The 144179-nt window shown below is 35.9% G+C and overlaps 7 protein-coding genes, 1 long non-coding RNA gene, 2 other non-coding genes and 1 pseudogene across 14 annotated transcripts; 8 read left to right on the forward strand and 3 right to left on the reverse strand.

Moving 5' to 3' along the window:
- Window positions 1-2081: 2081 nt before the first annotated feature.
- Window positions 2082-34761, forward strand: LOC113047826 (ATP-binding cassette sub-family C member 9-like). Its single transcript, XM_026209150.1, has 40 exons — window positions 2082-2338; window positions 3178-3481; window positions 4449-4620; window positions 5769-5910; window positions 6008-6129; window positions 6329-6495; window positions 7237-7479; window positions 7612-7797; window positions 9426-9596; window positions 11093-11248; window positions 11337-11471; window positions 11558-11720; window positions 11924-11964; window positions 12046-12188; window positions 12283-12391; window positions 15301-15402; window positions 16661-16733; window positions 17372-17477; window positions 18884-18922; window positions 19800-19901; window positions 21072-21156; window positions 21323-21403; window positions 22026-22163; window positions 22312-22437; window positions 22744-22843; window positions 22934-23211; window positions 23305-23456; window positions 23565-23634; window positions 23817-23974; window positions 24640-24732; window positions 24988-25090; window positions 26187-26288; window positions 26393-26513; window positions 27349-27479; window positions 28342-28420; window positions 30056-30164; window positions 31853-31956; window positions 32190-32323; window positions 32879-32941; window positions 34010-34761. Exons 3-40 carry the CDS (start codon window positions 4473-4475, stop codon window positions 34145-34147), a joined length of 4713 nt encoding a protein of 1570 aa, XP_026064935.1. The 5' UTR covers window positions 2082-2338; window positions 3178-3481; window positions 4449-4472; the 3' UTR covers window positions 34148-34761.
- A 3677-nt stretch (window positions 34762-38438) lies between these two features.
- LOC113047827 (ATP-sensitive inward rectifier potassium channel 8-like) lies at window positions 38439-41884 on the forward strand. Its single transcript, XM_026209151.1, has 2 exons — window positions 38439-38833; window positions 39379-41884. The coding sequence occupies exons 1-2, from the start codon at window positions 38481-38483 to the stop codon at window positions 40277-40279; spliced, it is 1254 nt and encodes a 417-aa protein (XP_026064936.1). The 5' UTR covers window positions 38439-38480; the 3' UTR covers window positions 40280-41884.
- Window positions 41885-43142: 1258 nt separating this feature from the next.
- On the forward strand, window positions 43143-43283 carry LOC113048686 (U4 spliceosomal RNA). Its single transcript, XR_003276528.1, has one exon. It is a non-coding gene; the product is annotated as a U4 spliceosomal RNA (small nuclear RNA).
- A 1431-nt stretch (window positions 43284-44714) lies between these two features.
- LOC113047828 (N-acylneuraminate cytidylyltransferase A-like) lies at window positions 44715-48297 on the forward strand (annotated as a pseudogene).
- On the forward strand, window positions 47581-47721 carry LOC113048682 (U4 spliceosomal RNA). Its single transcript, XR_003276525.1, has one exon. It is a non-coding gene; the product is annotated as a U4 spliceosomal RNA (small nuclear RNA).
- Window positions 48298-89661: 41364 nt separating the features above from the next.
- LOC113047829 (protein shisa-like-1a) lies at window positions 89662-114669 on the forward strand. Of its 3 annotated transcripts, XM_026209154.1 has the most exons (5): window positions 89662-89782; window positions 97390-97529; window positions 104779-104992; window positions 108206-108502; window positions 113836-114669. In XM_026209154.1, coding segments are annotated over exons 2-5 (579 nt in total). In that variant the 5' UTR covers window positions 89662-89782; window positions 97390-97462; the 3' UTR covers window positions 113837-114669. The 3 variants fall into 3 exon arrangements, with proteins under 3 accessions (XP_026064939.1, XP_026064937.1, XP_026064938.1); XM_026209152.1 differs by lacking the exon at window positions 113836-114669 and having other exon boundaries at window positions 108206-108506; XM_026209153.1 differs by lacking the exon at window positions 113836-114669 and having other exon boundaries at window positions 89685-89782; window positions 97399-97529; window positions 108206-108506.
- Window positions 114670-124492: 9823 nt separating this feature from the next.
- On the forward strand, window positions 124493-127486 carry LOC113047833 (aldose reductase-like). The gene is made up of 10 exons (XM_026209159.1): window positions 124493-124669; window positions 124897-125064; window positions 125364-125480; window positions 125664-125741; window positions 125859-125981; window positions 126071-126177; window positions 126266-126347; window positions 126547-126630; window positions 126754-126836; window positions 126920-127486. The coding sequence occupies exons 1-10, from the start codon at window positions 124607-124609 to the stop codon at window positions 126960-126962; spliced, it is 948 nt and encodes a 315-aa protein (XP_026064944.1). The 5' UTR covers window positions 124493-124606; the 3' UTR covers window positions 126963-127486.
- Window positions 127146-131941, reverse strand: LOC113047832 (aldose reductase-like). Its single transcript, XM_026209158.1, has 10 exons — window positions 131687-131941; window positions 130777-130944; window positions 130540-130656; window positions 130317-130394; window positions 130016-130138; window positions 129041-129147; window positions 128829-128910; window positions 128665-128748; window positions 128460-128542; window positions 127146-127750 (listed from the first exon to the last, which is right to left on the reverse strand). Exons 1-10 carry the CDS (start codon window positions 131924-131926, stop codon window positions 127708-127710), a joined length of 1125 nt encoding a protein of 374 aa, XP_026064943.1. The 5' UTR covers window positions 131927-131941; the 3' UTR covers window positions 127146-127707.
- A 74-nt stretch (window positions 131942-132015) lies between these two features.
- On the reverse strand, window positions 132016-138356 carry LOC113047830 (PR domain zinc finger protein 4-like). 3 transcript variants are annotated; one of them, XM_026209155.1, is made up of 12 exons: window positions 138265-138356; window positions 137877-137927; window positions 137671-137786; window positions 137369-137557; window positions 135820-136584; window positions 135597-135746; window positions 134897-135015; window positions 134218-134303; window positions 133982-134109; window positions 133460-133888; window positions 132980-133148; window positions 132364-132700 (listed from the first exon to the last, which is right to left on the reverse strand). In XM_026209155.1, the coding sequence occupies exons 3-12, from the start codon at window positions 137783-137785 to the stop codon at window positions 132364-132366; spliced, it is 2487 nt and encodes an 828-aa protein (XP_026064940.1). In that variant the 5' UTR covers window position 137786; window positions 137877-137927; window positions 138265-138356. The 3 variants fall into 3 exon arrangements, with proteins under 3 accessions (XP_026064942.1, XP_026064940.1, XP_026064941.1); XM_026209156.1 differs by having other exon boundaries at window positions 138269-138286; XM_026209157.1 differs by lacking the exons at window positions 137877-137927; window positions 138265-138356 and having other exon boundaries at window positions 132016-132700; window positions 137671-137785.
- A 393-nt stretch (window positions 138357-138749) lies between these two features.
- Window positions 138750-142081, forward strand: LOC113047835 (26S proteasome regulatory subunit 7-like). The gene is made up of 12 exons (XM_026209162.1): window positions 138750-138928; window positions 139220-139257; window positions 139377-139458; window positions 139554-139653; window positions 140089-140220; window positions 140316-140388; window positions 140473-140568; window positions 140678-140842; window positions 140925-141012; window positions 141301-141503; window positions 141623-141719; window positions 141818-142081. The coding sequence occupies exons 1-12, from the start codon at window positions 138859-138861 to the stop codon at window positions 141973-141975; spliced, it is 1302 nt and encodes a 433-aa protein (XP_026064947.1). The 5' UTR covers window positions 138750-138858; the 3' UTR covers window positions 141976-142081.
- A 775-nt stretch (window positions 142082-142856) lies between these two features.
- On the reverse strand, window positions 142857-144179 carry LOC113047836 (uncharacterized). The gene is made up of 3 exons (XR_003276354.1): window positions 144131-144179; window positions 143666-143720; window positions 142857-143082 (listed from the first exon to the last, which is right to left on the reverse strand). It is a non-coding gene; the product is annotated as an uncharacterized LOC113047836 (long non-coding RNA).

Here is a 144179-nt window from a genome sequence, read left to right on the forward strand (position 1 = left end):
CTTGTTGTTATGTGGTCTAAACAAGTCATTAGCTGGTCATTGTTTGGTCTTTAGCTGATTAAAGCAAGTAATTTCCATCCATTTCATGGATTATTGAAGATGGTCTACTAGCATGCACTAGCTAATGAGCCGCCTTGACCAGTATAGCTTCTATGTTCCAGAACAGTCTTTAGCTCAAACTGAATTTTTGCAGTTGTAAAATATGTCAGTGCAGTGCATTCGTGAGACCTACTACTCACTCTTACAACACAAAACATGGATGTGTAATTCTTTGATTACTTTGAAACAGTCACAGATCCAAAGGGAAACAAGGAATAACAAAACAGGACTGGATAACCTTAATTACTCCAGCGTCATTTGATGACGCACACTACATGTATACGTGTGGAAACAGACTATTCTCAGCTTAGTTATGGGAAACTGAAACTTTCTCAAAGAGGTTGTGTTTGACCCCCTGGCCTTTAGAATCCTTCGGCTTCAAGTGCATCCCTCTGTCCCCAGCCACAGCACCTCGTCCCAGGCTCTGGGTGTCACCACAAGGCCTTTGATGGCTCACACATGGGCTGCTTCCAGTACTACTTCCTGTGGTTAATGGGGGAGAGGCTGGGTCAGGGCTGCCCCCTTCTGGTCTCTGGGGAAACACAGGGGATGTGACTGTTTGCACAGAAACACTCACACACAGACAAATACAATCTCATAATCCCCATTCAACTCCAGCACTTCCCCAAGATCTCACACACCCTTACTTCCTTCAGTCACACACACACACACACACACACACACACACATGCACCCTGCAGCAGTTCTCATCACACTTTAGCCTCCAAACCATCTGTGACATTTGAGTTCCATCCCTCTGGAGTGGAAGTCCTTCTTCCCCTGAAGTCCCAGCATCAGTCAAGGGCTACCCGGGCTACCCCAGTCGTCCAGATTTCGATTAAAGGGGTCCTATTATGCTTTTCCACTTTTTGAATTTTAATCAGTGTGTAGTATGTATGTTTGGGCATAAAAATGATTCTTCAAAAACTTATAAATCTCAAAGTCCACTCCAAAGGGAGATATTTGGTTTTTACTACTCCGACAGCGCCTCCTGCTGGCAGAGAATGAGTTTGCATATATGTACCGCCTGGGAAACACTGGACTATGGTATAGTATAAATTCAACTGTATAACAGTTTCTCTGCAATTCATGTTATAATGTTAGAATTAAATAACAATAAAAAATAAGCAATTATCTGTACACAACAAAGTTGATGTATTTCCTTAGCGACCAGCACAGATCAGCTTCAAGCATCATCATTATTTCATATCATCCTCTTTTGGAAGGCCAAACAAAGTATTTTCCCTTTTACAACCAAACACACAGCGTCTATATGACACAGCGGCGGTGGCAACAACAATACGCCTTCTATACAAAATATTGGTAAAATAAAAGGTACGCCTTCTTTCTTTGCGGGAACATCTGGCCGGTGTTATGCAAATCTTCCCACATAGTGATGTAGAGATGTGGGGGCGTGTTAGAACGAGCCGTTTTAAGGGGGTGTGGGTGAGTTAGATAGATAGATAGATAGATAGATAGATAGATAGATAGATAGATAGATAGATAGATAGATAGATAGATAGATAGATAGATAGATAGATAGATAGATAGATAGATAGATAGATCTGTTAGAACAAGCCATTTTAAGGGGGTGTGGACGAGTTAGACAGACAGACAGACAGACAGATTAGAACTACAAAAACGAACAAAAAGTATCTCCCAAGAAACTGTTTCTGGCTGAAGAAAAACTGCATGAACTGACAGAATTAATATTTTTCATAGACGGGTAAAAAGAAATGTATGCAGTAAACTAAGAATAAAAGCATCTTTATATTTTATTTCCACTGATTCCTGTACCTATCGCGCACATACTAAATCTACACCCTCCATGCTGAATGAAATCATTATGCATGACTTACAGTTCTTTATGTGGCGTGATGTACCGCGCATGCCATATTCTCGCTGCTCTCTCTCTCTCTCTCTCACTCTCTATTTTTTTTAAGTTATCCAGCCGCCAGTAAACCCTCTTTAGTTTAGTGAGTAATATTATGCACATGTCAGTGAATCTTCAGTATGATCGAGTTATTCTAATTGTGACCTACAGTAGCAGACACGCTCGTGCACAGGCATCCCTCCTCTATACTTGACGCCATAGCAACGCTATGCCGAATCAGTGATGCGCGGCGCGCTTTCTTCAATACCGCAAGGACAAGGAGACACAACACCATCGTGTTCACTGTCTAACCGCTGATTTTTACTGCATGTATCGATGACGAAACCTACAACCGGAGACATCTAGGTGAGTGTGTCCGTAGTCTTGGTACTTTACATCTTAAATTAATTCATTCAAATCCTAGAGGTTGATTCTGAATGACTGAACTGTGAAGTGTCACTTATAAAACATCAGAACTATTACGCATCAAGGACGCATTTTGTTTCTTTGTGAGGTAAGCTTGTTTTACATAATTTTTCTTTTTTTAATAATAATATAAGCAAAATGCATATTTAACCAAACACTCACCAACACTCCTGGAAAAAAATAGAAGTGCCATACACAGATCTCAAAACCTGGTGTATTAAACGTGCCAAGGAAAATCAACTAACAAATCATTTTAATAGAGCATTAAACACATCGTGACATCCACAATACAATAAGCTACTACACAAGGTGAAAAAAAAATCAAGAGCAAAAATGTAAATCAATCTGGCCAACTGGTAAAAATTATTCCACAATCGTTCTTGCCCCTGTGCATGCTGGGAAAACATAAATGGTATGACATTGCCAGGAACTTAATGAGCAAAAGGTGCACTTAGACAGGGTGTGCTTGTAAACTGTTTATTAAATTATGTTGCCCACTAAATAATTTCTTCATTAGGAATTATTCAGAAATTAAGTAGAATGTAAATAAATGAATCCTTTTTTTTTTCAACATTTTAAAATTGTCATTGAACTTGTCATTTAAATTGTCACTGAGCATTATTCTCTTAAATATAATTTACATTATTGATATTTAAAACAAAATAGATTATTAAATCTATACAGGTATTTTTATTACGATTTATATAACAATTCTTATAAATTTTTCGGTCGACCGATAATTGAACCATTCCTATTCTATTCAACTCTGTGTTTTCCAGTTTCTCTCTGTCCACCAGACAGCTTATTTGGGCGTCACGCACACCCCTGATGGCCGAAAATGCTGTGTAGGCAGGCAGCTCACAGATTTTGAGACGCAGCCATAGTGTCACAGTCGATCTGTATTTTCTCAAGAGGGTCCGTACATTCATGCCAACATTCCTGTTCAAGTTTGGAAATACGATCCAGGAGCTAGAGAGAGAGACCATGAGCAGCTGATACACCGCAGCTAAAAATAATATTCCCTGTAACACTCTAACAGCAGGCAACGGACATGAAAAGCTATTAAAGCAGAGCAATATTTTGGTAAGTGATTATTTAATAATTATATATGGCTTTCACTGTGGTTTCTACTATTTTACTAGGTTCTACTAGTTACTATTCCTGCTAGATAAAAATCATAAGTAGAGGAAAGACAACGTCAGGCTATCAGTGAGAATCTAGAGGGATTTGAGTAGCTGTCAGAGTGGGTGGTATCCTATAAAAATAATAATATCCATGAACAGCAGAGTTTTACTTAAACTTATGAATGAGGAGGCTATTGTACTGTAGTCTATTTAATACACGAGTCATAGGGCTTTACTCTGTAATTATTTTCATTTAATGTCAACCAAGACTCAATATCCCCCTGAGACAGCAATTCATTTTTTGAATTCTGTACAATGATTTTGTTAATGTCAATAAGACTGTACATGACAATTTTAGGTCCTGGAATATCTTAATTTTGCACTAAGTATTTATTAAAATTATGGCATTGTGCTCCCAGTCATATCAGTAGCATAATCTGTTTTATTATACATGGAGAGTTGCCTCATGAGGGCCGACATGTTGTGATCATGTGACCAGCTGAAACACTCTCTACTTTACTGGTTGTCCTTTTTTTCAAATTTTTTTTTCATTTTTTTCACATTATGGTTGGGAATAAATTGTTAATACTGAATAGGGTTTCAAAGTATTATATGCTAATAATATTAGCAGTTTTAGCCAAAACCTTTCTTTACTTTTCTTTACATGCACATATGTTTGGATTAAAGTTCTTGCCAAATGTATTAATGTAAATGTAAATATTAAATGTAAAATGTAAAATGTAAAATGTAAAATGTAAATACTAAAACATATATATATATATATATATATATATATATATATATATATATATATATATATATATATACACACACACATATACATATATATATGTTATTACATTTACCTTTATTGAATGCTTTATAATTAAATCTAACGTCAAGCATCCTTTTTTAACCATGCCCAGGCTCCTTTAGCCCAGTCAGGTGACATGGCCTTGTCTTTCTGTGGGAACGACAGAGGCAGTAGTGCCTACAGTGTGGACAATGGAGTCCTGGACAATGGCTGCTTCGTGGACGCCCTCAACCTCGTCCCTCATGTATTTCTTCTCTTCATCACCTTCCCAATCCTCTTCATTGGTATGAATGCCCTCGTCTTTTTTGCCTCTTAAACAATCGTGCTTGTTTTACAGTTCGCTACAGGATGTGTTCCATTCAGAATTTAATATAAACTGCCGGTAACACTTTAGAATAAGGTTCCATTAGTTAATGTTAGTTAATGTATTAATTAATATGAACAAACAATGAATAATACATTTATTACTGTATTTATTAATCTTCGTTAATGTTAGTTAATGAAAATAAAGTTATTCATTGTTAGTTCATGGTAATTCACAGTGCATTAACTAATGTTAACAAGCACAACTTTTGATTTAAATAATGCATTAGTAAATGTTGAAATTAACATGAACTAAGACGTATAAATGCTGTAGAAGGATTGTTCTTGCTTAGTTCATGTTAACGAAAGTAGTTAACTAACATTAACTAATGGAACCTTATTCTAAAGTGTTACCAAACTGCCTTTCAATTGAGAACTCTAGTGTAATTGTACTGGTTTATTGTATTAAAAGACAATAGGTGTGGTTAGACAGGAAATGAAATGTGTTATATAATATAATATAATATAATATAATATAGAAAGATTTTATTAAATTGTTTTGTTTGTTTTAATTTGTTTTATTATTGTTCTATTAATTAATTAATTTATATATTAATTTGGAGCCACACAATGTTAATCTTATGAAGTGGAACTCTTAAACTGAATGCCTTTTGTGTGAGGCATGAATTTCTTTGTATAACAGTTGACTAAATTCTTGTTCTTGTCATTCAAATGCATTCCATTTTAGAATTTTGCAAACATTATGGGAACATTAGTTTTGAATTTTATCTGAACATTCTGAAACCTCTAGTGACATTTAACGAACGCTAGATGAGTCCAACTGAAGTGTTTACAAAACAACTTCCTGTGAACAATTTATAAATAGTTTTTTTTTTTGCTAACATTTTGAGAACATCAATGACTTAGTAACTTTGGATTCATCTTCTGTTAATGTTATTGTAAGAATGTTAGTTAATAACTTTGAGAAGGACCACACCAGAACGTAATGAGAGCATTTCCTGTTAGCTGGCTGGGTCATATGGTCCAGATAATGTAGTTGAAAAGAAAGATATATTAATAAATATATTTATATTATGGTATACTGAAACACGTGTGTGTTTGTGTCCAGGTTGGGGTAGCCAGAGTTCAAAGGTGCAGATCCATCACAACACCTGGCTGCACTTTCCTGGCCACAACCTGCGCTGGATCCTCACCTTCACACTGCTGTTTGTGCACGTGTGCGAGATCGCCGAGGGAATCGTCTCTAATACGTGGGTTTCAACACACACACACATTCAATATATTTGTGTGTTTATGACCAGTATGCATTTATATTCGTCTGTGTTGTGTGTGAATGGATCATTTTAGGCAGATGGAGTCCAATCACTTGCATCTCTTCATGCCAGCACTGATGGGCTTCATAGCGGCAACAACATCAGTTGTATACTATCACAATATAGAAACAGCCAATTTCCCCAAACTGCTCCTGGGTAAGTCAATGTCCATTTCAGCATGCAAATGTGCAGCTAAAAATGCTGTCAGTTAATAATAAAATGTACTTTGAGTGCTGCCTGTTTCATAACGGTTAGCAAACACTTTCTGACTGTGTGTTGCTTGGCAACACATAATGGTCTGTCCTTGGGATTCTGTATGAACATGAGACCTAACTTCAGAAATACTATTTCACAGCCTTATTTATTTACTGGATTCTGGCTTTCATCACCAAGATGATAAAGTTATGGAAGTTTGCAGAGGCGAGTTTGGGGGTGCAACAACTCCGTTTCTGTATCACAGCTTTGCTTGTGGTGCTGTACGGCCTGCTCATGGCTGTCGAGATCAACGTTATCAGAGTCCGGGTGAGTTGATCTAGGGTCATGTGGCAAATGCATTTTTTTTATATTTATTTTATTTTCCAATTAAACATTTTTTTTTCTATATGCCTCTAATTTGAAGCAGTAATTCAATGGTTTTTTTTCTATATTCCATTTATTTGATCCTTTAATATAAAGCGATAGTCCATCCTGAAAAATTCTGTCATCATTTACTCAACCTCATGTTGCTCCAAACCTGTATTTATTTCATTCTCCTGCACGAAAGAAGATATTTTGAAGAATGTCGGTAACCAAATAGTGGCAGTTCGCATTGTCTTCCTTTGTATTTTACATCCACATAATGAAAGTCAGTGAGGAGCAAATCTACTTTTATATTCCACAGAAAAAAAAAGTAATACAGGTTTTGAGAAACGTGATCATGAGTGTAAGAAAATTATGAAAGAATTTTCATTTTTTGGTGGACAATGCCTGTAAGGCAGATTTATTTTATTTTATCCATCGATTTTTGACAGATTTATAATACTATCAAATTAATTATGGACAGTTTTATAATACTATTTAAAAAAATTGTGGACAGTTTTATAATACTAACAAAAGTTGATTAGCTTATAAAACTATAGCTAAGATTTTCACCATCAAAATTTCTTGACCAAGATAGTCTGGCTGTTAAGCAGTTAAACACAACATGCTAGTCTGTTCAGCAGGGTAATTACATTCTACTCACAAACCATGTGACCTGTATGTCTGAATTTCTGTTACCTGCAGAAGTACGTGTTCTTTGCGAACCCCCAGAAGGTCAAGCCCCCAGAAGACTTGCAGGACTTGGGTGTGCGATTCCTCCAGCCCTTTGTCAACCTCCTCTCCAAAGCAACATACTGGTGGATGAACCCGCTCATCATTAAAGCCCACAAGAGACCCATTGAGCTGAAGAAGATTGGAAAGCTTCCAATCGCAATGAGGGCATTGACTAACTATATGCGTCTGAAAGACTCCTATGAGGAACAGAGGGTATGTGCAGATGATCACAGGTTTATAATATTATAATTCATAATCAAAATAAACAATATTTGTATATTTGATGACATACTATAGTAATGTCAGCTGAACACTTTCTCTTTACTTGTCCAATTCTGACAGCAGAAAACAGAGGACCAAGATAAATCCCCATCCATCTGGAAATCCATGTACCGGGCATTTGGGGGGCCAATACTCCTCAGCAGCACTCTCCGGTACATGGCGGACCTGCTGGGCTTTGCCGGGCCACTCTGCATCTCTGGGATTGTGGAACACCTTGATAATTCAATAGAGATTGACAGGACAAATAAGGTGTGTGTTTCATCTTATTTTGTAGTGCTAAATATGGTTGTCTTGTGTGTGTCATGTGTGTGTCAAGTTCATGGGACTGTGAGAATAGAAAACATTGCAAAAAAAGATTTACATACCATAGAATGATCAGATATTCTTACTGGAAAACGATAATCATACTAAGATACATTTCAAGATACATTTACTTGAGCAATATGACTGATGATGTATTGATTTAAAAAAAAAGGGGAGGTTTTGCTTAATATTTTGTCCAGTTTCATATAATATTTAGTCCAAATCTCTAGATATTTGTAATGGAAGATGAGACAGAATTACTAATTAAGGCAGTCATTTTTAGAATAAACGGGCATGACTTTAGTTATTCGTTTACATAGAGTTATTCAAGCCATGTAAGCCATAGTACAAATAGGACAGTTCTAGAGTACATAAGATTGTCTATCCCAAACACATAGAGATATGGTAAAACAGGCAAATGGAGGTATAAAGGAAATTAATGTATTAACAATAATAATAATTACAGTGCTGTCACTGTCTCACAGCACTTTGATATAACCACATTTACTTTGGACCCCTTTCATAATGTGCCTTGTTAAATCATTTAGGATGTTGGTCAAATAACTTAATTAAATGATTGGTCTGCTGGTAATGATACTAATTAGACTGTATTTATTTTTCCTTGGTTCAACATGACTGAAGAGAGTGATCTATGGTCTGATATCTGCTCTTTTGCCTTGCTATTTATCACTTCCTGTGTGATGTCACAGAGGCTTCAGTGCTAATAATGAAAGGACCGTAGGTCATCGTCTTGAGATCACAGCAATTATTAGATTTCACAGTGTCTTTTCCCTGCTTGGATGACCATGATGTCATGTGTTTTTGAAAAACATTCTCATGAGCATTGGATAAGAATGGATTCAGGGCAAAAAAATAAAAACTCAGCTGATTTGAATGAATGATATCATTGCATTTATCATGTCTTATGTCTATAAGCACACAGTGATATACATTTAAAAATACCTTTTGTTTAAAAAAATAATAGTGCTTATTTAGCAAGGATGCATAAAAATGATCAAAAATGATAGTGAAGACATTTACATTGTTACAAAAAATCTCTATTCAAATAAATTCACAATTACTGAATGTTTTTCATTATATTTCACAATATTACAGCATTTTGCTGTATATTAAATCAAATAAATACAGCCCTGGTGAGTATAAGGGATCTGTTTCAAAAACTTGAAAATATATTTTCTGTCCCAATGTTTTGAATGGCAGTGTGTTTTATTTATTTTATAGTGTATTATTATAATTTATAATAATAATAAATAAAAAAATTTAAGTGTGGCTTAAATCCAAATATGTTTTGGGGTCACTGTATAAATGTGTTTGACAAAATGAAGCCAGAACAGACGTGCATATCTTTGTGATAGGAACATACTTCACTCACATCACACACACACACACACACACACATATGCACACACACTTTGCTGCCAGCAACACTCTGTTTAAATGACTCCTTTTTATTTCAGTGTGTGTGTGAATGTGTGTTTGTGTATGACATCAGTTAGGGCTAAAATGACATAGTATTATGTGTGTGTGTTCATACTTTGTTTATCTCCTGTCAGACAGGGAACATGACTTTCGGGGTGTACTTCATGTCTTCCACTGAGCTGCTGCAGAATACGTCTGTTCTGGCGGTTCTGCTGTTCCTGGCACTCGTGCTGCAGAGAACATTCCTGCAGGCCTCCTACTATGTCACGATAGAAACCGGCATTAACCTGCGCGGGGCGCTGCTTGTAAGTTTACTGAAGGTCAAACATGGAGTGAATTATTAGACTAATTTTTATTTCATCAATCGGCACAACTCACTTCAAGTTGTGTGGTAGATTACAAAATAGACAAATTCTTACCTTAGTAGGAAGGTTGCTCTACTCCAGGGTTCCTCAGATCTTGTCCTGGAGGGCCAATGCACTTTTAGAATTTAGCTCCAACCCTTATCAAACTCACCTACCTGTGTTTTTGTAATGATCCTGAAGACATTGATTAGCATGCTCAGGTGTGTTTGATTATGGTTAGACTAAACTCTGCAGGAAAGTGGATCTTGTGGGCCAGATTTAAGGATCCTTGCTCTATTCTAATCTATTCTATTCTATTCTATTCATCCTGTTTTATTCTATTCTACTCTACTTTGTCCCATATTATATCTGTTTTATTGATTTCAATTAAGTTTCTAATTATATTAAAGGGGTCATATGATGCTTTTTTAAAGATCATTATTTTGTGTAGTTGGTGTAACAGAATATGTTGACATGCCTTAATGTTCTAAAAACACATTATTTTTCAAATAATGTACATTATTGTAGGTCCTCTATGCCCCGCCTCTCTCAAACGTGAAGTTTTCTACAAAGTCCCTCCTTCTGACAAGAGCAGTCTGCTCTGATTGGCCAACTGTCCCAGTGCATTGTGATTGGCCGAACACCGCAAGCACTTCTTTGCATGAACATTTAGGCCGCATTACACAAATATTTCCACATAGTGACGTAGACATGTGGGTGTGTCTTTGAATGAGCTGTTTTAAGGGGGCGTGGCAGAGTCTGAACTTTGATGAAGAATATCTCTTTGGATGTGATACTTTTGTCTTTGCAACTTTACAGATCTTCTTCATACATCAAGAGCTTGTTACACTCCAAAGAGAAAGGAAAAATTTAAATCACATTATATGATCCCTTTAATTTATTCTGTTAATCTATTCTGTTCGATTCAGTTATGCTTGATTCTGTTTGGGTCTGTTCTGATATTATCCGCTTTCCCCCCATTTCTATTTCTATTCTATTTCTATTCTGTCAGTGTTGTCATTGTAACCTAAAACTAAAACTATTAAATGTGTTTGTTAATTGAAATTAAGCTGAAAAGAGCATAAATATTAGATGAAGAACTTATAAAACTTAAATGAAGTACTAAAATGAAATGAAACTAAATAGAATTATTTTAAAAAGTAAACAAAAAAATCACAACAAAACCACTAAAACTAAAATGTAATTAAATATTAATTAATAAATTAATTAATAATGTAATTCTATTTAGAATTAGTTCAAATATTAGGAAACTATAGTGTTATATAAATATTATTTGTACCACAGCAACACTGTTGACTAAATGTTCTATTTGGTCTGTTCTGTTATGATCTGATTTGTCATATTGCATTGTATTCTATTTTAATCTAGTCTTCTTTTCCTCAAAGTTAGCATTAAAGGTCTTTTTTGTTATTCATGTGTTGGTTCTTGTCCTCTAGGCAATGATCTACAATAAAATTCTGCGTCTCTCCACTTCAAACATGTCCATGGGAGAGATGACCCTCGGCCAGATCAACAATCTTGTTGCCATAGAAACCAATCAGCTCATGTGGTTTCTCTTCTTATGCCCCAATCTGTGGGCCATGCCAGTTCAGGTATTTCATAGCAAAAACACCCCTGCATTTGTGGAAACACTAAATGATTGGTGTTCTTAAGCAAAACATAACTTGTTTCTGTTCATAGATCATTATGGGAGTCATCCTGCTGTATTATTTGTTGGGTGAAAGTGCATTGATAGGGGCTGGCGTCATTTTGCTACTGGCCCCGGTTCAGTACCTCATCGCTACAAAGTTGGCAGACACACAAAAGAGCACGCTGGTAAGCTTTACCTACACCTTTTCTGAATGTGCATGCTGTCAACACACCAACATGTTCATGTTTGTGTCTTCAAAATATTTTCTCAGGACTACTCCACAGACCGTCTTAAAAAGACGACAGAGATCTTGAAGGGAATAAAGCTGCTGAAGCTTTATGCCTGGGAGAACATCTTCTGTGACCGTGTAGAAGAGACCAGAGGAAAAGAGCTGACCAGTCTCAAGACTTTCTCCCTCTACACATCAATGTCTAGTATGACAGGCTCCTCCCTCCATCACATGTCCCGCCCACATACATAAACCCCTCCCCTTGACATTGCCCCACCCCCAATCCATAGTCTCATTCACTAAACTTTTTGCAATCAATCATATTTGGTTCTAATAGATGATAGTTTGTTTTCACTGTTTAGTCTTGGCATCTATTGGAAAATAAATGCTGTTTCTTCATCTCCACAGTATTTATGAATGTCGCCATCCCCATTGCTGCAGTGTTGGCGGTAAGAGATGCATCGTGGAGGTTTTGATTAGTTGTATTTTGTCCACCATGTAGAGCATACATTCTCATCTCATTCTTGTAGACCTTTGTCACACATGCCTATATTGAAGAGGTCAGGCTCAGTCCAGCCAGGGCATTTGCCTCTTTGGCTCTATTCCACATCCTGGTCACTCCACTCTTCCTGTTATCCACGGTGGTCAGGTTTGCCGTTAAGGCCCTTGTCAGGTAAATCAAACATTTTATCAAATCCAACATTACTTCATAATATTGGCTTTTCTGGAAGGATCAGATCATCTGGTTCTGATCATCATGTCTGCAGTGTACAGAAGCTCAGTGAGTTCCTGCAAAGCGATGAGATTGGAGATGACAGCTGGAGAAATGCAGAAATGCCTCTACAGGTCGGCAGCAAATACAAACACCATGGGATTGTGAGTGCTCAAATCCAGTAATTTCAACAGGGATCAACATAATTGAGAATATCACTTGAGGGCAAAAGGTTTCCACGCAGATTTTGCAACAGGTTCATGTTAGATATGTGATTTTGCTGTGTTGACCAACAGAATGCTGCCTGGTTTGTCAATATTATAGCTTCTCGACCTGTTATGCCCACAAGATTTTGCTATGTGACATTTCTTAACACTCAAATTATTCCAAGCCTTGACGTTCAGCAGAGCTTTATGAGGAATGAGGAGCAGTTCAGTAAGAAGTAAGATGCTCATAAGCCTGGCTCACACTACAGGATTTTTAGCCCGATTTAGCCCCGATTTCCCCCTCCCGAGAATCAAAGCAAAAATCTTGTCGAGCACCTCAATCTTTCCCGATGTTCGGTGCAGATTATCTGGTAATGTGCAGCATTCACCGATCTAAATCTCATACCCCCCGATCTGCTTGCACACAAATCGGGGCAACCCCGATTATTATCAAACATGTTTGATATTTAGGATTTAAATCAGGATGATGATGGCTATTTGATTACATCAGTACAGGAGAAATAGAAGAGCTGGAGTGAAATATCCTCAGTTTTGAATGTACCGGGTGAGTTCACAAAGCTAAAAAAAAAAAAAATCAGTGACGATCTGCTGCGAGAGATTACGTGAGGCGCTCCCTCCTCTGGCTTGATAATCTTAATGATATCTTGCAGTGTTCGATGTGCCACGATGTTAAAATCTTGTAGTGTGTGCATGTTTAATATTTGAGGGAAGATAATCTGCAAAGATTCTCCTTATGTGTGTGCTGCAACCAGATTTCAAAACCGGTTAGGATTTTAAAACTCCTGTAGTGTGAGCCAGGCTTTAGAGGAACTGTTGCTGATATCAATTTGGGTGGTATGGTACACCTAAACTAATTGGGATGCCATGTGATAAACTCATTTTTATATTCTTTAGTTTTCTGGAAAACATTCCGTAATATATTTGGCATCTGAGTAGCTTTTTGTTAAGTTTAAAAATGGATGGAATGTTCTTGGATCAGTTTTAAGGGAGAAATATTATATGTTGATTAACTGGGACTTTTCTTGCCCTGTAACTGAACAAGAGATACAAATTTTCACACAATTTTTTTTGTATTATCTCACTGGAAATTCAGTTTTGTTTTTTGTTTTTTAAATTTTTGACATTTAATTGCTTAATTAAAGTTGTTATATTTATCACTTAGGGTTAAATAACCAAGGATGATTTTCTGGACAGAGCAACTGATGTCAACTGTGGCATCGAATATTTTCAAAACTCTTATATTTGTGTCCGTGAAATGTCTCTCTGCAAAAACGGGGGATTCTAACTGAGATAAACTTGACATCATAACACTCTAAATGACCTCGAATAACAGCAAACATGAGACTCCACACGGTCATGTCTCTAGAGACAACTATCCCACGTTTGGAGGACTGAAATGGGAGCTGGTCATTCCTGAGCCAGCATAGCTGAGATCTCATACGTGTTAAAGAGAAGCTCCTCTCTCTGGTCAGTGCAGGGGCCCTCAGCTGTTCTCTGACAGCGGGACAAATATATGACAGGACTAAACTCCCCAGAGAGGAGCAGAGCTGGAGCAAGGGGTGAGGAAAGGGAGGGAACGAGAGAGTGAGGCTGAGGATGGAAATGTATACTGTGACAGAAAGAAGGGGGTTCCAGGGGAAGAAATAGTGCTAAGCTAGGAAAATCACTTGACTAGTTGCAAGCGGGAACTCATGTTCCTTGGTTTAGAACGTGACAGCAGCTTTTGAGTGTCATGTGATGCTTGTTTGCTGATCCAAAATGGCAGTTCTGTCATGTTTTTAAGAGTCCATTATTTATTTTCACTGGAACACAGAAGTAAAAATTTGAGCTGCTCCATCATTTTAAGTTGTTTTGATATAGAAAACTCATTTTGAGATTTATGCTTTCTAATTATTTAATTATTATGTTTCATCTCCAGCCCATCCTCAAAGTACAATCATTTAAATGGCAGCTGTGATAAAATAAAAAATAAAAAAATTTTTAAGAATTTTGAAATTATTTCAAATGATTTTCAGGATTTTATTTCTGGAGAGAATAAGAAGTTTACAAGACCTAAATAATAGGTTAAGTAAAAATATTATTAATCAATTTCATTATTTAAATATTCAATATATTTATATTACAATGTATATGTTTAACAAAATATTTACAATTTTAGCAATAGGCTTTATTATAGTAACATAATTTTCTGCAGATCAGTCACACTGCATATTAAATTACTAAATATTATCACAAATAAAAAATTAAATAAAATATAAAAATAATTATTAATAATGCATGTAATTAATTATTTATATCACTGTGCATATATTTTAATGATAAGCTAGTGATAAGCTATTTTAGTGATAAGCTAGTGATATAATTATTATTAAATAATATTTAAAAATGAAATATTATGCATATATTAATTATAAAAATAATATAAGATATAAAAATAACATTATTAATAATTTATATAATTAATTATTGATATCATAGTGCATAAGCTTTATTATAGTGATACGAGTTTCTGGTGATCTGTCACACCTCATAAAAGAGAGTTAAAATGACATTTATTGTTCGGATATTATAATAAAATTGACCATTTAAAAGTTGATGCCTCAAAGATAAAAAGTTAAAATTTCTGGGGGTGGGAGTTTTTTTTTTAAATCATGTTTATTCTCAAACTGCCATTTTTGATCCAAAATGATACAATATTTCACAATATTGCAAGAGTCTTTTCTATACAATGTACAAGACAGTTTGTAGTGATTTGAAGCTGTCAAACCCCTAAAAGCACAATCAAAAATACAATTTTTAAATTAATAATTTTCCTTTAATCTCACTTTTTGTCTTTATGTTTTTAGACGAAGGTTGTCAACAGGAAGGGCCGTTATCGTATGGATAACTACGAGCAGCCCATGCGCAGGCAGCTGCGGCCCACAGAGACCGAAGATGTCGCCGTACAGGTCAGACGTCACTATCCTCAGCAGAGACACAATCAGCACTGATTCGCAAACGCTTCTCGCTCAGAGCATGTGCTAAAGTTCATTAAGACAATTCAGCATCTGCATGTTCTCATCCAGATGCCAGTGACCCTTAAGTCACGGCTAATAGATTGTTTTACTCCTAATGTGCTGGAGGAAATCTTTGAATGCCTTGCTTTAACACACAATGATGCTTTTTTTTTGGGTTTTTTTGAGCATGTTCATTTCTTTCTTAGCTTTTTTTTTTTTTTTACTCTCCATATGGGGTTTGTGATAGTTCTCAGACATAGTGGGTTTGGGTTCAACTTCCCTCTGAGTGCAGCATGGGATTCCCATGAGAAGAAAAACTGGGACTAAAAATCAGGAAGACAAGTTTTTTTTGGTTTCGCCTCTGTCTCTCAGTCCCCCAAGTGTCCACTTCCTCTGCCATCCCTCTATATTAGGTTTGGGAATTGTAAATAATTTAATGATCCTGGTTGTGATTCTGTTTCTGCTCAATGATTAGATGCCTCAACGATTCCATTAATGAATCTTTTTTTTTCTTCTTCTTTTTTTTGTTTTGTTTGAAGGACAAAGAATGTAGTATGGACTGGTAAACCATTCTTACAGTGTTCACTAACCTCAGCTTGGTAACTACAGTAAAAAAAAAAAAAATATTCACTGATTGATTATGTTAATGCACAACGGCTGTTATGAAAACTAAAGTCTAAAGTATTTCTGATGCATATATTGCAAAAAAAACATTTGATTTTGCATTCATTTGGTTAATGGTTATGGAATCATTTAGTTCCATTATTATTATTATTAGTATTATTATGATTTTAAATGCAACTGGTTCTGGAAGACAAAAGTCTCTTATCTAATGAGTTTATTGGCTGAACACGTAAATACACACGTCCTCATGGACTCTCCCACGGTGACATCCGCTCACTTTGTTATGAACATGGCCTAACCATTACTCCCATTTTACCCTCTCTCCCTGCTCTCTTGTCCTCACAGATGTTTTTGATTGTTCAGTGTTCTCCCTTTTCCCAGTATTCTGGCCTACTGTACAGCTCTGATGGATGAGAGTGTTATCATTATTGTAAATAAACATTTGGAAACTAGAATTCAGAACACATCCGGAAGATGTAAGCGTGGCAGAAGCTGCTTGTATGGACATGCACTCTGCTTTATGCTGGTTTGTTTCCATCATTCTAAACCCCTTGTTTTATGTTTGTATGGTGAATGTCTCATTCAGGTGAATGGGGGCTACTTCACATGGGGAAGCAACTTGTCTACGCTCTCAGACATCAACATCCAAATTCCTACAGGTACATATTGCTTACTAGAGATTAACTCTCAGATGATCAAAGACTTCTCTCATTCAATAATTCATTTTTTTTTTTGAATATTGATATCAAGAGTGCTTGATTATTAACAATAAATAATCTGTAACTATAATAAATAGATAAATAAATACCCTTATATACTAAGAGTTTTTATTTATTTATTTATTTATATGCAATCTGTAAATATAATAAATAATTAATCTTAGATATCAAACATTCTTGTTATTCATTTATTTAAAATTAAATATAATAAAAAAATTCCCTTGATATCAAGAGTGCTTGTTTCTTTATTTATAGTAAATAATCTGTAACTATAATAAATATCCTTATATATTAAGGTTTTTATTCATTATTTATAGATAATCTGTATAGTGAATTAATAATTGATGACATCAAGAGTTCTTAATTTATTTAAAAGCAGTCATACTTAAAGTTTTTTTTTTATTATTAGTTATGCTTAGTTTAAGAAAGTTTAATCATTTGCTTATTTATCTACAGTTCAATCACAAAAATCACAATGTGATACAAATGCACCAGAATTATCCAAAATGGCCAGTTGATGTTGACAAGAAATTACCCTGCATAAAAAAAAACTATGATTAATCTTCACCTTGTTTCAGGTCAGCTGACCATGATTGTGGGCCAGGTGGGTTGTGGGAAATCATCCCTGTTATTGGCCATGCTGGGGGAGATGCAGACGATCAGGGGGAAAGTCTACTGGAGCAAGTGAGAACTGACACATTTGCCTACATACTGTCCTCTAAAGCAGTTCAATGTTTGCATTGATGTAGTAGAAAACAGGGGAGTACATATGCATGCCAGATCCATCAGATGCTAATCAAAGTCTTCATCTGTACAAACACACATGAACATAAATAGCCCACTGTCCACTGCATCCGCTATTATTATGATGTATGTACCACTGTGTGCATACATAGACTATGTGTGTGAGGGCCGTCTTACTCCTTGTGTGTGTGTGTGTGTGTGTGTGTCATACTCCATTCATTACACTGCTCTCTGATTTCTTCTCTCTTTTTCTCCCTCATGTCATTCTGGCATCTGTTATCACCACACAAAGGAAGTGCTTTTCTTTCTGTGAATCTCTCCATCTCCATGCTGGAGATGCTCTCTGATTAGCATTTGTACGCAAAGCCAAGCAGATCTACATGGTTCCTATAATCCAGCGATTAAAGAAAGTCCAAGTCCTTAAAATGTATATACAGTGGATCCAAAATAGCATTTACTTGAGTCACATTTAAACGTTTTAACTGCATTATAGAATACTAAACCATCTAAATGGTTTGTCATTTGTTGTCTTTTATCAAAACTGACTTTTTAAATTTAAGTTTGAATTAAAATGCTAAAACACATCCAAAAAAAATCAGGATGTATATTTAAATCTGTCATTCACCCTTATGTTGTTCCATAATTTTTATTTTATTTCTTTTTTCTTGGGAACACAAAGATGATACAGTTGTAAATAAAACAAAGATTATCATAGTATGTTTCACACACACACAAAAGTATTTCTACTTTTCTAAATGTCACATAGCAATTTCTATGAGAAAAATGTTTCAAATTAAATCCTATATCAAATTTTTGCTTTGTATTTCACTAAAAATGTTTAGCGTTTTTTGTACATGCAATGACAGAGGGCCCAGTGTAGCTTTGAACACCACTGACTTTCATGGTATAGACGAAAAACATTTGTACCCAAATACTATTCGGGCCAATGTAATTAGTTCAAATTTGCATTCAGTTCACATTAATAAAAACTAATTTAAGACAGTTCGCAATATTGAGTTGAACTGTGTTTTGATAAGTTGTAAATTCAGTCTCAGTTTGTCAGGGACGGTCTTTGCAAACAGTGCAATGAATGTTGGTCTGCGTTTTCCAGTTTAAGTTCTCTAATGACAATGACATTACTCTCCAGCTAAAACAAAATGCTAATTATATATCACTAAACCAGTTTCTGGAGAGCATGTATTGCTCAAACTATAACTCTTCACCTCATGAGGAGAGTATGTTATTGTTTTTATAGAACGACACACATCCTGATGCACTCACTAACTCTAGCCACATGTGTGTGTGTGTGTTTCTGTGTCCTCTTCACCAATGGTGTGCACAATCAGGCTGCCTGATTATGAGGTACTCTACGATGGGAGCATAAGGTATTTTACCGGGGGTCTTCACATGCTTACATGCTACACAGCCACAAAACAATGACCTATAAACCAACACTGAGGACATTTTGTAACAGGGTAACAAGATTACAGGCTTGCTAGCTGCTAACTAGAACCGTTTTACAGTTATGAGCTATAACGTGTTGTAATGTACCCGACTTACAGCGGGCAAGACACCGGCCAGTCTCACGAAGAAACGAGGTACCCGTTTGCGAACCCTTTCAGCAGATGTGGCATCACCCCCCCACACCCCACCCCATGCATTCATCTACCAATACATTTTATCCCTTTACATTTATCTGGCTTAAATATAATGGGTCGCAATGTTTATTTTTGTGTGATGTGCAGTGAACAGTGAAATAAAGTAAAAATGCTGGGAGTCTTCACCTCCAACACACTGGGGTTTTCTTGTACTGATATTGATTTCAAACAATATTTGGTTTTGTTACAGCCAGTCCCCTCCAATGGAAAGCAAAACAGACAAGAGGAAGTCGTCCTCAATATCATAAGGTTTATTGTTGGGGTTCTGATTTCATTGGTTGTGCCGGAGCTTGCCATATTGGGCCAACATTTTAAGTCAATTTTTTTGCAGAACTGAACCTAGAAATGGCTTATTATAGCAGTCTATGAATAAGAATGGGCAGGAGAAAATGTTTTAAAGACACCCATCAGCTCTCACAGTGAAGGGCTCCCTGCATTTCTTTCATCTGTAGCTTTAATCTCATCATTAACAAGGTTTTTCCCCCCTTCATTTCATATCAGAACTATTATTGCTTGGTTTGATGGCACGCTGAGTGTGTTTTTCCACATTTCCAGTTTATCAACTGTTTCCTTTTATTCTGTTTCTCATCCTGTGATGGCTCAGAAAAAACAGGTACTCTGTGGCCTATGCAGCGCAGAAGTCATGGCTGCTCAACGCCACTGTAGAGGAAAACATCACGTTTGGAAGTCCCTTCAATATACAGAGGTGAGGTTAACAAGATCTCAAACTTTACTGTGGAAAATGCTATCATTTTAGAACATTTTTGTCATCTATTTAATTTGTCACAATTTTTTCGTTTTTTCTGTCAGCTCTCATTTCTAATTTTTAAAGTCAACATAAAATCAAAATGGACCTTATTTACTTCAAGGCATAATTCCTTGTGCAATGTATGCATATTCCTGGTCTTATTGTGAATGAATCACTGGTGCACTTTTTTTTTTTTTTTTATTACCCCCAGAATTTGCATTCATGCTCTAATGTTACATAACTGTTTTGGATAAAATTGATAAAATCAAGACTTTTACAATTTTTTTCTCATCACTACCCATTTTCACTCAGGAACATACACCTAGTACTTTAGATCTTCATTTAGAATTTAATATTTAATCTCCATTTATTAGAACAGCATCTTTCTTTTTGACATTTTTTTTTCTTGATTTTATGAGTTTCAGATTTTTTTAATTTGTTCATCATAAAGCCAACATAATATCAAAACTGGCCTTGTGACAACTGATTGATACACATTTTTTCTTTAAAAAAAAGGACATTGTATCATAAACCAAATTATAACTTGAAATTATGAAACTTAGCCCATATGAGATAATTAATTAAATAAATAATTTAATTGCCTCAATAGAATATGTTTTAGTTTGTGCATGACAGTTGAGCTTACATTCCTTTAGCCTTTCTGCAATGTTTTAAATGTTGCACATTTTTTGGCATTCTATTAGAGAATGCTCACATTTAAGGATATCTCAATAGATAAATTAAAGGCCTATTCTTATTTTTTTTTAGTCATTGAATATACCTTTTTACTTGAAGTATGTCATATCATGGAAATAAAATTAGAGACTGCACTGACTAATGTCAATATGATTGAAAAAGTGCTGTGAACTTGTCATTACGGGTTAAAGCTTTAACACCCCTTTGATTTTAAATCTGTCAGCAATTGCACCACATTTCCAAGTTTTGTTGGTTTAATATTTTTTTTACAGCGTTCAAGGATAGATCGCTACTATGGTAAAACTATCTGTGGAAACTTCAGGTCACGACATTGTTAATTTTTACTCCCTGGAGAGCTTATGTTCAAGATTCCTAGCCTTTGGTTTTTCAGGAAATATTCTTATGTTTTTAAACTCTCAATATGCTGAACAGATACAAAGCTGTGATTGATGCCTGCTCGCTTCAACCAGATATCGACCTCCTTCCTTTTGGAGACCAGACTGAAATCGGAGAACGGGTAAGACAGGACTGTGCACTGTGTCTGGGCTTGAGACCAGCTCTCTGACCTCAGCTGCTGTGATACTAATCAAATAAAGAGCTGTAATCGAGACTACCATGACTTTTACATTATGTCATCAGAATGAAAAGTGTTTAACTGGTGTTTGCGTGTTGTAATCCTACAGGGAATTAATCTCAGTGGTGGTCAGCGACAACGGATCTGTGTGGCCAGAGCTCTATATCAGAACACCAACATTGTTTTCCTGGTAGGAACCAAGTTTTCCAATACAGATAACTCCATGATATAGTGTCTTACCTCCTCCCTGTGCAAGTGATTTACCACACTGTTTGAGTATTATGAATGACCACAGTTTTAATTAAATTTGTCTGGCCAGAAGAGATTTCTTAACTAAACATGATAGCACAGGGTAAGTTGTGGCAGTGATAGCAGAAAAAACAGTGACGTGTAAGGGCTGTTATTGGATTATTGTACATAACCACACACCCTTCTGGACAGGATCATGAATACACCTCATTCCAGTTACCATTGCTTGGAGTCACATTATGTCTGACATCCTAGAAAGTCAACAGAGTTGATTCAATGTCTTTTCGGATCAGTCAAGAAGTGATTTAAGCACATTTAAAGTGCATTTCTATTGAAATAGTTACTCTCTGCCGCTGAACAGCTTCCTGAATTGAAATGGTCATTTCTTTTGTATTTACACTCAATAAAGGAAAAATAAAGGTCGGTGTCATTAAGAACCTTTAACATCCGTTGCACAAAAAGCTTCTTTATAGCTAAAATGATTATTCTTTAGATGTTCTTCACACTAAGAAAAAATGGTTCTTTTAAGTAGTCACCCTAGTTTTGGATTTGCTTACCTATAGGATGACCCGTTCTCTGCCCTTGACATCCATCTCAGTGATCATCTGATGCAGGAGGGGATACTGAAGTTCCTTCAGGATGACAAACGGACAGTGGTCTTGGTCACTCATAAGCTGCAGTACCTCATCCATGCTGACTGGGTAACTACTGGGGTTTCTTTGAGATTTTAAGGCTAGTTCTTCATGATTCTCTGAAAAAGGGAATGTTTTGAGTAATTAAAGATACATCACTTGAAAATAATGAAAAACAAATGGCTTTTGACTTTGTCTTTATTTCACTGGGTGGTAGATAATAGCCATGAAGGACGGTTCAGTGCTGAGAGAGGGGACCTTAAAGGACATCCAGACTTATGATGTGGAACTCTATGAGCACTGGAAGACCCTGATGAACAGACAAGACCAGGAGCTCGAAAAGGTCTTTCTGCTTTAAATCCCAGCTCACTTTCGAGTTTTTAAAACACTAGGCATAACACATTTGCCAAGTCTTGAATAGTTACAGAGAACAATCATATGTTATGTAACTCTTCTGTTAACTCTGACCACCCAAAATCTGTAGACTGGCTATGACTTATGGCGACTATCATTGACTTGTCAAAAAACTGGACAAAAGTTGTGTAGCGCATTCCAGGCTTAAAACAAAACAAAAAAATTAAATTAATACTAAACAGACACCAGTTTTAAGAAAGATTTGAAAAAAAAAAATTCTGTTGCTTTGTTTTAGGAGACTGAAATGGAGAGTCAGACCATTCTGGAGAGGAAGACTTTGAGGAGAGCTTTCTATTCCAGAGAGGCAAAGAGCCAGACTGACGATGAGGATGAAGGTAATTGTTCATCAAAATTTCAGCCCTATATCTCCTCTTTTTATATATATATATATATATGTATATTTATCTACAACATCTTTTTCACAGAGGAGGAGGTGGAGGAGGATGACGATGACAACATGTCCACCACCACCAGCCGCCGTTCTAAGATCCCATGGAAGATGTGCTGCCGTTACCTTTCCTCAGGTGGCTTCCTCATGGTCTTCCTGATGGTGTCGTCAAAGCTGGCCAAGCACTCGGTTATGGTGGCCATCGACTATTGGCTAGCAGCTTGGACATCCTCAAACCAGCATAACCAAAGTCTCGCCGATCCATTTGTCAATGCAACCAATTACACAAAGAATGATGACGCTCAGATCGCTGAGGTGACCCATCACTGCCTTTTCCTCTTTCAAATGTTGTCTTTAATATTGTACATTATAGTTATTCTGAAGTGGAGCTCTTTGGGTGTTTTACAGCATCGCTCCTACGTGCCAGTGTTTATTATCCTGTGTGGAGCTGCGATAGCACTTTGTCTTATCACTTCCCTAACCGTAGAGTTCCTAGGAGTGGCTGCAGCTACAAACCTCCATCACAACCTCCTCAACAAGATCATTCATGCTCCCATCAGGTACACATTATGATGAAACCTACAGTTATTTGAAAGCCGAGTAGAGACAGTGTGATATCGATTCAACAAGGAGCATCATTATAAAATGTCCTTTTGCATCATTGTTAGATTCTTTGATGTCACCCCACTTGGACAAATCCTGAACCGTTTCTCAGCGGACACCAACATCATCGATCAGGTGAGAGAAAGGCCTGTCTGATTCAAGTGCCAAGTACATTGCTTCCCACTGAGATGAGCAGCCTTGGGTTTCCACACAAACATGTGACCTCAGTGCTGCAGCAGGCAACGTTATCATATTAATGAGATTAAGAATGTGGCGTGTGTGTGCTAATGTGCATCTTTTTCACTCTCTCTCCACAGCACATTCCCCAGACACTAGAGTCTCTCACTCGCTCCATTCTTCTATGTCTCTCAGCAATCGGAGTCATTGCTTTTGTCACCCCTGCTTTCCTTATTGCACTGGTGCCCCTCATGGTGGCCTTCTACTTCATTCAGAAGTACTTTCGGGTTGCTTCCAAGTAAGTAGTTCACTGAAGGGTGAATGCACTCTCTGGCTAAACATGTTTCAATTATGGATTTCACATTGGAAATGTTATCTCTACTCAAGTACTTTGTATAGGATTATTTTAACTGTGTTAAGTAAACCCAACTTTAGTCTACATGTCAAAATAACTTGAATTAAGTTAATGTTTTTTTACTTCATAATGTTTAATAAAGATGTCATCTATTGATCTTCTGGTGAAAGAGACAGACTTTCCCTCTGGTGACATATGCTGGACTTCTCTAATCGATTAGTTTTCTTAAATTAAAACTTTCTTACAATCGACTGTAAGCCAGCATTAATTTTTTTGAGTGCAATGTCCAATCAACAACTACTATCTGTTACACTCAGATGAATGCCACAAGTAAAGTCACTTTTATTTCCATATTGCTTTATACAGTACAGACTGTTTCAAAGCAGCCTCTCAGAGATAAACAGGAAAAAAGAATACATTTTGGAAACTCAACTGTTGAGACAATTCTGCTCTAAACCAGCTCTAAAAGACAATAGTCTAATTTCACTACTGAAAAAAAATTATTTAAAGTCAGAATCAAATCCTTTTACGTTAGCTATGATTTTTTAAAATTACATTTTTACTTCCAGAACCAGACTCTATTGACTCGTTCTCTCTTTCTCCTTCAGAGATCTGCAAGATCTCGATGACTCCACTCAGCTGCCTCTTCTCTGTCATTTCTCTGAGACTGCAGAGGGCCTCACCACCATTCGAGCATTCAGGTCAGTGAATTGTGGGTTTTCTGAAAAGCACGCGGCTGTTTACATGAACCACACTTTCTCTTTCTCTCCGTTTTCCAAGACTGGATGCAGAACTAAGCAGTTGCATATGAGTGAGAACAGAATTAAGTCTCCAGAGTGTTTACTTGAATGAATTGAATGTTCTCATCCTTCACAGCTGTGTTAGCTCAAGTTGGTCATTGTTCGGTATCACGTAATAAATGGTTTTGACACAAAGTTAAAGGTCTCTGTTTTCAGGCACGAGGCTCGTTTTAAGCAGCGGATGTTGGAGCTAACGGACACCAACAACACAGCCTACCTGTTTCTCTCTGCTGCCAACCGGTGGCTGGAGGTCAGAACTGTGAGTAAAGTTGAGTTTTAATGGATTTCAGAGGTGCTGGATCTGAAGAAAAAAATATTAGGGGAAAAAGTACCATATTTTCCGGATTATATGGCGAAATTTTTTTCATAGTTTGGCTGGTCTTGCGACTTATTTATCAAAATTAATTTGACATGAACCGAGAGAAATGAACTAAGAGAAATGAACCAATAGAAAACATTACCGTCTGCAGCCACGAGAGGGCGCTCTATGCTGCTCAGTAGTCTACACTGAAGACATAGAGCGCCCTCTCGCGGCTGTAGACTGTAATGTTTTCTCTTGGTTCTTGGTTCTAAATAAATGCGACTTATAGTCCAGTGCGACTTATATATGTTTTTTTTCCTCATCATGACGTATTTTTGGACTGATGCGACTTATACTCAGGTGGGCCTTATAGTCCAAAAAATACGGTACTTACACTTTCTTACCAAAATGATACTGTAGTAGAAATGGTAAAGAAATCATCTGAATTTCAAATGCAAATGTGTGTAATGTTCAAAATTACAATCTTGCTGGTCTATTAATTATAATTATATAAATCAATAAATAACATTCTGTGAAAGTAAACACAAGAGAGAAATTAGAAACTGAACACTAAAATAACCACAAAAAAACTTTACTGAAATATAACTTGACAAATTTTACTTGTTTACTTAATGTAGAAATATCAACACGATCTCATGGCAATTTAGAATTATTTTATATTTTACCATAGTAGTGACTAATTCATATGAATTTGTACAAAAATGTGAACGTTTTTGTACAATATGCTTACACTCTGCTAAGGGTTAGGGGTCGAGCTTCATGTTTTTTTGTGTGTGTGTGTTTTTGTATGATTGCATTGTAAAAATTTTAATGAAAGAACTATCTTAACACTAAAATAGATAGAAATTATCTCATTAGATACTCTTTTAAATTAAATTCAATAATATTTATATTAATAATTAAGTTTTTCTTTAAAAAAGCATGTACAGTATGATTTTAGTAACCAAATTGCTACAGATAATTGTAACATTTAACAAGTAAAACTTTGATAACTTGAAATCCCTATATAATTGCATTTGTATTTTCCTCTCAGGATTATCTGGGTGCCGTGATTGTCCTCACTGCAGCAGTGGCAGCGATCTGGACCTCATCTCAGTCTGGTCTGGTTGGACTTGGTCTAACATATGCCCTCACTGTGAGTTATCCATTCAAACACAGCTTTATTGAATTTCTAGCATGCAGCAGTGGTCATCAGTGATTTAAAAGCACTTAAAAGTCCTCGACATGCTTTGTGTTAAGGTGACAAACTACCTGAACTGGGTGGTGAGGAATCTGGCGGACCTGGAGGTCCAGATGGCTGCAGTAAAGAAAGTCAACAGCTTCCTGAGCACAGAATCTGAGAACTATGAGGGATCCATGAGTAATAAATCCTTCCCTGACACTTTTAGTATATTTTCTAAATAATAATAAAGAACACATATATTTCGATAATCATCCAGGGTATTATTTGTCTCTAAATTAAGATTTAGATTCACTAGATTGAAGCCCATATTTCCAGCTTTCTGGCTTCCAAAGAGCTGCTACATGTGCGTTTCCTCACATTGTTGTGCACTAGGAAAGAGTGACCTGACAAACCACTGAGAGCTTCACGAAGGGACCTTTAGTACATCTAAACTCGCCTCAAGAGATGAAGGCCTGAGAAAAAGAAGTTTTAGCATTATCCTGTTAGTGCCACTGTTAGCCTAAAAAATTGGCTTATTCTCCTCAGTGACATAATGGAAAACTGAGCTGGATAGCAGTAGGCATGAGACTAAGCCCTGAAATTTGGTCACCATATATAGCTGTGCTAATTGCAGGTTGTTAAAGTGCTCACTTGCAGTGCTCTGGTTCTTTGTTGCCACTGATGTATTAGTGTTATGTCTACTTTATACTCTCCTCAGATAAAGTCATGTGTGGCGGCACTTAATCCACTGACTGGGCAGGAAAGAACATTCTGTAGTTAACCATTCTTTTAATGAAATTCTTTTGCAAAACATGCTTTAAAGATTAAAGGGTCAGTACGTTTGTTTCTACTTAAAACGTTTTTGCGCCTAAAGAAATGAATAGTTCTAAAATTATGTGCACTTAAATGAAATGATGCCTCCAGATCACATGACCAGTCGGAAATGTCAGATTTGCTCTTGTAACTTATAGCATGACTATATTGGCCTCGCTGTTGAATATATAAAATAACGATCAAACTACTTTAATTTCAGATGTCTCACAGGTACCGGAAGACTGGCCACAGCATGGTGAGATCAAGATACAAGATCTGTGTGTCCGTTATGACACCATGCTCAAACCTGTCCTCAAACACGTCAATGCACACATTAACCCTGGGCAGAAGGTACGCAACAAGCCACTCTCAGAAAAATTATTTCTTGATTATATTGATTATATTTTGTTGCCAGCACAACATTTTTAGTTTCTTTAAAAATAAGAAAAAATAAATTGGATAAAAAATAATAATTTAAATATAGATATTTTTTTATCCAAATGTTTTTTTTTCTTATTTTTAAAGAAATTTTAAATGTTGTGCTGGCAACTAAATATAATCAATATGTTTAAGCTGAACTACTTAACTAAAACTGCTAAAACTGAAATAAAATAAATGAAGGCTAAATAGGAATATATATATATATATAAACTAATAAAAATGATAAAAGTACATTATATAAATACTAACATTTAAACTAAAAATTAACATGAAAACTATATTCAATTAATAAACTTCAATGAATAAACATTATTATTACCCTCAAGCTGTATTGTATGTTGTCTGTTGACCTTAAAAGTATCAATATAAGATCCTAGATGTCACAACCTTCAACCGAAGCTGACATTGAGCATTTGGCAGCCCTGATACCGATCGAACTGTTGCAGCACATAACACTCAGTTGAGGTTTTGTCACTGTGGTGTTAATTTTTTCAGTGCTCTGCGAAACCACAGTTAATCTCTGCCTGAATATCAACTACACAGTGTAGCAAAAGTCCATCATCCACTTTTATCTTTATTAGTCTTGTTTTTAGGAGGCCCCCTGGCTCTCAATATACAAGCATGACAGCTTCTTATTGTGACATGGGAACTTTAACTGTCCGCACTAGTTTGTGTAATTTAGGAGAACAGCAGCCCTGAGCATGTTTATACAAAAGCAATCTGAAAATGTCAGGCTGTGTCAAGTGCTTACGTCTTATTCTTTCTGTCCCAGGTGGGCATCTGTGGTAGAACAGGCAGTGGAAAGTCTTCGCTGTCTCTGGCCTTTTTCAACATGGTGGATGTTTTTGACGGTAGGTCTTCCTAGGACACTTTCAGGTCTCTATTTAATTAAATCTTATGTTAACGCTGAGCATTACAGCGCTCGGATGTATGTCAGGCTTACTGCAGGGGAGACGCTGATGCTTGTGGATCCCTAGAGAAGAAAAAAATAGTTAGGAAAATATAAAAGAAAAGCCATGGACATTTTTGATAAAGCTATTTTAAATGTCCTCAGCTGCTTACCCTAGAAACATTTATTTCTCTGTCTGTGTTGTTTGTGCTTATATACTTCTGGTTATTGTCAATTTGACAAGCAGCCATGATGTTATATTTAGACATAAACCATAGATATCTGTTGAGTCTTACTGTCATTATTGATGATGCAATATATTAAGTACATGTTCACTAATGCATTTGAATGCAAAATATTTTTTTCCTTCATAATAAAAAAGAAGTAGATGGCAATGCTATAAATAGCAGTTATAACTAAGTAGTTATTTTGAGGGTATTGTTTTTGTTATTATGACAGACAAAAATACATCACAGTTATTTTCTCCATGAGTTTTATCATATTATCCAGCGTGCAGCATTAACATATTTATCTTAGCCAAAATAAATCTTTAGCCAAATCAAACAGGTCACGCAGTTTTGTACACATGAGCAAGGCTGTAAGAGATGTTTTAAATCAGAAGTGCACAGACTCTTTCTTCACTTCCATATAAAGCTAAAATGAAAATCTTAAGAGCCGTGTTTGGTCTCCTGATATCCACTACAGACCACTATGTATTAAAGTCATTGTAAACTCACTCGAATGCCCAAAACTAATAAAAACAATCCTTCATGGACAGATGAAACATTTTAATGTGACTGAGGTTTTGTGAGGAACTAAATAAAAATCTTAAAGTTTAAATATCTGGGTAACTAATGCATTTCTATGACATTAAATTAATATATAATGGGAAGTGCATGTTTATGTGATTTCTGATTATAAAAAATGTTCTCACAATTTTTAAACACCTTTTAAATGGTTTAACAAAAATGAATTTAAAAAAATCAAATATTCAGTGCAGTGAATATCAGCTAAATATAAAATATAAACCAAAGATGCTATTGTTAGCTAAAATCACATCTTTGTAAAAAAGAAATAAGTTATATATATATATATATATATATATATATATATATATATATATATATATATCAATAATTAAATAAAATATTAATTTCAATGTAGTGTCTCAAATAATATAAGCTAGATATAACATAAACCAGTGTTATTGTTAACTAAAACTAAATTAAATAATAATAATAGTAAAAATAAATTATTAAAATAATAAAATAAATGAATGAGATAAATATAAAATATAAACCAGCCTTGTTATTGTTAGTTAAACATTTAAAAGTTAGTTTTAAAAACTTCAAAATCAATAAATCTACTGTATTTTATATAAATTAAATGAAACACTTCGACTTAAAAACAAACAAAACTGAGAAATTGGATTTCTTTGGCAACTAACTGAAATAAAAATAAATTAAGGTTAAACATAAAAAAATGACAGAAACAACAAAATTACCAAAACTTCAAGTGAAATACAGAGAACAATTAAAATATAAAAATAAAATGTTCAAAATCGTGTATGTCACAATCTTTTTTTTATTATTATTAGGAAAGATTGTTATTGATGGCATTGACATCTGCAAGCTTCCACTCCAAACCCTGAGATCCCGTCTGTCAATCATTCTACAGGATCCAGTGCTGTTCAGCGGCTCCATTCGGTATAAACAAGCAAACATGCTCCCTCAAGCATACACACAGACAAAAAGTACATTTGTAGCTCACATGCACCTCACATGCACTCACTGAGGCTAAACTGACTCAAACAGACAAGACCAGGACCAAGACCAAACACTCACTTCCTGCCTGACATTTTAATCAGAGGTCCAGCATAAGCACAGATCATTTACAAAACACAGGGTCCCCCAGGATGTGAAAAAGGGGACGTTCCAATATATTGGCATTGCATAAATCTGCTGTTCTCGGAATAAGCTATACATTCTTATCTATTTAGTCTTTTTTTTCCTCTATATGTTTCTTTTCCAACAGTGTTAAGTATTTATTTTACTGGATGTTCAATATGTTCAACTTCTCACGGAGACTAAGTGTCATGTTTGTTTCTGAAGACAGTGAGCATATGGGGTTTGTTTAAAGAGGCCTCCAAGGGATAAGAAAGAAAATAAAACTGAACCACCATCACAAGTCATCTGGGAATGGTTTTGGGCAAGCTGTTGTCATGATGATGTTTATACAAAGCAGGCCTAATGGATGATTGGTCCCAGGAGACAGAGCGTACGAGTTATTAGTACAGCAAATCTTTCCTGATTTTAATTTTGGAAAATGTACAGCCATAAAAGAAAAAGCTGTAGCCAGAATCCATTTCCCAGTGTTTCAAAAACAGGTGTGAATACATAATATTCTCTTATGGTCAATGGGTGCTTTAACACTGTGACCCTTGAGTGTTTTTTTTTTTTTTATTAAGCGATAGTCCATCCGGATATTTTAATTCTGTCATATTTATTCAAGCTAATAATGTCCCACATCTTTCTTAAGTGGAACCAGAAAAGAGTTATTTTGAAGAATGTTCAAGCTGCTCTTTTCCATAAAACAAGCACTTGGTAAATGTTTTTTTTTTTCTTGGTCCAAATTACAATAACACAGTAATATTGTGAAATATTTTAAAATATTATTTATTTCTGTGAAGGCAAAGCTGATTTTCAGCAGCCATTACTCCAGTCTTCTTCGGTGTCACATGATCTTTCAGAAATCATTCTAATATGCTGATCTAGTATGCAAGAAACATTTGTATTGAAAACAGCTGCGCTACTTTACATTTTTGTGGAAACAATGATACCTTTTTTGCAAGATTCTTTGAATAGAAAGTTCAAAAGAACAACATTTATTTGAAATATTTATATATGAAACATTATTTTGTAACTTTATGAATATCTTTACGGTCAACTTTTGATCAATTTAATGCATCCCTGTTGAATAAAAGAAAAAAAAATCATTTTTGACACGAAGCTTTTAAAATACTGAATGTCAAAACGTCAGTTACTCGTGACAAAACAATCAATAACCATTGATTAATGAATATCAATATTGTTCCTTAAACAAAATTATCATATGACTTAAGGTGACTATTCAGAGGACTTGAATGTAGCACACGAGTCATATGAACAACTTTTATGATTCTTTTATGGTGCTTTTTTTTCAAATTATGGTGCTTGACATACCCATTCTCCTTTAACTTTCATTGTAAGACAGAGCAGAATGAACATTCTGCTAAACTTCTCCTTTCATTTTTTTTACTGGTTTTTAACAAGATGACGTTGAGAATTTTTTTGGTAAACTGAATGGCTGCTAATTCTTTGTGTGTGTGCTTTTGTTTACACATGTGCATTTTTAGGTTAAATCTTGACCCCGAGTGCACTTGCACTGATGACAGGCTTTGGGAAGCACTTGAAATTGCCCAGTTAAAGAATATGGTGAAAGCACTTCCAGGGGGATTGGGTAAGAATGATACTCTCCAACTGTTCAACCGTTATCCGGATTGGTTGGACACCATAATGTCAGTTACCTCATGATTTTGACTCCAAGTGGAAATTCTCTATTGCAATGAAATGCTGGAATTTTCTGACCTTTTAATGATAACCCGAAACATTCCATTTTATTTAAAAGTGATATTTTGTAAATCTGAACAGCTGTAAAGTATCATGCTGTACGTACTGTATGTCTTTCCCAAGACGCTGTGGTGACAGAAGGAGGGGAGAACTTCAGCGTGGGACAGAGACAGCTCTTCTGTCTTGCCCGGGCCTTTGTCCGCAAAAGCAGCATCCTAATTATGGATGAGGCGACAGCTTCTATAGACATGGCCACGGTACAACCACATCTGCATCTATGGAAGACCATTTCCATTCCATAAGAGAAAAATAATGACTTGGTAGATCATAACTATGACATAAAAGGTCGAAGTTATGAGATACTATGCCATAATTATGAGAGAAGTCGAAATTTTGAGATAAAATGTCAGATTTACAAAAATGTATGGAAAAAAAGCCATAATTACGACAAAGCTTTTGGATTTCTAATATTATTATGGCATGTCATCTCAACGTTTTTTGTCATAATTTTTTACATTAATTTCATAATTTTGACTTAGTATCTCGTAGTTTTTACTTTGAATCTCATAATTGTGACTTACTATATAATAATTTCAAACTTGGATGTCCTAATAATGTCTTCTTATCCCATAATTCTGAATTTACCAAAGATAAAATTTTCTTAGACATTTGCAATAGACAAATTTACATCTGTTACATTTTATATAATTTGCTAAACATTTATAAACAATATTCTCAACACATTTTACTTACATAATGTGATGTATTATATTGATTTGGTATTAAAATGACTTTTGTGGTCAATTCAACAGGAAAATATTCTTCAGAAAGTGGTGATGACTGCATTTGCTGATCGGACGGTCGTCACTATAGCAGTAAGTTACTATATGTAAACTTTTAGTGGGTCTAAATAACAACACCGGCACAGAAATACTCAAAACAATAGAGAAATAGATCTTTAAAGGTATAAAAGGACTTTTAACACGGTCCAGGCTTTGACATCTTCACTCCTTTCTCTGTTCTCATCTTTCTCCACCAATTCTGACAGCTGTCAATCAGTCACTAACAATCTCTTGGCATTAACACATTGGCTCTTAAGAATATTATTAGCTTGCAGCCACATTTGTACTGAAAACTGTCAATCAGAGCCACAGATACACAAAAATGGCGTTTCTGCCTCTGTTTGTGTCACTTAAATGCATCCAGTAAACTGCCACAGAACTTGACTGAGCTCTGAATAAATGCATGATCTCTGTCTGCTGCTCGGCTTGCTGCACTTTTTCACCCATTTTCCTCTCCTCACCCTCATCACGTTTTTTTCTTCTCTTCTTTCTCCTTCTTTTTCCACCTGTCTCTCTTACTGACACAGCACCTGGTTTCCTCCATCTTGGAGGCGGAGCAGGTGCTGGTGTTTGAATCTGGGACTCTGGTAGAAAGCGACAGTGCTCCTAACCTCTTGGCACAGGAGGACAGCCTCTTCAGCATCTTAGTCCGGACGCACAAGTAACTGTGCTTTGCATCCTCCCCTTGATGACTACGCCCTGGCACATTGGTTGGTAAACAAGAGCTTCCTATGTGTGCAACCTATTAGAGCACTTCAGCTCACAGTCACTAAACCTATTCTAAAGCCATCTGGCTGATTTGACTAGGGATTTTTATTTTTCAACATTTAGATTTTAGATTTCATCTGATCATCATTTTTTTCTCTCGTTTACTTGCATAGTCCTGTGGTTTGACAAATGAATACATTTTTTACATACAAATAGCCACAGTAAAGGTGTTGTGAGACTGTTTTTTAGAACATGACATAAAATTCCCTTACCTGACCAGGTGTCCTAAGAAAACAGACTCTGTCCTTGTCACAGCACTATATATATAAACATTCCCGACAGCTAAGGTGATGCTTTAATAGAAATAGGTTTGATTGTGCCCTTTTTCCACAGCATCGTGTCCACACTATCCTGACAGCTGACCTAGTTATTGTGATGAAGCGAGGAAGCATCATGGAGTATGGAACACCTGAGATTCTCATGGAACAAGAGGACGGCTTATTTGCATCCTTCGTCAAAGCCGACATGTAGACTCACTCATCTACGTTACCACATTGGTTTATACCACTTAAGGCCTTATATAAAAAAAGACAGCCATTTTTGGCAGTTGAATCAGAAAGGACTGGACTAAACACAGACTCTGAACTGTCATTGTTTTATATGAACACTAAGTACAGTATTATACTGTATTATAAATTGTATTTTTTAGCATTTTGTTGCTCTTTTTCTAAGTTGATGATGCTTGTACTCTGAAGTGCATAAGCAATACGCATTTATCTACTGTGTTTTGATTAGTACCAACACTGTACAGAGCATGTCTGTCTGGCTGAGGCCTGACACTCTTGTCTGTCTGTCTGAAGTGCATTGCTGATACAGATTTAGGGAAGAAGGACAAATATAGCTGGCTCCCCAAAGCCTGCACCCTCACATGCCTGTGATGCACTCTTGACAGAATCGATAGCCCACGCTTTCTGGGAGTCCTGCAATGTCCACCAGATAAACCTTAATGTGTTCTTAATACCCTAAATACAAAACTGATTGTATTTTATACTTTGTACAGTATTCCTCTATGCTTATTACTTAATCAAATATGTATGTATTAATCTATACACTCCACATACATAGCCTATATTATGTAAAAAAAATTAAATAAAAACATTAATTTTGGATGCAATTATCAGATTTGAAAGCCCTAATATACACACCATAAAATGTTTACATTATATTTTTATGCATAGGCTACTTTAAGAAAATAGGCCTACAGCTTTTCAAATACACTACAAGTTAAAAATAATTTCAAACCATGTGATTTTTCTCTCTGACGTTTTATTATGGGGATGTCAAAACGAGTCTGCTGTCTTTGTACAGCCAGTCGATATATTGTACACATAACGTCCTTTGTTTCTCTCCCCAGTCTGTACCCTCAACTCATTTTTACCTTTTAACCTTCAGCTTTCTTTATCTGATCGCTTTGTTTTCTGGAAGTAACAAGCAAATATGACCTAAACAAAATTATGTTGTAAGTGACTCTTTGTCCCTGCAGTAAAATTATGCATTGCATTGGTAATCTTTCCGTTCACTGCATGCTGACTGTGCGGGCTGGAGATCTGATTAATATTTGCAGTAAGCTGTGATGTCACACTTGAGCAGTTATATTCTTCAAACAAGATTAAACTTCGTTGCGAGCCAACAGCAGCAACGTTTAAAGTGTTTCTGTAATTACTGCTAAGCTCAGGTATATGCGTGTTAGTAATGATGGACTGACAGTTTTATTTGTACATATGTAATTAATATGGCATTTGTACCATAAGCATTATGGTGTATTTTCACACAAGAATTGAAAATAAAAAGTTTGCTTATCTCTGTTGATTGCTTTGGCATCTGCCTATAGTAGGCTATTCAGCGAAACATGTAAACAATATACGAAATAACAGTAAAACAATTCTAAAAATGAAAACTGTTTATTAAACGCAAAAAAATTAAAGAAAAAACTACATTTGACTTTTGCATTACTTCAAAGTCCCTTGGGTAGAAAAAAAAAATAGTTCGCTACACAGCAATCCCTTCTGTTCACATTTAGACTAATTCATGTAAATCGATGCCAAGGACTTCCAAATATGGTGCTATCTGGCCTCGCTCCTATATTTCCATACACAGAACCCCATTTTAATGTGAGAAACATATTAATTGTGATATAATAAAGATAACAAATAAATAGTTGACTTTTAAATTGTGGAAACATAGCTACCGAAGCCAAAGCAAATATCTGGATAATGTTTACTTTATATTAAGTTGACAGCGTATTTTTATCTTACTCTCTTTTAGGATAAAGTTAGATATATAAACATATCAGTGCAGATTTATTTGTACAGCACTTTTCATATATCATTTCGAAGCATTTTTGCGGAAAACGTTGCCTTAGTGAGCAGCTAAAGACAACAGTGAGGAGAAACTCCTTACACAACTATTCTTAACTTATTCTTAAGTGTGTATGTCTCATAGAGGAAATTATTATTATTTAGTTTATATATATATATATATATATATATATATATATATATTAGGGGTGTAACGGTTCACAAAATTCACGGTTCGGTTCGATACGATACACTGATGTCACGGTTCGGTTCGGTACGGTTCGGTACGTTTTAGATACAGCAAAATGTAAAAACATCTCAACTTTTCAGAATGCCGCAAGCACACCGCGTGTCATGTGACAAGAACTAACCAATCAGCTTCATCCTTTCCCGTAACAACGCTGAAAGCTCAGCCAAGATGAAGGAACAGCTGATCATAGTTGTATATGGATTACAATTTTGAAAGAAATTTAGTAGCAGAGCTAGCCTACTGCAAGCGATTTTTAGAGCTGCAAATCCATTTATCCTTTGCTGAAAATTCAGCGTCTTCATGGAGAGAGCACGTCATTGTTGCTTAGCAAAGACAGACGCCTCAGGGGCGCTTCTGCCCGAGCGCTTTGGAAAGGAGGAGAAAGACGCGCTTTTTAGTCGCGATATGTGAACGGCCCCTAAGGCGCTCGCTCACTCAGCACGCGCTGAAGGCTCGATGCAAAATGTCTAATGCATTTAACAGACCAGAAATAGAAGATCATCCAATAACCAACAGGTCTGGTGTTTGGGTGCACTTTGGATTCCTTGTAAGCTATAATGGTGATGATAGAATGAATGGTAAATAGTAAGGTCTCATATCCGCGGCTATAATGTAAATGTAATGTAAATGTACCAATCGACGTGGAGATGTCTTTTGCCCTGTTTGAGTCAGTTGGAAATGTCGGTCTAAATGCCACGGGGGTTGTTTGTTGCGTGTATGTTTCTCCTTTTTTTCGTCTTTTCCCAGATACTGACACACTAAGGTGATGTCGGCGTAAATGAGTTGACATGTTTCAAGTATTCCCGCTGGTGTTTTTTATTAATTTTTTTGTATTCCCGCTGGTGTACCCAGGAGATGCGACATACCGTTGTTGTTTTTATCCACCTCTCTCTTGCCATCACCATTATAGCTTACAGGGAATCCAAAGTGCACCCAAACACCAGACCTGTTGGTTATTGGAGGATCTTCTTTTTCTGGTCTGTTAAACGCATTGGCTATTTTGCAACGAGCCTTCAGCGCGTACTGAGTGAACGAATGCCTGACTGAGTAAACATTGCAGTTGGTGTTTTTTTCTTCTTCGGGGGTGTCAGGGGCGTTGCCTGTTATGTCGTTTGGGTTATTGGGCTACCTTGTTGAATGCATATCATTATATTTCACTTTCTTTTTTTTTCAAATATAATTCATTAGTCCAACGAACCGTTCGGTACATAATGCGTACCGCGTACCGAACCGAAAGCCTCGTACCGAACGGTTCAATACGAATACACGTATCGTTACACCCCTAATATATATATATATATATATATATATATATATATATATATATATATATATATATATATATATATATATATATATATATATATATATATATATATATATAAACAATTGAAATATTTGGGTTTATTACTAGGCTATTATTTTATTGTAAAAAAAAAAAGTGGCTGGCAGTAAAAGAAAACATTCACAATTAATCTTATAATTTTACTGTCTTCAGAAAGCAGGAAACAAAAATATATGTATTCCATAAATATGTTGAATATTTAATCTTAACATAAAAGTATACAAAGTTACCGGTTACATAAAATATAGCCTGTTTTACAATTTAAAAAATAAGATAAAATAAATTTTCGTATAGTGTTACTAGCGCCCTCTTGCGACCCTCGGGTCTCCGGACCCCAGTTTGAAAACCCTTGCACTATTACAATAACTCATTACATTACACTATCACAGATACAGACATTGTTTTATTTTTTAAATTTTTTTCCCTCCATTTAAAATTTTCAAACTTGCAAACTTGCTGACCTGCAATTATTTTGCGACTGGCAGTTATCTTAAGATATCATATTTTCTCAATTTTTAAGCCGTAAAATAAGGCCAGATTTAGTTAGATATTTTAAAGTAAAGTAGTTTTAGATTCTTCTCTCCAGGGTGAATGTTTCTCAGAAACAGCAGGACAGTGATGTACCGCCCATATGTGTAAGTCCTGTAAGAGCGCAGCACAATCATCATAAAGATACTTTTTTGAAGCCTTTACGCGGTGAGTGCGTTCATTATTAATCTGGTATTTACTGTATAAACTGACACAAGAACCCGGGTTAACGTCTGATAGATGGAAAATAACTTTCCTAACTTTAGTTTATGCTAGCCGAGCAGATCGAGTTAGATGGCAGATGCAGGATGGTTATTGAACTGGAGCTGCGCTTTTGAATGGAGAGCCTTTTTCCCTGACCGTTCGCAGTGACGTGCTCAAATAATGCTGCCGCGTAGAAGCATCATTCCCGAAGAGTTCGCGTTCTCCCCGGCGCTCCTGTCGCCGATTCACCGCAGACCCGTGTTCAGGGACCGCGTGAACAAAGCGCGCTTCATCGCCAAGAGCGGCGCGTGCAACTTGTCGCACAAGAACATCCGCGAGCAGGGCAGATTCCTGCAGGACGTGGTCACTACTTTGGTGGATCTCAAATGGCGTTTCACCCTTGTCATTTTCTCCATGACGTTCCTGTGCAGCTGGCTGCTGTTCGGTATGTTCTGGTGGCTAGTGGCCTTTGCGCACGGGGATCTGGACCCTAACCGTAAAATTGGCGTAGAGCAGTGTGTCACTAATGTCAAGTGAGTGTGCTTAAATCGTTAGTTATGGTAAAAATGCGAAGCATGACATGAGAAGAATCTGTCTTGAATTCATTGTTTTGTGCATGGAGACTAATAATTTTCAAACATTAGTTGCTAAATTTATTTTTAATAAACTGTCCAAATATTTATGCCTTGTTATATTGGCAAACTAATTACTGAAATAAGATATATTTTAATTTAATTCCAGTATGTCTGGTAAGTAAAATAAACTCGTCAGTGAGATGAGATTATTAATCATTATATAAATGTGTGTGTGTGTGTGTATGCATCTCCCAATTTCCCACAAATGTATATTAAAAATCACTAAAACTTTGACATTACATTTTTTTTTACTTATGGAAAAATATTTAGTGATCAGAAAATGTTTAATTGAAAAAAAAAACAGAAGAATAATTTAAAAATCATTATAGAAATTTCATTTTTGTGGATATTATTATACAAATTACTTGGCTGTTCTATTCCCATTATTTTAATAGTTCTAGAAGCCTGCAACTGTTTGTTTGTTTTCTTTTGATCTTTTCCAGCTCTTTCACCTCTGCCTTCCTCTTCTCCATCGAGGTGCAGGTGACGATAGGATTTGGTGGGCGTATGATAACAGAGCAGTGTCCTACAGCCATCATGTTGCTCATATTACAGAACATCATCGGCCTAATAATTAACGCTGTCATGTTGGGCTGCATCTTCATGAAAACTGCCCAGTCCCATCGGCGCGCCGAGACCCTCATCTTCAGCCGCCATGCTGTCATCGCCGTGCGTAACAACCGCCTGTGCCTCATGATCCGGGTGGGTGATCTGCGTAAAAGCATGATCATCAACGCGGTTGTGCACCTCCAAGTGGTCCGGAAGACTACTACTCCAGAGGGCGAAGTCATACCCATCCACCAGATCGACGTCCAAACAGAGAGTGCAGTTGCCAGCAACAGCATCTTCCTGTTGGCGCCCCTGATCATATGTCACGTCATCGATAAGGACAGTCCACTGTACGATCTCTCAGCGATGGAGCTGCAGTGTAACGATCTGGAAGTCATTGTGATTCTGGAAGGTGTGGTGGAGACCACGGGCATCTCCACTCAAGCGCGCACCTCGTACGTGACTGAGGAGATCCTGTGGGGCCACAGATTTGTATCTATAGTGAACGAGGAAGAGGGGGTGTACTCGGTGGACTACTCAAAGTTCGGAAACACAGTCAAAGTGGCCACCCCACGCTGCAGCGCCCGCGAGCTGGACGAGAAGCCCTCTATCCTGATCCAGACACTCCAGAAGAGTGAGCTGTCACAACAGAACTCTTTACGCAAGAGGAACTCCATGCGCCGAAACAACTCTATGCGTAAGAGCAACTCCATGCGGTGCAACAATTCCACACTTGCCGTGCCCAAAGTGCAGTTCTTCACTCCTGAGGGTGGACCAAATCTAGCAGTCACATGACAAAAGGACAGCTTAGTGATTTGCACCAATCTTTCTTTAAGTCATTGTCTTTCTCTAGGTCCTTGACAAGCGCTTTCATTCTTTTTATCATTCCCAACTCTGGCCCACAAGATCCACTTTTCTGCAGAGTTTAGCTCCAGCAGTAATAAAATGCACCAGAACAAGCTATTTGGTGGACTAATGAAAGTTTGGGAACATGGTTAAGGTGGCCACCCCGTGCTGAACTGGCCACAAGCTGGACAAGGACCCTCCATCCTGATCCAGACGCTCAAGAAAAGTAAGTTGTTGCACCACAACTCTTTGCACAAGATTAACTTCATGTGCCAGATAACTCTGTGTGCAAGGGCAACTCTATGCACCGCAACAATTCCACTCTTGCTTTGCCCAGAGTGTAGCTCCTCATCTCTGAGAATGGACCAAACCTTGCAAGCACATGTCTTTCTCTAAGTCCTTGTCAAGCTCTTTCACTATTTTTATCATTCCCATTCTGGGCATACTGGGCCCTTGAAATAAAAAAATTTCTGAGTTTAGCGCCAACCTTAATAAAACACAGTTTTTAGGATTACTAGGCCCTGTCCCAAATGAGACCCTAAGCCCTTGTGGTCTTCTCCTTAGACCACTCAGCAGAAGTGTGCATCGAGAGTGCATAGTGCAGCAAAGGGTGCACTAGCGAGCAATCTTCTGAAAAATTAAATAATCAATGGGACACCCTAAAGCAGTTTTTTCCCAACCCTGTTCCTGGAGGCACACCAGCAGTACACATTTTGGATGTCTCCCTTATCTGACCCATCCATTTCAGGTCTTGGAGTCTTATCTCAACCAGTGAACTGATGAGTTGATTCGGGTGTTTGATTAGGTAGAGTTCAAAAACATAGTGTTGGTATGTCTCCAGGGACAGGATTGGGAAACAAGTTCATAAGAAGTTTGCCACTTGGGACAGGGCCTTGATTCTGATTGGTTTCCTGTATGACTGTTGATCAAGTAAAGTCACCTTTATTTCTATACTTCTCTATACAATACAGATTATGTCAAACCAGCTTTACAGTGTTAAATAGGAAAATAGTGTGTCAAAAACGCAAGAGGACAACAGTAAAGTAAATTTTTCAGTTCATCACTGATTCAAGAGCAACAGTGGCATGGAACCCAAACTCCATCTGTGACAGAAATGGAGAAACCAGGCTCAAATAATGATCTTCAAATAATGTGTCATTCCTGAGAGCTCCACAAATAATTAGACACATTAGTCAACATGAAACAGAAATTTCCTATCTGGCTTCTAAAAGCATATTACAGATTGTACTGTGAACAATTCTTCTTACTTTCTTTTTGTAATTTTAAAATGTCATGACTGAACATTAGACTCACCTCTGGTGATGTATGCAAGTTGTTGTTTTTTTACATAACACTTGGATTTTCTTTTCTTTTTTATATCAAAAGAACCTTTTTCTTCTATAATGAACATTTTGTGGAATGGAATGTCTTTTGTGGATATTAAGTTTTTCATGTAACCATCAATGCCAATAAAGAAACTTTATTTTTAAGTGTACTTCTGTTTCAGCACGACAATGACAATGTTTCACATTTAAATAAACAACATTTATTTTTTCATTTGATCTGAAATAAAAGGTATATGTGTTCAATAAAGCTCTGGGACTTTTATTTCAATTTACTCTATAAATGAAACCATATGCATTGACTAGGTTAAAGCTTAAATGATACTAGAAAAAAAATAAGAAGCAAATAAAAATCATTAATTGTGATTGTGATGCTGGTGAAGTGCTCGTGTCGACCTCTGGTGGAGATCTGGAGAAATTGCATGTGTTGGCGACCTCTGATGGTTTGTTTTGCAACTACAGACGTAGACGTAAGCAGTAAACTTTCCTCCAAGCTTCATTGCGACTAGCAAGAACATCTACGTTTATTATCTGAGCGTCTGGCAGGTAAACGTCACACGATTGTTGATGTAAATTGCATTCGTTTTTAAGTATGCGCGTGTTGTGTATGTATGTGCTGTGTTATATTTAAGAACGGGCTAACTTAGTCAACCGTTTAGTGAACATGGTGAATGGCCCGAAAGTTAGTCCTGTGAACCATTTAAAGAAGTTATTACATTCCGAATAATATTGTTAGAACAATTCCACGATATGACGACACATACAGCTACGTTTATAGACCGAGTTTTATATTGTGCAACATGTCAAAAAGGTAACGTGATGTTCCAGTGACAAGCTAAGTTACTGAATCATGAGCTGCACCAACTCGAATGATAATTTGTCAATTTTACTGGCGAGTGTGTTTAATTCGTATTTTAATGCGTATTATTTATTATATTGTAAACGTAGCCCACATATTTACACTTTTAATCAAACACAATTAAATATAGTCAAGTGGAGATCATTATTTTTAAATAAATACCGCCCTCTGGTGCCCACTTGCAGTTCTGGCATCCACTTGTAGTTCTGGCATTGATAGCATGCTGCACACAATAGATGTGAAAAAGAAACAAGGACTCACTGCATAGCACTGCCACTAACTGCAAAAAATTAATTTATTTGCGTATGCGTCTTTTTAAATATATAATATGACACTTCTAAAGTATTTGTGGCACTTTGTTCTTAGTATACTTGAAAACGGCTGCATATCCCAGCATGCACTGCGCGGGGTAAAACAGTAGTCTTTATTTCTGTTTAAAACGTGCATAAAAACGCTTGTTTTTCACGACGTATGTCTACTGTAGCATTTCGATTGCATATACACATTCGCAGCCATACTATATGTGGGAGTGGGAATAGTTAAGTACGCTCACCATCGATGAAACTGGTGTGTTGTTTGGTGACTCCCCCTCTCTGTTCTAAGCATCGTTAGCTTTGCGCAGTGGCAGTATCGTAGCCCATGAGGTTTATCCGAGGCGCGATTATTGCTAATTGAAAACTTTACCCAATACCCCGCCGTGACGACTTGAAATATAGTCGGCACTGGCAATTTTTGACGGTCTTTACGGAGACTGATTTTACGGTGAAAAATAGATTCAATATATACATTATAAACATGGAGCTCATATATTTGTTCATTGGATGGTAGTATATCACTATTTAAACACGAAAATTATAAATTGTTATTTATAGTTTGAGTTGTGAATTAATAAACAAATTCTACGATTTAACTGAAATTGATTTATTATTAATTAAAGTTCTTCAGGACTATTATTAACTTCGAGTGATATCCACTCTTTTCAACTCAATTATTATTGTGATTAATTTGAATAATGATTGTAGAACATCTGCTTATTAATTTTTTTAAATATAAATTAACGAGGATGGATATGATAAATGACGTGAAGTAAAGAATATAATGGACTGCAGCAGGAGTGAACAGGGAATTAAATATTTGATTTGCTTTCTGACTAAAACGGGACTCGTGACAAGGATATGATGACTAAAGTATATGGGAAATAACTAGAACCAGAAGATGGCAGCAATGCAACGTTAAGGATATGCAAGCTTGCGTTAGAAGACAAGGAAGAGGAAGCCAGGTGGTAGCTGTTTTGACTTGACGAGACGAGGTTGGAGTGAGAACGGCGAAACAAACGTGTTTGCTTGAGGAACTTCAGCAGCGTCAACGTTTAGCGTGCTAACATTTCTGACAGATCTTTAGGACTTCACATAGAATGACAAAGTCTCATCGACTGTTCGTTCTTTAATGAAGAGAAGACAAGGAGCTATATTGAAAGAGATGGGAAAACACGGCAAAGCAGTGATAGCAGCGGCGGGTAGGCAATCTGTGCTGTGAATGGGCCAGAATGGGGAGAATCTGGTGAAACCGAGAGTGAAGATCATATGGAGTTTAATCAGGAAATTAATAGACAAGTAGATAAACGGGGAAGCGCGACTGTAAAAGTGGGGTCAAAGAAAGTTAAAAGATGATATGGAGGGGGGATGATGCTGAGTTAAAGGTAATACTTCGATTTAGTGAAGAAAAGGGAGTAGGCTACATGACATGAGTCCATGACATGAGTCCAGTGAAGTTGACTACAATATTGAAAAATCAGATTGGAGATGTCAAGATGGCTAAAGTTTTGAGAGATGGGAATTTACTAATGATGTGTATGAATGAATAACAAAGAGAAAGGGTGTGTAGAATGAAAGAGGTAGGAAGACATAAAGTGATGAGTGTGAGTCGTGTGGAGAAGAGATACATGCATAAAAATACATAAAGGGAAGGGCAACTGGGCAGAGATAGTGGATGACAGACTAAGGTCTGTATATAAATCTTTTATAGCAGTATTCACAGATGGATCAAAGGATCCTAAGAGTTGTCTTACTGGTTTTGCATTCACTATTCCAGAGTTGAAGATAAGTATTAAAGAACGAACTTCTGATCATCTAACAGTGTTTACGGTTGAGTTAGCTATTTTAACGGCATTGCAGGGGATTGAACAAAATAAAATTGGCAAGGTTGTGATATGTTCAGATAGTTTATCTTCATTGATGTCTCTACAGTCTTTATCATCTAATAACAGACTTGATATTGTATATGAAATGTATGAAATTATGTTCAGACTTCAGCATATAAAAACAGAAATCAGAATTATGTGGCTTCCAGCTCGTAGGGGGATTGAGGGGAATGAGGCTGCAGACGCTTTGGCTAAACAAGCTCTGAAACATCTGAAACAACTGTATTAATTTATTCATTGGTTTCCTTAATGTTATAAAGGGAGGTGATCGAATGGGACTTCAGTCAGTAATTGGCTGCACTCTATGGCTGTAAGGTGATGTGTTCTGCTCATGTTTTTTGCAGTATTTGGGTGTCCACTGATCATGATGAGATTGAGAGAGTGGCCCGGGCTTTGGGTGCTAAAGTGCATAGGAGGAGTCCAGAGGTATCCAAAGACTCCACAAGCTCACTGGAGACCATACAGGAGTTCATCAGACATCACCCAGGTTGGAAAAGATGCTTTTTTGCAGTCACATCCCATTGCATGAGTTAGTTCTTTATAAGGGGGTGACTGCAGCTTGTAAAACAACAGTGTCCACTCATCCACCTACTTCTGCTTTTGTAAAACAAACATAGAAACAGGTAAGAAGCCACGTAAACCAAGTTCTGTCATGCCATTGTATACAAGGAGAGTTTCACCAGTCATCTCTTTATTTGAGAAAAACAGACTCTGCAGTTGACAAATATTCATTCAATGATGCACAGGAATGTTTATAATAACCTTTGTGATATTTATCAGGGAAGTAATGTTTTTTTTTTTTTTTAAATATGGTTCTGATGAAATATATTTATTCCCCTGTAACAAAGAACCTGAGAGAGACACACACAGCTTGTTGCAAGCTTCAAAACCTTGCTAGATTAAGTCTCTTTCTAAAATCTGTAGAGAAAAGGTGAATGTTTTCAATGTCTCTGGTCTGGAGTGTAAAAAAAAATTGTAAATGCTGTTCACTACAAAATATATATGTAATTTCAAAGTTGTAAATAAAACAGAAATTAGCATGCATATTGCAGGAAAATACTATTTCAGTTTTTCTATTACATTTAATTCAAAGTATTACTTGCACTAATATTTAATTGCTAATATTTTCACAATAAAAGTTGGTGTAGCACAGAAATTGAAATTGGCTATGAGTAGGACATAATAAAAGCAGAGTGGTTACCGTTAATGTAATGTTCTTGCACAGGTTTTGACGTCATCTGTAACATTCAGGCCACGTCTCCTTGTCTGCACCCTCGGCATCTTAAAGAGGCTTTGGAGTACATCACCAAAGGAGGGTGTGATTCTGTCTTCTCTGTGGTCCGGCGACATAATTTCCGATGGAAAGAAGTAGAGAAAGGTTTGTTGAAGTGCATTCTGTAAATGTTTGGTTTATGAAATATACTGTTACATGTACACATTCAGAAGTACATTGGGGAAGTCTTGGCCTAATGGTTAGAGAGTCGGACTCGCAATCAAAGGGTTGTGAGTTCGAGTCTCGGGCCGGCAGGAATTGTAGGTGGGGGGAGTGCATGTACAGTTCTCTCTCCACCTTCAATACCACGACTTAGGTGCCCTTGAGCAAGGCACCGAACCCCCAACTGAAATGGCTGCCCACTGCCCAATGGTGTGTGTGTTCACTGCTGTGTGTGCGCACTTTGGATGGGTTAAAATTCAGAGCACGAATTCTGAGTATGGGTCACCATACTTGGCCGTATGTCACGTCACTTTCTTTCTTTTTCTAAAAAGAACGCTTGTGAATAAAGCCTTAAACTAGTTTTGGACTACTTTTCAAAAGTTTGGTGTCAGTAAGATGTTTTTTATTAACACTTTCATAAGAGATTTTGTAGTTTAGGTATAATCCATTGCATGTTGGAGACTCTAATCTTTTATTTATATTACAGAAGCTCAGTGTACTAAGGCACTGAACCTGAACCCAGCTCGGAGGCCGCGGCGGCAGGACTGGGCAGGAGAACTGTGTGAAAATGGCTCTTTTTACTTTGCTACCAAAGAATTAGAAAAGGGGCTCCTTCAGGTAATATTTGGGGATTTGAAATGAGTAGCATTAAGGTCATCATTACTCATCCTCCATATCCTCAGTGAATCTCTTAATATTTTGGCATGACTGTGATTTTGTTTTCCATTTGACAGGGTGGAAAAATGAAGTACTATGAAATGGATCCTGAATACAGTGTGGATATTGATGTTGACATAGACTGGCCTATAGCTGAACAGAGAGTACTAAGGTCAAGAAACAAGAGTCTCCAAGCAACTTTGTTAGTGCAAAGAGTACAAAGTCTGAATTTAAGCAAACTGTGTGTGGGTGTGTATGTTTGATACAGGTATGGTTACTTCGGAAAGGACAAACCGGAAGTTATGAGGCTTCAGCTGTGTAATGTGTCCGGATGTTCACTGACCTAAATCTCCGCAAATGAAGAGGAGGTGTTGTCCATCAATACCAGAGACCAGGCCGGCATCAGTATGCTGAAGAAAGAGCAAGTGAAGGTGATTCTGGCTTGATTTGCAACCTTGTGTGACCCACCCCCGACCTCAGCCAACCCCCACACAAACAATGCACCATCGCTCTTTTGTCTTTACCCCTTCGTATCCCATCATGCAACTGGGAGCCCTCTTCTTTTTGTCTTTTAATTCAATATAACTTGGGTATAAAATCCACAAGTTGTCATTTCTATTTTTAAAACTGACGGTTTTAACAGTTTAAGTTTAGAGTTGTGCAGTTTGATAATTTTGGGTGAGTTCTAATGTTCCCACCATTGATGATCACAGGGGCTCAGATGGACATATACTCAGATGTCTCCTTTAGCCTGTTATCTTTGCGCAGTGGCAGTATCGTAGCCTATGAGGTTTATCCGAGGCGCGATTATTGCTAATTGAAAACTTTACCCAATACCCCGCCGTGACGACTTGAAATATAGTCGGCACTGGCAATTTTTGACAGTCTTCACGGAGACTGATCTTTCAGTTTAAAAAAAGAAATGAGCATTAAGTTAATAATTGAGTTTAAAAGATCTGTTAGGTTCTATTCATCTTTAAGCTGTTCCAAAACTTTACAATTTTCTTTCCTCTGATAAACACTCATTTAAAAAATATTACTTCCTAAATATACACCCCCCCCCCCCCCCCCCCCCGCATTTCCTTTAGGTTATTTTGATTGAAAAAGACACCATAACAAAAGCCTTAACAGACAAACTATCAGAGAGAATGGGCTGTCCACAGGAAGTGGATGAAGAAACTGAAGAAGGTGCAGGAACTCCTGGAGAAAGAAGGAATGGTGTTGAAAGAGGAAGCATATTTAGGTGAGACAGGAGCTCTATGGGGTTTTTTTTTTTCAGTTACATTAGCCAAATGCCATGATCAGTAAAACATGGTGTGTCTCTGCAAAGTTGTTGTTGCTAATACAGATTTAAGAGATTGTACCTCAATATTAATTACAAATACTAAAACCTGTTACTTTATAAGCCTTTTATCTGGTAATTTTGATCATGTTATCATGATCTTTCATTAGATTCAAAATTACTATTAAAAATGGCATCTGTGTTTTAGGAAATGATGAGGCAGATGTAAAAAGCGTGGAACTGGCAGGGTCGAGTGGTGAACCCATGGATCCCCCAACAGTGCCAGTCAACCAATTCCAAATAAATCTGCCGCAAGTCAGGGAGCCGTAAGACAGTTCAACGAACACATCCTGCTCCTGAAAAAGAAGTCTCAGATGAAGCACAGGGTGACTGCAAGGTCTTAAGAAGCATTAAAAGTTGATAAATCAGTGTTGTTCAAATAAACTATTCCTTTAAATCAAAAACGAAAAGCAGAATGTATCAAGTACGCCCGGCTGCAGCCTGCAGATCGAGGTGGGGCTGCACCTGAAGCCCCGCCCCATACATACTTTGATCGAACTCTGATTGGTTCGATCGTCTTTCAAAGACTTACATGATAGGAAATGTTTGCGTAGTTGGTGTAGGACGGAGAATGCTATTTTAAAATCTGAAAACGCTGTACAGTTTTACAAAGCCTTTACTATAATGCAGTTTATATTGTTAACTTGACTCACTATGTCTGATTTATTGAATCAAGAGATGTTAGCTGCTGCAAGTTTACTCTTCTTGACCAGATTAATTCACAAATGAATAATTGGGACATTCTAAAAAATGTTTACTGAGTTTGGTCTTTTTAAAACCAGTTTTAATGCATGTGTTTTACGTGTTTTAGTCTTAATGGTTTTCTATGGGAGGAAAACGCTTAACACGTAATTAAACACATTGCATTCTTATTCTGGACTCATCTGCCTGTCAGTGAATAGAATGCTTTATTATTAATTTGTTTACTGAGTTTGGTCTTTTAAAAACACTGTTTTAATGCATTAAGCCACATTAAACGTAGAATGTCCCGCATCATTCCAGCTGATTGAAAAGAATCGGCTCAATGGTCACAAAATGGATATCGGAGAAGATACCAATTTAATATAAATAGATGATACTTTATAAAGTTTATCTCAATATTTGACAGTGGCTGTGAGACTGCACTAAAATAAGAGCACAATTATCATGAAATTGTGTTCGTTACTATAGCAATGGTTTACAGGTATGTCCTTTCAGAATCATCACTGGCTGATGATTTTATCGATTTCTTCAATTTCAAATAACGAGGAGCAGCATATTTTCCTGAAATAAAGGGGAGAAAAAGTCTCTGTTTTGCAATGTAGTAAAGAAAATTAAAAGTTTCATAAAAATTGAATTGGCAGACACATTAGAATATTGCAGTGCCATTTATCAACTGCATGACAGAAAATTATATGTAACAATAATGGTCTTGTCATGCTATATAAATTGAAACAGTAATGATACACCCCTTTCATTTACCTTTCTCATACTCTGATGATATGAAATAATCAAATTTTCTAAATTTATTTAATTCATAATTCATTCTTCTATCTGAAGACCTGATCGTCTTACTGTGGATAATCAACCCAATTAATAATTAATTTACTATATTCGTATGTTAGCCTAAAGATCAGCTTAATTTAACAAAACAATCATTTCAGGGACATGGCGAGTTACAGGCTAATGTTTTTTTCTTCTTCTTTTGAGCATTATGAAGGCTATATAAAACTGCATTCTCCGTCCAACACCAACTACGCACACATTTCCTATCATGTAAGTCTATGAAAGACGATTGAACCAATCAGAGTAGGTAAGGGGCGGGGCTGCACGTGCAACCCCGCCTCGATCTGCAGACTGCAGCCGGGTGCTTCTCGAATGTCTTGGGAGGTAGGTTGTGGTCTCCAAAATATACACTAGAGGGCAGCCTTGTAAAAAAAAAAAAAAAAAAAAATCACTCCGTTACCAGCCTCATTTAAAATTCAACAGAAAAATAAAGCCGCTAAAATTATACAATGTCAACAAAAAATAAGTCCACATGAGTCTTAATTCTACTAAACAAATTGCTCATATTATTTTTTTTCCACTCTTCCAAAACCTATTTTTTAGAACTATTTTGAGCCAGTCGCTGACACTAACTGATTGTGAAGTATTAAAAATAAATATTAAATATAGCATTTTGTTATTGTATATCACCATCAACTTAAAACTACATAAAGTGGCAGTCAGTCCATTTGTGTGATCAAAAACTAAAATTCACTCAAGCCATCATCTGAATTTGATTTTTTTACCAGCTATCTCACCAGCCTCATTGATATTTAGTAGATAATCACTATGGAGAGTTTCTTCACCCTCATGAATTTCTTTGTTTGGCAGCAGTCCATGACCTTTAGTTGTCTCTGTGTGATGCCTAAACGATGATCACCAGGGTAAAATCACAGAGGCCATAATGAGGGTGAGGTTTCCACTTACCAGCCACAATTAAGACCCAATAGGTCTGTTAATTTATGATTCCTCTTAATCTATGCATCCTAAGAGGGAGGGCAAACCCAATTAACTCTCTCTCGTCATCCACTGGCACATTATCATTGTGCACTTGTCGTTGTGTGCGCGCAGTGCAATGCCCTATGAATATAATTTAGCCACAAAATCAGCCAAAGTCAACTTACATAACCAAAGAGAGTGGGAAGATGAGACATTTCCCTGGAAATCAAATGTTAAATCATAACTTGGGTTCTTTTAGCAGCATTATGATTTAAATCTTTGAGTTAATCTTAATCTTGGTTTCAAAGGCTAAAATAGGAAACTGATTAAAGGAAATGCATGCATTAGAGTAGCTTTGTTTTGTTTCAGAATGAATCAGTGTTTGAGAAAAAAAATTGTTTTCTTAATACAAAGGGGTAAAAGCCAATCACACAGTACATTTTTCATTTAAACATGAGAGGCAAATGGATTAAATGTATTAAAATTATTATTATTATTATTATTTTGAGTTGCAAAGGTGAGAAAATTCTTATGATCAGATGGTTAATGAAACAAATTGACCTTTGATACTGACATTACACACAAACCAAACAGACTGGAAGATTGTAAGACAGTGCTGGAATTTTAAGAGTCAGGCAATAAGTTGCACGATCAATATATGCAGAGGTGCTTCTCTCATTGACTCCCGCTTGTCCACTGGAACCAATAAACCTGGGTCAATAAAAACTGATGGGAGCCGCCGTGCGGGCCACAGGTGTGCCAGTTCATGCTAGTACCCATCATCTTATTAAAAAAAAAAAAAAAAAACTTTCAGCCTGTCTGTTTCTGAGCACAGGTCGCTCTACAATGGGGCCTCAGGTGGGATTGGAGGGATTGGGTTGACTTTGACCGTGGTTTTAAGCCATGGGGATGTTATAAATTTAGAATGGCGAGAGATGACATTTCTGCATGGATAGGATCTGTTTATCTCACCGTTAAAATTTAATCATGTTACTGTAATGGAAATACACCTTCATCAAAACCTCATGGAAAAAAAGGATTAAGGAAAAGGTACAGTGGTGCTGATATAGTACAGTGCCTGTATCAGATGGCAGTTTTCAAGGTGCAATGAAATGAGTAATTACACGCCATGGTATTTAAAGTTATGAGTCTGTCAGCTATATGCACATTCAGTTTATGGTTTGCATTTTTCTAAATTACCATTTAGAATGAGATTTATGGGATATCTGATGTCAAGCATTTTTGGGGAATTTTAGTTTATTCACATTACATAGGCTACTGCATGATTTGGAGCTTTTCTTTGGAAAACGGAGGCAGTGAATCAATCGTAATTGTAAAGCTGACCGTAATAATCTCAGCACAGAGTGACACACCCAAGCTAACTTCCTGTTCCTGCCCTCCTGGCATTACACACACTTCCATCCATCAAATAGAGCCCAGGCAAAGGATCTCATCAGATGTGAAGATGATGAATGTTCCTTCTTTAACAATAGCATCCCAACCTCACCTGTCCCTCTAAATAACAGTCCACTGGTATTTTTAGGTAAGGGTTTCTTCTTATGAGGTCAGAACACTTTAATTTGCCGCGCTGACATGCTTGTTCGTCAGCCTCATGGAGGTTTTATTGGACAGTGACAGCAGCAGGATTGCTGTTGACTGGTCTGGGATGTCCTAACATTGTGTTTAAGCACATAGTGTTCCTTGAACTGTGGAACTGCTTCCTTGTAAAAAGGTTTTATTCCCCTGATTACTGTCTTTTTCTACCTTATCTGTTTAAGGTACCTTGGGACAAATAAATCATGATCCAAATGGACCGGTCATATTAAGATTTTGGCTTGCACTGAGACAAATGTTTGAGCAGTTTACACTGAGATTTATACATGAAAATTTGAATGTTTTCACAAATCTGTGATATGCATGAGGTAACCAAACCCTGAAAAACTGCAATTGAACTCTGAAATTGGACCTCCTAACAACTAACTACTGAGGAGCACATAAACCAATAAAGCCTTTGTTAATTAAACAGTTGTGCTTCATTGACTGAGCTCTGATGAGGTATTTCTGCATGACATTGTTTTGATACGAAATTATAAACTGTTAACGCCTGTTCACACTAAGAATAAAGTAAAGTTTTAAAAACAATCATTGTATTTTTCGGACCAAAAAAAACATATATAAGTTGCACTGGACTATAAGTCGCATTCATTTAGAACCAAGAACCAAGAGAAAACATTACCGTCTACAGCCGCGAGTGGGCGCTCTATGCTGCTCAGTGTAGACTACAGGAGCACTCAGCAGCATAGAGCGCCCTCGGGCGGCTGTAGACGTTAATGTTTTCTCTTGGTTCATGTCTCTTAGTTCATTTCTCTTGGTTCATGTCAAATAAATTTTGATAAATAAGTCACACCTGACTATAAGTCGCAGGACCAGCCAAACTATGAAAAAAAGTGCGACTTATAGTCCGGAAAATAAGTATATTGGGAATTCAGACCATACCATACAACAATTATTACTATAATAATATTTTGGACACACTTTGAGAAATTTTTTTTTTCAATCTAATGAAAAATAAACCTTGACAGCCAATCACAATTCACCCAATTTTAAAGAGCTTGAGCTTATAATAAACAATGTCATGCGTTGATACGGGCGCTATATAGTTGTCATTCTCAGTGTGAATGGAGCTCAGAAACGCCATAGAAAACACCATTTGGTAGTAGCTTTATGCTTAAATGTTTGAACCTTTTGGCTGTTTTGTAGCCTATATTAAATTTAATAATCCATTAAGAAGGGATGGTTTAAAGATCTTTGCTTGTGAAGGTTGTTCAATGCAAACATGCTCTCTATAAATTTGAGTATTGGCCATGAGAAACACATCTTTTAGACATTAAAGGGTGTTTAAAAATGTGCAACAAAGTGCAATGAAATGGAGAGGCAGCATATTCAAACATATTTTGTTTTAAGCTTATACAACATCTTAACAACATGGGGCTTGTGAGCGAGATGCTGGAAAGAAGATAGAAGCGGCACAACTTTTAAAGATGTCTAGTGCATGTTTACAAACTACTCACATTCTGCGAATTGTCCCAAAAGCAATTTCTTTTCAGTTAGGGGGTCATTTGACATAATAATTTTGACAATGTTTTTTAAACCAGAACATTGCTAGTTTTAACTTGCATATTTCATATTCAGTATACTTTTAGTGTCCGAAGGAGCAAAGCATTATACATTTTAATTTATTAACTTTCTTAGGAACACATGAGAATGCATTATGTGAATTTCACTTTGTTCCGAAAGTTTGCAAAGCCTGCAAATTCATATCATATAATGACTGTTTCAGTGTCCATCAAATTGATCTTCCACCACTAAGGGTGAAATATATTAGGTGGAACAGTAGATATAATACATGTCCCTCATCCCAAACAGCTTTTGTAGTCACAGTGACCTGGATGATTAGATTTCATTATCTGTAACCAAAAACTAAAAAGGCTATTTTAGCTATTAATTGCATGATGCAGGAAAAAGAAACAATGGAAAAAGCCTGATATGATCAGACAACCGATTATATTTCCCATTACCTAAACTTTCGTGTTTGCCATTTCCCAAATGAGACAACAGAGCTCCTTTAAATTTCACTCTCCACAGATACAGTTGAAACCAGATATTTACATACACTTCAGAACAAAACAAAAAAAACTTTTATTTCTTTACTGTCATACATTAAATCATAGTAAACTTATTCTGTTTTTGATCAATAAATATTAACATATTTTTTGCATTTGTTAAATGTCAGAATCAAGCGAGGGATAATTTGTATGTTTTTTTTTTATCACTTTCATCAAAGTCAGAAGTATACATACACTTCCTTAGTATTTGGTAGAATTGCCCCGAAACTGTTTCACTTGGGCCAAACGTTTTGGGTATCCTTCCACAAGCTTTCTACAATAGTTTGCTGGAATTTTGGCCCACTCCTCTTGACAGAACTGGTGCAACTGGGTCAGGTGTGTAGGCCTTCTTGCTCGCACTTGCCTTTTCAGTGCCGCCCACAAATTTTCTATGGGATTGAGATCAGGGCTTTGTGATGGCCATTTCAGTACCTTGACTTTGTTGTCCTTAAGCCACTTTGTAACATATTTGGAGGTATGCTTGGGGTCATTGTCCATTTGGAAGACCCATTTGCGCCCAAGCTTTAACTTTCTGGCTGATGTCTTCAGATGTTGCTTCAATATATCCACAAAATTCTCTTTTCTCATGATGCCATCTATTTTGTGAAGTGCACCAGTCCCTTCTTCAGCAAAGCATCCCCACAACATTATACTACCACCCCCATACTTCACGGTTGGGATGGTGTTCTGAGGCTTCAAAGCTTCGCCCTTTTTCCTCCAAATATACCGTTTATCATTATGGCCGAACAGTTCAATTTTTGTTTCGTCAGACCACAGGACGTTTCTCCAGAAATTAAGATTTTTGTCCCCATGTGCAGTGGCAAACTGTAGTCTGGCTTTTTTATGGTTGTTTTTAAGTAATGGTTTTCTCCTCCCAGAGTAACCTTTTAGCTCATGGTGGTACAGGACTCATTTTACTGTGGATAATGACACGGTCTTACCAGTTTCAGCTATCATCTTTTCAAGGTCTTTTGCTGTTGTCCTGGGGTTGATTCGCACAGTTCGCACCAAAAAACGTTCCTCTCTGGGACTCAGAATCCGTCTCCTTCCTGAGCGGTATGATGGTTGTACATTCCCATGTTTTTTATACTTGCGTATTATTGTCTGAACAGATGAACGTGGGACCTTCAGGCATCTGGAAATTGCACCTAAGGATGAGCCACACTTGTGGAGGTCCACAATTATTTTCCTGATGTCTTGGTTGATTTCTCTTGATTTTCCCATGATGTCAAAGAAAGAGGCTCTGTGTTTAAGGTGTGCCTTTATATGCATCCACAGGTGTGCCACCAATTAACTCAAATGGAATCAATTAACCTATCAGAAGGTTCTTAAGCTCAGAATGGTATCATCTGGAGTTTTCTTTTTTGTTTAAAGACACATTAAACTTAGTGTATGTATACTTCTGATTTTGATGAAAGTGATAAAAAAATACATAAAAGTACTCCCTCACTCAATTCTGACATTTAACAAATGCAAAAAATATGTTAATATTTATTGATCTAAAACAGAAAAAGTTTACTCCGATTTAATGTATGACAGTAAAGAAATAAAAGTTTTTGTGTTCTTTTCTTAAGTGTATGTAAATATCTGGTTTCAACTGTAAGTGCAAATCAGTCGCTTCATTCACGACAGAAAGCATTTAATGAGTCTGTCCCCTCGGTTTCCCACGTCATTGGCAATACCTCAACAAATGAAATGACTGGATGTAACTGACATTAAATTGAAGAAGCTAAAACAGTTGATGGTACAACCGGCCATCGCTCCGTCCCTGCAAATTTAGTTCTTATACATCCTGAGCATATTGGTGCGAAAATAGAATGTTTGCCATTAGCAAAGTGCCCTGTTGACTCATAGCGCATTTGAGACGTCCATGTTGTCATCCACTTTCATTGCTTTACCCTTTAAGGCTCCCCCTCGGGATTCTTCTGTGCTTCTTGCTTGCTCTGATGTATTTGTGTGTCTTCAGAGTGACAGGCTCAATAATGTTTGAGCTCAGATGAGATGTTCTTTCCCCTAAGAGCCTTGTCCAGCCAACACCTCACTGCACCAAGGTGAACCTACCCTTTACCTGAAAAAAACTACATTAAATAATGCATGGGGATATTGAGGCCCTGTGGTAGAGGTGGAGATGGAGGACGCATGACTTCACAGAGGGAAGCTTTCAGAGGAAAAACCTGAAACCCACCAGGGGCTGAGAGGAGACAGAACTGGTGAGGTTCAATATCACAGCCACGGACGCAGCCAAGGGCTTCGATCAAACTTCATGATCTGATTACATTTTCCATCGAACCATGAGAGAATAAGTCGAGACGTAGCACAGTCCATCATGGTGCTCAATTGGCATAAGAAGTCAGTGTCGCCTTCGCTGTAGGGTTCTGCTTTTCTGCTCCATTGGCTAATGGCTTGCCCTAGAAGCTCGAGCACGTCCTTACAACCGACAGGTACAGATACCAGCAAGTACAGGCCTCAGTAAACCTGACAGACAACTGCAGCTGAGGAGTGGAATAAATACTTCTGTATTTGGCAGGAAAAGGGGAAGCTGCACAAATAAATGCATGCAAAATGACAAAACGGGTATCTTAGTATATCTAATTGAATTCAAGAATGTGGAATAATGTTCACAACAAGCTTTTCCTAAAATAAAATAAGTTTATAATACATAAACATATTATAAAGTATAATATAAATATATATCAATTTGTCATTTTCTCAGTGTATGGTCATTGCTTTTTTCCTGCCTGTATAAAGTCCATTGATCACAACATGTAAATGCACTTTGAGTGTCTGAAGTCTAATCTTTATATGGAGCAGCACTTAAATTTAAAAGGTTACAGAGCATCGTGTCCTGTTTTGCTTCAGCCCTCCTGTTCAGTCTTCTCATCTTCCATTATCTCCTAATCTTTCACCTGAAGATCTTATAAAAGATGCATCACTTCCTCTGCATAAGAACCCTCAATGCTTTTATTGCAGTCTTTCAGGGCCATGATTCTAATGGTAAATGCATCAGGAACAGTAAAAGCACTGTGGATCTATTATATGCATATATAAGCCTGTGTTGTTTTTATAATACAATGCATGTATGTGTCTTATGGTTGCGCAACTGAGGTTTAGGATATTAGACAAAGTGCATGGCTGCATTTTTTAACATGTGCATGTTAAAAATGTTGCATCAAAATGTTTGCTGAGGATAGGATAAACCAAAAGGAAGGCTGTTGAATATGAAACGTGTTGTTTTACAGTTGACTCAGGTGTCAGTGCTGATTTATTTGCTTATCAGTCAATACTGAACCGATGATTCAGCTGAATCCTAATGGCTGCCCACCCTTTAGCTCTTAGTAGTGGCAATGATTTGAGACTAGTTATTCAAAGCTAATCTCAGGCCAGATCTGGATGGAAATTAAAATCTTTAGTCAGAAGGTCAGAATCTTAACGGTCGGCACACAGCTTAAAAGTGCTTCATAAAGTTAGATGAACTCTTTAGTCAGAGCTAATTATCTCAGCTTGAAGTCTAAAATGTAGGAATAATCTTTTATGGGTCTGATTGTGTAATAAAAAATAATTATTTGAGACAGAAATTCAGTAGTGTGTGACCTTTTAGATGTGTCCTCATTGACTCTTTCAAATAAAAAATAATTGAATATTTATTTATAATCTGTTTGTGGGAAAAGCTTTTGATTTTTCATTGTTAATCGGTCACATAAAAGCTCGCATGCCACCAATGTCAGCATTTAGCATAGAAATTTGATATGTTGGATAAGACAGGTTGGGAAAGTAACAATAAAACCAGTCCTGACCACAATCCCTGGCTATAAAAATGCAATAACATGTTTCAATAAAATATTGCAACAATATATTGCAATATAAATCTGAACGATCCCATAACTGATAACTAAATTAAGACAAAACATAATTTAAAATAATCAGATGCAATGCACCTTTATACCCGTTTCACATACCAACAAAATATATTTATTATATTGAATATAATAAAACTTCCAAAACAATATTTTAGTTTTTTAAAGTAAAATTACATTTTTAGTCCTGTTAAACATAATACAATTTTTCATCATGCATGGTAAGTTAACTTGCAGAGGGCTTTTATATTTTTTTTCAGGAATTTTTGTTCCTATAAAACAGTTTGTGTGTTTGTTTGTTTTTTCTTTTGCTTTTATTTTCCCCATAGAGGAATTGTGAAATAAAGTAGCACTCAAAAGCTCAAAGGCCTTTGCCTCTTTAAAGTAGTTTGAGAACTGGTTTTCTGAAAGTATCCCTTCTCCAGCTCAACAACTAATAAGCTGATGGTGAGTTGTGTGTGTGTGTGTGTGTGTGTGCAAGAGAGAGAGAGGAAGGAGATGAACAGGAAAGTGTGGCTCTACTAAAAAAAACTAATCATGATCCCAAACAAATTGTCCACAGCAGATAGTAGAAAGCAATTTATTCAGCCCGCAGCTGAGCAACCCGCTGTAAGTCAGACTAATGGGTGTCTGTGGACGCTCTCTAGAAGGTAAATTCTGTCTGTGGCCCTGATAAGGCTAGCCTAATGAATATATGATGCTCCCAACAGCGGCGCTCTAAACAGCTATCTTGGAGGTGACTGGATGCTGAATGATTGGATCAGATAGATTAACGGAGGAAGCCACGCTCCCTGAAATATGATTTTTCCCCTCGGAAATCCCAAACTAGGGTCTCTCATTGAAACTGAGATCAGGAGTCCAATGAAAGATGGAAGGGAGGGAGGAAGCTTCCAGTAATACTTTGATTGAAATGGGACATAAACCGCATTGACCTTGGCTCAAAAGGGATCTTATGTGGCAATTCAAAGTGTGTTTTTTCTTTTTCTTTCTGGCAAAAAATGTGATATGGAAACAAATCTGGAAGGGTAATATTGTATAATGTCATGCAGTTTGTGTCGGTTTAGAAAACAATAGGATGTGATCTGATGAGAATGTGCTAACATTCATTTCTTCATATACCACTTAACACCTGCATAAGAGCTTCTGACAGTCAGACAGACATCTGAAACGCCTCATTAACCAGGGAAATATTGAATTCATCATGTCTCGCTGTTGATTGCTTTACATTTTAACACTGCAAGTCAAGTTATCTGGCATTATTAGGCTTCATGCTTCATTTGAAGCAAGTCCCATCACAACTTCATTGTCATAAATCACTTTTTCCAGTCAGAAAAGTTGCACTGCTAACTCAAATCATCCTTTTGCTTAATTCGTAATAAAAAAGAAAATTCATGAATAAATTAATCATTAATAAATAAATGTACAAATATAAATGAATGAATGAATAAAGTACAAATATAAATACATTTATACAAATAAATTAACTGAAATGTACAAATATAAATGAATAAACAAAATTATATACACCTATACAAATAAATAAATTTAAATATACAAACATGAATTAATAAATATTGTGCATATAAATAAAACAAACATGAATAAATAAAAATATACATTTAACTATATAAATAAATTACATGCAAATATAAATAAACTGTTATACAAATCTTAACACGCGAATGAAGATTTATATTCTGACTTAAACAACTTTAACTTATTGTCTTGATGAATATTATATATGAATGTATATTTCACAGTAAATAATTCATAGATTTTCTTTCCAAAAACTAGAAAATTTTGCTGTATTTTCCAACCTGTCTTTGATGCTTTAGATATAAAATGTTGTGACAGAATTGTGGCCTAGCATGCCTATAAATTAGCTATCATGCTCATGTCAACAGAATAGTGTCTAAAACAAGATGGAAAAACAAAACAAAAAGAAATGCAACAAACCCTCATACTCCACCCTCAAATGCCCTTCTCCTTGTCTTCCATTTAGCAATAATCTCTTTATTTAACTGCTCAAATCTTCTTTGAATCTGCTCTGACTGCCCTTTATAAGAGAACAGGCGGACAGGGTGATCGTGGTATTTAAATAGGCCTCCAGCACTGAATAATGCAGGAGCTGATGTTGTGGGTAAAGGAGGGGAGTTTGTTGGGTTTCGATCTGCTTTCTCAGAGGGGGAGATCAAAGCAAGAAAGCCTGGAATCCGATACCTGCCTCCAGCCTCGATCTGGGGAGAGAATGGATGAGTGTCTCCCTCAGGGACCTCAGAGAGTCAGGGGCAACAGTCTGCCAGAAACCCAACCCAAAGCCAGAGATGGGCCACTCACACACACTGACCAGTTTGCATGCTGACATTTTCTTCTGCCGAAGAGGTTTGCATGTTAACACAAAAGGAATGTCTCACTTTGAAGCAGATGCTGAACGCTTTATGCATTTAATTGCCAGTTGGCAAAATAGATTGTGGCGTTTCTTGTCAGAATTAACAACTACTTTTGAATTCCTGTTAATGGAGAAGCATGCTTTCGATTGCAGTTAACATTTACCAGCAGAGGCTAGAAGCAGTAGCAGATTTGCATACACAACCTGATTTTATGGCAAAGCGTAACTATTTTACGAGGTGGCATTTTATTTTTATTTTCATATGAACATACCTGTTTTTACAAAGTAGTAAGCACTAGGTTTTGAGCAGATCGTACAGATATGTACAAATGAGACTGTATATATTAGCCACAATTTGGCCAAAATGTAAAATAGATGTGAATTGAGTATTACACGTGAAATTTCACCAGTCTGACACTTTTTCATCAAAAAGCACAATAGCAAGAACACACAGATGTTAACTTGATCAAACACAAAGTTGCTATTCTGCTTGAAATTTCCCTAGACATTCAACTACAGTTCCCCTTAATTAAAAACAAAGCATGATCATTCTCTTCGTCGATTCAAAGCGTATGCCTCATGCTTTGTGTTTTGTCACTTGCAATTAGGTGGAACAGCTTTGGCTGGTGGCAGATGGTCTGGCAATCAGGGACTGAACTTTCAATACGCATCTGCTCTCCAGAGTTTTTACTTTGACTCCTTATTCACTTCAACACAGGAGTAGACGTTAAGGTGCTTTGAAATTAAATAAAGGCTCCTTCGCAACAGGGGTTCAATGCAAGTTGCTTGCACTGCTTTGACCTCCACATGAAAAGTACATGTTGCTAGGTAGCTAGAAAGAATGAAGAGTGGACAATAATCAAATGAATTGTGTATTTGAGCTTAGAAAAGAAAAACCTCCTTTTGTTTGTACGTTGCAGAAAGAAAAATAATGTTTACGAAACCAAACTCACCTGGTAATGCGTGAATTTAAATTAGTTGAAGAACTGAGGTTTAGGGTTGATTTTGGAAAACAATGTCAACAAGTGAAATATGGAGGCATCTCTTTCCAGAGCTTTGACAGTTTTTAAACATTTCTTTGTAGCCAAAAATAAATAAATTAAATATTTCACAACAGTTTCATTTCATAAAGTTTCTATGAGCAAATATATTTATATAATAAATGAAAACAATGCATTTATAAGTAGAAATTGCAAATAAATTCTAAACAAATGATGCAATATTTTGAAACAATTTATATAAGCAAATATATACATTTATATAATAAAAACATTCATAATTAAATTAAAAGATTAATAAATATACAGAAACTGCATATAAATAAATTGAATCTTAAAAAACTATTTATAAACATTTTAAATAGGCAGATATATAATAATAAATCAAAACAACACATTCATATATAAACAAACTGTAAATAAATACATTAATAAACCCTCACTCTATGGAGTCAAATGCTAATGCGAGGTATTTGAAATAGGAGCCATGCATGGTTTAAGATGCTTCTTCAGTAATTTAAGGGATTTTTAGTTTTTTGTGCATCTTGAGCTCATTTGTTTAAATCACAGAAACTGGCAGTCAGATATCCTATGAAAGTGATTGCTAGACTTTCTGTCTCCTGACAGGTGAGGAGTATAAGTGCATGAACTCTCTGTGTGGATCAATTGCACCACCGCAGCGAGGATGACTGCAGGCTGACTTAACAATAACAGTCATTAACAAGTATGAAGAAGGAGAAAAGAATCAATATTTGTCTGGGTGCACCTTTCATAAAGCACATAGGGATACTGAACATAATCAATGTAAATCAACTTTTTCAATAGGCAAGACAGATGTAGAGATACATTGAAACCTATTGAATTTTCCCTCATTCTCTCACAAACAAACACAGATGAGTGAACATTAGACTTGATAGTCTTTTGTCTCAAAAACACTGTACTATGATGTGGATAGAAAAAGAAAGGGGGGGGGGCACTCAAAATGCCTGAAGAAACTGGGGAAACATAAATATAAAATGTGCTGAAGATTAAGGAAAATATATGGGCAGGAAAGGTGGTTTTAAACCAACAACAGAAGGCTGAATCCATAAGGAAGAAGGACAGACTATTAGCGATTGATTAAGTGTCTGTCATGCTCACAGAACTAAGCAGAAGAGTCAGCAGAATCAGAAAGGTCATCATTCACAAAGCATGACACATCCAACAGCCCTTGTATGTTCATGTATGAAATATGTGGACTAATTTGATTATCATTTTAGAATGCTTTCAGCATACAGATGTGGCATGCTATATATATATATATATATATATATATATATATTTAGAAGTATCTTTTTAAAGCAAATCTAAATGCATCACTAGCATCATTCTCTTACCAAACAGTTTTGTACTCATTATGTTTTCTTCTAGGTGTTAATCACTCACAGAAGCAGTTTCAGACTTGCAGGACGTCATGTTGAGTGAAAATTGAGAGCGGTCAGAAAATAAGCAAGTTATTGTTTTCAAGAGGAGTGTGTGAGATGCTTATGAGTATGTCATGTGAAAACTAAGCAAGCATGTCTTGTCATGACCAAACCATGTCTCCTGGTAATTTATTTATATTAACGACAAAACAACCACAACACAAAACAGACAAGACAAACTGTTTTCCTTGGACTTGGGCAATGTGTCCCTGTTGGTTTCTCCTAATCTCTTCAGAGATTTGTTGCCTTTTTATAGAATTGTTCCATATAGACTAAAGCATTAACATTATGCTAGCAATGCTAAGGTCAAGGGTTAATGTACATATTTACAACATGTTAAGTACTTTAAATTGCTTTCTATCTGCTAAAATGCATATGCAGGATGAGTAAGCATGTTCATTGAGGACGAACTCCAGGGGCCGCAGCTCATAAAAATCACATGCAGGGGCCACATGAAATCTGTTATTTTCATGGAAATGCCTTTTCCGTAATGACTTTGCTCTTTCAGCTGTCATTCAAGCTTTACATTGAGCTTATTTTGTTGTTGCTTGCTGAGGCTTTTGTTTATGCACAGCCGAAGCTAAAGCTGAAAATTTAGCTCATTAAAAGCAGTCGGGCTCTGAGGGGAATGGCCAGCGTGCTGTCTGTCTCCCACGGTAGTGTTTAACACTTATTTGGTCGCTCTCATTTACGTAAGCAACTCTCGGATCCCATAGTGACTGTTGGCAGGGGCGACGGTCGCACTGCTACCTCAGACCGACCCAAGGAGCAAGGCGAAAGCAAACAGCGCCAGGAGTGCGAAAGTTTAAGAGGGAAATAAAGATCCATTAGCACCTACACCAATGAGAATCCTTCAGGAAGTCCATTAACTGAAGCGGTTCAAGGAAAGCAGCTGCTTATCGAATCATTTAAACACAAGTGAGTGAGTTGGTGCGGGTTCAAGAAAATAAATGGATTTGCTTGCAGAGTGTGACAGCTTTCGACACAATACTCGACTTGGACCATTTAGAAATTCACCAGTGCTCTCAGGTCCTCAATAAAAGCTGAATGCAATCTTTTTTTAATCATATGTTTTTGAGGAAAAAGAATGAAGGCTGTCCTGCACATTCAGCAAGTTTAAGAATCCAATGAACCACACCGCAGAAGCAGAATGTGATTTGGACTCAATCAAATGTGCTCAAGCATTGCAAACTATTGCCTTTTGTCCTTTTGAAACAAAATATTACACGCTTCTTAAAGATGTCACATTTCTCAGTGTATATGTATATGTAGATAATATGTGTGTATATATCGGTTTCACAGATAGTTAAAGGCTTCTATTTTCCTTCTGTAATAGAAGGACGGTTTCTCAGCTTGACGCACTTCAGTTTCTCTGACCCAAGGATAAAAATAAAAAAATTTCAGTCACAATGCAGTTGTCCTGACCTTACAGATTCTGGCTCCGACAACTTTGCTGACAAATTCCCTCAGGAAAATGCACAGTAAAAATTTGATACTAAATACTTTTAATTTGAGAATGAAGTGAGCTTCTTTAGGAGCATTATTTATTACCTTATATTTTCAAGTAACATGTAGCTATTGCTTTGGCCTGAAATATTTTGTGCTCATCAATTAGTTTTTTTATTCGACTCAGAACAGTTTCATCATTTGTTTTTCACCATGTTTGTCAGACAAGAGATTTTTCTTCTTTGCTCGCAGTCAAGTCTAAAGGCTTCTGCTGCAGCTCCTGACATTTAAGCCTGAATATTTCATCATTATGATGCATTATTGGGAAAAATCAGTATGATCCTGCCCACCACATCACAGTCATGTAGCTCAATCTTCAGGATAAACAGACAGGAGCACAGGGCTTTCTGTCAGCCTTCTGGATTATCACAAGTGTGGGTTTCTCTTTTTTACTCAGTATTAGAGGTTTGTCTGCTTCCTCTTCAGTTCAGTGTAATTGGAAGCAGGAGGCCAGTCCGAAAAATTCTCACAGCTCATAAACAAATGCATTCAGTCAATTAGATGTTAGAGTTGTATTCTTTTATTTTAGTACCAATTAACTATACTCGGGCTAATTCAGTCAACAGGTCAAACATCCCACATAGCTTTAATTCATATCTGCCAAGGTTTTTTATTTATTTATTTATTTTATTACTCAGTAACATTAAAATGGTTTTGGAAAATTTTACCATGAATTAAAATGAATTAATTTATTAATTAAAATTAATTAATTTAGAATTCAGACTTAATCTTAACAAAAATAATTTTTTTTTTTTTTTTATAAATGCACAACTATCCGATAATGAGTGCAAATAAGTCATCTCAATATATATTTTGATTAAAAAAAGATCCTGTCCCACAGTTATAGCATTATTTTCATCATAACCATGAATGTCCATAAAGTGACCTTCATTACCACAAACGTGTTAAATAATAGCATCCTCAAAATAAATATCAGATGTGATTTGCTAAAAAAAAAATCATATATTAAAATTTTTATATGCCATTTTAACCAGATTTCACATGAAAATGTTTTGGGAAGTAGCAATGTTTTATGAATTTGTACAATTATTAGAAAACAGAGAATTTGTTTAAAAAAAAGAAAAAAAAGAAAAAGCAAGTCTTATCCCCGGTGGGGGGATCAGGTCACAAGTGTACAAATTAGATTGTACAAAATGCACAAATTCATCACCAATTTGCTAAAACTTTAACTAATTACAAATTATCATGAGAATGTGTCGGTCATTTACAATCAGGCTGTAGTTTTGCTATCAAATAGTGTACAAATTGTGTGTTTTTAGGATACATAAAATGCTATTTATGAAATTAGCCTTTTCCAGGCAAAAGGGATTCAGCAGTTTTATTTTAAAAAGTTTTTAAAGTTTCCACCATAAAATGCTATTAACCTCAATACATATGTAAGCAGCCAAGTCTACAACTAAAAGCAGCTGAGGGATGCAGAATGGTGCTTGTAAATAGTCTATTATTAACTAGTGCTGGCCTGGTCTATTATTAACTGAAATGTCCACACACGGGTTAAAATGCTCACAGTTGTAGATATATTTCACCATGACTAGTCTTCACTTCCAAATAAGCAAGAATCCAAACAGTCAATAAATGCACATTTCCAGTCTTACACCAATACAAATTACTTACTTGCATAGCATATGCTCTTACAACATAATTTGGGTTGGTGGAAATGACATCATTGTGAAAAATGTCATTTGATGTCAAAAGAAAACAGTCTGTAAATATTAATAGACTTAATTTGTGTGGAGATCTATTCGATAAAGCTGCTGTCCCTTTGGCTCATGATAGCCTGTGTATGTGACTGGTTTTCACTGTGGTTAATGTGGCAAGCAGGTGTCGTCTCCTCTCCCTCTGATCTTCATATTCACATTCGCAGCTCTTCAGATCTTCAGAAGAGCAGGCGTCCACATGCCCAGCAGGGAAAAGGATTTGGTTCAAGCGGTTTATTGTTTTTATTCTAATTTCGTTCTTTGTTCTTTTGTGTTTTTCATGCATCAATATACAGAGATACATTCAGGTATATATAATGATAGCTGGGTAAGTTATTCGAAGCCAATTGTAAGCTATTTTTTTGTAGTGACAGTTTGTTTGCTAACAGAAAACTGATAAATTGAGTAAAGACACACATATATCCCCCCGTTCCCCATTAATCAAATTTTAAAAGGGTATTGATTGGGCAAAACACTTAACTTGTGCAAAACCACTTCACTAGATGTTCTAATAGCATTTCCGATAAACGTGCTAACTAAAAGAGTTAGCATGCTAGTTAGCATCAACAAAGTCGAATATGCCTTTTTTGGAGGACACTGAGACTTCAGCAGATGATTTTTCTAAACAAACAATACAAGGCAAAGATATTAACCAACACGTCATTAAGTTGGAAAAACCTTTAAAATTAAGTAAACCTATGAAAACACAAACCAACACATTCTTACCTATGAAAGATTCCCCCATTCCTTCTGAACCGGCCGACGGCCGTTGAGATGAATGGGAATGCTAACAGATAATGCTAACAGAACAGGCACTAACTAGTTTAGCCTTTGCACAAGACCTTTGCAAAAAGGTTATTCTTCGACATACCAGTGCTGTAGAAAATTTCGACCCTAAGTGTTTCTTCATGAAGAAAGATGAGAAAAAAGCAACAGTGCTTTTCACACAGAACTTCCTTTGCACAAAAGTACTCAACACTTGAACCATATCTAGCTGAGAAGCACTAACTTTGACATTAAGACAATCATTTTTCACAGATTCCTACATTGTTTCAACTCTCTCAGCCCACAAACTCGTTTAAATTCATTCCGTGTTCTCTGTCACTCCCCAGTGATGTGCGAACCCCTGACCCAACGCAAATACTGGCCTCCTACAATGATACAACACAATTTATGTGGTCTGTTAGCCTAGCTGCGTCTCATTCAGTATCCTGTGATAGTGGTGCACAAATCTCAAAACCTCCATTTGCAAAAAATAAATAAATAAATGTAGACATCAGAACAGCTTATCATGAATACTTTTCTATAAAATGTGACCTGCAGGTCATCCTTTAGAATAAAATCAAGCAAAGTTTGAGATAAACAATACATTGTGTCTTATAATGTATTTTTAATGCTGATGATAAGGTGCATTATGCAGCTAAGCCTGTCACATTCATCCGAAACACTGAACGTCAAGTTGTGATCTTGAATTATAAATCGCCTCAGGGAGAGCAAGAGCAGAGTGAAGCAAGTCCTTGATCGTAGAAAGATTTAACACGCTCTCACAGAAATTCACAGAATCTGTGATATACTCAAAATACAACAGAGGTTTACGGGTGGAATTTTATGCTTTTGTCTTCTCAAAATCATAGGTTTTTGTAAAAATCTAATCATAATCATACAATTTCATACAAAATGAACCACATTCCTCATGAGATGAGGTTCGAAAGAACACAGTTTTTTTCAAAACACCCTACAACCATTTACATCCTGTTCAATATCTCTAGCTTCTATTTTATACCAATCCTTATACTAATATGTTTTTCTTTTGTTAGCAACAAACTCTGAAGGAGGTCATTCATTCATTTACTTGTTCATGTATTGATTGCTACATTCTCAAAAGATAATCCATTTAGCAGATAAGAGCTGCAGAGAGATCAAGAGAGATATAGAGATTTATTTAAAAAAAAAAAAAAAAAAAAAAAAAAAAAAATATATATATATATATATATATATATATATATATATATATATATATATACAAAAAGTCAAGCCAGGCAGCCAGATAGTCTGAGTCTATGATGAGGCTGATATGGCCATCCAGGAGGTTTCATGTACTTTTAAAAAATAAATCTTATCTTTGGCAACAGAATGCAGTGTGGAGTACCAAAATCTGAAATGTGTGATTTTAGACGTGATTATGATCTTACTGAACGCATACATGTCTAGGACTGTCTTTAGCTGGTCAAAACCATAAAAAACATGGGGTAAAACAAAGAGTAACTGTCAAATGAACTTAGGAAACAACTAGTAGGAATATAATTCATTGGTGGAAATGTCTTCATAATCTTTTAAAAACTTACAAAGTCCTTCAAAATAACTTGCTTCACAAAATAAAAATATAAATAAAATAAATGTTCAAAAACATCTGACTGACATCACTTTAACCACTGATCAAATAAAATTTATTTTATAATTTTTTTTAGTTACACAAAGCATGTTTTAAAAGACAACACAAAATACAACAAAATAGACAATATATTGTTGGGTGAAAACAAACAAAAGTACAGGGAAATACCTCAATTAATGCCCGGTAAGAGGCTTTTTAAAAACTTGTGTGTAACCCAATGCAGCTGCCTGTAATTTGCTGTAATTAAAAAAATGCTCTCACTGGTGTTTGAAGTGGGGTGCGTGTTGATTGGTCAGTTCCTTCATTACCCACAGGACACACCCACACATCACCTCAGCATTGGACACGAGAAAGAAAATAAGACATGTAATCTTTTCAGTAACAGTATTATACTCAGAGCTTTGGATTTGAAAAATATATTTGACAATTTTGGCCTCTGGCTCATTAAGAAAAAAAAGCTTAATTTTGATCTAAAATATATTATTTAGCTCATTAAGTTAAATGATTTGTCATGAAAGATCAGACTCATTATCACACGGCAACTGAACTGAAAGAGGATCACTTAACACAGCGTAGGAGGCAATCAGCCTTGATTTTATTTCTGTAATGTGGTGCATTGAACAACTGAAACTGTTTTCATGAAGATCGGATCAGTGTTCTTCAGTCAATATGAAAACAGGGTATTTTTCTCTGAGGACATCGCCTCCATGAAGAATTCACAAAGGATGCTTTGGTTTCTAGAATAAGAAAGTTGCTAAGCCACATCCAAATTTAAACCAGTATTTGAGTTTTCTCTGACACTGATGGTCTTTGTAAGAGCAATAAATCATTTTTATTCAAATGGAAGCCTTATGCTCCATTCTCTAGCAGTCTGTTCCTATTAGAACTTAATATAACATATTAAAGAGAATCTACGGTATCCAAAGCAACCAACAATAGAATAATTATGCATACACCACTCTCGCGCCTCAAGATGCCAATTACAATTACAAATTTGCCTCTGCAAATCAAGCCTACATGAATTTTGAATGTTGCTGCTTTAAAAATTGTTTTGCATTTTATGCTGCAATCAAGTTATAGTAACTGTATTTAAAAGATGAGTTCACATTAAATGACCCACAATGTCACAAATAATTTTTGGACCCCTTGACTTTGATAATGGTGAAAGCAAACTGGCAATGACAATTTTTTAGCTTTCATTTTTTTTTTTTTTTTTTACCACACAATTAGTCTGTAGTGCACATTTTGTGTACTTTAAAAAAGAATAGCTATAAAGCTATTTGGAAGAAAATACTTCTCATTTAGCTTTTTTAAATGAAGCAACAGGCTTGTATGAAAAAGAAACTATACATTTCCCATCATCATTACCCACAGCACAACAATGATAAAATACTAAAAGCTTCAATTACACACCTAACACATCCTTGGCCCCTTTTTTTATTGCATTAGTGCTGAAAAGCTTCCTGTCTTTTGTTAAAAAGAGGGAAAGAAATATGAAATTGTGATTTTTTTCCTATCCTTTTTTTTTTTATCGTATCAATGACCTTCTGGAAAATTCCCAGAAGGTCTTGAAGGCTTCCTTTTATTAATTTCCTATCAGCAAACCCAAACAGTTTAGAACAAATGTTAACGTGCTGTCACATTTACCAATGTTCTGTGAATTTTCAGACAAAATCTAGTAATTCCAATAGGAATCCACTTGATCAGAATTTTTGTATGAGGGTGAAAGATTTCCCTATGCAGGTTCAAAAACAACTTCATGTGACCTTTATTGCCTGCAAAATTGCTATAACGTGACCATACATTTCTACATGCACTGTTTTCATTTAACAATTTTCAACAACTTTCATGGCATCTGAAGCATGCTGTCCTCTCCTGAACACTTTCCAGCTAGCCAGGCTCTCCTGTGACCTCTGACTTGACTGCTGAGTGCTATCCGTGTTCCCAGCTGTAGACATAGTGTAAAGAGCGGTCATACATTCCCCTGAGATTGTGATGATGTTAAAGTTTTACGACTTCTGCACACAGCCAACCCAGCAATTGCCCTGTCTTGTTCTATCCTGTCTCCGTGACTCTCAGTCTCAAAAGTGGGAGAGTACGTCTGGAAAACATACTGCTACCATATACCATTCCTAAAAAATTAAACCCATTTTCTCTGCTGTAAATGTAAGCATATTGAAGCCTCAGTTTAGTCTTTTCCCCATTAGCGCTCACACAGATAGTTTGAGATGTCTGCAATTTGCGTAAACACAGTGACATAAGGGGTCAGAACTGCAAATCGCCTCGGCGAAGGATCCTAAAGCATTCACAGACTGTGCGTGTGGAGGAGGAATAGGTGAGAGAGTCCAGACCCGTGTTTGGCTCTTATCTCTGGGCTTGTATAAACGGGCCCGACTGGAACATCATGCCCATCTCTCTGTTTAGCACCGTAACTAAAACAAACCTGGCAGTAGCAATATGTGCCATGAAAAGATCCCAGGCCTGCGGGCTATTTTTTCCTCACTCTTATTTTCACTTAGCGCTAATGTACTTCAAATGTGTGGGGGTATGGGTTTAGACTTACTGTCAGGTGAAACGGGACTTGTTTCCTTACTGTATCTACAAGAGTGACAAGCACATAGAAAGCAGTGTGTATAGGTGAAAACCTGTGTACGGCTTACATTGGAACCTTTCTAAATGTTCATGTTCGCACTGAAAACTATTAAATCACTGGATGTCACAAGTCGTTGTACTGTTGGTTGCTAGCTAGTAGGCTAAATTGGGCAGCAGATCACTGCACATTTGCATTAAGTTGAGCTCCGATCATGTCTCCTTCCTCAGTAGGGCTGCACGATATTGGGAAAAAATGACATTGCGGTATTTTATTTTTCTGCGATATATATTGCGATATGAAATCTAATCTAATCATCAATTTTATTTATTTGGTTTTATTTACCTAATTGTTTTCAAAGAAAGACAAATGCAACATAAAGCAGTTACAGAGATTGTTGCAATGCTTATTATTCAACAGCACCACAATTTGGATTGCTAATGAATCCAAATACATTGATTATTTCAATTATTATTATATTTTTAGTCAGGCATCAAATAGACAACCTATAAAAAATTAGAATGTGTCTCAATTGAGCGCCTTCAGACAATGAAGACCATCTCAATTTGAAGGGTTCTTGAAGGGCAGCCTTTATTCACGTTATTCGTTCAACATGTTCTGTGTTTTGAAGGATGCATTAAGTGTATCCTTCGTGTTTTCCAATCAGCCACAATCCTCTGCACAAATTGCAGTTCACGAAAAAAAAAACAGATTAATAAAATCAAAACTATCAGCAAAAATTTTGAAAATTAGTCTTGAAATGCTAAACTGTATGAAATGCAAACCACTGGAAGACACACAGAAATATTAGAAAGTCAGTTAATGTAAAGACATTAATATAAAGTATTTTTGTGCCATGACCATGTTGGCAGAAACGTTTATGATGTAGCCATTTGAGGGCAATTTGCAGCTGCACGCAGCCTGTACGTTGCTGCAAATAAATGAGAAGAAGTCACATTAACCATTGGTCGACACATTTTCATAATTTCAAAAGGAATTCAAGCTATCGGGAATTTTGCATGAAGACAAAAATTTCCACACACAGAATATAAAACAATTTCAAGCAATTCATGCAGTTTTACCTCGTTATACAACAGAAAGCTGCTTTTGAAAGTTAACATAGCCATGGCCCTTGTGGGCTTACCTGACCCTCTCATCAGCGGGCTGAGGAAGACCCGCTGACCCTCATGCACTATACCCTACATTAGTCCACTAGTACTGCAACCATACTGCTACCAATACAATTAAATCACCAACAAAAAAAAATCACCTTTACACTACAGCAGTGGTATAGAAGCTACATCTCAATTGGTACAATTACAACTGCATAAATATTGTTGAAAATAATATTTTAAAAATAAAATTTTCATAATACAGAAATACCTTTGAGAAAAAAAAAAGAATATGAATTGAAAACTAAAAGCCGCCAGTTGGCTAAGGCTGGTCTTGAGACGCCAGGGTTTATGGCCGATTTCAGACACAGTTTGGGATTTAGCATTGCTTCAGAAATCAGCAACTCACACTTAAAATGAATGACTTGCGGTTGCTTTGTCACTGCAAATCACTATCAAAGTCAACATGCCTGAAGGCAGCCTCCTGAAGCTCATAAGTGACAATTGAAATGTAACTTTGTCAGACCAACTTTGTACAGCACACACACTATATTAAAAGTCCTCCTCACAAATCTTGGTTTGCTTGGTTTGAATGTTGAAGTAGCAATGTAGGCTTACTAAATGGCTCACTATTCCCTACACATTAGTCCACTAGTATTATCTAATTGAAGGACTGAATAAAAACGAGTAACAATGACTGCGCTGGATAGGCTGCCACTTGCGTTGGTAATTGCAAGCTCCAGTGGTAACAATCTTTCTTGAAATCTACCATGGAAACTAGCTTGAATAAACCCTAATTATACAACCCTAGCAATTTTAGAATCAATTAAAAAGGAACTTACATATATGATTCCGCTCTATACAAGAGGGTATGGGGTGATTTTGCATGGCTTCAGGAGTCGGCTATTCCCATTGAAAATGAATGACTTGAGGTAGCTTTGTCACTGCCAATCACTGTCAGAATCAATGCACTTGAAGGCAGCCTCCTAACTGAAATGGACTGAATTGAAATGCAATTTTGTTAGACCAACTTCGTACAGCATGCACACCATACAAAAAGTCCTACTCCTGTTTACAGAATTGACTGAACTGAATATATGATCACTGAGCTTATTGCACTGCGTTTTAGGATTCTTGTCATAAAGCAGTACAGCGTGGCTTCAGTTTTTGGGTAAATTGCAGTTTCTCACCATACCGAGTCTGAAGTACACCTCTGACATCTTAAAATGCTTTCTAGGTAGTCAGTTAGGTAGGTTTTGGAACAAAGCCACAGTGTTCTATGCGGCAGTCTATATTCAGGCCTCTTTTCATTGCGTTATTGTGTTCTGCGAGAAAGGGTGATTGGGAAAGAGTGAAATTGTGTATTATTTTCACTTAAGAGCGATGCTCTCATTCACTCTTTTGTAGTAAGCATGTCAAGGACTGCCTCTCACATCATTTTCGGATGGGTGCTCTTTGTGATCTTGTTTTCACGAACACAGCAATTACCTACCCATCTTTTCCCTATGGACCCTCTGCTCCACATATAGTAGTTCTCTTTGATTTGCAGTCTGCTCTTCTTCTTTTATTTACTGTATATATTCTATTCAGCCAATTCAGGTTGCCTCAAACTCAGCATGTTTCTTTAGATTGTTCTGGCCTGGGTTTGTATGTCACCCTCATTACTTTTTCTTCATGATTAGGCAATTTAATAAACTTCGCATAGTTTGCTCACTGATTTTCTGACAGTTGATGGCAGTCTGAAAGTTATTGCTGCTACTGAAAATGCACACATTTTCTAAATTGTTGCATGTTCAATGTTCAGAGAAGAAGAGGGCCCAAGGACACTGCGTTTAAATTGAAATATTATCTCTTGCAATGTTCCATCACTGACACAGATTATTAAATAATTTCTCAACCTTTTTTTTTTTTCAGTATGCAATCCATCATTAGGCAGGTTTACTGTACAGACATAATTAAAACATGTTCATCTAAATGTCCACGCACTCGTTTATTCTCTAGAGATTAGTTCAGGAACACCAGGAGCACACTGAAACTAAAATGAAAAAGTTGTTGTTTGTAAAACAGATTCCACATTTTCTTAAGTGCTTCCTAGTGAAACGCTAAATTAAAATATCCTGCAAAGTGTACTTAATTTGGTTCCAATTGAATTAACTTTCTGTAAACAAACTAATAGAGGGGTGGAATGGATTTTGTCAAAGATGTTCACCGAGTCTCCAGCCAAACTCAAATGTCTGATAAACAAAGGATTTACTCCCTCCTGTTTTTAACAGAATCGTTCTGAGCTCTGGCAGTGAGCCTGTATTACTGGATACAGCTTGTGATTTAACTTGAAAATCCTTTTAATCAAACCACTATCATTTTTGAACATGATGAATGATGTTAGAGTGCATAGGAGATTTATATTTTTTGTATTTGCCATGCGCTCCTCAGACTACTCAGAGTCATGCCTTAGATTTCTGTCAGTGAACTTCAAGAAAATTCAGAAAACAACACAGCAGCTCAGTATCAAACACGTTGATTTTCAAATTCTCATAATAATGATTAATACTGGGGGAAGAGTGAGCATATCTTCAATACTAGAGCTATGTTTAACCATACAACCAAACTATTAACCTACAAAAGGAAAAACTAACAAAGTAAATGAGTAATATTTATCTGTCACTGTCCACAGATAGTGTACAAATTAGGGCCTGACACTATTAATTAATCAAATAAAATAACTGGTTTAGGGTTTTTTTTCTTACAGTTACATGGGTAACAGTGTTGGTTGAGCTTGACCAATGCAGTCAACACTAAAATTTGTGTAAAAATCGATAAAATAGAAGAAAAGCATTCAAAAAAGGGATGTGTGCACAATGTGTGGCGCAACTACATATTACTTTTTTGGTCAATAATTGAGAATACTTTTTTATAGATTTGCGCAAAAAAACATTCTTGTCTCTTAGCCGCTCTCTTTCTCACTCTAGGGCTATTAAAGGCTAATGTTTGTTTTCATACAATGAACCTGACTTCTGATAGCCACCATGGGCTCCTACATGAGACTGACCTTACAAGCCCTTGGCTGTGAGTCTCTATTTCCTCATTAAAGGCCCAATGTTTCTTACCACTCCGACAGAAAAACTCAGACCAGGGTAAACTGTTGCTTTTAGTCTGTTGACAGTCTGCATGGAGGGGTCATGCAATGTCTGATAAATTCATGATAATACTTCACTTGGCCTATTTACACATCAAATGCTCCTCCTTTTTAGCACACAGGTCAGAGGCAGATATAGTAACATATGGTAATGTGAAACAGCAGTATTCTTTGAATTATGTATTCCCCATAACAAATTCATATTTGGAGATATAAATGGCACGTTGTGATATATAAAGTTACAACTGGGAGATATAAAGTCATATTTTGAGATGAAAAGCCATACCGATATTCCAAGTGACTACATTCCAAGTTGATAAACAATATTACTTTGGCATTCCATGGAAAGAATCTGACGAGCATTAGGAAATAATCACAGCATTTTCATTTTTAAGTGATCTATCCCTTTAAGCTGAGGCAGGAATGGTTCTCGGTTCATTTCACTCATGCACTGTTGGTGCAAAAGCAGACATCAGGCATTGTGTATAATTCCAAAGATTAAACGCAGCTGTAAAATATCAGCTGCTAATACTGAAAAATGAAGAGAAATGCCGCTTTCCTTAAAGCATAAAAAAAGGACAGCAAGAAAACCAAATTACAACAACTTCTCTTAAAATTCCATCCAACATTCAGAGGAAAACATCCAGCTGGCTGATCTAATTATGCTTCACCTCTTTGTCACGAACCACAGACTGGAAGGCCATTGTGTTTGTTGACTTTTTGTTCTGTGGGTACAGTTGCAGATGTCTGCGGGCTCTGTCGTGACAGCCTGCCCGATGACAGTTTCTGTGGTGTTATCTCTCCAAGCAGGCCACTCTATGACAGGCTTATTCTCAAAGCCTGGTGGGCCACAATTTTGAGACAGTATGACAACAGGTATTGTGTGTATGTCAAAGAGATGAGAGGACATGACAGCTCCATTAATGCCAATGTAAATAGGACTCGATCGAGAGGTTGTGTCTCTGAAATTGAGGCCCCATATAAGCGGTTATGACAAGTAAGATGCCCACATGCATGAACGGTCTTTTTATAGCCATCCAGGAGACTGAAATCAGAGTCTCATTATGGGGTTCAATAATAACACAGGAGTATTTGAACTCTAATCAAGCCATTCATGACACTTTCTTTCATTTCTTACCGTCATCCATGCGGATTCCTTGTCTAGCGTCTACGTATTCAGCTCTGACAGCTTCAAAACCCCGGCCAGTCACTGGTTATCCAGGACAGTAATCTGACTGTAATGAATTGGTATTATCTGAAAAGCTGTGGATGAAACGAAAGCATCCCCCTTCATCTGACTGACATTTCATCCTTTATCCACCTTTCCTTCTTCTCACCACTTGAGTCAACATAATGGATGCCTTTTTAAAGTTCCCATTATATGACCCCACAGCGATGCATGCAATTCATAGTGAAGGACCAGTCAACTTCCCACAAACAGCATGAGCTATGTCAGCATAAATCTCTGAGAGTGCAGAGTAAATGGAGCATCTCTGTCCAAAGATTTATGATTGTTGTTTGGTACAAAGATTGTAACTGAAATTTACAGGACAAACATGCTGATTTGCCCCCATGAGACTGCTGAATTAATTTTACTAAAGAGTTGCACCACTTTTTATGTCAGCATTTCAATAATAAAAAAAAATAATAATAATAGATAATTTCTTATTCAATAGCTACCTCAGTCAAGGTTAAACCAGATGCAAAATGGAAGCAATGGAGAGGAGAGAGAGGAAAAGGTTTGGAAAAAGGTCCACAAGCCAGGAATAGAACAAAGAAATGTTTCTTGAGCACAAAATCAGCATATTAGAATGATTTTTGAAGGATAATGTAACACTGAAGACTAGAGAAATTGATACTGAAAACTCTATAAGTCTTATTTCATTAAAATAACATAAAAAAATCTTACCAACCCAAAGTTTTAAATGACAGTATAAATAGCCAGAGAACTGAACCTCTGACATTTGTAAAAACCACTGCTACATATTTTTTTAGCATTTACACTATTTCCTAATATGATTCCCAAAATATTGCAGATAGAACATAAAATATCAGTGGTTACAATTTGCCAGCCATCTCTGAATTTTGTCTTTTTTTGGGGGGTGGGGGATTGGCTTGAGTTTCTGATTTCTGTCTATATTGTATTTATAGCAAGCTGTTTGTAATCTACTGCTGTGATTTGGTGAGCCAAACAGCAAAAAAATAAATAGTGAATTTAACTAGATGGAACAGATGCCAGACACCAGTGTTTTATCATAGGATGCTTTGCACAGGCAAACGCATTCAGAATGTCTCTCTCTCTCTCTCTTTCTCTCTCTCTCTCTCACTCCACAAATCTTCCTGATCGTTGCAGGTCTTATCAGGCAGTCTCTTTGTATTGAAGCCAGATACATAAATTCCTTCTGTGAGCCCAAGTTAGAGTTTCTGTTTATTTCAATGCTGGAGGACACCTGACACTCGAGCCCAAGGTTATCACTCTTCTTTGGAAGTTTGGAGGATTGGGAGATAGCAAACAGAACCAAAACAATTGTGTCTACATCATGACAAACACTTCTAAGAGTTTGAACGATTGGCCTCTAAATTTTCCTTCACTGTGTAATATAACATTAACCTAAGTCTATTTGCTTTCCACTTGGTGAAATGGTTGTAGAAGCCCGTGTTGTAACAGCAGCAAAGAAGATTAAGACAAATTAAGAGCAGATTAATGATTACTGAGGGGGTTTTATCACTTCGAATGTGCTATCGCTCCCTTTTAAGCTTCATCGAGCCTTAAATATCCTCATTCAGAGCACAGAGATTTACTGCACTGAGTTTAAGTGATCTGCCACCCTGTCATGTTTACTCCGACCCTTAACAGCCGGCTCGTTCTGAGAAGCTGTTCACTTCTCTCAGAGCACTTGACCTCTTTCGCAGTCTCTGTGTTCGCGGAACAGCCGCCATGGAATCTCTGGCACTAGCGATCAGGCTCTCTGAAAATGGTAGAAATCCAAATGCCATCTGCCATCTCAGAGGACATCATCGAAGAGGACTTGGAACAATGAGGCGATATGAAAAGACTTGTCAAAATCATGTATCTTTCAGTAAAGACAGCCACTTACTCTCTGACAGAAGGTCAGGACTTTGGTCTTGTTGCTTAATATACTGATTAAATATTCAAGAACAACTGAAGCTTTTCTAAAGGGGCAACATTAGTCAGTTGTCACCATGGAAACCTTTGGGCCAAGAACGAGAGGTAAACAAGTGCCTGTGTGCAAATCATCTTAATTGCGTCAACATGGCATCATAATTCTATTTCTTGCTAATATTAAAAGCCTGGGCAAAAAAACAACTCGGGTTTGTTCTCGAAATGAATGACCAAATCAGCGACTTGTCCAGGTTGAACGCAACAAAACTGAATTTCAGAAAAGCAAATTGTAATCACAGCCTTCGGTTTATAATTTTCTTCAACAATGAACATACCTATACAATTCCCTGAATTTTCAAGCTGAAATGAATACTATAGTGGGAGTAAAATGTAATTTATTCTTATAACAGGGCCAGATTATCGATTAATAAAGGCACACGATTCCTTAAACAATACACTCTAAATAAAAATGGTGCTAAATGACACTTAAAGTGTTTCAACGGCATGTATTCATAGGGGAACCACTTTGCTATACACCTCCTTTGTCAAATGGTGCTCTGTGCAAACATAAGAGGAACCCCATTCTCCTCCTAAGATTTTAGATTTGTCGCTCCATTCTCATGTTTGCTTTGAATGGGAATTCACAACAATGGCAAAGCTGTTTTGAATCACTTTTATGGTTTTCTGACGTCAAAAAGTCTTGTGTGGGGGCTCTGGAATATTTCCTTATAGGGGACAAAAAGGTTGAGAACGATGTTATGAGCCATGTTTTTTGTAACATTAGAAAATATTAATAAATGTAAAAATAAATAAATGTATAAATATATATATATAGTTTGGGTAAACAAAGTCAGTCAAATGTCGTAAGAAACATTCTTGTAACCTTTAGATAATGTTATAATCACAACAAGAAAACTGGTCATTATAATGTCGATCGATATACGTTCAAGCAGAGTTATATTTTAGCTGAAAATAAAGTTAGTAAAATGTTGTAAGAAACTTTTTTTGTGTCTGCGCTTATAGCCTCGTGAGTAGTACACTGACATACAGGTGCATCTCAAGAAATTAGAATGTCATGAAAAAGTTAATTTCAGTAATTCAACTCAAATTGTGGAACTTGTAAATTAAATAAATTCAATGCACACAGACTGAAGTAGTGTAAGTCTTTGGTTCTTTTAACTGTGATGATTTTGGCTCATGTTTAACAAAAACCCACCAATTCAACAAATTAGAATATGGTGACATGCCATATCATCTGATCAATTCAAAACACCTGCAAATGTTTCCCGAGCCTTCAAAATGGTCTCTCAGTTTGGTTCAGTAGCCTACACAATCATGGGGAAGACTGCTGATCTGACAGTTGTCCAAAAGACAATCATTGATACCCTTCACAAGAAGGGTAAGCCACAAACATTCATTACCAAAGGAGCTGGCTATTTACAGAGTGCTGTATCCAAGCATGTTAACAGAAAGTTGAGTGGAAAGAAAAAGTGTGGAAGAAAAAGATCCATAACCAACCTAGAGAACCGCAGCCTTATGATCAATCAAAATCGATTCAAGAAATTGAGCGAACTTCACAAGGAATGGACTGGGGCTAGGGTCAAGGCATCAAGAGCCACCACACAACTGGCTACAGTTGCCATATTCCTCTTGTTAAGCCACTCAAACCATAGACAACGTCAGAGATGTCCTACCTGGGCTAAGGAGAAGAAGAACTGGACTGTTGCCCAGTGGTCCAAAGTCCTCTTTTCAGATGAGAGCAAGTTTTGTATTTCATTTGGAAACCAAGGTCCTAGAGTCTGGAGGAAGGGTGGAAAAGCTCATAGCCCAAGTTGCTTGAAGTCCAGTGTTAAGTTTCCACAGTCTGTGATGATTTGGGGTGCAATGTCATCTGCTGGTGTTGATCAATTGTGTTTAGAAGCAATCAGACCAAAAAAGACAGTATACAAGTGATGTGACAAGTCACTTTTAGTCTAGCACAGTACACATAGCAAGGTTTTTTTGTATAAATGAGAAAAAAAGAATAGAATAGAATAGAATAGAGTGCTTGTATTAATTGGTCAGGCGCCCATGAAAATTGAAAATAGCTAAAGACTTAGCTGTTCGAATTTAGATAGGCAAGTTGTTCCACCAGCTGGAAACAGTCCAGGAAAATGTTTGTGAGAGTGATTTTGTGCCTCTTTGGGATGGCACCATAAAGCGTTATTCACTTGCAGAACACAAGGTTATTATAATATATTTTGGTCAAGATATTATATGCTGCTTGACTTTATGTACTCTATGAAATTATTTTGTAAATGTACACAACAGTATATTAAAGTTTTTTGTATATTTCAAAGTGTGTGTGTATGTGTGTGTTTTCACATTTATACCTAATGATTTTTAAATATTTTATAACATTTTGATTACTGAAAAAAATGCTTTATAATAAACTGGTAGTGTAATGCTAATGCATTTCTAATGAGCTGAAATGCTATTGAAATGTTTTTGAAGCACATTAAAATGAAGTATTAGAAGTATATTTTAAATGAATTTTAAAGAAACACTTAAATTGCACTAAATCTACTTGAAGTGTTTCCAATTTAACACAATTTCATACATTAAAACATTGCAAACAGCTGAAAATTGCCGCATACTTTGAAATATGAATAATATGCTTAAAGTTGTTTCAAAATAATAAATTTAATATGCAATTAGTAAAGTATGATTTAAATATATTAAGTATGTTCAAAAAGAAGCACAATTTAAAGATATTTCCTTTTCACCTGGGATCATTTCTAAGCTTGTACATTTTGATGTTTGCATCTCTCAACCAGCTACATATATGGCTTTTCCGAATTGGTAAACTTGCTCGGTAGCTCACCTGGTACAGCAATGTACTTGCAATGCAGAGCAATTAGGTACGAGAGTAAGATAAAATAGCTAAAAGACTTGTAGAAGCAAGCTAAAACACCCTGGTTGCTTCAGCAAATATGCTTTTATCTCAGGTTTGTTTATTGCTAATACTTGGTTAGGTTTAGGGTAGAATTTAGTGTAGTTGGAACTTTATTTTCAAACGTGATAGAGCATTAGACTAACAGTAAGTGACACTCACTGGACATTTCACATTGAAAGTGTGATGAAATGTACAAAAAGAAATATCATTTTGAATATCATTTTGCAAAAAAAAAAAATTGCAAACAGCAAGTTTTTCCAATGAGTCAGGCTTAGTTTTCTTATTTAGTTTGATTACTCATAGTTACAGAAACCCCTGATTGCATGTTCCTCCATCAATGACATCTATTAAATTTCATAAACAGGATGATTGTGACACATCCCCAGCCACTAATGTTCTACAAATCCGTTTAAACTTTATTAGTCATCAATGGTTTTACATTCCCCTGCTTTTCAGCCTTATCATTCTCAAAATAGCTCCTCCTGATTAAGATTATTGACTTTGTGGATCTCGTTTTCCCATTAACAGCGATGCCAGTCAGAGCTTTGTGAGAATAGCCAGTAGAATTCAGCAAAGGAAAAGAATTATCTGTTTAATGGGGTCCTTTTTGTCTCTAGTGTACCAATTGTCCTGTGGCTCCCAAAACTTCCCTCAAATCCACATGTTGCCATTTAAATGATAACATTTTCCGTCCTGAAGCCTGTTCATCTGGTCCAGATTTGACAGATGGTGACCTTTCAGCAAATACAATTCAAGGGTCAATGAAACACCAGCCATTGGCATAAAGGACACTCCTGCTGCTCTCGCTCGAACAGCGGTAAATCATTCAGCAAGCTAAAAAAGATGGAAATGTCTGACTTGTTTTCGAAGGAAGTCAAGTTTCTTTTTGAGAGAAAAATAGCTTGAGAAATGTCACATGGCTTTATTCAGCCTTCAAAATACCAAATGCATTTTTCTGAGCTGCTTGGTGAGACCTGTGTGTTTTTCTAATACGATGTGAACACGGACACTAGTAGAAAGTGAGCGGATTTTATAACACTGATTAGACCTGATTTAACGCAAGGGTACTCATGCATACGCCTGATTAACAGAAAGGAAGCATAATTCATACAAACACCAATCATTAAGATGGACAAAGGTGATGATGATGATGGTTGTTGATGAGTATATTCCTTCAAAGCTCAAACCTGCATTCCTTACAATGCTTATAATCATTTAAATCCCTCCATCCTTATTTCTCTTTAATTATTCATCTGACCTGTTGATTGCAATCTGCAATCAGTGCAAATGAGGCTGTGAAGTATCTTGAAGCATCACCTGTTGTCATGTGTGTGTGGAGATTAAGAGGTTAAGGGTGGGATGGAAGAAGCTGAAATAAAAATAAACCCATGTTCAGTTTTATAAATAAAATTTTTTCATATATTCAGAAGGTATAGGATAAACTGGATTCTGCATTCATTATATCTACTAGATTTGACATGAAAGAAAGATAAACATCACAACCAATTACTCTCAAGGAAAAGATGGCAGGTGTTTGAGAGCCTAACTACAGTATATGATATTATTATAACAGTTCATTTTGACAAGCATGACAATATAAGTGTGCATTTCTATAAGTGACGACAGAGGTCAAGAAAAGATATGACTGACAGAACATAATGTCATTACATTTTTTGATTCTCCTCAAGCTTCACTCAGATGAGCCACAATAAATAAGTCTATCCCAATGCAATCAGCCTCTAATGAAAAGTAAGAGAAAATAATTTTATGGAATTCCTCTCGAATCCTAAAGGCCACTTTACCAGAGCAGATGCATCACCATGGTAACGGCAACATCCTGTCAGCCCTGCAGTGCATGAAACTGACAAGCTGACCGTGAATACCGATATTTACTGTATTATCCAACTTATTAATGTTAAAAAATGCTCACTTGCGTCCACTGACTGCTTTGTTCATTTGTGTTGTTTTAGCACCAGCTCACTGAACCAATTATGCAAATCAGGGTGATTCCACAACACGGCAAAAAAATTATACCATACTTAAAAGTTTTAGAGTAAAGTGGATGTGTGAGCGATTGTTTCTTTTTTGCTGTAAGTTAATCTCATAAATACTTTCTTTGCGCCATGCACTTTTCTACGAAAAGCAGGAGCGTAGCAGTAAGCCTTAAACAGCTCAATGACTCGGCCTGCATCTATAAAAGAAAAGCATATTTTTTAAATAAATAAATAACAGTTTTCATGAACGGCAGAATGGGGCCAAAACAGCTGCTTTATGTTTGCATGCACCTTTAAACTCTGTCCTCTTCCAGCACTCTTGGATCGGATTAACAGGCTTAATCGCATCAAAACGAGCATACTCTTATAATCATTCCAGGAATTTTGGATTTCCGTTTATTAGAAACTCTTTTTAGATTCTTCTTGGCCAGAAAAGCTACTTTTGCATCTATTTCCATCCACCTCTAATCTTTTTTGTCCCACATGAGGGGCTGGTAATATCCCATGACCTGCACATATCCATCAGCCAGCTTTCTGCAGGTACCAATATTAAATCATTAGCAGTCACAATCACCACAAAAGCATCAGCAATGTCACTTTCCCAGGTCTGGTGTTAGAAAGGTGACTGTCACCTTCAGTTGTTATACAGGTCTGGACATCGGCCAGCGCTACTTTGGAGCCTGGGGTGACGTTTCTATTTATACCAATTGTCCTCGAAGGACATGTTAGCATGCATTTTCTATGAATCCAAGCCTAGATGACCTTGTGAAGGCACTATGCATCAACAATAAAGACAGGGTGACCTATAGGAGAGGCAGTAGTGGTTTTGAGTTTGATTTTTGAGCATGCTCATCCAGTTCTGCTGTTTAGTTTAAAAAAAGAAGAAAAGTCCAAGTGTTTCCATAGTTACTAGAGACAGGCACCTGATGCTGTACTGTGTTTGAGTCTGGAAAAGCATTATATACCCGTATCTTCAGACATGTTCTCCTCAGAGTCCAGCTTTATTGCTTTATAGTCATATGTTCAAAATTCTGTATATATAAAAAAATAAGAACAAAAATAGAACTTGTCCCCCACCCACACACCCCTCGCATAGGTCCATTCACTTTCTCATTTTTTCCTCTTACTTAGATTTAACATTGGATCAAATTCAAGTGCACTTGTCAAGTGCTGAATGAGTTGAATGAAACTCATCATTAGGGAAGTGAACATCTGGAAAGCCATCTGGACAAATCTAAGCCACCTTCATTGATGATGACTTGATCAGTGAACTGTATATTCATATAGATATCATTTAATGTATAAATCAAAAATATTTCATGATACTATAGTAGATTATTTGGCAGCGCCCACGTGAAGACAGAAGATAATTTGTTTCTACCACTGGATAATAAACTGCAGACTGACACTAACACTCATTCAGTCTTTTAACTGAAGTCTAGTAGCTGTGTTTTTCTTGCAATGGCAACAAAGAGGTGGTGAGGACAGTGCTTGTCATCTCTAAACATATCCAAATATATACATTTGAATCACATTGCACTGACATGAGTCTTTTTCTTTTGAACCACATTTTAACTTAAAAATTCCGTTGTAAAATTGTCCAAAATAAAGTCTAAACATAGCCCTTCCTAAAAAGCATTACTCACTCTGTCCTTATTATAGGACATTTAACACATTGCTTTCAGAAAAGCTAATAGAAGAAGAGTGTTTGCTCTCACTTCCCCTGATGAGGCCAACTTTAATATAACAATAACGTCTGCCTCAAAGCATGTGCAAAATAATTCATGTCAGTCTGAAAGCACAATATGCATCAGCACTGACGGATTTTCCACAATAATCATGATTAAATCGGTTATTATAAAATGATTCATCGCATACGACCAGAATACTATCACAGAACTGACTAATGTGCATTTTCTTCCATTGTTGTTCCTCAAAGAAGCACACCATATGCTACAATAAAATACTGGCATATTTACAAGACTGTAATCCATACACAGCCTCAAATGAGCTAAATGATGTAGATTAAATCGATGCTCAATTAGCATTAGTTTACAAAGTGCAGATTGATTTACCTTTAATTAGCAGTTCTTTGGAGATCAGTGAAAACGTGCTGCTAAATTTATTCTTTGTGATTAGAAAGAGAGCGAGAGGCTGTGTTCAGATCACTGATTTTAACCCATCCGTCTCACAAGAACCAAAAGTCTGAATCTAGTATAGCTGTCAAGTTTTTTTTATCAAAAAGAAGAAAAAGAAAATAATGTGATTTCTGCTGTAAATAAGAAAGCTGTCCCTTGGTATGATTAGGACCTTATTATTTGTTCTTTTTCCTTTTTCTTTTGCCGAATCAAGAACAATAGAACAACCAATAGGACATAATAAGATTATTCATTTTCTGTCAGTTGGTCCTCAGGAAAGCGCTGCTTTGCATTTGTGGCAGAAATTCGCACTATCCCAAAACATCACTCACCAGCCTGACTTTTAAAGTTGTTGTTTTTTTCAGTCTCTATCTCGGTATGTTCTTCCAGGCAGCCGTTGATCTTGATAAAAGCCAGCTCCACTAACAGGAAGGTGAGGAGGAGGTCTTTGCTAAACTGTATTTCACCTGACAAACTTTGGCAGGAGCAAATCCCTCCCTCGAGTTCCATCTCTACTCTTTCCATTTCTCTTCCATTTTTATCTGTCTTTTTCCTTCTAATTACCTCAGTTTATTTCTGTAGCTCTTTACATGTGGTGTGTAAATGGTTGACCACAGTAAACATATGGGCTGCTTTAGTGGTGATGAGAAAAAAATAATTTCTAACATGTATATGGCGCTAATGAGAATAGGCATGACAAGACATCAAAAAAGATTTTTACTCTCTCTTTTTCATTCCCTTTCTTTTATATCTTTATGTATTGTCTGTAATGTATCCTCCTCACCCATTCATTATTTCCTCAGACCTGCTGTTTCTTCAAGAGGTGTGTCATTCTGCTCTCCAAAAGAAGACCTACAGATCACAAGCCCGTCACACATGCCTGCTGAGGAACATGAGATGCCACCAACATCTTCATGAAATAATGATGCGGTGCAGATAACTTATCTATATACAAGTTAAATATTTAATAAACCATTTCTGGTAAACCATCAAAGTTCAAAACCTAATTTTGGATCCTGTCTATACATGCAGTGTCATCAATAGTTGTCTGAAAAAGAAAAAAAAATACTTTATTGCTGAGCATCTTCTATGTTTTTTCCTTTTTCAGCCGACGCTTATTTGAAGCTTTACCTCATCAGGACTTTGCTGACAGACACATTTTCTCGTGTGATCAGATACTGCTGCATCTTCACAATTTCACATGTGCAGCTCATCAAAACAAATCATGCTCAGTTGTGTCAGGGTCCCAGAGTGAATGGTGAATGTGTTTGTTTCTCTAGGTGTGACATTTTAGATATCTTCAATAACTGTGAGCAAATGTAAGCCATTAGATGGGAACATGATATCAAACTGTATCTTCTGGTTTGTGTGTGTGTTGGGGGAGGAAAGAGAAACACACTTGTATAAAAGTTTGTGTGGGTATTCATGGGCTGTGCAAGTGTGTGCAGAGGTGTGTCATAATGCAGCTGTCCTGCTTCAGGTGCTCAATGCAGTACTGTGTATTGCAGTAGCGAAGCATTCTGCTGCAAAGGTGTGTGAGGCTGTTTTAGTCAACTGGGACAGTTTCAATAAAAGACTGAATGGAAAGACATTTCTACCAAATAATATTACTTTGAATGTTACTTTCTGTGGCACTTTCAAAGTGAAATGTCCAGTGAGTGACCTTCACTAATACAGATGGTGTTAACAAAAGCAAACATAAGATAAAAAACCATGACATTTTAGCTTGCTTATCGTAGCTCACGTTTCAATGGATGCAGTGCTCTACCAGGTGAGCTACAGAGCAAGTTTACTATGTCAAAAGAGCCATACATACGGATCATCTTATGTGATGCAAACATCAATATGCATTAATTAACAAGTCATGCACTGTGATAAACATATGTTGAGGTCATTATATAGTTTTGCTCGAGGAAGCACATAAAAATAATTATTAATCGATAATCTGCACTAATCATAATTTGTGTGAAAGGGAATAAATGCTGTTGGTGTTTTACTACCACTTGGGTTCAGTTCAGTTGTATGTAAAGGTAAGATTTTGGAGAAAAGTAAATTAAGGCATGTGTTCCGATTAGCCTTGGTAAAAAAAAAAAAAAAAAAATACAGTACCAGTAACAGTTTAAACAACGCTATTTCCCGACCAATTCGTACGTATTTTATGAGGTGGCTAATTCGTATGAATTTGTCAAAAGATTTAGTTTGATCTGTCTAGACCCCTGTGATGGGTAGGTTTAGGGGCGGAGTTAGGTGTAGGTCATTCGTATTTTTATTCTTGATCTTGGAGCTTTCAAATCTTTACTAAACATTTAATATATGTTACCTGAATGTATAAATCTAACCACACAACATGTACCGGAGACCTTCCATCATCCTGCAATGACCAATGTTCACCTTCCATCATTTTTATTGAGTAGCCAGTCATTTATATGACCATTCTAGCTCTTAAGCTAAAGTTTTATATTCCAGCTTCACAGAGAGATCAAGCAGAATAAATGTGATACTGATACTGAACTGTTTAACTGTTGGGTTTTGAATGTTCTCACTTGGGTCATATGAGGACAGAAAGATTTTAACCTCACGCAAACATTCATGCTATTCATCTCTCTCTCTCTCTCTCTCCTTTTATTATCAGGAAGGAAAGATCCTGAAACAGTTGATTTTGAGCTACACTGAGAAGGACAATTGTGTGTGTGTGTGTGTGCTTGTTTTTGTGACATATCAGCACACAACTCTGTATAATGACATGGGTATGACACAGGTATTACAAGGAGAGGGTGACTTATGAGGACATAACCCATGTCCCCATTTTTCAAAACGCTTATAAATCATACAGAATGAATTTTTTTGAGAAAGTAAAAATGCACAAAGTTTCCTATGAGGGTTAGGGTTAGGTGTAGGGCCATGGAATATACAGTGTGTACAGTATAAAAACCATTACGCCTATGGGATGTTCCCACTTTTCACAAAAACAAACATGTGTGAGTGTGTATGTGTGTTAGAGAAAGACTTGTTGATTGAGCTCTAGTGAGCTGTCAGAATCACACACAGACCATCCCTCATTAGTGAGCCAATACTGACCTTCTGCCTTCAACTGTTGGACTATATCCAGAACTCACCCACTCTCTCTCTCTCTCTCTCTCTCTCTCTCTCTCTCTCTCTCTCTCGCTCTCTCTCTCACACACACACACACACACACACACACACAGATTCAGCAGCCTTCACCCACTCACAAACACACACAACACAACACAACTCACTCATCTATCTATATATAAGGAGCGAAGCACCAATATTACAAGTCTAGCTGGTACCAATAAACTAAATATTTTCCATGTTATGGCTGAATATTAACATTTTACATGTAATTAATTAAAATAATAATAATTACTGTCATAAATGTAAAAAAAAAAAAAAAAATCAATATAAATGCTACAAGTGAATATACATTAAATATACATTTATAGTTTGCAGTATGAAAAATCTATATTCATTTTGGAGTTAGTGTTTTAAAAATGTAATTGAAGTGAGCATTAGTTAATGGCAAAAGTAAAAGCAAACTAAAACGACGTGCATAAATATCTAATTATCCACAAACACAGTATAATTTTGTAAATTAGAAAACAATATCAGACAAACAGCCGATATGTTACTCATATACAGTATTGTGCAAAATAACAACAGCACAACAGAATGATTGTGATAGAAAAAAAAATTAAATAGATTTCAAAATCTTTTTATTAAAATATTACTTAAAATGTTTTTCTTCATGGGGACCATTGGCTGCTCCACACAATGTACATGATTTCAGGTTTTACTATCCTCTCAATATAGGCAAAACCTAATGCACACACACACACACACACGCACGCTGCCTCTCACTCTCTCACTCGCTCTGTCTGCGCTCAGTTTAAGTGCAGGGACCCAGCGCATGGAAGGTAGAGGGCAGAAGTGCGTGTTTCCTCTCCTCCCCTTTACCTCCGTTCATCTTCTCTTTCAGATGACAGGCTGAACGTTCAGTGGGAACAGCAGGAAGAGTGTGTACCCGTGTGTGTGTGGCATACTCCATCGGAGAGTCTCATTCAACATGCTGTAACATCAGGCAAACTGGCTCAACCAGAGAGAAAGAGACACAGAAAGAGGTAAGACTGACTCTATGCATTCTCATTAACCCAAAACACGCTTGTTTCTTTCAGTTTTCGAAAGCGCAGCCAAATGTTTAACTCACATGTACTATACTTGGAATAGACCTTTTGTTTTTTTTTGCCAGACTCACAGGCAAGTTGCGGTGTTTGATCACTGACTGGGTGAATGGGTGGAACTGACTGTTTTAAGCTAATGTGGAATATTGTGGGAACGGATATGTTTGGTCAAATGATATCAATAGATCAGGGATTCAAGCTTTAGATAATTAGACAGGTTAATGAGGAACTGCTAATGACGCTCGGGTTTCCTGAGTGTCTACATTTTTCCTTTTGCTCGTCACTGGAAAGGGAACGTCAGGAGAGATGGTAACTTGGAAACAAGCAAGCTTTTTGTTTTTACAAGGGATCATGGGGAAATGTAATGAACCTGTCTTAGTCAACAGCAGATGGGCATCCATTCAGCCTCTGTGTGCATTTGTGGATAACAGAAGCATCTCAGCAGCACTTTACAACTACTAATTGGGTTCCTTACCTCTGATATTTCTCAGACTGTGCGCGAGTCCGCTTGTGTTTGACAGCTCTCTTGTCTGTGAGAGGTTGGGATGTCAGTTGGGGTACACAAGCATACTTCAGTTTATCAGAATGCGTCCTCAGCTGAGCAGTGATGAGTGATTTCGGACGGAGCCCTCGAGCTGGTTTTTACAGAGTGCCACAGCATGCTGTCAGAAACCCTCACAGCTTGATCGGACGCATCTAGTGTCAACATGACCAGAATACTACTGCTCTAAGCTTCTGGCTTTAGGTTTGAATTATTCATTTTAATCATTAAAATACATAAATATTTAAATATATATTTTTGTGATTTCTTAAAAACATTATCATTATATATATTTATTAATCATTAATATTAATTATTAAGATTTTTTCATATTAATAATAATTTGTTATTCATATTAACAATTAACTTGTTCAATTTATTTTAATAATAGTTGTTATGAATTTTCAAATGTTTTAAATTAAAACTTAATTCAGTAATATTAACACGGAATATCTCTGAGGTCATTCTCACAACAGCAGCATTAATTTAGTTTTATTTATATAATATTATAGTATTTATTCATTTATTACATTTTGCATTAGCTATTATTTTATATATTTATTTGCTAAGGTTACATTTTTAAAGTTCACTTATGTTTTTCATCTACTGTAATATTTATATTTTATCTAAACTACCAAAAGTAATTTTAATACTATTTTTAGTAACAGTAATAACACTGCACTATACATTCAGTGTTGTTTAGTTACCTGTGCTGTCTGATAAATACTATTGCCATGGACAACAGAGTATATTAGGAAATATCTGCTGAATGGTGTGACTGACCAATCAGAATCAAGTATTCCAGAAAGCTGTGTAATAATATTAGATATCAATTGTTGATCTTAAATAGCACAGAAACATGTCCTTGAAAGGAAACACCTCAGCCTGGGTAGATGAGCTGAAGCATCTCCTCACAGCAGGTTCAGTTTTTTGTAAATCAACCTGGATTGGCAGCTTGAGGTTAAAGACTTCTGAAATCCCAATGTTTAAATTCAGAAATGTGGCGTTATTATTTAATCTTAGACCTCTAGGAAACACTGTCTAGAAAGTGTTCTCTCTGAATCAGAAGCCAAATTTAGGTTCCTAATTTGAGTCTTGACACGTCATCTCTCTTAGGTGAGAAATACATTTAGGAGGAGAACAAAGGGGCTAGTATTAATGAGAGCCATATTTCAGCCCCCTTTTGCCCCAGCAGCATTGATTATCTGCCTTTCACAGAGACAGAGAGAAAAAGAGATTCTTCTCAATTACAAACAATCCGCTCTGGATGTCTCTGACCAGTTTGCTTTGAATACATGACTTGAAAGGTGAAAATCTTCTCATTTCTGAGATCCACCCAGCATCTGTCCTAGTATTTAAACCTGATGTTCTGCTTTAAACACAGACACGCCTGAAGAACTGATAGGATAAAGCTAAGAGCAGTCCATTATACTGCAGGTTAGTCTTCCCTCGGGTTCACGATGTACACACAGGGCAATCTAAATCACATAAAGACAATGTATGTTAATATGTTTACTACTCACACTACAGCAGAAAACTGACTGAGCAATAAAACAGCTCTTTAGTAACACAGCAATGCAATAGCAGTAGAGGGACTGAATTGGACAGAGAACTGGGTAAATGGACTGAGAAAGTGCAGTTGTTGATCTCTTGTTTATAAATGGACAATCAGAGCAGTCTTCCTCTATCACTGAAAAATTTAGGATCAAACACACGTCATAGTAAAAAAATAAATAATAATAATAATACTATTTCTGACCATATTCTCCCCACCAATGAGCTAATTTATTTAAAAAAGTTTTTAATGTATAGTGTTTTATTACTATTACATACAAAACAAAAATGTAATATTCAAATAAAAATTTATTGAAATAAAAAACATTTAACAACAACAACAGTTACTTTATTATTTAGTTTGATAAAAACAAATTACATTATAAATAAAAGAAAAATAAAAAAAGTTTATTAATAATAATAATAATAATAATAATAATAATAATAATGTTTTATTAATGTATACTTTAGTTTTATTCTTATTATAGACAACTTATATATTAATAACATTACAAATAGTATTCTGTTATTAGATACATTTTTGAAAGGTTCATGATAAAATATTTATTGTAATTTATAATAATAATAATAATAATACATGGCCATACTGTCCCCAGACTTTCCTAATTTTTAGGTTGTTTTCACATCAATGCACCACTGTTTTAAGATCTTATTATTGTATCGTTTCATTTTTATTATTATAGGGAAAAAATATCGGTTATAATAATAATCAATATGATAAATTTACTTTTTAATAACAATAAGTGACTTTATTATTAGAATATAAATTTTTAAATTATAAACAAATACCAGTAATTAAAAATGTTCATTCTGAATAGAAAAGAGTCAGTTCGAAGCAGAAGACAAGAATGCCTGTTGACTGATGTTTGAGGTGTTTGTATCCCTGTGCCATTCTATGTGATTTTAGGTAAGGGGTATTGATGGTAATTATGGGGATGAGCAGACTGTACCATCTGCAGTGCTAATGACTTTAGTTCATGTTATCTTAAATGTACTCTTTCCTCTCTCCTCAGTGTCTCCTCATTTCGACTCATCCCAACACATTAGTCCCCGGACACAGTCTAGAGTTTTTTTTATTTATTTTTTTATTTTAGACTACCAAAAGCATAAAATACAGTGTGTTACATTTTTGAAAAAAAAATATTTTCCATTACCCTCATATATTTACATGAGCTAAAATGGACTGCTTTTTTTGTGAGTTGACAGATGACTTTCTTTTTACATTAGAGTGCTAGTAGAAGTTTTATAGCTTTTTTAAATGTTCTAGCCAGGCAGAAAGCAAAAGACCATAACTGAGGGACATATTTGAAATTCTGTTATCACATGAGCAAATCAAAGAGCAAAACAATCATTTCATTACACTATTACACACATTAATTTTCCTTTAAAAGGAACATCTATAGAGTCTCAGCAGTCAGATCGGCCACTTTACCCAACCAGTTTGGCTAGTTTGCATGGTCCAGCTAGCAACTGCTGATGCTTTAACTATCTTTCTCCATGGAAAAGTAGACATGTATGCTTTGTGAGTAACATATACATGTCCTTTGTTGTATATTTTTCCCTCCCCACTACTTGGGGAGTCCTGCATCAAAAAACTGCCACTGAGATGAATGGGAATGCTAACAGCTACCTCTCTTCAGGTATTAAATACTTCCTCACCCAATTCTGTCAACAACAAAAAAGGTCCCCTTGAAACAGAAAGGAATTTGTCTCAAAGGATGACGATCTTCTCACAATCTGGCATTGTTTCCATTTAAACTAGTTTACAAAGCATTCTGTAATAAAAAATTAACAAGCAATAGAACATTCACAAACAATTAGTAAGTAGCTACTCTATTATTCAATAGTCCTTGGTAGGGGTGTGTGGATGAGCAAATGAACATAAATATTAATTGATCTTCAGAAAGATTGTGATTTCTAATTCGCTCAAAGGCAAAGAGGAGCATCTCCTATTCTCTCCTACATTCTCACACATGCACAAGGTCCCGGAGGGGATAGATAAACACAGTGTAGTGTAGCTCTGGGAGAAGAAAGCCCTTCACACTCTTCTCTGCTTCTGTGAAGTGCTATGTGATGTACTGCCAGGAGAGCCACTGCTAGTAGATTTGGACACAAATGTCAGAGAATTCAAAGCCATATGCACCACACTTCTGTTTCTGAGGGACCGATCCATCTGAGGAACACACTGTATCTTTCTTTGTTTTCAATTTTGTTGTTAGTTACTAAAACCTTTCAGGTTTAAATGGGGAAAATCACAGATTTTCACCTGTAAAACAAGAGCCATTCAAAGTACTACAATGGATACCAAAAGAGAATATTTTAAGAATCTTGTTTTATAAAGAAGAACAATATAAAATAAAATATTCAAAATATACTCGGTTGAAAAAAAAAAAATTAATATTTGATTATTACATTTGTAAATTAATTATCATTATAAAATCTAATTAATAATTGACAATTTAATTAAATGATTATTTCATGTTATAGTAATAAAATACAATTTATAATTATTAAAGTAATATTTATTTATATAATATAATTGTAATATATTATTCAATATATATATATATATATATATATATATATATATATATAATTTATTTAAATAACATTATAATTATAATTTATTAAATATTATCATATTTAAAATATTTATTATATTGAAATCTATATGAATATATGATAAACATTAATATTATTTATGAAACATAAATTTATTATTCAATTACTTGTTTTACAGAGTTGTTGTTTGATTGTTTTTTGTCTATACTCCATTGACTTTTAAACAGTTTGGAACGACATGATGGTGAGCAAACAATTACATAATTTTAATTCTCAGATACTTCACTCTCTTTATTGTGCACATACTTCCTGAATGCCTCTGAGTTTCCACAGTAACACTAAAGCTGTTTCATGTGCATGTTTTTTCCACCATATGTTCTTCGTTTTCTGCTTTTAGTATATAGAAGTGCAACTTTGGTTTCACCTGAGCCGTGCAACAGATGTCCTCAGACCTTGGTGGAGTAATAAAGGAACAATAAACGCAAACAGAGCTGCTTTTTTAATACGATTACGATATGAAGATATCAGCTTTGACTTAAGGCATAGTGACTGAGTAAACAATCATTACCTCATTTGGAATTCAAAAAAGCAGGAAATCTGATTGTTGATACTCAAGGGTGTTTTTTCTTTTTCTTTTGTGCAATATGATTCTGTAACTGCACAGTAATACACGATTCCTGTATTCATGTATTTTCCTGTATAACATGAGGCAATATATAATAATACACAGTCTTGATTACAGATTATTTCTACTCTGGATACAAACAAACATTGGCTCAAGTAAAAAAATATAGATGTCAATCATTACCCTAAATTTTTTTAATTGGATGAAAAAAAAATTCTGTGTACCTTATTCTGAGGGACAATCTAATCTGTTACCAGGAAAATTTGAAATCAAATCAAATACTACAGATATGCCTGGAAGCAGATATTTTAAGGTGTGTTTATCTGTGCCATAGGCTTATGCAAACACTGATATACGTTATTAGCTTCTGGTGTGTTGTGTGTTGTGTGTGTGTGTGGTTTGTTTCCTCCATTTTGGCAAGAGGGAGTGTTTGTCACTGAAAACAAGCCATTGAGAGGCCTGCATGGGTGACAGAGGCGGATTGGCATGGTGACGTGTTATGACAGACGGCCAGCTTTGAGCGACCAGGCTGTTAGTGTAGCTGTAAACCATGCACAGACATGCTGACTGCTGTATAAACACACAGAGAAAGATAAGAAAGACTGATGACAAATATATATCTTGAGAAACACACAAACACACACACACACACACTAAGCACATATAAACCCCTTTAGTTCAATGCATGTATAATGCAGTGCAGCTCCATTTAACCGATAGCTGGTTGTGCTTGAGGGCCATATTTCTCCTCTTCCTGCCTGAAGATCTCTGTTTTAGATATCACATGCATCTATTCCATGAGGTCCCCTTTCAGCATCTTTGAGGTCTCTAGGTATAACATAGTGCTTTCACTATTTTTGCATCATGAAGAACACATACTGTGCACAGTATGGGAACTTTCTGTATGCATGGGAGACCTACAATATGAATTCCACATAGAAGCTGATCACATTACGTACAATACAATATGGTTGACTTTACATTTACCTACTATACAGACAGGCAGTGACAAATAAACCTTAAATAATAGTGATTTTAAGGTTTATGAATGGACTAGCAAATTTTTTTTATTATTATTATTCTACTAAACCAAATGTAAAAAAAAAAAAAAAAAATTTATAATCAATTGAATTAATTAATTTGATTATTAAATTAATAATTGACAAAGTAAATATTTACTGAACATTGTAGTTTGTGAATTAACAAATCTAATATATATATATATATACGATAAAAATAATTGACCATTAAATGATTTCATGAATTGCTAGTATCTACATTATTAAAGTGTAACAATTATTAAATTAATATCTTACAATATATAAGTATCTATAATATTTAAATTAACCAATCTTAATGTACAATCATTATATATTTTCTATTATAAATCTTGTTTTACAAAGTATTGCTTTGGCTTTTTTTTTTTTGTTTTTTTTTTGGTACTTTTATTTATTAAAAACTGCAATAGTAATGGTAAAATACACATTGTGCACATGATGTATTAACAGCAAGGCCATGGCTCTGACCATATACAATACCAAAATAAATAAATAAAAATAAGTATGCAGTTATACTGCAGGCCCGCAGTAGCAAGTGTATTATATTCCAAACACGTCCTCTTTGGTGCATCTTATAGTTTTTCTTATGTGTCTCATGACAGTTGCACCAGGGTTTGAGAGGATGTGAAAGCCTTGAAAAGGCTTTAGACTGAGAGATTTGATTTGATATGTTGTGTTGGGACTGGAGAGTTTTATTCATATCGCTTTATAAAATGTGCTTTTCATCAGATATAGCACACGAAGAGAGAAGCATGGATGGAATCATCAATAAGGAATTATCGCATTTAATCCTTTGCAACATGCTGTATCTATTTGTCATTACCATTACCATGCTGTATCTATTTGTCAATACCATACTGTGTGGTATTTTTCAGACCAAGATGTCCCTCATCAATATTTTCAAATCTCAAGTCTTCATCATTAATCTCTCAAGTTCAAGTTCAACAATAATGAAAGGATCAGTGTAATGCCAGCTGTAGCTCCTTCTTATCAGTTATTGCACATGTAACTCAACCCCAACAGATGTCTTTGTTCAAATAATGTAGGAGTTGTTCACTCCATTACATTTCAGGTTGGAACAACATGAGGGTTAGTAAATGATGACTGAATTTTTAAGTTGTTATTGTTTTGTTCTGAGAATATAAAGTTTACACACCTGTATATTTGTGTGTGTTTTTTCTTCCAGAGCTTGTAGAATAAAATGACCACCAGGCGGTGAGAATTGAGTGTGTGTTGACTTTCTTCATGAGGGCTGAGAGATGACCATGAACGGCCGCTGGTCCTTCAACACCTTGGCTGTCATCTTTATTTTGCTGTCCAATGCAGGTAAGACCATATCAAACCAGCATTGCATATGAATATTATTTCCATGCAGGTTTACTTTTTACATTAGAACACAATCTGAGTCAGGCACGTGCCCTCAGAAGCCATGACTTGGACTTAATGCAGACTCAGACGGATTAGACTAGGCAGAAACTCTAATTTAACTTTGATTTATTTAAGATTGAAAAATGGCCTCGCTGTTCTTTCTGCCCGGCAAAGTGTGCAGTGATTTGTTAGACTAGCATCAAGCATGTGAAAATGGTAAAAAAATGTGAAAGCAATTCATGGGCCATTTAGCATGCACAAAATAAACTGAAACTTCTTAAAAAGTTAGTTTACCATTGGTGTAGCAGTTCCAAGAAGCAACTGCCATTTTTGAGTAACCGAGCAAACAGTCAAAAAATATGCTATTTAATATTATATAAAAAATTAAAAATAAAATATTAAAATGTAAAAATAAATTAATTTCATGTATATAAGTTACACACTGTAAATATGCACAGACCACATCAGAAATGTAAGGGAACCGCAACAAGTGACTGGGTCATGCTTATCAATGTCTACTCTGAAAGGTGATTTTTGTTTATTTTAACATCCAGATCATGTGATTCCTTAGCTTTTTGGGATATTATTAACCTAAATAGCCTAAAGCTGACAAAATACACAGTTCTGTAACTGTGAAACATTATGTAAAGATGGCTAATGTTACTTTTACAACTTCTCTTACAAGAATTAACAATGGTTTTACTAAAAAAATAAAAAAATAAAAACATGATTACTATAGTTAGATCATCGTAACCACAGATTAACCATGATTTTGCTACATCATAACAATAGTTTGAACATGGTATTTGTACAAATGTTGTTATACAAATGTTAATCAATACGCCAAAAAACATGGTTACTACACTTTTACTATAATAATCCATGGTTAATTTTCGTAATGGTTGCAGGGGTCATTTCTATTGTGCAACGATTTTCTGTGTTTTGAGTATTTGCAGCACGTGTTGTCAAACTGATTAAGATGTTTTCTTAATTTGCTGGGGGGTTTTTCTATTTGCACATGTTTTCTTAAGTTGCAGTATGTTGAGCTCTTTCCGCCACCGTGTAAATTTTATATATATATATATATATATATATATATATATATATATATATATATATATATATATATATATATATATATATAGTTGTAATTAAAAATTAATTGCAATTAAAAGATGGATGCAATTAATATATTATCATAAAACCCTCATTTATAAAATATGATACAGAGAGATATATGCAGATTATTATTTGTATTCGTTTATTCCAAAAAAGCAATTGCCATTTGTGGTCTACTAACCATCCTGCATAAAAAAAAGGCAAAAGTCCGATTTATGTAAATCTTATTAGTCATAAAATGATGCATTCCTGACCATAAGAAACAAATATATTATTGTACACTATATTTCTATATGTATTTGTATTTTTTTATAAAATAACATTGCCTTTGTTATGAGGTCCCAGATGAAGATTAGATCACATACTGGAAGCTGTGGAATTCATACATGGTTCATTCTGGCGAATTTGACTTACAAATGTTCTCATCTGTACTGAAAGTCTTTTCTGACTTTTTAATAAACCTCTGGTTCAACAGCTTCCATCCAACTCACATTCAACTTAATTCAATCCGAATCTAATCTACTTTTTTCACTCTTCAACTCACTTCCCAGCAAAACTCACTAAATGGAAATCTTTATGCAAAGCATAAGCCGCTACTACTGTTCATCTGCTCAACAGATCCTCACTGAACATTTCATCAAATGGCCCTCAGATGAATTCCATACCTAAAACCATTTCCCATAAAACAAACAGCCAGTATGAAAGCCTCAAGCCTGATTCTGCCATTATATTAAAGGCCACGGTGATGACAGATGTGTGTTTGGATCCAGCTCTGAAGACTATGCTGCTATAACAGGATTTAAGAGAGGGAAAGGAATTGAATGAGAGAAATATTTAGAGAAATACTTGGGGAATATTTTTACAAATACCTTTTTATTTTGAAGTCCCATTCACCCGCTCTGTAATGTGTCAAGACAAGTGGAGCCAGGCGTACCTCACTCAGGGGGAATTCACTAAGAATGAATTGTGCCTGTTGATAATAGTTTATTTGCAAATTATGTTTGTGTTGTTTTAGCATCCAATACACAAAGGGAATTATGCAAATCAGGTAACGGTTCAAACACGGCCAAAAAAATCAGCTGAATGCAATTTGCACAGAGCAATTCCCAGTTTGAGTTCAATTCAGGAGTCTTTTGCATTCTGGCATACTTGACTAAATTTTATATATTGTATATTGATCCATATATAATTTTAATTGAAAATATAAAAAATATATACAATTTTTTTTAAAGATATCAATACTTTTATTCAGCGAGGATGCATTAAATTGATCTAAGTGACAATGTATATAAATCTTGTTCTTTTCAAATCTCTGGGGAAAATCCTGAAAAAAATTTCCACAAAAAAAAATATTAAGCAGCATAACTGTTTTCAACATTGATAATAATAAGAAATCTTGAGCACCTAATCAGTATATTAGAATGATTTCTGAAGGATCATGCGATACTGAACACTGAAAATTAAGATTTGCCATAACAGTAATACATTTTTAAGTTTTAATTTTACTTTTTTTTTTCACTAACCTAATGGCTGAACGTCACAGAGAAATGGTGCAAAGTGTCATTCATAAACCATTTCACTGCCGTTCTCCAGTGAGTATGAACATGTTAATTCTAACAGACACAATTACCCAAAAGTAACTTGAGGACAAGGCCCTTTTTCAAACATCTGTAAATAATTTAATATTTCTTTCATTGAATGTTCTTTGCAGTCATGTAACTAGTTATAATGAGCGAGAGCTACAGTCCACCATCATTATAAAACACAAGCAGGTAGATCTGCTCTCTCTGCCAGAAAACACATGCTGACTGCCTTCATCTGCAGAAACTCCCACAAGAACGTGAACTTTCACCTTTATGAGTCCACGAAGCTCTTGTTTGGTTTCATGAGGCATTCTACCCCATCCAAAATCTGCCATTCCTTGAGGTGAATAGTCATAAGCCTATCAGTTTATGGTAACATCAGTATCTTTAACCCTCTCAAGGCAGGCGTTGCAGATTTGCAACAGTAAAGTAACTGAAAACCTTATTACTCCAGATACATATTTTATGTATCTGGAGTACTAAAAACTTTACTAAAGGTTACTAAAGTTACTAAAACTTAATTTGAGCCTGACAGGGTTAAAACATTTAGTGGACTCTCTTGAATGAGCTCACTTCAATAATCATGAACGATATCATTATTCATCTTAAGTTTTCTCTGAGCAAATATCTTGTGCGCCATTTGTATGCAAAGAGAGATGTCATGGAGCACTTTTCATCTCTCCCAACTGAACTATCTGAAAGAGCAAAAAACTGAAGAAGAGCACTTGCCAAGCTCAGTGTTAAGTAGGACTGGGAACCGATTCCATGACTTGGTTTAAAAGAAAAATAATACAGATGAACTGTATGATTTATGACTTTTGGTTCAGTTTACAGTTCCTGAATGTGCATTCTTCCACCAACATGGATAAAACACTGTACTTTTGCACTTGTAAGGAACCTGGGAATTCACAAAACATACAGTGGACCCAGTAGTCGTTCTTCAGTGAATCAAAAACTTGTATGTCTGAAAGGATACTGAAATAATCTGTCTCACTTACTGAGCACAAGTCAATTAAATCGTGGTTGCTTTTGACTAGTTGTTCATTTGACAATATTAGTTGCATAAAGTAGTTATTTATACTGTAAAAGTGACTGAATAATTCAATGAACGATAAAACAAATGAACAATACATTTTAGTTTAGTGTTTTTATTTATTATATGTGACCCTGGACCACAAAAATTTTCAATTTTTCAAAATTGAGATTTAAACATAATCTGAAGGCTGAATAAAATAAGCATTCCATTGATTTATGGTTTATTGGGATCGGACGATATTTGGCTGAGATACACAACTATTTGAAAATCTGGGGTAGCACTTTATTTTACAGTCCTGTTCCTCATGTACATACTATGTACTTATTATAGTAATTACAATAACTATGTAATAACTAGGTACTAACCCTGAACCTACCCCTAAACCTAACCCTACCCCATGTAGTTACCTTGTGTTACCAGAACTTTTTTAGATAAATACACTGTAAGTACACTATAAGAACATGTTAGTACACGTACTGTAAAATAAAGTGCAACCAAATCTGGAATACAAGGGTGCAAAAAAAAAAAAAAAAAAATACTGAGAAAATCGCCTTTAAATTTGTCCAAATAAATTCTTAGCAATATATATTACTAAACAAATATTAGGTTTTGATATATTTATGGTAGGAATTGTACAAAATCTTTTCATGGAACATGATCTTTACTTAATATCCTAATGATTTTTGGCATAGAATAAAAATCGATAATTTTGACCCATACATTTTTTATTTTTTTTCGGCTAATGCTGAAAATATACCCCAGCGACTTAAGACTGGTTTTGTGGTCCAGGGTCACATATAGGACCAATTCATATATTGCATCAACACACATTGTGCTGAAATAAAATGCTAAAAATGCTAAAAATAAATAAATAAATGAAAAACCATGGTGTCGCTTTTTACATGCAAAAAATTGCATTAGATTTATTCATGTTTTGCTATATCGGTTTCGTTGAAGACTAATATGTTCTCATCATTTGTCATCACACTGCTGAGGGCAGTAATTACATCACCGAATGTAATGAATATTTCACTAATGAAACTAGCACCAAACCATCATTAAGCTGGAAGCCTGTTTCCACCTTAGACTACAAAATAAAAAAGGTAATCATGAGATACAGTTAAAAAATAATAAAGTCACAACTAAGAGATAGAACGTCAAATTGCAACACAATGCCACATAAACTGAGACACTATTAAAATGCATTAAAAACAGTTATATTGTGAAATATTATTACAATTTAACTTAATTGTTTTCTATATATATAATTTATTCCTGTGATGATAAAGCTGAATTTTCAGCATCATTACGCCGTCTTCAGTGGCACATGATCCTTCAGAAATCATTCAAATGTTGATTTGACGCTCAAGAAACATTTCTTTTTATTACCACTGTTGAAAACAATATTTTTGATCAAAAGATCAGCATTTATTTGAAACAGAATTTGTTTGTAACATTATAAGTATCATTACTGTCACTTTTGTTCAATTTAATGCATTCTCCTTACTGAGGTTTTAGTGTACACACCGAAAATGGATTCTGTGGTCATATATGATCTCAAGGGTTGATGTTATGGTTTCAGATCTGTCAGATAGGTGTAGACGTCGCACATACATTCACATTTCATTCTCACTTTACTTCTGGTGAAATGAGCATGAACCAAGGTGTTGCCCATCAGCGCAGAAAGCCATATGGGTGTTGATCATGTGGCATACCAAAATAAAAATAAAAACACTTAAATATTCCTGCTGCCATGGTGGAAAAGAAAACTAAAAAATAAATCGCCAACAGGTGGTTTTCATTTCACACCCCAGGTTTTTCTTTTGTTCTTTTTTCCCCCTTTCCAAATATGAGAGACGTGCTTTTTTGCCTGACTTTTTGCCTGTTTGGTTGATGGATACATAACCTGAGCACTGCCAAATAACTTCCTCTGTAATACTGGGCTCTTTATGGGGTGAAAGGTGGCACTAGAGGGCTCTTTGGCCCACGTTGCTGTCAGCGCTGATTTATTCCGATCATTACCAGTCTCTCTGTATGCTTGCATGCTCACGTAATTAGACGTTTTGGTCATTAGCGAGGGGTCAAATGTGGCAAACATTAAATAGTTTCCTGTGTCATAATATTTTTGCCTCTCTTATTCAACTTCGATTCATAGCAATTAACATTAAAGTTATTGTTTCTATTCCAGTTCTTCCAGAGTCTTTTCCAGGCCTAAACCCCTTCTTTGCTCATTTATTGTCCTCATGTGAATCAGAATAATTGCCTCGAAATAACTGGAAGACTTAAAGAAATAGCTGAAAAATAGCTGAATATGTATTCACCCACAGCAAGATATAGATGAGTTTGTTTCTTCATCAGAACAGATTTGGAGAAATTACATTGCCTGCCATCACTTGCCAATGGATCCTCTACAGTGAATGGGTGCCGACAGAATGAGATTTCAAACATCTAATAAAAACATTACAATAATCCAAAAGTAATCTACACAATCGATTAACATCTTGTGGAGTAAAAGCTGCATATTTGTTAAAAAAAAAAAAAGTATATCAAAAAAGTATCATCTGAATCAGGAGAGAAATATGCACTTACAAGTGAAAACAGTCAAAAATGGTTCTGCTGTTTGTTTGTTTTTTCACAGATATATAAATATATCACAGTGCATAAAATCTCAGCAATTGCTCCCACAACAGTACTGACACTCGGGTGTACAGTTTAGAGCAACAACACCTCTGGCACAAATATTAATACTGAAAAAACTGAAAGTGAGGTCCATCAAATTCACTGAGATCCATCTCTAATGTTCCTGTCCATTCCACTCACCAATAGTGCATTCTCGGCCAGCTCTCATCTATATGCAAATGACAGCACAGTGCTTTCTTCTTTTCCGTAAAGCTCTATATGAAGCTTTAGAGATGAGCAGGTGCACTTTAGAAGCAAGTCAATGGACACTGCTGATGAGCACAGCATTTTTCATAGAAAAAAAAAAAAAAGGAATGGCCAAGATACTTGCTCATTCATTTGCCTTGACATTAAAATGTTTCCAAGATTCTGCAAACTTCATTATCTGAGCATTTACTGCTGCCAGGATTGTTTGACAGTGAGTTAGTTCATGAGTTGAGAGTCTGCGCGAGGCGAACATGTTGTTATGTCACTTATGATATCATAAACTCTCACTTTTAGAGTGCATGTGGTTCTGGAGTTGAAATGTGACACGTGACAGACTTTCTGAAAGTCAGAAAGGACGTATTAAATGAATCTGGCAGCATTTAGCAGCCAGTTACTGAAGACATGAAAGATCTGCTCTGTAAATCTCTCCCCCTGTTCCACCCCAATAATCTCTATCTAGCACATATCAGAAGTCATTCATCCTACCTTGAATCAGATCACGAGCTGTTTGAAATCACCCAGCTCTATCGACCCATGAATGACTTGCTTTATTCCCTTATCCTCATGTTTTATCTCTCTGCAGCTCTCTCAGCACATTTCAGAGTCTGTGAACCTTACTCCGACCACAAGGGGCGCTATCACTTTGGTTTCCACTGCCCTCGACTCTCGGACAACAAGACCTACATGTTCTGCTGTCACCATAACAACACAGCCTTCAAGTATTGCTGCAACGAAACTGAATTTCAGAGCGTGATGCAGGTCAACCTCACCACCAATTCAGACGGCTTTGCTCACAAGTGAGTAATTGTTCAGAAAGAAAAGTATTTTGCTAACATGCACCTTGCTTTGGTTGAGCTCTGAACCAATTTCCCACAACCAGCATGAGGGTCCACAGACAAGCAGTGTTGATCTTGTAAACACAATTATTTAAATTATTTTTTTGATCATAACCAAGGCTGACCAAAAATAAAAAAGGCAAAAATAAAATGAATCAAATGTATGAAACCAATAACTATATAAATACATTTAAAAAACATACTGTTGGCATAACATATAATGAGAAATAATTATTTTAATAGAAAAAATTAATAAATTCAGGAGTGTTCACATTTCATTAAATACTGATACTTGATTAAATTAATATATGAAATTAATGATTATTTGGTTCAGTTTACAAGGCTAATATTAGATGCCATTTGAGTAAAGCTGACTAAATTAATAAATATGACATGATAAAATATTGTCAATTAAAAGGATATTTTAAAATAAATTATGAACATATTTTCTGGATAATACTTTATATTAAGTATAACATGATTGTAAAACATGAATATCATACAGGAGAGAATAAGCATATTATTCACAAAAAAAGCAGATTCATCTTTAATGGCTTCTATAAAGTAAAATAATCATGATTTAATCTCTAGATTTCTAATAAAAAGAGAAGTAAAAAATATTGCATTTAGCATATTCAGTTAATATATTAAAGTTGTTAAATTGTTAAAAGTAAAGTTGTTAAGTTTTTCATAATATATACATTTTGAAAATCCCTGAATTAAATGACATTAATAGCCTCAGGTATAACGAACAACCTCTGTTGCTGCTAGTGATAACATTCTCTGAACATTTCTCATTCACATGCACTTTCTCTGGCACTTTTTATTTTATTAATTGGTAAGAGATCAAATTTAGACAGTGTAATCTACCCTCAGCACACACTTCTAAAAATGGGCCTCGATTAATCCTTCCTGCATATTCATTTGTAGCTGGTCCATCCATCCAAACCCTACCACAGCCAGTGTGCCTCGACTAAAACTTCCTCTGACAGGGTTCTGACCTCTACACTGTTTTGTGAAAGCCCTTCCTGTGTTATAATGGCCACAGAAGGTTAGCAGTGCCGTTCAGATTTTCCCACTGGCTGTTAAAATAACTGAGTCTGAAAACTGACTCCCGGTCTCCGGTGCAGTGAGCCAGACCCGAGATCAGTAGAGTGACGCCTTTCTTCTGAATATCATCACGGCTTGTTTATCCCTCCAGCTGATTGAGAGGGAGACTAGAAAAATGGGACAATCAGATGGACTTGCTTTTTTGCGGCAGGCCTGATTTTGTCTGCCATCCTCACACATATGCAAACACAGTTCAAAATGCATTTGCAGCAGATACAAAACCATTTGCATGAGACAGAGAAAAAGAGACAGAAGAGATTAAATTCAGGTTAATTTTGGAAATTTTTCATTAAATCAGGGGTTTCCAAACTTTTTGAAGTCAGGGACCTTCATATATGATGACCCAATTGTGAGGGACCCACTACCTAAAATATAAAGGCAGCTATTTATTTTTGTATATAAAGACCCATTTATACTGTGTGAGAAAAATATGTGATATTATAAAAAAAAATATTCAGTAATTGTAACTGACCAAAAAGACAAGAAAAAAGTGCAAATAAATGAAATATATTATTAAGTAAATATGAATGAAAATATTTACTTGTGATAAATATATATCATATAAATATTATATAGAAGGAGAGATAATGATTCACAAAACATCTTTAATTCTAGTAAAATATTATGATTTCAATAAAATCATTTTTATTATTATTTAATCATTATATAATTCATATTCATATATATATATTCATATATATATATATATTCATATATATATATATATTCATATATATATATATATATATATATATATATATATATATATATATATGCACTGTAAAAAAAAGAAAAAAAAGAAAGTTGTACATAAAAAAGTATAATAAAAAGTTAAATACTTTACATTGTTATAGCATATTAATATAAAACATGAATATAATATCAATATATTATAATATAAATATAATAGAAGTTGAGATTAATTTTTTTATAATTTTTTATTCAAGTTAAAAACTATGGTTTCAATAAAAAAAAATTATCATTCTATAACACTTATGTCATTAAAAATAATGTGTGTGTGTGTGTGTGTGTGTGTGTGAGATCGCACTATAAAAACAGATTTTCCAAAGTTGTAAATATAAAAATATATTCAAGCATGTTTTACAAGAAAATACTCTTATTTAATGAACAGTTTCTAAGTTGACCACATAATTAATTAGAAATAGAAAGGTTAAGTACATTCATTATGCTCTAATATATACATATATAAATATATTTATATAAAATAATATATAAAATATTTGTAAATATTAAGTTAATTTATTTTTTTCAATGACCTCCCAATCTTGAATATTTTAGCATATTCATATCTGTAGGAAGTGACATGAATGCATTTTAAAAGGATTTAAAAATAGCAGCACAATATCTTGATAAAAACAAAAGTGATGTATGATTGTATTGTTGCTGCCTGCATCAGCAGTTTCTGAAACATCTCTGTTGAAACATCTCTTCCTAATCGTTATTCCCAAGTGAACCGCGCATCCAGATCAAATTGTCTGTTCCGACGATGAAAGAATTCCTCTGACATTAAGCCTTCACAAAAGATACTGCAATATCTCAGTCTGTGACAGCCTCAGGTGTACGTATGAAAAACCAAGCCCTGTTGTTTCAGTCAAGCATCTCTGTGAGAAACATCATAGTACTAATCCAAAACAAATCAATTAAACTTCAGCTTCATGATGGGAAGCAGTGACATGAAAGCAAGTCTATGACCATGCACTGATTCTGGTGAAGCATGAAAATTTTATTTCACCGCTCAAGATCAAATTGATCCCTCTGTAGAATCCCAAACCACTGGGTAGCTGTACAGTGTTTGCCAAACCTGCACACTATTTTCCCAAAGCAAACAGAAAGGCCAGTGGAAAGCAATTACAGCACTTTACTGCCACTGCATGGGCACTGACCTCTCTTTTCTTTGCATTGGTTGATTTAAATGGGGAGAAAAAAATCAGGCCTATTCTTCCTTGTAAGGATATGATTATTCCTGTTTTTTTATGATTATTATTATTATTCCTTGTAGAGCAACATCACTAACTTCCATCATTATCCTTTCTTTCACTTTAGTAACTACACCGCCCTCATCGGTGTGTGGATTTACGGCTTTTTCGTCATGGTCCTCTTGGCTTTGGACTTCCTGTACTACTCTGCTATGAACTATGAGTTGTGCCGGGTCTACCTGGAGAAATGGGGGCTTGGAGGACGGTGGCTCAAACAGGCCAGGAGTCAATGGCACAGCGCGGCGGCTCAGGAGGACGAACACAACATGGGATCAGGCCTGAGTCACCACCAACATGCACGGCACAGTTTGAGAGGAGAAGCACAGAGCCCTACACGCTTGACCTTCCAGACCTCAACAGCCTGGTGAGTCAACCAAACTAATGAATGCGAATGGACAATGAGTCGGACTCAATTCATGTCACTTCTGCATTATTTCTTTTTTGGTTTGCATGTGATTTCTGTACTTCACATAGGAGGAAATGTGCAGAAACTGTGCAGCAGATGTCTCAACAGCTGGTAGATATTCCTAGTTCACAGTGAGCAAAGGTGATTTTCAAGTAGACTGATGTCTGATAGACACCAGGATCCACTTAAAAGACAGAATTCACCGGCTGGGCTTACATGGATAATAAAAGAATGGTGTAGAGCTGACCTTTTAAAAGCCTGCAAATTCTTGGCTCAGGCAGAGGAACTATTCAGACAACACAGAAACAGTTTCAGATGAGACTGAGGGGAAACTTCTACTAACTGCAGGTGTTGGCCACATGAGTCTCTGCTGGCTCATCTGACTCAGTATGAGGTAGCATTTGCTCTGCCATCTGTCGCTCACTGTTGCCTGACATGACCTTGACACGGCGACCCTTGGCATCCAACTCAAACCCCTGCCAAACAACGCCTTTGCACCTTTGTCCATGCAATATTGTAAAAACATGACTAACACATTTGTCAAATTTAATACATTTTAAAATGTAATTTTAGCTGAAAAGCTGAAATTTCAGTGGTCATAACTTCTCTTATTATTTTATCAATGTTAAAAACAGTTTAAAAGAACAGCATTTAATATAAATATTTTGTAAAATTATGTTTTTAACCTCTCTCTTAATTAATGTAATGCAACCCAGATTAATTAAATTATTAATTGCTTTAAAAAAAATTACTGACCCCAAATTTTTTAACTGTAGTGTGTACTGTACGTCATACAGTCAGAGAAAAGATATAACTGATGTCTTGTCTTAGTATTTTACCCAAGATGTCTCCCAGATCAGATTGCACAATCTGACAGACAAGAAACATAAAAGCCTGAAGAAATTACAGCACACATCCAAATCTGGAGTTATTTTTGAAGCTAGTTAATTATTTTTTTTTGGCCAGTCATTTTGAAATGCAAACTGAATGAGCCAATGAGCTTTCAATTCTCTCATTCTCACCCCTCCCCTTCCCCTCCCTTCCTGTCATCTGAGAGCAAAACGTCTGGAGGCAGGCGAGCGGAATTTAGCGTGTAATATGATGATGATGCGTCTCGCACTTTGAAGATGCTGGAGAAAAAGAGCTCTTGCAGATAAGACAGATGGATTCATCTGTCTTTTCGACTCCAAGAGAATTTCCAAGGATAAGGTTAATTGAATATTGGCATATTTGAGATGTAATTCACATCAAAGCATTTGAAACACAGCTTCTCTCGTGACCGCGTTCACGATCGTTGTGCTAATGTGCACTTTTATCAACACCTTCAACTTGTATAAAAATGACGGGACAAACTCAATACTCGCAAATAGTTCGATTTAAATGTATTTCTTTCCTTTGTTGAACACTATATATATTTTTTTATATATATAACTTCTTTCAGTTTTTTTTTTTTTTTTACCATACAATTATGTCAGTGGGGTCCAGTCTAGTTTTGGACAACACTGACTTTAATTGTATGAACAAAAACAGAAAATAACAGAAAACAAATAACATAAATACAAACATTGCATTTGGGATCATAGGCAGTAATAACAGTCTAAAGGAATCTAATACAAGTGGTCATCAACTTTGATAATACTGTAAAACTATGACTTAGTCATTAATGTCACAGTTTGTGATGGAACGTGATTCTGAGTGGTCAGATTAATTCTGATAGTAAGAGACAACAGTAACCGAATATCCCAGCAGTACCTGCAGACTCTGGACTACAGTTGCCAGCAAACTAAATAGCATCACTGAATAAAATGCAATTTTTCATAGAATCGCATAAGAGATAATCCATCTGATAATAATTAAACAATTTCCCAACCAGTGAAGATAGCGGTTTCCTGTAGCTTTCCTGATAGAATTGCTTGTCTGTTTTGGAGTTTTCTAATCATGGTTCCAGATGGCATTGGAATTACGTTGGCAGATTCCATGAAAAATTAAGAAAAAAATCTGTATATTTTGAATACCCTAAAGGCTATAATGAAATTAGAGACAATCATTGGGTTATGGCAAAAGCATCATTACATCTTCTACAGGCATTCAATAAGAATAATGAGGCGGTAAGCTACATTAGGAGCTAGAGCCTGCACTTCTACTTTAAACACAAGCCTTTAAGCCAATTAAAAAGCGTACAAGGCTGAGAATTTGACACACTATGCAAAGCCGACACTCAATTTTCATTATGTAATGGAGTGTAGCAGCAAGCATTGTTTTAAAATCACCAGTCAATTTGCCTTTGATACTGAGAGCCATAGTCTTCTGAAATGCAAACGTATTAATTTAGCTATTTCTCTCTGTAAGGGCTACAGTTGCACAAAACTGATATTTTCATTTGAATGTCACCAACTTGGAGCACTTCCCATCAGAATGCCTCTGCCTCATCTCCCAAAACAATCATTTCTCAGGGGTTGTGGAGTGGAGGCAGGCCCAGAGGGGGCAGTTGATATTTGTATTGCACACAAAGGGCTGTGCTCATCTTGTGTAAATATCTCAGCACGAAGTCTCAGCTCTCGTACGCACAGGGTTTGATTTGGATTAAGACCTTGTGTTTGGTTTAGAAGTACTGCCTTTCTTTCACATCTGTAGACATAATCAGCTGCTTCTGTCTGCCTTTCAGATCAACTTTAAAAAACTATTTTTACTATTACTGTCACAGGACTAAACAATAATGATGGCTCGGTGACATTAGGCCATTGTGAGAGAGTTTTGAGGTGAATTAATATTTTATATTCATTGATTTATTTCCATTTCCATGCCTGGCAGCTTACTCTTCTCCTGATATTATTAGCTAGTATAGATGAGGTTTTGACCAAATTTTCAAAATGGCTTGCAGTGGTCTTAGAAGAAGCAGTAAGAATGGGTGGAAAACCACATAAATCCATAATGGAGCTGCAAGCAGCATTATAGCGGTATAATTTACTGGTAATTTTCTGCCAGGACATTAATTTAACAGGCATTTCCATTACCTCTAAAACAACACAAAGAAGTACATTGTCCCCTATTTTTATGAATATATTGTAACAATATATCCAGTATGTTACATTCACATTTTCTTTATTCAAATGAATAAATGTTTTTTAATGTATGCATGTGTGTGTGTGTTCTTGTCTTTGTGACATATCAGGACACAACTTTGTATAATGACATGGGTATGACACCAGTATTACAAGGAGAGGGTGACTTCTCATGTCCCCATTTTTCAAAACACTTATAAACCATACAGAATGAATTTTTTTGAGAAAGTAAAAATGCACAAAGTTTCCTGTGAGGGTTAGGGTTAGGTGTAGGGTTGGTGTAGGGCCATAGAATATAAAGTTTGTACAGAATAAAAACCTTTACGCTTATGGGTTGTCCCCACTTTACACAAAAACAAACGCGTGTGTGTGATTACATTAAACATCATCGTAATGCTCAAATAAGAATTTAATAATGTCTTCAACTAGCAATTAATGAAGCTGTTGACAGAACACGAAAAAAAAAAATGCTCCTTGAGTACTTTCTAGGACGGCTGTGGTGTAAGGGAAGACCTGTGTGTGACATTTCAACTGCATGTAGTGGTGTGTTCCTCAGAGGTGTGTTCTCCAAGACCAACAAACCTGTCTGCACTCCTGGCCTACATTGCTTAAAAGCGTTCTGTAATGCATTATAAATGAGCATGGCGCTCTTTGCAAACACCCCCTTCTCTAAAGTAGGCACATTTGCCAAGACTACATTTAAAAATCTGACCACGTCCAGAGGAGTGCAAGGATCAGCCAGTCGAATGGAGTCAGGCATTCATCATTACAAACAGGATTAGTTTGTGGGAACGGGTTGACGAAATGTTCTTTCTTTATCTGACATTTCCATTTATGAAGCTCACAAGTCTCACTCAAGTGGCAGTGGGACCCAAATGTTTATTCTCTTTCGAAGTAACTCAAGTCAAGTGTACCAGCAGTCAAGTGTGCGTTCATGCTCTGCCAAGAAGATGGAGGTTTGCTAAGCAACACTTCAAGAGAAAACATTGTTATTTACATTTATGCATTTAGTCTTTATCCAAACCGACTAACAAAAGCAAGGAACCAACAACATTATATATATATATATATATATATATATATATATATATATATATATATATATATATATATATATCAAAATGTGTCCTCCTCAGTTGATTTCTTTCTTATTTGTGTTATCAGCTTATCGGTTAACAGCTAGCCTTTTTGTTGCCCACACATATTCAGGTTTCAATGTTTTTGACAACCTGACGAAGACCGAAATGTTTATTAAACATGTTTAGAGAGCACTGCGGAGGTGTACTGTCCTTTTCTTCTTTTATCATATAAAGCAAAAATCAAGGTTGCAACGATGCACTTACAATGGAACTATTTGATAAAAGCATTAAAATAAATTAGTGTTATTAAATAGTTTGCATTATTTGAGCTGTAAAGCTGTTCTCATCATATTAGGTTAATTTTAGAGTTTTGCTGATTATGTTGCCATGGCAGCAAGGTGTAAAATTAGATGACTTTACAAGGAAAAGGTTAGAACGTGTGTTTTCATGCTAAAATCATGTTAACATGCATATTGTTTATGTCTTGTGGTTATACTTTTGACTTGGTGAGTATTTTAATTTACAGATTGGACACTTGCATAAGTGGCACAATCAATCCAAGATTTTAGATGAAAATAAGAAACAAAATTAAATTCATTTTTGTTGCAATCAACAATATGCCACAAATGCTGTCACTTGAGATGCACTTGTATTGAAACCGCACAAGTGTGTCACATAAGCTCGTAGCTGAGGTTCCCAAAATACATTCATTTTGTTCATGAAAGTGTTGGTAAGGATCTGTGTTGTGTCAGTCTGACTTCTGTTTTGGGCCTTATTAGCAATCCAAAATCTTTCAGTGTGAGGAGGCGGTCTCTCTGTACAGTGATGTAGATCAGCGTGTAAACAGTCTGAGATTGTTTGTGAACGCAAGGCTCAATCGTGCTCGGGCTTGCCCATGGCTACAGAGCTGCTGTCTGATTATAGTAAAGCATCCACAGGGCTTAATCAACACATCCGTTCCACTGGGAGATCCTGTTCTCCCTTTAAAGATCATCATACATCACTGACAGAGAATACACACTTGTATTCTAAAATTCTGCATGAATTTAATACTCTCAATAAAACCTCAAATATGGGTGTCAACAGATAAATCTTTATAATAAGATTATTTAAATGTTAATCTTGATCTCCTCTTTCTATATTTCTCTAGATATCCAGCTTTGATCCCAAGGATATACTTAGTATGACAAAAGGAGGGACAGCCAGGAAATGGAGATTTTATATTCAGAGACTCTTCTGCTGGTCCCATCTACATTTAGGACACGGACTGTGCCGGCTACCTCCTGCAGCTCTGCTGGATGGCATTCTCTCCACATGAAGACGCTGATGCGGAGACTGAAAGCTGCAAATGAGTTTCTCTGCCCAATCAAAAGAGGCTTGTTAAGCTGGATCTACTTTTCGACAGCTGTTGAAGGACTTTAATGAGACTGTTGTCTTTGACACCCACTATCTTGCCTTGTCATGACAGATGTTAGGACTTAGATGCAGGGAATAGGACTTTGCTAAAAGATAGAGAAGAGGCCGCTGTGTCCATAAATATCTACAGTATATGTTTGCACTGCTCTGAAGCTATTGGTTGGCTTTTCTTGAAGTAGCGAAAAAATTATCATTTGGATTTGACCCAACAGGATCAAACAAGACATTTTAAACTGCAGTTAATATAAAAAATATATATTTCATACAGTGTGTTAAGGCACGGTCACATTTACCATTGTTCTGTGAACTTTTGTGGGCGAAATATCATGAGGGCAAGAAATATGAGTTACGTGGATTCGCCATGTTGAAAGCACTTGACTATCGCTGAAGTACAATAGAAAGTGAACCTTTGTTGTCCGCAAAATTTTACTGAAATTTCGCTGAAGTGACCGAAACATTTAGACTTAATTAAATATGATTTGGAATTTTCTAATTCTGGTTCCAACAAGTGACATCACCATTTTAGAATACTTTGTTACTTCAGAAATTTTAGGCTGGGGAAATAATTTCAACAAAGCAATAGATAATAAAGAAGAACATTCATTTATTGACCATAAGACCCTGAAACTTGACTTCATGGAGTGTAGATCTGAAAAGTCAGATGCCTGTGAGTTCACTTCATTGTAGAAATACAGCAACATTTTTTTTTATCCCTATTGAACTGAGTTATCCCTATGTGCACTGAGTTGAAACCAACTAGACATAAGTAAAAGTATCCACTGTTAGGCTGTGAGTATTCACCTGCAATAACACACAGCGTTGTGCTAAGATGTGTTGTGTATAGAGGAGAAATTCTTGTGATCTTGTTTATATATTTAAGGTGAAACTAATAGTTTTTCTCAATGTGGAGGGAAGAGAGATGTGTTATGTTTTGGAGAAATAAGTTATAATGGTTAAAAACTGCCTTACGGTAAATCTGTAGTACATGCCTAGCACCTTGTTCTGTGATAGTGGTTGGTACCTCAGTTGAAGTGTGATCTGGCCGTCCACCTGTTAAACTCTCTCTGTTTTTATTATAGGGTCAGTGGACGGGTGGAAGTCAGCGGAGTTCTAATTGCACTTGTTAACTTTTTACTGTTATAATCTGGGAAAAATAAAGATTTATCTTTTGCAGTGTTTTTGAACGTCTATCAGATCTCTCGCTTTCTCTTCTTGATGCTAGTCAAACGGACATTTATATACTACTGTTCAAAAGTTTGCCATCAGTTGGATTTTCTTAAAAACCTAATGAATACTTCCATTCAAGTAAATACATTTAGAATATTGCAAAAAACTTCGATTTCAAATACTGAAGTGCTGTTCTTTTGAAATTTCCATTCATAAAGGAATGCTGAAAAAATGTATCGTCATTTCCACAAATATAATACAAGCAGCATTACTGTTTTCAACACTGATAATAAGAAGAAAAATTTAATGAACACCAAATCAGTATATTAGAATGATTATGAAGGATCATGTGACTCTGAATACCTGACTAATGGCTGCTGAAAATTCCACTTTGCATAACAGGAATAAATTATATTTTAAAATAGAAAACAGTTATTTTAAATTTCCATAATATTTCACAATATTTGTGGGGTTTTTTTGTATTTTGGTGAGCATAAGACTTCTTTCATAAACGTCATCTCGACCATAAACTTGAGTAGTGCATCTATTTTATTTTATTCATATTTTATATTTTTATATCTGTCTATACATTTATATACTTCTTTAAATTGTACATATCACTCATTTTTAAATTGGTAACTTTACAGTAAGTTACATTTCTTAACATTAGTGTATGCATTATGTTATGCATCATTAACAAACCATGAACAAAATAATTTATGAATCTAGGTTAATATTCTTTTACTAATTAATTTATACTACTAATACATTTTAAACATTTCAAGTAAAGTATAAATGGACATGAATGTACTGTCAATGGGCACATACTAATTAATTAAAATGCAAACAATACCATATTTATAAATTAGCTTTAAACTAGATTAATAAATCCTTTAAAAATATTCAATGTTAAGTTCATGAATACTACTGCATTAACAAATGTCAAATTTACCCTTAATGTAAAGTGTTAATTTTACTTGCATTATAAGTCTATTTATAATATTAGTTAAGACTAGAAAATTTAAAACTGTCCATTTTACATCCTCTCTCTGTCTCTTAAATCCATTTTTGCTTCTGTGCCTTTAAGACAAATATGATAATGTCCTCCGAAACCTCAGAAATAGCTCAAAGGAGAATTCTGAGACTTCTTTACATTTCGTTCACACGCCAGTCTGTCAGACAAGTGTGACTCAGCACTCTCCAAAGTTTTCCATCTCACCTTAGAACAGAGGTGCTGTTGATTACTTCTCCAGAGTGGCACCTGCCTCTGTCTCCATGCCCAAAGTGTGTCTGGTGGACTTGTGGAGGGGCTCCTCCTGCTCTAATTGGTTCCAGGGCTGGAAGTTTGTCTCTGAGGGTATAACACAGCTCAAATGAGTTTGTGCAACCGGCTATTTCTGAGCTTCCCATCTGAACACAGAACCCCAGGATACTAAAGTGGCACAGCCGCCACTTGCCGATTTTGGTAGTTCGGCCCTGTCTGTGTGTTTGAAAGTGACAGGCTTATCATTAAAGCCAGAGCGATGACAAGAAAAGTGCAGAGAAACACAGGTGTGAAACTACAAAAAATAAAGAGAGAGATCCGAAGATTCATAATTGATAAAAAGAGAAACAGGGGAAGGAAGTGAGATTGAGAAAGAGAGACAGATAAACACCTTCATTTCTCACTAGTCGCCTCGGATCCGACCTCAACAACAAATCAAAGAAACTGCATTAATCTATTAAAGGTCTATTTATAGTCTTGCCGCCGTCTTTCGTGTCTAAAGGGGAGACTGGAAGCGTTTCTTTGGTGGGTGTGAAGTTAGCATTAAACGGATTAGCTCATTAAGCAGAGGCAGGGCTCTTTATGTATGCATTCTAACTTCATCATGGTCTCAGAAGAGCTATTAAATAACACAAAGCCCACTAGACACACACCAAAGTTACATTCATCTCAAACAGGCAACGACCCACAAGGGACCGTGTTTGATCATATGTGAATCCTTTCATAAACAAATGACTTCCTAAAACTGAAATGCACTGTCTGCCCCAGTTTGAGTGTCATTAAAGTATCTTTCAGTGGTGCCCCTTAACAGCATGTCTCTATATCTTTTCTGATACAAATTTCCACAAAGGGTATTCGCTGTACCACTGCACACCTGTTCAAATGTATTTAGGATGCTCTCTGAACAAATGCAACTAGGGTTACAATACATGTCAGAGCAACCTGATTTGAGGTGTAAAAATACATCGATCTGATGATTAAAATTCAATGTTGTGAGTTAAAAAATCAATCATAAGAAAGTTAATGCTGCTGTGTTTAAACTGCCTCATTTTAAAAGCAAATACATGGTTGTTTTCCTTCCCAAACTGTGAATTCTTCAGCATATTTTGGAATTTTTGGAGAATATAGAAATGTTTATTATTATTATTCTATAACACCGTTTGGTTTAAACATTTATATTCACCTTGTAACACTAGAAACTGTAAGTAGCTTTGAATTGAAAATAAGATCCAGTATGGAAATCTACATTTTTTTCATGCAACTCAATAATATCTTAATTTCCTAAAAATTAATCCATAAATATTACATACCACATACTGTACATAGATTGACTGATTCAAAGCATGTACTTAAAGGTGAAGATTACTAGTTATACTAGTGCTTGAAGAATTCGATCTCATACACACACACCTTCTCTTCTGTCCTCACTTCTTTAGAAACAAATCCCCAGAATACCAGGTTCCATGGTAATCCGTTCTCTGAAACAAAGCAAAAACACAAACAGAGACACAGTTCGTGAGCTGTTCACACAGATTCATCGGCTGAATGCGGCAGGAGTTTGGCAGATGAGGGTCTCAGCTCCATGGAATTCGATCACCACTGGCTAATCTTGTTTATTTGGGCTTTCATGGGCGCAAAGGCAATTTCCAGCTTACTTCAGCCAGGTAATTGATTGTTTGAGATGAGAGGGTAAGAGGGTGATAACACATATGGAGGGAGAGGGAACCATGCCCTTGTGTTGGCTAAAGTTCTGTAGTTAAGCTAATGAGGAGAAAACTCAAAGCAAAGTTACGGATGAGTGTCAAATTAAATTGGACAAACATTTAAATAGCCTTTTTGTCAGTTAAAAATTGGTGCCCCTTTCACTCACATCTTTAATTAAACTCATTACACTTTCATAGAGAACTGCAGGCCTTCCGGAATTAAATCACATGTATAAGTTGTATCTCTCACAGTCTTGTGTTTAATTAAAGGAAAAGGGCACTTAAAAACTAAAACTTGCTTACATTTTACTCACCCCTCAGGCCATCCAAGATGTATATTTGTTAGTTTGTTTGTTTGTTTGTGGTTTGATTCTTCATCAGAACAGATTTGGAGCCTAACATCACTTGCTACATCTTGTAAAGTGAAAAGCTGCATGTTTGTAATAAATTCACCACTTAGATGTCTACACTCTGTTCATTATATTTATTTCCACATGAAGGAGTCATCTTGTCTGAAACGGGAGAGAAATATGCACAGATCAGGCACCGTTCACAAGCGAAAACAGTTCTAAATAAATATATAGGTGGATTTTGAGGACAATAGGGCTTGGACTTTGTCACTGGAGGAAAAGTTAGTATGGATTTTTGCCAGAAGCAATGATTAAAAGTTAAAATGCATTAATGATGGATTTGTTTCCAACAAACACGCAGCTTTTCCCTGCGCAAGACATAATTGATTGACTAGATGTGTGGATTACTGTAATGTTTTTATCAGCCGTTTAGACTCTCATTCTGGCGGCACCCATTCACTGCAGAGGATCCTTTGGTGAGCAAGTGATGGAATGCTAAATTTGCCCATCAAGAAACAAACTCATATACACCTTGGAGCCTGATTTATAGGTTGATTTAAAAACTGCCTCTTGCAAACTAGACACTCATCAAAAAAAGTATTTCAAAGTCATTTGGATCCTTATGCTTCTTTCATTAGTAAATGACTCTGTCCCTCCCGCTGTAAGAGGAAGGTCAGTGCGCAGCAGCTGGGCAGACACCGGCCTCTCCCATCACAGCTGGAAACACTTACAGAATGAATGGACCAAGGGACTCCAAACAACCACCCACAAGTGCCTGCCCTTTGCCGCTTTGTGTTCTAATTCAGCAGTATTGATTTTAGGCTTTGCTGTCAGGGAAAAAATAAATAAAGGCAGGAATCTTACTTTTTGTCCATTAATGATAACTGTAAAAACCTAAAGAAAAAAAAATGGAGGGGTACTGGAGTTTTCAAGCTTGTAAAAGGATGCAAAGCACCATTCAAGCATTCACAAAAGCAGTCAATGACATTCGTGCACTATATTCCAAGTCTTCACAAGCCAAGTCTTGAGGAACCAAAATGACTAGATTTTCAGATATAATGTTCAGTTAACAACTCACTGGAGGGAAAGATTAACATTAATATTACGTTAACATTCAAATTAATGACAAAGCTGGCATATGAACTCAGAAGAATTCAAATATTATAAATCATTATTACAATTTAAACATGACAACATTTCAGAAGCCATCAAATGAAAAGCACTGCATTTCTTCTGGTTGGGGTCTCTGAATCACAGGGTTCACTGGGCACCAAAATGTTTTTAAGACCTGGATTCTAGGTTTGTTTTATTAAAGAAAACAATGCCAAATGCAACCACTGTACAATTGCACAGTTGTCTATTTAGTTTGATTATATTTTCAGCAATGCTTCTTTGCTGATGGACCACAGACATGACAGCTGAATCCAAATTATTTGCTGATTAATAGGCTGTGGTTTGAGTATAACTTTTGAGTTTCAAAATCATCACATCTGCTGCTAACAATATCTAGAGCCAGAAAGTAAATAAAAATAAATAATGTTTTCGTACCAATTCCTACCTTTTTCGTTATTATTATTGAGAGCTGCTGGTGCTGCTGTACACTGACGCAACAGGGAACACCTGGAACACATTTAAATGGCGTTGTGTTGGTGCCACCTGGCGGACAGTACATGTAGTGCAGTGGATAAAAGGTTAATAGGCAAATTAATTATATTTTTATCTTCCTTTTGTTAAAAAAAGGTCTATGTATATAATGTGATTTAAACTTGTAAAACTAAATAAGACAATGGAAAGCTTTCAAGTTTACCTTCGATGCACAGTCGAGGTTCGTCTTTTATTACGTTATGTCACATTTTAGTTTAGTTGTAAGGTAATTTAACACTTATAATACATAAATAAAAGTTATAATGTGAAACGCTTATGTAGTTACTGTTATATGTGACCCTGGACCACAAAACCAGTCTTAATTCGCTGGGGTATAATTTTAGCAATAGCCAAAAAAAACACATCGTGTGGGTCAAAATTATAGATTTTTCTTTTATGCCAAAAATACATTAGCATAAAGATCATGTTCCATTAAGAAATTGTGTAAATTTCCTACTGTAAATATATCAAAACCTAATTTGTATGCATTGATATGCATTGCTAATAATTAATTTGGACAACTTTAAAGGCAATTTTTTTTCAGTATTAAAATTTTTTTGCACCCTCATTCAGATTTTCAAATAGTTGTATCTCGGCCAAATACTGACAGATTCTAATAAACCATACATTCATGTGTGGAAAGCTTGTTTTATTCAGCTTTCAGATGATGTATAAATCTCAGTTTCAAAAAACTTACTTTTGTGGTACAGGGTCACAGATATGTAAAATTAAAATGTTTTAGCATGTGCTTTTTAAGAAAACCCAACAGTTTTTTTGTTATAAATCAACAGCGCATTTTTTATTGACCTTAGCCAAGATTCAACACTAAAATAAATAAACATTCATTGGACAGTCTGTACATGTTCCTTATAACATAATTTTTACTTTTGAAAAATTAAATGAAGTATATACTCTGACTAAAGTATATTTTCACTTAATGTTTATATAAAACATAATTTTACCTACATTACAGGTTCCTGTATTTGAATGAGAACAAATATTTTAAAAAAATTATTTAAAAAAAACAATTAACGATCTGTGTGTTCAATGAAGCATTAGACGTCCTGCTTTCAGATCTCTTTTCTACATGAGTCTGGAAGCGGACTTATATGACTGGATAATATGACTGTTGAAATCTTTTCCCACAGTTCAAGCACTGGAAGGTTTTCTCTCCCGTGTAAATCCGCAGGTGCCTCTTAAGGCAGGAGGAACTGAAGAAGAAACTCTTGTTACACTGAGAACACGAATAAGGCCGTATGCCTGTGTGGTGCCTCATGTCGACCTGCAAGTAGCAGGCTTGTTTAAAAAAAAAATTTGCAGTCTGTCCATTGGAAAGGTTTATGTCCTCTGTGGTAACACTGGTGCTTGAGCAACTCTCCGAAGGTGAAAAAGGCCTTTCCGCAGTCTGCACAAAGGAATAGTCTTTCTCTGGTGTGTGTGAGTTTATGCCAGGTCAAGCTGACCTTGAATATGAATGGCACAAGGTGCATTGAAAAGTTTTCTCAGTGCTGTGGCTATTCGAATGTAAATAAAGAGAGTGCTCTATTTATTAGAGTTCTTCCCACAATGTGCACAAAGGCATGGTTTCTCATTGGAGTTGGTGGTCTGGTGTCACGCCAAAGCCCCTGGGAACAAAAACCCCTTCCTGAAATCCATGCAACGTAATGTTTTCTTCTCCAAATGGATGTGCTGATGAAACCAAAAGAGCACTGTGGAATGTGAACCCCTTCCCACAGGTGCAAAGGAATGGTCTCTCCGGCTGATGGATCAGCATGTGTTGCTTGCATGAGGTTGAGAAAATTAAGGTAGACTGACATTTGGTATACTTATAGGGTCGTTCCTCTGTGTGGATCTGCTTGTGTCTGAGATTAGAGCTATCTTACATCTAAGGTGCTTTCCACATGCATTGCAGCGATGCACTGTTTCTTCAGGGTGATAAGAACTGCTTTTAGAACAGCCTTTTTTCTGTATTGTGGACACTATTATTTGCCACTGACCCATGTAAGTCAGCATTACCCAGATATGAATTTCAATAATCTATAGTATAATAAACAATTTTTGCTCTCTGTACCAAGTTTGTTTTAATGAAGACACTTTAGGAGTCGTACATATGTTCAAGAATATGTTCTTATATACACTTTTGTTATATCTTATGATTGCGAGCATACTGCAACAACAATAAGCAAATCATGAGCTCGCTTGTTTTCTGAGGTACATTTGGTATCTAGATGTCCAAGGTTTTTGTAGTGCTCATGCAGTCTTAGGGTGATCTGACTGACTACAGAACTCCTCACAGTCTTTAGAAACAGGCAACAGTGGACCAAGCCAAAATCTGAAACCTGAAGGTTAGCAATAGCAAACTCAGGACAAATGCAATTATGTTTTGACCTAATTTAATTGAACATTTTTAATAAATATTGTGTGGTTAAAATAAAACTAAAATATAAATAATAGATGAAAAACTTACTAAATGAGAAAAACTAAACCTGAAAATGCAAAATTGAAAATAAAATAAAAAATATTTTCAAATATTAAACTAATAACAATGTTTAAAATTTAGTCATATAAAAGTCATATAAAAATGACTAAAAATGAAACTAAAATATAAAAATAAAAGCAAATTACTAAAACAAGTCTAATAAAACTATAAAAGTTTCACACAAAAAAAAAACTAAAATTACACTGTTGAAATCACAGTAATCAAAATATTCATAATATATTCCTTAAAGGTCTCCTCAGAATCAATCTAGGATAGTTTCTCACAATATTGTATTATAATATTATACGAGATGATAAAATGGTGTTTGTGCAGGTTCAGATTGAATAATAAATAATAGATTGTAGTTCTCAAACACAATTTCTGAGGAATCTGGATCAACCATGACACCCCACCTGCTGGGCGTCAGGGATTGGCAGGAAGCGCTCCAGCCTAGACCTAGAGTTGAACTCCAAGTCTGCGACTAACCAATTCAGAAACTGCCTCTGACACAGATGAAACTAAATCTGCCAGCATCCCATACTGCATCACATCCTTCTGCTGCACTATTCTCCGCATGAAGGCAGACATGAGGTGTACAGAAGGGACCAAGAAGTGCAGGCAGGACAGATGGAGAGGAATTCTGTCTGGAATTTAATCTTAAACCATTGTCAAAATAGAATAACAACCATGCACAAATCAGTCGAGTTTGGTTGAGTTTTTTAGACTAAATATTAAAATAAGCAATTGTTTGTGGCAGGCTTGGTTACACATCTAAAGATTTTGACTGTAAATAAAGAAAATTAGATGATAAATGACTTGCAGCATCCTCTCACCAAAGTGCTCTTGTTTGGGGAATTTAATGTCCATGTTCTTGAAGTCAAGAATCTCATAAGTTGCATCTCATCACTTTTTTTCTGTTTTACAGTGTTTGGCAGATTTACCACGCAAGATTACAAGTTAGTCACTGAACGTTTCAGATTTTGGTAAACAGTGATGTGAACTCAGCTCTGACAACACTACAAAATACAATTTCTAAATAAAAATAAAACAAAAATAAAAAAAAGTTTATTGTGCATGCATATTTTAAGTTGCTTAAGAGAAATCAAGGAGTTTATACGTTTTATTCAGTCTTTATACTGTAGACATGTAGAACATATCTGCGTTTGTGCATCAGTGTCTGTAATTTGTAATGTTTAATTCGTATCTCACACAAATGATCCACCACAAACACCATTAACTTAAGTGAATTTTATGGCAATAATCAACAATATGCTTTACACAAATAACTTTATTTTTGTATTGTTTCAATATGTGTTGACACAAATTACTTATTTGAATTTTTCATTGATACAACAAGGCATTGAGTTGCTAGAAAATGTTTTTTTTTTTTTTTTTTGGCTTTTTTTATTGCAAAACTTGTACAAACATACAAAAACAGGGAAGCGAGACATAAATACACTCCAACAAGAAGCAATCACAAAAAAAATTAAATCCAAAAATATATTCTGGATTTGCATGTCAAATTATAGTATTATGGACACATAAAGGTGCAAAAATAAACTATTGTTATTATAAACTATTATTACTATTTAACTTTTAATTATTATTATTATTATTATTACTTTTACGTTTTAAAATGTTAACTTTTTAAACAAATAAACTCATTTTCTTTCTAAATCTCTCAGAACAACAAGCAAGCAGCTTGATGCTGGAATGATGCACCGCCTCCTTCCAAGGGGTGTTTCCAGACCTGACCAATCAAATCCTCTTACAAGCCCATATAATCACACAGCTCCATAAGAAAAGGCTGCTGCAGAGTGCGAAGGCTGTGGAAGTGTGCAGACTAACAAGTGGTTTATTTTTTTCTATCTAATAAGTGCTTTATATTAAAATTCGCCATGTCCTTTGTAACTCTCAATAATGGAGCTAAAATGCCAATTGTAGGACTGGGAACATGGAGGGTGAGTATTCACTTTCTTTCTGTCTTTTTTCTTCAGTAGAGTATCATTCTGAATGGTTTTAATTTTTTTTCCCCTTAGCTGTTGCTTCTATTGTTGTTTACCATTGAAACACTAGATGCTGTTCTAATTAATTATTGCTTTTCATGTTTTATTTTTAATTTTGGAGATTTTATAATAATTGCAAAGTCTATCAAGATTTCATAGATAAATGTTGAAACCTGCTCCAGTCTGCTCCAGGTGAGGTTACAGAGGCCGTGAAGGCAGCCATTCTGGCTGGCTACCGCCACATCGACGGGGCCCATGTCTATGAAAATGAGAATGAAGTTGGGGACGGAGTCGATGCCATGATTAACCAAGGAGTGGTGAAGAGAGAGGACCTATTCATAGTCAGCAAGGTACAAGCACATGTAAAGATTTGTCTGAGGCACATGACAGGAGTTATGGTCTCACAAGGCCAATCATGTGAATTATAATTTCACACAGCATCAAATCATGTCACAGATCATACACAGGGCATTTGTATAACATGCATTATGTGTGTTGTTACGCACTGTTACAGCATGCTCTGAAATTCAAGTCAAGTTACTGAAATGCAAGTCGTGGTTTAACTATTGAACTTGTAGAAATGTGCTTAACAAATACATTATTTGAAAGGGGCTTTGGCTGTAATTTAAAATCCTACATTTTTTTAAAGTTGTGGTGCACTTACCATGAGAAACACTTGGTAAGAGGAGCCTGTGAGAAGACCCTAAGTGACCTAAAACTGGACTATGTTGATCTCTACCTAATGCACTTTCCCATGGGAACTAAGGTAGTACTAATAAGTATATAATAGTATAAAACTAATAACAGTATGATAATTGCTTGTATTTTCTGTGCAATATATATATATATATATATATATATATATAGATATATATATATATATATATATCTATATATATATATATATATATATATATATATATGCTTATCTGTGTATCAAAATTGGCAGCCTGGAAAGGAGTTTTTCCCATTTGATAAAGATGGCAAAGTGATTCCAGACAACAGCAACTTTCTAGAAACATGGGAGGTAATATACAGTATAATAAAAACAAAATTAATTTGATACTTGTGTAACTTAAATTTGATCATGATAAAAGAAAAATTACTAATTATTAAATGTTAGTGTTCATTTCTACTCACAAAGGCAATGGAAGAGTTAGTGGATGCTGGCTTGGTCAAGGCCATCGGTGTGTCCAACTTCAACCGGGATCAGATTGAGAGAATCCTGAATAAACCAGGACTCAAGTACAAACCTGCCAATAATCAGGTATCGTGTCGCTTGCAATAAATCTTGAAACAGATTAAGACTTTGAGGTTCATTGGTGCCAAAATCTTTCCGCTGCTTCTCACGTCCAGATCGAGTGCCATCCATATCTGACTCAGGAGAAGCTGATTAACTATTGTCAGTCCAATGGCATTACAGTCACTGCATACAGTCCTCTGGGTTCCCCAACCAGACCATGGTAAGTACTCCCATTCGTTTGTTAATTAACATATATAGATATAGCAAGATGGCTATACAATATTTCATATAGATTTGACTTTCTTTAGGGCACAGGCAGGTGAGCCATCACTGCTGGAGGACCCAAAGATCAAAGCCATTGCAGATAAGCATGGTAAAACCACAGCACAGGTAGGTATAAACTTGCGTTTTTTATTAGTTAGGATTTGCTGACTAAGTCCATGTTATGTATCCATCAACTTTGATGTACAATGCTTTACCTGTCGGCTGAATGCAAGATGACCCTTGTAATATTAGCTAGCTTTCATAACACACTTTTACACGCGTTCCTCCATAATGTGACATGCTTAGCATTGAACTTTCTTTCCAGGTTCTAATCCGCTTCCACATGCAGAGGAATGTTGTGGTCATTCCCAAATCTGTAAACCCTAAGAGAATCAAGGAGAATTTTGAGGTATTTCCATTTTAATTAAACCATGTGTGTTCTACATGTTGCACAAGCTCTCCAGATAAGCTATTTTCAGATATGGTCAATATATACATATATTATTAAGATTTAGGTATTTTGTCCTTACAGGTCTTTGATTTTGAGCTGAGTAAAGAAGAGATGAACACCATACTAAGTTTTAACAGAAACTGGAGAGCTTTTATGCTGGAATGGTGAGTCACTGTTATGCAAATTTGCAGTGGACTTTGTATGCATTTATGTAATATTAGATATCTAAATTGCCTTTTTATTGCAGGGCCTCCAATCATAAGGATTATCCATTAAATGCAGAATACTAAAGCTTTAATAAATCCAGTTTTTAACTGCGGTGTGAAGTAAATATGATTTTCATTCAAGCATTTATTCAAGTGTAATACAGCCATTTGATGGACTGAATGTGGTTAAATGTTTAAGTAAAGGTTAGATGAGTTGTTAAAGACATGAGAAAGACTTTCCACACATTCAAAAACCTAAGCCAGAGAGCTGTTTGACAGAGCTTTATTTGGATTCTTAAAGCATACATCAATACAATAAACATGAGCTGCTGAACTGGAAGTGCTTCTGTTGTCATATTATGAAAATAAGGAGTGTGTATGTGTGTAACTTTCTCAGGACCAATACTTTCTCATGTTATCTGCCTAATTGTGCAAAGTATGTGACATTGTTCAAATAGAATGTTACTAGTGCATATGTTTCTCTATTTTTTTTTAGGACTTGATTGTGTTGTTTTGTCATATGTAATGCAAGTCTTTTCACATTTGCACTGAAGAAGGAATAGCTTGAAACGGTCAAAGCATTAACAAATACTTACATGTTTATGGGCCAAAAAAATTTAAGATTCATTTGAAGTATAGCTGCTACTGTAACAAGACTTGCTTTAAAATCCAAACCAGCAAGCCACATATCAGTTGCAGGACGTTTCTCAGTAACTGATTCATAATTGAAAATGAAGAGCCTTTTTCACATTGATCAATGGCAAAAACAACAATCCTGGGAACAAGGGATTTGTTTTCTTTAAACAGCATTTTTCGTGATGTCTTCTTTTTAATACTCTGTATTAAATGGGTAGTCCTTGTGCTTCAAACCCCTGCATTGATAGAAGAAAGCATTACGTTAAAAGATTAATAAATTATAATTTCATAAAAATAACTTTTTTAGTAAAACCAGGATTCCCACTCCATTTTCCAGTTGTTTGTGATTACTCTATAGACAGTGCACACAGTAACAGCTATTTCTAGTACATTAGACCAAGTAAAGAAAATTGAAGGAAATCGAGACATAAGGTTAAAGGAATTAAGTGAGTTTATGATTAAAATAAGAATATATTCAGGTGGGCACAGAAAAAAACAACTTAATTCAAATGGAAAAAAGTTTCAATACCCCATTGACAGATATCTGTTCTTGTTTCAGGCATTAATTTTATTGAATAATTTATTATTTAATAATGTTTAATTTTGATCATGTTGTATATTTGATTTGCACCTCGAGTACATGCATCTTGCTTAAGGCCGTTTAGATATTTTTTATTGGAAAACAAAAATACTGAAGATATTAATTTTTTCCAGTGCATGCAACTTTTAATGGCATGACATCATGAATTTAAGTCTTTCTGCTCTGATTTAAGTCATTTTAATCCTTAATTTGAGAAAGTGCAAAGTGAAAGAAAGACCTGGGAAACTCTCATTTATACTGACTATATTTCTCTGACTTTATTTTTCCAAGCATTTATTAAATTCCATAACACTTCTAAAATGCCATGTTGGCCATAACCTGGGAAGCCTGTGAAACTTACTCACCAATGCATTGGACAAGCCCTGTAGTCCTTGTTGAAGCCCAAAATGGTCTTCATGTCCTCCTCGCTCAATTCAAAATCAAAGACCTTTTTGTGTAGAAAAAATATAAAGAAAATAAATAAATAATAGTTCAACATATTTATACAGTACTAGAAACACTATGATTCCAAGACCTTACAAACAGCAAGACTTCTGCAGATGAACTTACTTGAAAGTTCTCTTGAATACGTTGAGGTGTGACAGACTTGGGGATGACGATCACATTCCTCTGAATGGGGAAGCGGATGAGGACCTGTACATTGGATGTCAAATAGACATTTTTCTATGGCTCATTAACAAGCAATGACATATGCAGGGCGGCAGTTTCCTCACCTGGGCGGAAGTCTTTTTGTACTTCTCTGCAATGGCCTTGATGTTTGGGTCATCAAGCAGTGAGGGATCTTCAGGTTTAGCCCTAAGTTTGAGACAAGGTTCCAAGGTTGTTCATTGAAACCATATATAAAGTCACCAGCTGCACCTTGAACCTTCATAGCAAATAAATGTCACATGCAACAATGCTACAGCATGTGGGAACAGCAGCCTACCATGGTCTGTCAGGAGAACCCAGAGGACTGTATGCAGTGACTGTAATGCCTTTGGACTGACAGTAGCTAACCAGCTTCTCCTGAGTCAGATAGGGGTGGCACTCAATCTGAAGAAAACAACAAAAACATTCATATTTTTTCTAACTTGTTTATACACACAGAGATTAGAAATAATTTTAATGTTTTTAATGAATTGCTTATGCTCACCAAGGCTGCATTTATTTAATCAAAATATCTGAACAAAAATAGAGTAAAAAAAAAAATATATATATATATATATATATATATATATATATATATATATATATATATATATATATATATATATATATATATATATATATATATATATATAAAATCAGTAACCGCCAAAAAAAAAAAAAAAATCTGTGTCATGATGATCTGTCCAAAAATCCTGATTTCGTGCTCAAGAAATATTTCTTCTTATTATTTATATTGAAAACAGTTGTTCTACTTATCTACTTAATATTTTTGGATTTTATTTTAAATTGAAATCTTCTGTAACAATGAAAGGCCTTATGGTCACTTTTGATCAATTTAATGTGTCCTTGCCTTGCTGAATAAAAGTATTCATTGCTTTTAAAAACTCTTGCAGACCCCAAATAGTTATTTTACAGTAATTAAAAAAATACATTGATTTAATATCCTTTTTATTATATATAATGTACAATATAATATATTCCAGATTATTCAAACGTAAAACAAACTGCACAGCACTCTCTGCTACAAAGCATTAAGCCTGCGGATCACAATGCAAGCTGTGTCCTAATGACATTTTAATCCTACATTCAGGCGAATAAATGCATCTGCCCTTGACAAGTAGCAGGAAATTAAAGGAGCAATTGAATTACATGGTTGTTGGAGGCAAAATGCTGGTCATTAGATAAATATTGACCTTTCTTGGTCAATTTGTAATTGTTAAATGAAACCACACTGATGTTATACCATACAGACCTGATTGTTGGCTGGTTTGTACTTGAGTCCTGGTTTATTCAGGATGGCTTCGATTTGTTCTCGATTGAAGTTGGAGATACCAATGGCCTTGACCAAGCCAGCATCCACTAACTCCTCCATGGCCTGCAGCACAAATATTATGACATAATTATAGTTACTTAATTAGAGCTAAAACTATTAGCAAATATAAACTGGAATTGCAATGGAAAGCAATTATAATTCATGCAGTAATATGTAAAACATATTAATTTAAAAAATGAATGTGAATGGTAACTTCACAATCAAATCCCTGTCCTCATACCTCCCAGGTCTCCAAGAAATTGGTGTCATCACCAATGGCTAACCCTTCACTGTCCAATGGGAACTGATCAGGCCCAGACTGAAAAGCAATGATGAATAATACATCAATGAATACAATGAGATCTAAGCTTTCATTGTGGATATCAACACTGAATGCTACCCATGAATGACAAGACAGACAAGACTTTAGAGAAGATGTTTCTCAGAAATGTCTAATAAATCACCTTAAAGCCCATTGGCCAGTGAACCAGGTAAAGATCAAGGTAGTCTAGCTTCAGGTCACTTAAAGTCTTCTGACAAGCTCCTTTCACTAAGGCCTTCTCGTGAAAGGTGCACCAGAGCTGTGAAACAAAAATACAAGCCATTAATTTGTTTTCATTCATCACAAAACTACTAAATCTGCACTTGGTCTTCCACTTCTTAAATACAAATCTTGAGCTTAATGGTGCCAGCTGACATACCTTGCTGACCACAAAGAGTTCTTCTCTTTTAACCACACCATCTTTTATCATGGCCTGAATTCCCTCTCCGACCTCGGTTTCATTGTTGTACACCGCGGCACCATCGATGTGTCTGTACCCCGCAGCAATGGCTGCCTTCACAGCCTCTGCCACTTTACCTGGAGGAGACTGGAGGGAAAACAACAGAGTATAACCACCAAAAGGGATAGGACAAAAATTTGGGAAAATTTGAGTGAAAAGGAAAACAGAAATGGTAGGAAAGGAAAACAGGAAAAACAAGGGAAAGTAAAATAATGGAAAGATGAGGGAAATGAAATGACAGGAAAAGAGAAGAAAATCAAAATAGATCAAATAGTTAACTGCTGAAGACAAAAACAGCTGATTTTGTGTTTTAATTTTTGCCCCATTATGATTCTACTACATATGGAAAAGAACAAAGTTCGTTCTTCTTTAGTCACTTTAGTATAAATTCTCCTCTCAAAATCTCATCTTATAGATCAAACAAAGGACGTAGTGATCAGTTAATTGCCACCCTAAAGACTGGTAAATTTGCTTACTTTGACCAAACTACATTATCTAGTTTATTACATTTTTATTTATTGTTAAATAGTTTATTTATGATGATTTTAAACCGTTAAACAGCCTTTCAACTGTTCATAACCGTCTCTGCAACTTCTCTCCTATGAACTACACCCTATGTTTCAATTTGCACTTTTTGCAGCCTCATTCTTACTGTGCAACTTGAGTTCACTATTTTGTAATTAAATTAATTCTGTCCTTTTACTTCTTATTTCACTTTTGAATGCATTTTAAAAACTTTTGGCCATGAATTCTCCATGCAACGTGCTAGCTAAATTAATGCACTTATGTAATATAACACGCTCACAGAAGTTACGAGACCATACGTTACCTTCCACGTGCCCAGTCCGACTATGGGCATATCTGTCCCGGTATTGAGCTTCACAGACGTTGCCATGGCGAAAGAGAGATTAAGCACGAGATATTTCAACACAACAGTTCCAAACTCTAGTGCCTGTGTGCACAGGATGAGGTGAAGGAGTTCACACAGGTACTGCTCTGGATCGATTGCTCTGGCCTGAACGACGTAGCGAGTAAGCGAGTTGCGACGTATGCTGACGTCATTGAGCATGTAAGGAGAATTTGCCTTTCAGTGTAGCGCTTTATGACATATTTGTATTTATTTAGAAGTAATTATTTATAATAAAATGATTGCGTGTAAAATGTAACATTCATTTATTTACAATATAATTACAGAGTACAGAATAGGCCTGGCTGCTGTGAACTAATAAACAGAACAAACAGGTTAAACAGAAAGAAGCAGCACTGTAAACAATAAATACAAAAAGGCCACGTCTAATTTATAAATTTAACAGTGTATGGTGACACTTGACTTGAAAATATGTAATGCATAATTTAAATCTAATTACATTTCTGTTGGCCCTTTGATGTAGGTATACACACATTTTGGCTACAGGAATTAAAGGCTGAGGGGTAGAACAAGAACACACAAAAAAGAACAAATATATAGGCTAGATGGAGTTTAACTTCATACATTTAAGGGTGAAGTTACATCGTTTTTTCTGAAGTATATCCTCTCATGCCTATTCCACAGTCCTCCTCGTTGGCTGGATTGATCTGTCCTTCAGCTTCCCTCTCTTCCTCTTCATCCTCTTCCTCCTCGTCTTCCTCCTCCTCCCCTTCCTCACCCTGTGCTGCCCCTCGACCAATCTTAGGACCCTTGCAGATTTTGAGGTGGCGTGTGAGGTGGTATTTAGTGAGAAAGCCCTTGTTGCACTTTTCACAGATGAAGTCCCGTTTCCCGTCGTGAGAGTTCAAGTGTTTTTTCAGATGGTCGGTCTTTAAGAATTGTTTGTCACACTTTGGACAAGTTATCTGGCGGTCTCTGGAATAGACGAAAGATAAGCAATGAAACAAAGGGGCTATTAATACAGGTAAGAAGATTCTATGTTAAGAAAAATAAAATTACATTATTCCATATGTCTGTAAATCATATTTAGAAATTTTTTCAAACTGTCCTCATTTGTAAGTCGCTTTGGTTTATAGCAGTAATATTTTCTATTATTAGTTAATTATAATATTATAGAATTATGCATAGCATTGATTTATAAATTTGAAAGTAATATTTAAAATGTATTTGAATAAATATGAAATACAGCCTTACAGTGAATGTGAATACATGTGCTGTTTGAGATCTTGTTTCCTCACAAACATCTTGTCACAATGGTCACATTTAATGTTCTTGGCACCAGTGTGTATAACCATATGAGATTCCACATGTGCTTTCTGAGTAAAAGACTTCCCACATACTGTACACCTGAAGTTCTTCTGACCTGCGGAAAAAGAAAACACATGTAATTCATGAACAGAGCAGTAATGATGACAGCATATTCTCTCTGGCCAATAAAGAAAGTTAATAGCAGTTCTATACTGAAAGTTCTTTCACTGAAAACAAATTAACTTCAGGTCATACACCACTTGATTTCCATAATGTAATGCATTTCCAAACAGGGTCGATTTGATCATAATGGATATGTTTAATAGATCTTAAAAAAGTAAGATCCATTTATATTTCATATTGACTTTGGAAACAGTATCAAATGCAGTTTTCAGAAAAGTACGTATGTACAACTTGCGCATTTACCTGTGTGGATTCTCAGGTGTTTTCTGAGATTGCTGGGATCACTGAAGGCTTTGCTGCAGTAGCTGCACTTGTGTGGTCTCATGCCCATGTGCCCCATGAAATGCACATTTAGCTTAGTGGATGTAGTGAACGCTCGTGCACACATGCTGCATTTAAACTTCCTCTCGCGACCGTGTCCGTGGCTGCTACTGCTGCTGGAATGTTCATGCACATCAGAGTGGCACTGCCACTGTGGGGAGGAAGCGGACTGGGACGGCTCGTTGGTCACCTTCTCCTGCGACTGGGATTGGTTGTGTGTAGCGTGAGCAGGGTGGTCTTGGGTGGGGCTGTGGCTCTGGGCATGGCTGTTGAGGTGAGATTTCAACTCTGTGAAGGAGGCACACTCTTTTCCACAATGACATATCTGGCCCTCTGGCACTCTGGGCACACCTGAAGAGACACAGAAACAGAATAATATATACGGATATACGATACAATTATCTTCTTACAGGTTAGGGCAGATCCATGCAAGAGGAAGCCCACCCAGCTGTCTGCTGTAGTCCCTGCTGTAATAGAACAACAGCTCCTGATCTGGTAGAATCTCTCTGGACGTGCAGAAGTACAGCTTCCCGTTGCCAATGTATGCCACAAGATTCTGCTCCTCACTAGTCCTGCAAACAGTGTTGATTTTAGTGTGATTGTTTTCACACATTGAATGCTTTCAATATAGACTTAACTGACATGAAAAAGTTTTTTTAAGGATAAAGTGATGTGGTTACCTTGCTTTCCGTACAAACATCATCCAGTTGCATTCATGCTCATCTGTCGTCACAATACAGAACTCTTGGATGTCATTGTGGAACATCTACATTAGATTAAATACACAGTGAGAGTGAGTAAAGCCATTTTTAGGATTACAACATGACATGTCAGTGTTATAGTGAATAAAATGATAGATGGTAGATTATGCCATTTATTCTATGCTACCTTGGAATAGTTTGGTCTGTAAAATGTTTGTATATTGTGAAATATTATTACAATTTAAAATAACTTTTCTATTTGAATATATTTTTAAGATGTAATTATTCAATGTTGAAAACATTTGTAAATGAAATAAATGAAAATTGAAAACACTGCTTTATATTTTTGTGTATTTTTTATGAATAAAAATTCAAAAGAACAGAATTTATTTGGGAAAAAAAGTTGTATTCATTTTATCTTATTTAACTGTCTTCACTGTCACTTTTTAATCAATTTAATGCATCCTAGCTAAATACATAAAGACATTTAAAAAAAAAAAAAAAAAGACTCAAAACTTCAGAACAGTGTACATTCAAAACTATATAAGTTTTGAATGTATATAAGTTTTGAATGTACATTGTATATAAAAACAATAGTATGGCTGTATATCACTTTAAAATTTTTAAGTTTTAAAGTATTAAAATATTTTTCAAGTACCTTCCATATTTGAGGAGTATCTTTATCAGACCAGTCTGTAAGTTCTACACTGCTACAGTGCTGTCCGACCATCGGCCCGAAGCAGGTCCTGGAGGGTATGGTCTCTCTAGCAAACACACCTGAAGGAAACCAAAAGTAGCTTCAGCAATCCCAACACAACAAAATCCTCCATTTTCAAAAGCAAATGGACTTTACTTCCCATTAACTACATTTAACAAGCTAACTGGTGAAGTCCCTCACCCAAACAACAGTTAGACTTTGTTTTAAGATGCCCCTGTACCCTACTTACATAAGATTACTTATACCCTACATTTAAAACTATTTATTTTATTTCTTAGTTTAAATGTATTTATTTATTAAAATAAATATCAACAAAACCTTAATATAAATGTGTCCATAACATATAATAATAAACTATAACAACTACAGGCTACCCTTTGTTTTATGGTGTCATTATAACAGTACAATTATACAAATTAATACTATTAATATGAATTAACAATATGTACTTACTAGAAAGTTAGGGTTAGGATTAGGGTTTGGTTTAGGGTTAATTACTTGTATTTATGATATTGGATCATTAATACAAGCATAATTTAATGTTATACATTTAGTAAGTAAATGTAAAATGTTAAAAAAGGACACTGCAAAATAAAGTGTTATTTAACTATATTGTGAGAATTGTATACAAAGCATTTACCAATGGGTTCATCAGCTACAGAAATGCGGAGGCACAGGGGGCGGGGCAGAGAGAGGCGGGCTCTGCTCTGAATGGGTGTGTCTGGGATGAATGTGACAGATCCATGCTCAGGGCAGTCCGACGGATATGACCGTTCACATAAAGTGCACCCTAAAAGACAAATAAAATACATTAGATTGGACTAAAATACATCCACTACTCAAAATCAGCATGCAAAACTTACATATGTTGAAGGCACTGGCCATGTTTTCCTTGTTAGATGTTGAGTCTTCTAGTTGCAAGGTAGAGTTCACCAGCACCAGACTGTTGTCCGGTCCAAGAGACACTTCTGCAGTGATGGGTGACACGTTAACAGACTCAAGTCCCATTCCTGAAGGTCCATGTAGAGATACTGCTTCTAGTTGAGCCTGTGATGTCATGGTCCCTGTGAGCACCACACTAACCACCCCAGAGCTCAGTTCTCCAGTGGAGTGCAAGGCTTCACTCAGCGTCCCTGGACCGCCGGCTCCTGTACTGCTGGTTCCTACTCTGCCGCCCATGTGCTCCTGCTCCATCACCACCGGGAGCTCGAGACCTGCTCCATGCAGGGGCATAACACCTCCTGAGGAGTCCACACCTGCCAAACCCTCATGAGGCTGAGGTCTGGTACCCAGCTGCTGCTGGGTTTCTGCCACCACGACACCCTCCATTGTGGCCAAGTCTTCTTCCATTCCATCAGGAGACATCGGACTACTTACACGTGACTCCATGGTTAACCCGGTGGTGTCCAGCTGCACTTCGTGAGAGCCTCCCTGGTGGAGACCAGCCTGGCCTCCTACCTGTCTTGTGTCTAGAGTCACCAGGCCTTGTTCTAGAGGGCCGCCGTGGCCGCTATACGGGTCTAAGCCAGATGGGTTGTTGTTGGACACGGAAAGAGTCCCATCCATGTTAAGGCTGCTGGGATGAATGTACTGGGGAGGAGGACGATCTGCCAGATATGACAGAATACCTAAAGATATATAAAAAAAAAACAACAACAAGATATGTTTAAAGATATGTTGAAATATGTTTAAGCAGATATAAAATATTTTATATGACAATTTAATTAATGCTTTAGAGCTAATTAAGCACATATAAATGTAATTTTGTATGTATAGATTTAAAGAAATTCTACATGTAAAAATGTATGGCAAAATGGCAAAGTGCATATATTATTTTTTTCAATAATTGAATTATTTAAAAATGTATTTAAACATTGATAATAAATGCTTAATTTGCTCTAAAGCTTTGATGAAATGTATTTTTAGCAGAAATATATATATAATACATTCTATAAAAAAATATTTGTTTCTGCCAACAAAAATGAATGAAAATGAATTTGCTCTAAAGCTTTACTTAAAATGTATTTTGACAGAAATAAAATATTTTTTAAAATATCATATTTCTACCAATAATAAATTTAACACAAATTATCTACATATATCTTTTTTTGTTGTTGATAGACATGTTCTTTTTTAATACATTTCTATATTTTAAAATGGGTTTGAATGTTGAATGTTTCATAACATTTAATCTTGCGTGATTAATCAAACACAAATCTCTCTCTGTTTGACAATAAAGGTTGAACAGTGCATCCAGGATCATTGCAAAAATATGTTTGTTATTAATATAAGATACTACACTGTATTATTAAGAAATTCTAGATTTGTGTTACATTATGGGAATCCCTGGGTTCAAAAAGATTGTAAGCCCCTGGTTTGAAGTACACCTTAACAGTTTTCCTGCAACATTACCTGGAAGGATATGTCGGAAGTAGCTGCTCTCCAGGTGAGGGTATGGAGGAGGTGGTAATGTATAATTTCTCTCTGGAAGGCCACACATAACACCTCTGTCCCCTAAATGTCCCATTGGTAACATCAGGGACAGTGCAGAAGGAAGAGGCCCAAGTGATGGACCCAAGCTGGGTATAGCGACTGGCATGCCTGAAATAAAGCCAGATAGTGTTACATCTCCATACATTAAAGTTCCCACACCATAACAAACAAACATCATGCCAACATATGTATACATATCTAAGAGGTATTCGAGTCCTGACCTGGAGTGGTGATGGGATTGTGTGTTGGAGATGTGGGGAGGCAGAGATGACTTGCACTCACAGGCGGCACACTGAGCTGGTCCATGCCCACTGGGCTGAGGTTCATATCATTCATGCTGGACAGAAGAAATGTTATTGCATTTGAAATACAACTCATATAGTGCTTGTGCTGAAACAGAAGTGAATAAATGATATGTTTTTCTTACCTGACAGCACAGATCACTTAAGGCATTGATGTGATTGATGCATTCTAGGATCTGGAAAAGGGAAGGATTCATCTTTTAGGAATTAAAACGTATAGTTTAGATCACAATATTATGTCATCAGCCTCTTTAAGACAGTTTTTATACTCATTCTGGCTATTAACTGAATTGACAAGCTGTTTTAGTGACTTAACTGATAACGAAATAATAATAACTCATAAATATCTACAAAATATTTAAAGAAATATGTATGTGTAACAGACATCGATAAGAAAGAGCCAGTGTTTGAAGCTACTGAGTTAGCCACTTAACTCGCCTAAGAAAAATGCAATAACAGAAGGTGCTAATCTCAATGTGTTTATATTATTTAAAAGACAAACAATTCATTTACCTACAATAAAGGACCTATGTTAAACCTTCCGTGGAAAATTGGTGGTATGAAAACAAAAACATGTCTAAAGGCAAACAATTTGTGACTCACGGCGGGGTTATGTTTTAAAATAAGAGTCCCTCAACATGTTCCGTCAATACAAACAAGCCAGACTTATTTATGTTTGTATTTATTTATTTAATGAACAATATAAACTACCATAGATAACCAATAATATTGTAGGGAAAAAAAATGTGGAACGGATTAAAATACACAAATAGGTCAAATGCACTGATCTATGTAAAAATGCCAAAATTACGTACACAAAATTTCAAATAATTATTTAAAAGAAAATATATATCTATTTGATTTGTTTTATGAAAAGTTCAAATAATTTGTAAGGGTAGACATGCCTCTCTTTCCGACTGTATGACCACAAAGGCAATTTAAATCATTTTTGGGGGAAATCTAACTTTTGGTTTGAAATATAATCCCAGTTTCCGGTGACCTTGCGCACAGGAACAGAAAAGCGCTGTGTTCCTCTCTGAAAACCTGCTGTGTAATCTCGCTTCTATAGTCTCTAACCGAATTTACTACAAAGAAAAAAAAGCAGTCATGCCTGATTATTTAGGAACCGAGCAACGCAAAGTAAAAGAAGAGGAGAAAGAAGACAAACCAATCCGATGTAATTTCTTCTTTGCGAGGCCGTTTGGGATTTTAAATTAGATGAATTAGCAGACAGATTAGCATTTAGTGACTAGCCGCTCTGCAGTCGGAATTTGTCAACGAAAGCCTAACCAACTTGACTAAACTTATTTAAATGTTTTTCCCCCCATTGTATTCAGACTTTATTTTAACTTATTTACCCTACTGTTCATTATATGAGTAGTCAGATGTCTCAGTATTAGTTATGTCAGTGTGTAACTTATGCATATCTCATTTATTTATCTGTCTTGATCTGTGTTTTATTTCTCAGCGTTGGATGAAGGAGATATTGCACTGCTGAAAACCTATGTAAGTATTAGTACTCAAAAGATATTGGTAGTCAAAAGATGTTTTGACATGGAGTTCATTTAGTATAAGTTATAGCGCAATGTTATTGTAATGAATTCACTGTTTTTTATTGTGAATAGGGTCAAAGCACGTATTCTAGACAGATTAAACAAGTGGAAGATGATATTCAACAGCTTCTGAAGAAGATAAATGAGCTCACAGGTAAGTGCGCTGTCATTGCGTTGTGGGGAATTAATGTTATCGATCACTGCTTCGTAAAACCCATGCATTGATGCTGTATTTTGTGTGTCTTGTAGGTATTAAGGAGTCTGATACAGGTCTGGCTCCTCCAGCACTATGGGATCTGGCTGCAGACAAACAGACTTTACAAAGTGAACAGCCACTGCAGGTGGCCAGGTATGAGAGGATGAGAACATTTGTTATTAAGGGTTACCCTTAAAGGAATGGATTATTTGATTATAATATACAACCTTTTTAAAAGCAACAATGCCTTTTTTCAGAAGTGATGCATTAAATTGATTAAAAGTGGCACTAAAACATTTAGTTTTATGTTTCCACAAAAAAAGCCGCACAACTGGTTTCAACATTTATAATATTTAGAAATGTTTCTTGAGCAACTGTAATAAATTGTAATATTTCACAATACTAGTTCTTCCTGCGTTTATAATTAAATAAAAGCATCCTTTGTAAGCATAAGAAAGCACAACTTTTTTTTAAAGAAATCTTACCAACACCAGACTTTTCAATGGTATTGTCGTATATTATAAAGTGGTTAAATGATATGTAGATCAGTATCAGCCATTAAAAAACTCTGTTTTTATTTGTTTATAGATGCACCAAGATAATCAACTCTGACACTGAGGATCCAAAGTACATTATTAATGTGAAACAGTTTGCCAAGTTTGTGGTGGACCTGAGCGATCAGGTCGCTCCAACTGACATTGAGGAAGGAATGAGGGTTGGGTAAGCAGGAAATAAAGGATCAGACATTTCTATATTTACTCTATTAAACTTTTCAGCTTGTATCTAAAAGAGTTACATTCTGTATCTGTCAACAGGGTTGACAGGAATAAATATCAGATCCATATTCCTCTGCCACCCAAAATCGATCCTACTGTGACTATGATGCAGGTACGAAAAAGCTTAGACTGCTTGGCATTATGAATGTAAGGCGAGGCAAAACTGCAGGAATAATTATGCACTGTACATAAATAGGTGGAGGAGAAGCCTGATGTGACCTACAGTGATGTTGGAGGCTGCAAAGAGCAGATCGAGAAGCTGAGAGAAGTGGTTGAGACCCCTCTGCTCCATGTGAGTCACGACTACATCCAAAAGTACCTATTAAAAATAAACTGTAGATATTATGTGTATGAAATACTACCTCTACTTTTAAAATCAATCTCTATCTTGCTAATTCCAGCCTGAGCGCTTTGTGAACCTGGGTATTGAGCCTCCAAAGGGAGTGCTGCTGTTTGGACCCCCTGGTACAGGGAAGACCTTGTGTGCACGAGCTGTGGCTAACCGTACTGATGCCTGCTTCATCAGAGTCATCGGATCCGAGCTGGTTCAGAAGTATGTTGGAGAGGTACGTGCCTTTTCGATCAAGCTGTTAAAAAATAGTGCATGGAAAAAGTCTGTATAACAACATGTTTTTGTGTCAAATCCAGGGTGCCAGGATGGTTCGTGAACTGTTTGAGATGGCAAGGACCAAGAAAGCCTGTCTGATCTTCTTTGATGAAATTGATGCCATTGGAGGTAAAATGAATCTGATGCTAGTCAGGGTCAGAGGATTCCGGCTTCTTTTGGCCATCTCAAACGGTGTTGCCTGAAAAGTAGGACAAAGTAGTGCAGTTCTGTGTGAATAGCCCCTTATTATATTTAAAGGGATAGTCAAGTCAAAAATGAATATTCTAGAATCATTTACTCACCCTCATATTGTTTCAAATTTGATGTTCTTCTGAATGTTGGTAACCAACCAGATTTGTTTCACATTAATGTGACATAAATCAAGTCTCTGTTATTATGCTTGTGCTCCTCCTACAGGTGCCCGTTTTGATGATGGAGCTGGAGGAGATAATGAAGTGCAGAGAACTATGCTGGAGCTGATCAACCAGCTGGATGGATTCGATCCCAGAGGAAACATTAAAGTCCTGATGGCCACCAACAGACCAGACACCCTGGATCCCGCTCTGATGAGACCCGGCCGGCTGGACAGAAAGATTGAGTTCAGCCTGCCTGACTTGGAAGTGAGTGTTAGCTACAATAGCTAGTAAATGGTAGCTATTTTGTCTCTAAAGATAGACATTGTATAATATCACATTCTGATAGATATTGAGATGCAAGTAACGATTTGTGCCGTTTCTAGGGACGTACTCACATCTTCAAGATCCATGCCCGCTCTATGAGTGTGGAAAGAGATATCCGCTTTGAACTTCTTGCACGTCTCTGTCCTAACAGCACAGGTGAGTTCACACAATTTAAAGAATATTTGCATTAGCCTAAACATGGAGGCCTTGCAAGCTATAGGTTAACATCGCTCACTGTGTTTTTCTTCTCTCAGGTGCTGAGATTCGCAGCGTGTGCACAGAGGCAGGAATGTTTGCCATCAGAGCTCGTAGAAAAATCGCTACAGAGAAAGACTTTCTGGAGGCTGTGAACAAGGTCATCAAATCCTACGCTAAATTCAGCGCCACCCCTCGCTACATGACTTACAACTAAATGTTTTTCTCCACTTAAATGTTTTCTGCCTGATAATTCAAGGATTCCCATGTGTCTCGTCACTTTTCTTGTGATATCAATGATTAAATAAAAACATTTATCCTTAGTACATGTCCTCTTTTTATTGCTTAAAAAATATTTTCCCTTCAGGTTTGGTATACTGGTATTCAATATGTAATAAACTAGTGGTAAATATAGAAAATTATATAAATAGGCACTTTTTAAGGAATAAACATTTAATAATTTAGAGTATTGAATTGATTTACATTTATTACACAATATCTGAAATCCACACAAATTAAATAGACAAACTGCACCACATTATATTCAGTTTCAACTAGGAACTTTGGGGGATGTGGGCGGGGGGGCTTTTCTGGCGAGCATTTCCTCAGAAACATCAGATTAAAGTATTTCACGAAACAGAAAGCAGCATGCTCGCCAACAGTGCAATTATGTGATCAGGTCTAAAATATATTTAACATATTAGTTCTTTTATTTACAAAATACTACAGCCAGAAAAAGTAGACTTTAAAAATATATAAAATATAGAGGAAAGAAAAACTAGCACATGGTCAACAATCATAAAACTTAATTTCTATCATAAAAATAAGTTGTAATGTCAATAAAATATTTAGACCAGTGCTAAAAAAAATAAACACTGGGCAAGAATCCATCTACAATAATTGCACTTAAAAGAACTGAAGGTACAGAGTGTTTTACAGGCGTCAGTAACAAATTGCGGTGGAGCTTATGATTATGGCTACTGTAATAATACATCATATTGAGCTCAACATTTGATGGTATATTCACATTAAATAAAGTGTTTCCATCAAATACATTTTGGCTTGCTCACTGTTCTCCAGTCTACTCTCATTATGATATCCAAAAGTGATATCCATTACTAAAGTGACTAAGGAGTAACAGTACTTGTACTTGTTTTAGCATGACTCGATCCATATTCTGCCACCTAGTTTGGTCTTTGTGCTCACTGGACGTCCTTCGAGTGCCTACAATGCAACACTGCGTCATGAATGGTGGGAAAAATGAGGTCAGGGGTCACGGGCTCACAGAAGAATTTAAGTGTCCTGAGATCAGAGAGAAGGGTCCCTGCACAACACAAACATATCAAATACGTTACAAGGATCTTAGGAAAGAATTAATAAGTTAAATTAATATATAGTAACATTATAGTAAAATTATGTATTATGTATTCGTTTGACATGTCAACATGACCATTTATTAGTTCCAACTCTAGGTGGAGATGTTTCCCACATTAAGCAGATATATCAGAATGAACTTTAACCTACATTATTAAGCATAGAAACTGGTGGAGTTTAATCATATTATAACATGTTATATTACAGAAATGTATACATGTATAAATTAAATTAATTACTCACTACTACATCACTATTCGGTAAAAAAAATATTATATTAGACACCAGCCAAATTACCTGAATAAAACCTCAGAAATAACAACAATAATAAAAATAATAATAATAACTCAAACACATGATGTGGGAAAAAATATCTATTATATTATAGGAATGTATATTATAGAATATATTATACGTAACTTATATACATGTAAAAATTTAATTGATTACTGCTACATCCAGCAAGTCACAACTCTGATGTTCAAAAATAATTGTAAATATATATCCATGTAAAAATGAAAGCATTTCCTTACTGCTACATCCAGCAAGCACAACTTTCACGTCAACTGTTGCAAACTCCTTTATCACCTGCAGAAAAACAGAGGAGAACCCTTTCAAAACTTATAACCACAATGAATCAATATGGTTTCTACAATATTGTGTAATGAGGTGTTTAGGGTGCTTTTAGGTCACTGGATCTATGTTTTTTTGTATTCATTGAGCAAATATCATGAATCAGATCACTTAAGTAATAGCACACCATTTCTCAACAAGCCATATCAAATCAATAGTGCAAAAAAATAAGGGAAATTTAACATGTTGAAGTTTAATATTACAAGTTAGAAGTTTGTTCAAACATCTAACCCCAAAATATGAGAAACCGTAAAGCTGCTCAATTTGCAACAGCACAGCATGTATTAATAATAATAATGTATTAAGCCAGATTTCCCTATTCAGTCTTTAAGTGCCTCCTTTGAGAATAAACGCTGTTGACTTACTGATTTAATGGTTTTGGCTCCTACAGAGTCAATAAAGTTGACAGGAGTA

Source organism: Carassius auratus, chromosome 29, assembly GCF_003368295.1.
Source record: "Carassius auratus strain Wakin chromosome 29, ASM336829v1, whole genome shotgun sequence".
Taxonomy (NCBI): Eukaryota; Metazoa; Chordata; class Actinopteri; order Cypriniformes; family Cyprinidae; genus Carassius; species Carassius auratus.

What these genes read in the sequence shown, in the direction of transcription:
- LOC113047830 (XM_026209157.1), bottom strand. Translation starts at nt 137,785, where the DNA reads ATGAATGATATGAACCTCAGCCCAGTGGGCATGGACCAGCTCAGTGTG. An exon ending in ATACTCCTCAAATATGGAAG is followed by an intron (nt 134,304 to 134,896) that starts GTACTTGAAAAA and finishes AATCTAATGTAG; the next exon opens with ATGTTCCACAATGACATCCA. An exon ending in ATGTTTGTACGGAAAGCAAG is followed by an intron (nt 134,110 to 134,217) that starts GTAACCACATCA and finishes CACTGTTTGCAG; the next exon opens with GACTAGTGAGGAGCAGAATC.
- LOC113047835 (XM_026209162.1), top strand. Translation starts at nt 138,859, where the DNA reads ATGCCTGATTATTTAGGAACCGAGCAACGCAAAGTAAAAGAAGAGGAG. An exon ending in CAGCCACTGCAGGTGGCCAG is followed by an intron (nt 139,654 to 140,088) that starts GTATGAGAGGAT and finishes ATTTGTTTATAG; the next exon opens with ATGCACCAAGATAATCAACT. An exon ending in TCTCTGTCCTAACAGCACAG is followed by an intron (nt 141,720 to 141,817) that starts GTGAGTTCACAC and finishes TTCTTCTCTCAG; the next exon opens with GTGCTGAGATTCGCAGCGTG.
- LOC113047826 (XM_026209150.1), top strand. Translation starts at nt 4,473, where the DNA reads ATGGCCTTGTCTTTCTGTGGGAACGACAGAGGCAGTAGTGCCTACAGT. An exon ending in GTCTAACATATGCCCTCACT is followed by an intron (nt 26,289 to 26,392) that starts GTGAGTTATCCA and finishes CTTTGTGTTAAG; the next exon opens with GTGACAAACTACCTGAACTG. An exon ending in AGCACTTCCAGGGGGATTGG is followed by an intron (nt 31,957 to 32,189) that starts GTAAGAATGATA and finishes GTCTTTCCCAAG; the next exon opens with ACGCTGTGGTGACAGAAGGA.
- LOC113047833 (XM_026209159.1), top strand. Translation starts at nt 124,607, where the DNA reads ATGTCCTTTGTAACTCTCAATAATGGAGCTAAAATGCCAATTGTAGGA. An exon ending in TAGGACTGGGAACATGGAGG is followed by an intron (nt 124,670 to 124,896) that starts GTGAGTATTCAC and finishes AACCTGCTCCAG; the next exon opens with TCTGCTCCAGGTGAGGTTAC. An exon ending in GGTTCCCCAACCAGACCATG is followed by an intron (nt 126,178 to 126,265) that starts GTAAGTACTCCC and finishes GACTTTCTTTAG; the next exon opens with GGCACAGGCAGGTGAGCCAT.
- LOC113047832 (XM_026209158.1), bottom strand. Translation starts at nt 131,926, where the DNA reads ATGCTCAATGACGTCAGCATACGTCGCAACTCGCTTACTCGCTACGTC. An exon ending in ACTGGCCAATGGGCTTTAAG is followed by an intron (nt 130,395 to 130,539) that starts GTGATTTATTAG and finishes ATTGCTTTTCAG; the next exon opens with TCTGGGCCTGATCAGTTCCC. An exon ending in ACAAACCAGCCAACAATCAG is followed by an intron (nt 129,148 to 130,015) that starts GTCTGTATGGTA and finishes TGTTTTCTTCAG; the next exon opens with ATTGAGTGCCACCCCTATCT.
- LOC113047827 (XM_026209151.1), top strand. Translation starts at nt 38,481, where the DNA reads ATGCTGCCGCGTAGAAGCATCATTCCCGAAGAGTTCGCGTTCTCCCCG. An exon ending in CAGTGTGTCACTAATGTCAA is followed by an intron (nt 38,834 to 39,378) that starts GTGAGTGTGCTT and finishes GATCTTTTCCAG; the next exon opens with CTCTTTCACCTCTGCCTTCC.
- LOC113047829 (XM_026209152.1), top strand. Translation starts at nt 97,463, where the DNA reads ATGACCATGAACGGCCGCTGGTCCTTCAACACCTTGGCTGTCATCTTT. An exon ending in TATTTTGCTGTCCAATGCAG is followed by an intron (nt 97,530 to 104,778) that starts GTAAGACCATAT and finishes ATCTCTCTGCAG; the next exon opens with CTCTCTCAGCACATTTCAGA. An exon ending in TCAGACGGCTTTGCTCACAA is followed by an intron (nt 104,993 to 108,205) that starts GTGAGTAATTGT and finishes CTTTCACTTTAG; the next exon opens with TAACTACACCGCCCTCATCG.